At 46.2% G+C, this 109041-nt stretch overlaps 4 protein-coding genes and 1 long non-coding RNA gene across 8 annotated transcripts; 2 read left to right on the top strand and 3 right to left on the bottom strand.

Annotated features, from left to right (window-relative positions):
* Positions 1-21808: 21808 nt before the first annotated feature.
* Positions 21809-39183, bottom strand: LGI3 (leucine rich repeat LGI family member 3). Its single transcript, XM_026715147.2, has 8 exons — positions 38754-39183; positions 33349-33420; positions 31363-31434; positions 30109-30180; positions 29014-29085; positions 27234-27403; positions 25261-25425; positions 21809-24394 (listed from the first exon to the last, which is right to left on the bottom strand). The coding sequence occupies exons 1-8, from the start codon at positions 38969-38971 to the stop codon at positions 23577-23579; spliced, it is 1659 nt and encodes a 552-aa protein (XP_026570932.1). The 5' UTR covers positions 38972-39183; the 3' UTR covers positions 21809-23576.
* Positions 39184-45400: 6217 nt separating this feature from the next.
* LOC113445808 (surfactant protein C) lies at positions 45401-51622 on the top strand. The gene is made up of 5 exons (XM_026715160.2): positions 45401-45496; positions 46942-47082; positions 48315-48455; positions 49765-49875; positions 50115-51622. The coding sequence occupies exons 1-5, from the start codon at positions 45434-45436 to the stop codon at positions 50247-50249; spliced, it is 591 nt and encodes a 196-aa protein (XP_026570945.1). The 5' UTR covers positions 45401-45433; the 3' UTR covers positions 50250-51622.
* A 5032-nt stretch (positions 51623-56654) lies between these two features.
* On the top strand, positions 56655-63090 carry LOC113445798 (surfactant protein C-like). Of its 2 annotated transcripts, none has more exons than XM_087938741.1 (6): positions 56655-56751; positions 58818-59315; positions 60952-61089; positions 61383-61484; positions 61724-61867; positions 62871-63090. In XM_087938741.1, exons 1-5 carry the CDS (start codon positions 56689-56691, stop codon positions 61865-61867), a joined length of 945 nt encoding a protein of 314 aa, XP_087794867.1. In that variant the 5' UTR covers positions 56655-56688; the 3' UTR covers positions 62871-63090. The 2 variants fall into 2 exon arrangements, with proteins under 2 accessions (XP_087794867.1, XP_087794866.1); XM_087938740.1 differs by having other exon boundaries at positions 62759-63090.
* Positions 63091-64435: 1345 nt separating this feature from the next.
* LOC148125003 (uncharacterized) lies at positions 64436-70038 on the bottom strand. The gene is made up of 2 exons (XR_015744636.1): positions 68898-70038; positions 64436-65435 (listed from the first exon to the last, which is right to left on the bottom strand). It is a non-coding gene; the product is annotated as an uncharacterized LOC148125003 (long non-coding RNA).
* A 1756-nt stretch (positions 70039-71794) lies between these two features.
* Positions 71795-108751, bottom strand: RASSF2 (Ras association domain family member 2). 3 transcript variants are annotated; one of them, XM_087938806.1, is made up of 11 exons: positions 108669-108751; positions 91298-91383; positions 89677-89752; positions 88641-88792; positions 85899-85987; positions 78277-78437; positions 78034-78135; positions 77413-77464; positions 76921-77042; positions 75528-75625; positions 71795-74529 (listed from the first exon to the last, which is right to left on the bottom strand). In XM_087938806.1, the coding sequence occupies exons 2-11, from the start codon at positions 91354-91356 to the stop codon at positions 74460-74462; spliced, it is 981 nt and encodes a 326-aa protein (XP_087794932.1). In that variant the 5' UTR covers positions 91357-91383; positions 108669-108751; the 3' UTR covers positions 71795-74459. The 3 variants fall into 3 exon arrangements, with proteins under 3 accessions (XP_087794932.1, XP_087794933.1, XP_087794934.1); XM_087938807.1 differs by lacking the exon at positions 108669-108751 and adding an exon at positions 102915-102965; XM_087938808.1 differs by lacking the exon at positions 108669-108751 and adding an exon at positions 98043-98064 and having other exon boundaries at positions 74047-74529.
* Positions 108752-109041: the final 290 nt, after the last annotated feature.

The raw sequence follows: 109041 nt of genomic DNA, 5'->3' as shown, positions 1-109041 counted from the left end.
ATATTAAGACTTTACAGAATATAAACATTGCCTAAGATGTTGAAAGAAAAAGTAACAAAAACACACCACCATTTTCTTTCAAGTAATACTGAACCGGAACAAATATAAACAAAATCATTTATCAGTTTAACACTTTAAGAACTAATATTCCATTCAAAGCAGAAATGAATAAAAAAACATTAAAGATGATAGCATTATCACTCCAATTTCTAAGAATATAATAATTAAAAATAATTTTTAACTTATCTACAAGTTTACTTATACTAGGACAGAATCTAGAGTTTCCAAATGTTAAAAGGAACTTTAATTTCAGATATGACAGAGGTCTGTGCATAAAATTATAACCCATAAGCAAAAATAAAGGTAATAATAATAATTTTAAAAAATGCAAACATTTCTTTTTCAAATTCCTCAGCATCAATATATGGCCATTGGAGTTTTCCTGAGTATCTGTATGTGCGTAGACCATTTAAATTCAGATTTATTAAAATTAAGTTCAAATTCAGAATAGAGCTGGAAGGGACCTTGGAGGTCATCTAGTCCAGCCCCCTGCTCAAGCAGGAGATCCTATACCATTTCAGACAAATGGCTGTCCTGTCTCTTCTTGAAAACCTCCAGTAATGGAGCACCTACCCCTTCTGAAGGCAGGCTTGATCAATTTCATACATCTCTTCCCTGATATAAACTTTATAAAACTTCATGAAGGTTTAAAAACATGACAGCCATGCAGTTACCGGCTCCTTGTTCATTTACTCTTGTATTCGTTCATGAATTCTCTCCACAGAACTGGTCCCTGGGGCCCAAAAGGTTGGGGGCCACTGCAAGTAGAAAACATATTTTTCACTAGTTTTCCCGAATGGCCAAAAGTGAGCAATCCTCACTCTGTTCCAGCTGTGTGGGAATAAGGAGCCGGTAACCCCATAGCGGTCATGTTTTTAAACCTTCTTCATGACTGAAGTGCTATAAAGAGTTTATATCAGGGCAGAGATGTATGATGTTCCAACATCGGGTATCAGTTTTGCCGTCATGCAGGAGAGGCCCCAGTCCTCAGTCCAACACTCATTGATAGTTTGGTGATTATGACTCTGCCTACATTGTAGGCCCATCATAGGAGAACATAGAATCCAAAATGTCCCGTTCTCTAGGGTCATTCCTATGTAGAACTTTGGGTGTTGGCCATCTCCAAAGCCTGCTAGATGGCCTTCCAACCGGCTGTGCCCAACACGGGGACATGGTGTGACTTTCTGACTTGCAGTGTGACTCTCCAGAAGTAGACTGACCACAGGCTTTTCAGCATCTTCCTTTTTGGCCTTTGTTGCTTGTCCTGCTGTTTTCACCATCTTTATATTGTCCTGAGGAGACGGGAGGAAATAACGGGCGGAACATCATGAAAGAGAGATCCATCCTGGAACGAAAGAGACGTTTCCTGACAGTGGGAACAATTCATCACTGGAACAGCTTTCTTCTGGAAGTCCTGGGTGGTTTTCACTGGAGGTTTTCAAGAAGAGTCAGGAGGGTCATTTGTCTGGAATGGGTATAGGGTCTCCTGCTTGAGTGGGAGGCGGGGGGGTGTTGGACTTTTTAGTCCACCTTGAAATAATGGATTAATACAATTATTGAGTATACTTGTCTTCAGGATTTGCATCTAGCTATGTGAAAGAAATTGGAGGCTGCTTTTATAGATGTTTCAATTATTGTCTCATCAGATAATCTGTAAACCTGAACAAAGGATGGGTCTCTTATTTGAGTGGGGTTTGGGGCAACTGCCTCCCCCAAAAATATACACTTAAATTACTTCAAAATATCAACAACTTGCAGACAAAAATGTGATAGCCAGACTTCAGCTGCTCTTGCTGCTATTTGTGCAAAGGAGGAGAACCAGCAGTTTGAATCACCAGGACCCGATGGATTACATCCCAGAGCTCTGAAGGATGGAGCCGGCAGACATGACCACAGAACCAAAGAAACCTAGCTTTTGTTTAAAATAATTTTTATTGCATTTTCCAGAGCGTTCATATAAAAACAACATCAACTAACGATCGAGGGAAAGAATAAAGAGTAAAAAAAAAAAGAACTGGAACAGAAACCTGTAAAAGAAAAAGAAACCACAACTATCTACAAACAATAACTTCCAACTTGGGTACTGAAATGACCGTGATCTTCAATATGCTGGGCCTGCAACTCTCGGCCTGGAACACCTGATCAAGAAAATGAAAGAAAAGAAAGTCAAAATTCCTTCCCTGGTTTCTCTCTCATGAGACCATTAGCTCAGCCCATTACAGTTCAGTCATCCTTATTAACCATCCCTCTATTGTGCATATCATAGGATTTTCTCCAATAAAAGTTGTGCTGCTATAATCACATATAACAATAAAGTACCATGTGATTTCCTCCCCAATATCTTATCCATATATATCCTAACAAAAAGCTTCTGGCCTAAATTCTACATTAATTTTCCAAACTTTTTAAATCACATTGCTAATTTCTATCCAATATTGCTTAGCTTTTTTTTTACAAGTCCACCAAAGGCTCCAATCTGAAACTTACCTTTCCAAAAAAAACACTTATGATTTCAGGGTACCAACTCGTTTGCTGAGACAAACGCTGAGCCACTTCCAGGCTCCCCTATTTCTCCCACCTCTGCTCTGCTCTAGTTCCCTTTCCACCCTTCCTTGAGGTCACCTGTTTCCACCCTTCCTTTTGAGGTCACCTGTTGCACACCTCGGTCAGCAGCTGGTCGGGTACGCCATCGGGGAAAATTGCCAGTGCGCATGCGCCCTTGCTCCGGACCGACGTGGTGGAAGCGGGAGGCTGAGGTGACTGAGGGGCGCGAAGTTTGCCGCGCGGCTGAATTCCAGTCAGAGGCTCCGTCCCTCTCGGGTGGAGGGAGCTCCCTCTTCGGCCGGGAAGGCAGGAATCGCCGCCTCGCTGGCCACCCCGAGGGAAGGCGGCCTTCTCCAGGGGCCTGCGGTCGAGGAAGCCGCTCTTCCGCCCGCCAGCAGCCTAATCGAGGCACCCAGGGCCGCTCCCGCCAAAACCCTGACAGGGCTCTTTGCCCTCAGGATGAGGCCGACATGGGGCGCCCGCCCTGCTATAATGGGGCGTATTTTACTGTTTTCGTGCCTTGCTTTATTTTACGCCCTGTTCAATGAAAGGGTTTTTTTCTTTTTTTCCCCCTTTTAAATGGTTTGTGGTCCCCCAGAGTCTGAAGAGAAGACACGGCGGCGTGGAGTATTGGGACCTGTTGTCACACTCATCCTGGATCTCTTTGAGGAAGAATTAGATGAGAATTCTTTATTGGCCAAGTGTGATTAGGCACATAAGGGGTTTGTCTCCGGTGCGTAAGTTCTCAGTGTACATAAAATCGATCATTATCGTCGCCGTTGTAAAAACGCAACATGACGGTGGGGATGCACCGTTTAAGGGCCTTCTGCACTGCAAGGTCTTCAGGTGGAGAAGCTCGATGGAGGGGAAAAAAAATACTGTTCGGTGTTGGCAAACTCAGTCAGAAGCTCCTTTGGCACATGGAATCCATCTGTGAAGTCTGCCAAGAGTAGCCCTGTACCTTCTGCCTAGGAAGGAGGAGACCTGTGGTCTTTTGCCTGCCCAATATGACTCCCCGGGCACTGAAAGAAAGCAAAAAATGGGAGCTAGGAGTTTGCTGAGACAAAAGATGAGCCACTTGTAGGCTCCCGTATTTCTCCCACCTCGACATTTGCCATTGCTCTGCTGTGAGGACTTTTCTTCAGCTTCTGCAGAACATTCTCCAGGGTGCAACTTCATTCCTGGCTCACCACATTTGAAAAAGGGCCGCCTACAATGGACACGCTTGGCAATTTTCCGCAAAGTTGGTTCAGCTGATGAACACAAAGGGCTATAAAGGGCTGGCTGGAATGAAGCAGAAATGATTTGAACATCCTGGGCGACATCAGGATGGAGCAGCACTTCTTCCACCAGCCTCTTGCAAAGATTCAGAGGTGTAGTAGGGAAGCTCAGCTCTGAGAGACTCATCCCCTTTGGAGTAGTGCAATTGCAAGGAAGCAGTACACAATGGTTCCCGTTTCCTAAAAGTCACCTGCTGAGGAATAGTGAAACACTGTCAGCAATTGGTCAGCCACGTCCACAGGTTGGACGCATCTGCCAGACTGAAAACGGGTGAATGGTTCTCCAGGTTCTCTCCTGAAATACCAGAAAACCACCTGGAGGGCGGCATGTTAATCCCTCACTTTCTGGATTTGAACCTTATGAAAAACCTTATATTTTCATAAGGTGAAGGAAACATTACAATGATTTGGTGAAAGTGACAGGAGTGTTCTATAAACACAAATGAACAAAATATAGCAATTTCAAACTAAATGATGATATGTGGAAGCTTGTAATTAGTCTGAAGGAAACCAATTGCTACCTAAGATGCCAGTTCATGCTGTTTTTCAAGGAAGGCTTCCAAAAGTCATTTTCATATGTCCAAAAGGATTTAATTAGCTATGAGGATATACTAGTGAAAATAGGATATACTATGTGGATACATTAGCGTGTGTACTTGGGCAACTACTGTAAATTTGGGCCTTGCTGAAGAAAGGCGGTTTCGTTGCATGGACTCAAAGGCAACTAATCTGGGAAGAGGCCATCAAAATTATTGTATTACTATATTAAGTTGATCACATCTGATAACTGTCTATTAAAATCTCAAGATGTGGCTGCTCACACTGTTGCCTAGAAACTCAGGCACCCCATATTTTCATGGAGCTGTAAACCTATTTCCTGACTTCAGGAAATAAAACTTTTTTTTGCAAAGGGAATATTTTGCCTGCCCAAAAATATTCATCACCAGTAATTCAGGCAAAGCAAAAAGTGTTTATTAAAGAGGGTCAAGAATTTTTATACAGTACAGAAACAAGTGACCCATACATTCGGTAAAGGTGATACCTCAGAAAGCAAGTGATCATGCAATAAAAGACACTACGTGTAAGAACTGAAGAATGGAAAACAAGGATTCCAAATATTCCACAAGTGGCAAATTTATGGCTTCCATTACTTCCTTTCCCAGCCAGGTTTGTAAATTCCTTAAAATTTGCAAGTGCATTCAAGGATTTCTAGAAACCCCTCTCTCTTGTTTAGTTTATGAATAGGTCACTTGTTGCACATTAAAAAAGGTGGCTTTGGCTAAGAAGAAGCTAGGTTTTCCTCAACTTCAAAAGGAGGCATGGATGCCATGGTTAAATGCTAATATTACCTTTATGAAAAGGTGAATGGTAAGGCTTAAAATTCCAGGTGACTTCCCCAGCCCAGGTGGCTATGCTACCTGTAGACTTTGATGGAATCCCCGTGATGAAACTCCAACCCCTCCCTGGACCGGAATGGAGTGGCTTGTTCATTCCAGCCTAGCTGGTTGGTGGAACTCAGGACTTGTCTCCTAGCAATGCAGAAGAACTCACTAAGGTTGCCTCCTCAGTCTGAACAATAGAAGACAGGTGCCATGGACTGCGGTGCAGGATCAAGGCCCCGCTTGGGATGGCTAATCCCTGTCTTCCTGTCATTGTTGGGGACGTGTGACATGGCAACACGTGAGGAGAAAGCATGGGAAGGGTGGCGTGTAGGGTTTCTCCATGACTTCTATCGCCAGCGCCCACCATAAGGGTTCTCACAATCATGTCTCTAGATCGGGTGCTGAGGTCTGGTCTTCCCAAACAACCTGTTGAAATTTTTGCTGACAGGTGAACTGTGACTGCATCCTTTTGTAGACTGACAACACTCGCCCTAAAAAAGCGAACTTTAGAGCTCACCTAGGAATAAGCCCCACAAAAACAGGAGGCCATACTGTCTGGTGAGGCTAGATTAAGGGTCCAGATGAAAGTTGATCTTGTCAAGCAGCCCTGGAATCTAGCTGGGAAATTATTATATACTTGACAATTACCCACAATGGAGGAATGGTTGAGGAAGAGGATGGGATTTGCAGAAATGGCTAAATTAATTTCTTGGGTGAGAGAAAAAAAGACAGTATCTATACTTATGGCTGACTTGAAAGCCCTTATAGAGTTTTTGCATGAAACAGACAAAAATGTACTGTGGTTATGATGATGCTCAGAAAACAATTATATAATAGAATTAAGTCAGCTTGTTACTGTAATAAGATTGTTATCTGACTTCATCAGGTGGTCTTTAGCGTCCCCCTGGACTTGCTCTTCTATATTGCACTGATGAGGCCATAATGGCTGGAATCCTGTGGCCAGTTCTGTTCACTTGGATACAAAAAGAAAAGATTCTGAGGCCCTAGAAAGAGTGCCCAAAAGAGCAAGAGAGATGAAAAGGAGGCCAAGCAGTATGATGAAAACAGCTAAGGAAACTAGATATGGAAACTCGCCTAAGGAGGGTAAAGCTTAGCAGTGACATGATAACATCTTCCAAAACTGGAGGGACTGTCAGAGGAAAAAGGGGCTCAATTTATTCTCTATGGAACCTGGTAGCAGAGCAAGAAGCAGTGGGTGAAACTCACCAGAGGGTGATCCAGTCTGGAAATGAGGAGGAATTTCCTGGCAAAACAATTAAACATCACGGTTTCCAGAGTTGTGGTTGCTCCATCACTAGGTTGTTTTCAAGAAAAAGATTGGACAACCATTTGTCCAGGATGGGTATAATAAAGACTCATGCCTTGGGTGAGGGTTGGATTGGATTCACTTGTGGACCAGTTCCCAGAATTCCCAGAATAATTCCTCAGCCAGCAAAGCCACAAGTCCACAAGTCTTAAAGTGGCCAAGGTTGGGGACCCCCTGGATTGGAAGATCTCCAACATTCCTTCCAGCCCTGTGACTCTTTGAGTCTGTAAGAGCCCATGACTCAATGAATCTTTCAGTCTACTGCATGAGTCTATGTAAGATTCTAAGATGATTCTATGACTTCATCAGTAGAGTTGCAATTTCCCAAATTAGAATCCCTTAGTACAGTATGGAGACAGCTATCAAGAGACAGTTCAAATTAACAGTCCAAGCCACCATTACTTTAAACATGAATATATATGTTTAATGCAGCCTTGCTAGCTCGGACTGTTGAGAATAGCACTGCAGACATCAGAAGAATGTTCATTTGTTGAAAATTGCTACGGTTGTTTTTTCCTTTACAATCTTTCTTACCAAGTATAGATTTGCATCAAACCTATAATGTAGATTAAATATTAGGGATTTGAAGAAAAGGAATGGCCAAGGTTTAAATGCAATGTTTGGTGGCTATATTTAGTTATGGGTTGTTCAAATTGATCGCATGTGAGCTTAATTTTACATTGAGATTGCTTTAGAAATTCTTCCATAGGAGAAGAGGAATTTGAATGAGAAAGACAGATGGAGCAGGATGCTCTTCTGGTTGTTAGTGAGATGGGCAAGGGGTGAGCAGAGATGTCCTATTTTTTTATTCTGCAGATTGCTGGTGAGAAGACACCAGCAATCTGCAGTGCCCTTAGCTGCCCATATTTTTATGCTATTCCAAGAAGAAACTTGAAGGAACCCCTCCTGTCCCCCCTTTTCCCCCTTCTGGAAGTGATGCAGTGATCAGGAATCAAGGAAAGTCTTGTCCTTGGAGGCATCTTGCTTCCTTGGGATCACACTCAGAGAAATCACCCCTACAGTTTCTTTGCTCCCAGATTGTGACATCTTCTGGAAGTGCCCTTTCTGCCAATTTCGGCCTGACTACAATCCAGCGCGATCATTTTTTCTCTCTCTCTCTCCTTGCTTTTTTGGACCTCTGATCTTTCTGGGTTTGCTTCTTCTCAGTCTGTGGGATGCAGCTCTTGGAGCCCAAACCCCAGGACCAGAAGCAGGTGACGGAGGGTGATCATGCCTTACCTGGGACCTGGCCGTGGCTCATCAGCATCCAGATCTACACTGCCAGAGGACCAAGGCATTCCTGTGATGGAGCCATAATTAATGCCCGTTGGATCCTCACTGCAGCACACTGCTTCATTGCAAAGAGAGAGTAAGAAAGAAGCCAGCATTTACTACTTGCTGAGTATTTGTGGAACAGGGAAGATCTGGCTTTCGTTTATTTTATTGGTATACCATCCATCTAATTCCCAGAGTCAACAGCATGGGTGTCAAGCTCGTCTCATTGAGGGCCTCATCGGGGTTGTGTTTGACCTCAAGGGGTTGGGGCGGGCATGGCCAGGTTGATGTCATTTGTGTTGGGGACCCCTGTGGAGACCCTAGCACTCTGCCAATGAAAATAGGCTCCCAAGCTCCATTTTAGGTTACGATGGCCTCCGGCAACCCTCTGCCACTGAAAACGGAGCTCCATTTTTGCTGGCAGAGGCACCGTGGGTCGGTCCTTCATTTTTTCCAGGGGTGGCCCTGAAGCCCAGATCTAAGCACCCTGAGGGCCATGTTGTGCCAGGTACACATCAGGGACCTTCAGAAGTTGCGTACTGTGGTTGAATTCTTTGTATTTGAGGAAGGGCGTACGGTCCCATATTTTTAGAAATCTGGGGATATAGGCTGTGTTTGAAAGATTTATTGGGGTACTGCACATCTAATGTTCTTTCTTTCTTTCTTTCTTTCTTTCTTTCTTTCTTTCTTTCTTTTTCTTTGCAGTTCCTTGAAATCCTGGAAGGTTGTGTTCGGTGTCAGAGACCTTTCTAGATTGCCGGACACAGTACAGTTACGATCAATAAAACAAATCATCTTCCACCAAGATTACAACCAGTTCACAATGACCAACGACATTGCGCTCATTGAGCTTGACAGTCCTGTGAACTTTGATAACTATGTGCAGCCAATCTGTTTGCCACCCGTCTCCGTGGACCCTGAAGCCTTCTCCAGCTGTTACATCAGCAGCTGGAGCTCTGAGGGTGAGGGAATCAGAGTGGAGGGAGGCACAAGCAAGCGTGGAATCACATAGATGGGTCTTCTATTGTGTAGATTCCCCATGTTCACTTAGAGACAGGCAAATGTGTTGGTATGGGATTTTTTTCTGCTTCTCCCTTAGAGGCTATAAATCCTATAGGCTTTCCCTCATCTCCATCTAACTGTGACAAGGACAAGCCCTCACAATATTGTCCATCTCAGGATGGGGACAACTTTCCATATTTCACCCTCTATGATGGTGGAGGCCAGTAGAGGAGGAGATGAGTGCCAATGCTTGCTGTTACTTTGAGCTGGTGCGTCTCTTTCCCTTTGGGTGCAGGACAGTTTTCTCTGGCCCATTTTCCTTCTTAGTGGAAGTGCAGCTGTGGTCAGGTCCCAGGGAGCTAGCTTTTCCACCATGCCAAATAAGATACCTTGATTACTGAGTAACACACGGAGGTTAAAACCCCTTAGCTCAGACCAGGTGAACTCATCAATTCCAGATGTATAGTTTAGTAAGGAGGTTTGTGTCAAGCAGGCTCTAGATTTGTGATTTGGGAAAGGAGGCGTGTGAGTGTGTGTTAAGGAAGGATCCAACTGAATTCCACGCTTTGGCCACAGGTATGTCTGCTGTTGTGTATGAAGCCAGAGCAAAAATTCTGGAGACCACGACATGCAACGGCAGCAGGTGGTACAACGGCGGGATGAATCCCCACACACTCTGTGCCAATTTGGAGGACAGGGACGGGAGCTCTTGCCAGGTAAAGGGTTCATTTGTCAACTCATAAAATATTCCTATGGTCTTTTGCCAACAGAAAGGGAGAGGGCAGCAGTGGGCGGCGTGTTTTCCCTAAATGTTTTCAAAGATAGTTTCTAGATGATCGAAGTTTCTGCCATGCAAAATTCAAACTGGAGTGTATGATTGATGACTCTGGGCTATGGATGTGTCCCATTGGACAGTATGAATTGTGATACACCCAGGGGTGGGGAGAAACCAGGGTCAAGGGTGACAAGGAATGATGTGCCTCAGAGTCGGCTACACCCAGGCAGCGCCGGCATGTTTACTCCTAATAAATCTTCTTTAAGTTTTGGAAGTTCAACTAGAGATTTATGGTTTAAATGGGGTAAGTGCCGGAGCCCTGACATCAATATTGTGCCCATCAGCAGCAAGAATAGCAAAAGCTGTTTCCATTGGCTCCGTTGGCATCAACCTTGCCAGATAGGTCACCAGACCAGATGAGTTAATCCTACTTTATTGTAAGTTGACGTTAGCGACATCTTGCCAGTCTGAAAAAACATTATTCCCTTCTCCTTTATAGCCCAAGATACTAGGGAGAGTGTCTTCTGAGCCTCTTGTCCTGTCCACATTCTTGCTGCCTTTTATCTGACTGTCCCCTTGGTGGGGTTTCCTCACCCTGTCTCCCAAGGCCATTCCCTCAGTACCATAACATGTCCATGTAAATGTGCTCCTTTGTGAGCTAGTTCTATGGGTTCAAAACTCTCACTAAGCCAGCGGTGCCAAACTGGTGGCCCACAGACAGGGTGTGTCACATGTAGGCCATGCGCACCCCAGCTCCGGAAATGGGAAAAGTGTCATGAAATGTCACGTGATGGCAAGATGACATGGTGAGTTTGACACCCGTGCACTAAGCCATTAACTCACCCCCAGATTTTAGCTGTATTGAAAGAACCCTATTCTGAAGGGAGATTTAGATACCGGTAATTGCCAACGTAGCAGTTCGAAAGCATGTAAAAAATGCAAGTCGAAAAATAGGGACCTCCTTTGATGGGAAGGGAACAGCCTTCGGTGCGCCTTCGGTGGTTAATCCTGCTGGCCACATGACCACGGAGACGACTTTGGACAGTGCTGGCTCTTTTTTGGCTTTGTAACAGACATGAGCACCACCCCTTAGAGCTGGAAATGACTAGCACGTATGTGCAAGGGGAACCTTTATCTAATTGAATGGTTGAGGAAGTTGTTTGTTTTCCAAATCACCGAAGCAAGTTATGACCGTGATCTGGCAGACCATTAGGGAAAAAATTCAGAATAAATCTCTTTCCCTCTCGGGTGGCTAAACTTAAAAAAAAAAAAAGCAGCTTAGGCAATTAAATTATATTTGGATTTGTATTAACCTTTAATTAAAGTTTAAGCATGATGCATTTGGTTCAGCAAATGCATGAATGAATGGAGAGTAATTCTAAACGCATGACTCCTCTCAAATAACACATTCTTTATCCTTTGTGCTGCACTTGATTGGAATTACATTCTCATTAAAATTGAAGAACCTGAATTAATTGTTACTTTAAATTACATTTTCATAATCCAGTACGAGTAGTTCCTGACTTATGACCATAAGTGGGACCAGTATTTTTGTTGCTAACAAGGCGTTATGTGAATCATCCTTGATTTTATGATCACATTTTCCAGTGCCATTGTGTCTTTGAATGGTTACAACTGAATGGTTGTAAGTGAAGAACTATCTGTGTAAGGCACTGAATGCTGTTCACCTCCCATGTATTGAAGTCTTTTCTCCAGGCCATACCGAAATCAAATTTGTCATTTGCCTGAAGAGTTACAATCAATGATTGTAGAGTCTGTGGTAGGACTAGCTAGATCAAACTTCAGTTGCACATGGTCTCTCTCTCTCTCTCTCTCTCTCCTGCCCCCGTTCTACGCATCTGAACAGGCTGCAAAATCTGGACTTAGAATTCTCCCAGACACTCAGCACAACCTAGTGTTCTGACCCAGGCTTCTTAAATCGTAATTATTCACAAACTTGTTTTAAAAGCAAAACCTATTTTATTGCAATGCTGGGAATTGTTTTCATTCCCAGCTGGAATTAATCTCAAATAGTTCCCCAAGATAAGCATACACCTTTCAGTTCTGTGGAATGCTGCCAAAACAGAAGTATCCAATTAACTATAAAAGAAACCAACCAAAGTACAAGGAAAAAAACAACAACCAAAGTACACAGAGCTTCAAGGATCCTTCAGAACTGATCAAACTAATTTGCTTCCTGCAAAGGTTTCATAATTTAGGACTGACTTTTATCCCTTAGGGGAGGGGCAAACACCTCCCAGCCTTACTTCCGAGTTGCCCCTTTTGTTTCAGCTGCTCTCACCTTCTAGCAGCTCTGTGCACATGAGCACTGTGAACAGGCCCCCCTTGGGTCCTCTGCCTTGCTGCTGCCAGACTCCATGTCATGCCCCTGTTGGAGACTGACTTTGAGGGAGAGGAGAAACAGCCGACAGGGAAGGGAAGTGTGGCTCCGGAAGTTGTGGAGGAGGCTGGGGAAGGGCAGAGGCTGGCTAGGCAGTCAGAGGAAGACCCAGGCCCATCCCCTCTTCATCCTAGGGCACACAGGGAGGAACAGAGAAGGGAACAACATGGCTTATGGGAGAGGAAATGGCCATGATCCCCCTCATTGGCTGCAGCTGGGGAGAATAGTATATAAGAGAGACGGTTAAAACACAGCGTTGCTAGAAGCAGAGCATGTTTTATTCCTGGCTGAGGTTTATCTTGGTTGGCATTCTTCCAACAGACTGTGCCTTGTTATCTTCTTGAAGTTTGTAATTAATTATCCTGGTCTGTCATGGAAATTCCTTCAGTGCAGTTTGTTTTGGTTTTTTATTTCTCCATTATCTGTTCTTTGAGTTTGGACTGCATTTCTTTCTTTTGGAGACTATTTTGGAAAGAGTTTAATCTCCAACTGTGAATACTTGAACAGCGAGGACAGGTTGGAGGCATTAAAGGAAATTTATTTACGCTTGGGAATTTATTATGTGTGTGCTGCTTCCTGGGTCAACACACTCTGAAGGTAGCACCCCACTCCCAGATGGTCCTGGCCCCATCTCTGCATCGGACGCAGGACCCTCATCCAGGTCCGCTCCAGACTCCCTGACTGGTCCCCTTTCTTCCCCACTGTCCGATTCCGCTGCCGTCTGCACTGTCTGCCGGCAAACCACAACTCCTAGTTAGGTCAGAATGTGTATCACAGCAAGACAGCAGCCATATGAAAATAGTCAACAGCTCTTTGTCAGAATGGAGATGCATTTCCTGCTTCTATCTCCAGCAGTGTGACATTTTATTTCCATCTTTGCTCCATTTCAAAGATTATTCTACTCTATGCTTCATGGCCTTGAAGCCGGATTGCTGAATCTTATTCCCCTTTTTTTACAGGGAAACTTTGAGGGACTATTGACATGCAGGACATCACCCAAGTCACCGTACTACGTAGTGGGTATCTCCAACTTTCAGACAGACTGTTCCAAGACAAAGCACCCGATAATTTATACCTCCATTCAGCAGTTTGTGGAATGGATCTCCACAGAGGTGATGGGAACAGAAAGAACACCAAAGGAGAAACATCTACAAAACAGTAACAATGAAGACATCAGTTCAGCCTCAGTCACCGATCCCACTAAGGAAACAATTGTCATGGAACCACCACACGTCCCTCAGGAAACCCTTCCCATAATTCTAGAAGCTCCATATGTCCCGGATGAAATAACCCCGTTGCCTCCGGTGCCCCCCTTCATTCCTAAGGAGCCTTCATTTGTTGCAGTTGACAAGTCTTTCCCCTTGAGACCAAAATCAGCAGATAGACTGGAATATCGCTTTCCAGGGACAATTATTTTGCCCCCCCCATATATTCCTCCAATAGCAAAGGTCACTCTGGAGCCCGAATACATCCCGCTAGAGACCTCTGCTCCTCTACAGCCACCGTACTTACCCCCAGAGCCATCCCTCCACATAAAACCTCCATACATTCTTCCTGAAACCACTGCCTCTCTAGAACCGCCATATACTCTGCAAGAGACTACAAAATCTCTGGAATCTCCATACATCCCTATGGAAATGACTACCCCTCTGGAACCACCGTATACACTGCACGAGACCACCAGATCTCTAGAGCCTCCATACGTCCCTCTGGAAACCACTGCCTCTCTGGAACCACCATATACCCTCCGGGAGACCACCAGTTCTCTAGAGCCTCCATACATCCCCACGGAGACCTCCCTTCTTCTAGAAAGCCCATTCATGCCCACAGAGGTTCCAGGTATTCTAGAACCATCATACGTGCCGTTGGAGATCCCTCCATCTCTTGAGACATCATATACGTCTTCAGGGATCTCTGCTACTCTAGAACCTCCATACAAATCTCCCCAAACTCCTATGCCTCTAGAACCTTCATCCTCATCTCCCGAAACTCTTGCTCCTCTAAAAACCCTTGTATATACCCCCAAATCTTCTATTCCTCTAGACCCAGTAAATACACCTCCAGGAAACAACCCCATGTTATAGATGTTATAAAAGTTAGTTATATGTTGGGATACATAGCTTATTGTTATTTATTTTTTACTTATTTATTAAAGTGTTCTATATACTCATCCAAAGTGTATGCGCATCCTTTCTGAGAAAGCTGCCTTACTGCAGCACCTTTCTTCCTACAGGTAACCAGCCCGCTATTAGGAAGGTCCCACTTGAAGGGCCTGGAATTGCTATATGCCTTTCCTCAAGACTGATCTCCACTTAAATATGTTTTGAGAATCATATGCTTTCTGATCATCCTCATAAACTCTTTAAAACAAGAATGTGGACACAGGTGACATATCTCGCCTCTGCTAATCCAGATATCCAGTTGTTCTGCAATGGCCAATTCTCCCCAAAGTGATGGAGAAAGATGTCATTTCTCCCCCCCACTTCTAACTCCAGGCTGATTATCAGCCAAATGACCCATCCCTTCAAATAAGTGCAAGGGCAGGAGATTGGACTAAAAGAGAGTCCCTTCCAACTGTGTTATTCTTTTATTCAGGAACACAAGTTGGCGTAAGTGGTAATGGATGGGCTGTCTACTACTATTACTACTGTATATGGACACCCAACATCAAAAACATCATCAAAAAAGCACTAACTTTTTTGCGCTAACTCAGAAAGCTCAAACTGCCCAAGGAGCTGCTTGATCCAGTTCTACAGAGGAAGGATGGAGTCTGTCATCTGCACCTCTATAACTGTCTGGTTTGGCTCTGCAACCCAAAAGGACAGACCCAGACTTCAGAGGATAATTAGGACTGCAGAAAAAACAATTACTAGCAACCTGCCTTCTATGGAGGACCTGTATATTGCACGAGTAACAAAGAGGGCTGTGAAAATATCTACGGAACCCTCACATCCCAGACATAAACTGTTTCAACTCCTTCCCTCAAAACGACGCTATAGAGCCCTGCACACCAAGACAACTAGACACAAGGGCAGTTTTCCCCCAGCGCCATCATTCTGCTAAACAAATAATTCCTCCAACACTGTCCTACTTATTAGCATGTCTGCATTACTACTATTATTAATCTTCTCATCACTCCTATCACCCATCCCCTCCCACTTGTGACTGTATGACTGTAACTTGGTCACTTGTATCCTTACGATTTATATGGACTGTATGATTTGATTGCTTATTAGTGTCCTATGACTATCATAAGTGTTGTACCTGATGATTCTTGACTCTTTTATGTCCACTGAGAACATTTGCACCAAGACAAATTTCTTGTGTGTCCAATCACACTTGCCCAATAAAGAATTATATCTATCTATCGATCTATCTATCTATCTATCTTGCATCAATTCCAAGAATTGAGGGTAAATGCCTGTGTGTGTTGACCCCCAATCCCAAGACTGCAAAAGGAGCTTGTTATAATTTTCATTCCTTTTCTTAGAAAGAAACAGTAAGTTGCAAATTTTAACAGATACAGGAGCAAGTGGACCTGTCCTTAACAAATCTATTGCTCCTCAGACTACGGTTGAGATACCTTCATCCACATGTTTGGAATTGCTGCATTTTTATCACTTTTCTCATAGTATGAGACACCAGATATAGCATGCACGTCAATTGAATAAATTAAAATACGGAGAAGGCCAGAAAACATTTTATGCTTAAAACTTGAACTTAAAAGAAAAATCTTCAGAAACAAAGCCTAGAGTGTCTGGTGACCCTTAAATCAGGGAGGTAAGTGTGTGTCTTTTAATAATGTACACAAAAACGAGATAGTATTTCACTGGCATCATCATGGCCACCATTTTGACTTTTTTTTTACCTAAATTAACAAAATTCCAGAGCTCCCTGAACACCTCTGAGTTGTAATTTAACGCCTTTGGCCAAATAAATAGGTAGCGTTGTCAACACATGAGGCAGGTAGGTTTCCACAACATACTTTACAGCCCAATTTATTTGAAGAAAGTGAGTTTATTATGCAACAAGATTTATCTGAAGGGACGGCATTCAAGGACAACTGTACTATTTGAAACACATTAAAAATGTGTAGTAGTCGTGCTCAAGAAGAGATAATTTCGTCGGTAGAGAATTGTTTCCTTGCAATGCCACCCTCTTTTGAACTCACATTGCAGATTTCGCATTAGACATTTGTGGATTTACTCCTTCAAAGTTAGGCACTCAACAGGGAATGGACTGAAGTTGAATCCTTTGCAAAATGCAGCCGATAACTGGAATACCTTTCCAGGTGATCTGTACCCAAAAAATGGGCTCTCTTTCCTCTCTTTTTTTGCATGCAGCGTTTAAGTCCCTATTGGAATTTGCAAGTCCTTCTTTCCTGCAAATGCATTTTTTTTTTTCAAATCTTGCCTGGGCTGGAATGTTCCAAATAGGAATGGCGGCATGGGGGAAAAAGACGAGAAGAGTCTGAAAAGCCAAACTTCAGCTAATGAAATAAAATATCCTACAAGCTTGGAACAAATTACAATCTGTTACAAATACGTTTTCGTGGCCTTTTAGTTTCCTGTTATGTTAGAAGACTGTTTTGAAATTCTTAATTATTTTTTATTCATTCAGCGGTGGAGTTTTCTTGAGGGAATCTTGGTAGCCATTTTCAAGAAAATATTTTTTTTGGTATACTTGCTCTCAATTTCTGGCAACTTTTCTTAGTTAAAAGTGGAAGGGGAACAAAAGACTTTTTTAAAAAAAATAGGGTTGTCAATATTGGGATTATAAATCCAGATCTGGTCTTTAAAAAAAAAAAAATCCTGTCCAGAGTTTTAAGTTTTCATTTATAATTCAATGAAATATTGACTTCTCTATATATCATGTTCATATTAAATAGGTATATTTAATTCAAAACCCATGTATTCCATTTTTCATTATTTTATTCATGTAGTATTTGGGTTTATTTGACCAGGAAATTTTTTATGTGACACTATTCACTCATGCAATGCTGTTCTAAAAGAAAATGGGGGCAGAATAGTTAAAAGCACAGATAATTTGAAAAAGTTCTAGTAATTTATTACACTTGGCCTGCTCAAATCCCCATGTTTTGGGATAGTCTACTTCTTAAATGTCAAGGAATACTACTTTGCAAAACCCATAGGCCATCATCCATTCTGTTGTTTCAGCAAAGTTTTAATGACTGTCCATAATAATTTTCTGATCTCTGTATGAAGATTCAAACAGGAAGTGTAGAAAAATATGTACACAAAGCACCATTTTCAGAACCAAATGGCTCTTTCCAACAAAAGTCAGCATTTAGGATGACATCCCTTGGCCTGTAGGAATTGTAGGAATTAAAATCCAGTCCAGTTCCAGGCCAGTAGAAAGGCGATGGAAATAAAATGGAGGCTGACTGGAGGAACTTCGGTGACAGAAGCCCGTTTCTGACAAAATGGCCGAAGGAGTGGATGAATCTTTATAGGTTTCTGGGGTTTTGTGTTTGAGATGCTCAGGGGTTTGTGCAATGTGTCTAAAGGCGGGGTCAATCCTATTATGTCCTTAAAAAATCATGTCCTGTTCTTGGGGGGGAATGTAAATTCTTAATCCCATCAACTGTTTTGTTTATGAATAGGCTGGCCTGGATTTCACAAAATATCCATCTTTAAAGACTTGAGGCTATTAAGAAAGGCTGGGAATGGTTTTTGCCTTTAAGAACATATTTCTCCATTTCTCCTTTGCAGAAATATTCTTTTTTGCTTGGATTTCTGCTGTTACCTTGGGATCATCTCTCTCTCTCCCTGTAGTCCCAATTTTCCAACAACTTTGTGAAATTAGCAGTATCTTTTCCTATTGATTAAATATACCCAACTCTTTGCCTGACAAACATGTTAGCAAGGCTTCTAGATTTCTGATTCAAACTCTTGATAACGGGTTTTTTTTTAGTCTAACAATAAATCTTGGGGCGCCTGTATATTTCTACCGTCGATTCTGTCTCTTCAAAATGTAACTTATTTGGAGTTAGTATTTAGGTATTTACCATTTGAAAAATATTTCATTTCTGTTGCCACCCATCTTGGTTTTAGGGGCAGGCTGGTTCTCACAACTTTATATCCTAATTATTATTTGAAGAAAGTCAATTAATTGTACGCCACAAGATTTATTTAAAAGGATTGCACTCAAGTCCAATGTGTGCTATTTGCATCACATCAAAAATGTACAGTAGTTGGGGTTTAAAGTGAAGCCGTTTTGTCATCCGAGAATTGTTCCCTTGCAAAGCCGTCTCTTTTGAACTTGCATTGCCGATTTGTGCATTTTGTCCTTCAAAGTTTATTTATTTTTTATTTTATGTATTTATTTATTTTGTCAAGCGATTATAAGATAACAGGTATAAGTATAAACATAGTTATGAATACATGAAATACATATAAGAAATATATATAAGGTACACACAGGATACATATAAGAAAAATAAAAAGAAACAAGATAAGACAATGGACTTTTGCAGGACAGATGATCTCTGCAAAATCATGCTGACAATCGCTTTGCATTAAGGGAAGATCAAATCCAGGCAAAAATTGGGCGGTCTTTTTTTCTCTCTTTTGGTTTTTTGCCCGCAACCCACCCAAACTCTTAAAATTACTGTGAAGCTTCCCCGTTAGAATTGACAGTTCCTTTACTGCACACTTTTTGAAATATAGTCCGATCTGGAATGTTCCAAAAAGAGAATGAGGTAGGGTGGAGGAGAACTGCTTGAAAGCCAAACTTTGACCAATGAAATAAAATAGCCTACAAGCTTGCAACGAGTGACATCCATCATAAAAAAAGGTTTCCATCATTTCAGCCAGGAGATTAGATTGGAAATATCCCTTCTAGATATTTTAGACAAAGTTTTCTCTTCTTCGACACCCTCTTTTATTTTGGAGTTGGTCTTGTCCTGAAGCATAAATTCATTTTTGCAAGAATGGCCCCCTGTTCATTGGAGGGTTGGGAAGGCAAAACGGTTGGTTTTTAATTGGAACAATGGCACCTTATTTTCCTTTTGTGTTCAAGGAGCACAATTTCTGCACAATTTCTCTCTATTTTGAGTTCATTCTGTCCTGGGGCTTTCTCGAGGAAACCTCCGCAGCCGTTTTTTCTATAAGATTCAGAAGACTTGCTCTCAATTACTGGCCATTTTTTTCCTGGTTAAACCTGGAAAAAGAAGAGAAACACCTGTTTGCGCAGGGATTTTAAAGTCAGATCTGGGTATTTTTGATACCTGTCTGGGTATCTAAGTCTTTTATTTTAAAATTCAGCAAAATCTAGGCTTTTCTGTGCATCACATTCTATTATATATATTAAATAGGTAAAATTGCTTTAATTCGGACCTCGTTGCATTTTTTGTTATATGAGTTTATTTGAACACAAGATCTTTGGGGGGGTGAGGGGGTTAGGAAACTCTGTTTCTAGGTTATGCAATGATATTCTATATGGAAGAGAAAACCCAAAGCAGGTTGAAAACCATTATCTTAAAGTTCTAGCAATTAATTTTATTTCAGCTGGCCAACTTCAGCCGTATATGTTTTGGGCCAGTGTACCTTTTAAACTTAGAGGCAATTTATGGGAAAGGCCGATGATAGTTCAGCTCTTGTTTAGAAGCTTTGGAAGGAGATACTGGAGCTGTTTCCGCAAATATATATATATATATATAGAGAGAGAGAGAGAGAGATAGATATAGATATGTTGCAGGAATCTGTTTTGGGGGCCACTGCAGCCATCAGAAATGCATACTAGTTGCCAAGCTGCCCCCATTTTAGTCCTGTGGCCACTGCAACAGTCCTAGCTGTGAGGGGATGACTTGTCAAAGCCTGGTCGTTTAAATGAGCTTCTAAGAGGCCAAGGAGGAAAGCCTCCTTCCTCTGTGTCCTTCTGAAGGGTAGCATCCAGAGTTCAAACTGAACCTTTTCCCCCTCATCACCAACGGACAAGGCAGTTTTCCGTTATTCTTGCCTGAGTTCATTCCATCTGCCACAGAGCCAGGAGATGCAAACATGGTGCATGAGAGATTTCTCAGGGGAAATGAGACATGGACTTATGCCTTTGGCTTAGATAGATAGTTAGAGAGAGAGAGAGAGATAGATAGATAGATAGATAGATAGATAGATAGATAGATAGATAGATAGATAGATAGATAGATAGATAGATAGATAGATAGATAGATAGATAGATAGATGATAGATTGATAGGCAGGCAGGCAGGTAAGCAGGGATAGATAGATAGATAGATAGATAGATAGATAGATAGATAGATAGATAGATAGATAGATAGATAGATAGATAGATAGATAGATAGATAGATAGATAGATAGATAGATGATAGATAGATATTTAGCCTGCCTGCCTCCTGAGTGAGCAGTAGCAGCTTTAGAAGTAAAAAAAAAAATGAATTGAATTCTTTATTGTCATTGTATGAATATGCATAGTATGCACATACAACGAAATTCACCTAACAGAGACCAGACTCAACATGCACACACACATGACAATCCCCAAACACCTCCCTATCCACCAAAATCCCCCGCCTCCTAAAAACACACAAGCATTCACACAACAGACCAAGTAACACTGTCCAACAGCTCACACTGGTGGTGGTCCTTAAATTCATTGTTAAGTGCCATTATAGCTCTGGAATAAAAAAAAACTGTTCAGGAAACGTGTGGTCTGAGTTTGAATTGTTCTGCAGAAGACCCTGAATGAGTCTTCTGGAGAAAGGAAGGGTTTCTTCAAGGAGCGAAAAGCCCAATTCCTACCTGCCCCAGTAGAGAAAATGTCTCTTTGATATGATGGGAAAAACTGATGATAATCACCTCCTGTGTGGATGAGCATCCGGGAAAGGCTGGTCAGAAAAACCTGGATCATTTAAAAGGGTTTATGGCTGTCTCCACCTTAACTCTGGGCGTTCTGAGGTCAGGATGATGACGCTGCAGCAGCCCAGGAGCACATCAGCCGTGGCTATCAAGAGCTCAGCTTGGGAGGAAAGCAAATGTGCCTGGTAGGCAATCCTCACTTTCACAGAAGCAAGAAAAAGATTTTCATTTGGGCAGCAGATCACTTCTTCCTCCTTGAATAAAGTTTTCCTGAATGGCCAAAAGTTAGCAAGCCTCACTCTGTTCCAGCTGTGTGGGGACAAAGAATTGGTTCACCACCACCACCCACCTCCAAAGTTGTTAAACCTTCTTTATTGCTGAAGTTCTATAAAGAAAGAGTTTATGTTAAGGAAGGGATGTATGAACTGAAAAGTTCCAAGTTCAGGTGTCAATGCAGGCACGGCCTAGGTGGTTGCGTCCTTAGTCCAACACCCACTCATGGTTTGTTTGGCGATTATAACGCTGCCCTTCATTTCCAGACTATCACGAGAAAATATTTAATTTCCATGGGACATTCCTATGTACGGTTGGTCTTTGCAGACCTACAGAAGTGATGGTTGCTCCATCACTGGAGGTGCTTAATAAATTGAACAGTGATTTTGTCCAGAAGTGAGCTGACCACAAACTTCCAAGCTTCTGTAGCCTTTGTCTCTAATTTTATTGTCTTCATCCTGCATATACTAGGCATTGGGCTAGGAAGCAAGTTGGAATGTGTGCGTGCGCCCACACGCATGTATGTATCCATACATACCCACCTAAAAAGTATAAAAATAACAAGAATTTCCTTTTTTCCTTCTTTGAATGACTATTGAATGGGTTTGTTTTTTTTTTAAGATGCCCTATTTTGAAATAATGAGTAAGACTCATACCAGTCAGATTTTTTTAATTGCATAAAATAAATTAGGTGCACGCTATCCCATTTGGAACATTGGCTTAATTACTTTTTTCCCCTTGATTTCTAATCTTCCACATTCAACACTCCGTGATTGCACAAGTTAGAAATGTAACTTTCTTACAATGAAAAACATGCAGGTTCTAAAATGAGACAAACCAGTGGATGTCACTCTCCACATCCTAGGAGGCTGGCATTTTCTCCTACAGACATGTTGTGGTCCAAGGGAACCAGAGTGCAACTCAACCGGTATTCCCAGTAGCCCCGTAGTTTGTGACAAGGGTGGATGAGGAGAGCATAGGTGGCCCACCTGAGCACAAACATCAGCCACTTGTTCGATCAGGTAAAACTAAAAAGTGTATTGGAATAGTTTTTGAATACTCTTACTCAATATTATGTGTACACTCCGGATAGTATAGATTTTACAGAAAGATTTAGGCACAGAGCAGTTTAAGGGTGAAGTTCTCCAAATTTAAAATAAAGGTATTGATAGAAATATGAGAGCATATGCACCAAGACAAATTCCTTGTGTGTCTAATCACACAAGAATTCATTCCTTCAAATTAATGACACTTATTAACAACAGTTCTGCCTTAAGTGTGGGATTTTTCTCATTGCTTGTAGTTGTAGGTCAGGGTGGAAAGGTGATCCTCAAATTAGCCTTTGCATCTACAGGTACACACTTTGGATGGAAAAGGGGCAACAGATCTAGATATAAGTCATCTTCAAATAAAATACGACTTTCTTCTGAGCAGACATTGACAGGATTTTATTCGGTTTCCATTTTCAATTTAAGCTCAAAACTTCTTTTGTTTAGAAATGCCGCCTCGAGTCAGGCCCACTCAATATTGTTATGGAAGACGGGAAAAGGTAGCCTAAATTATGAGATGCTTTTTATAAAACCATCTTGGAAAGGTAATTGTGTAAGTTCTATGAAATGAAAAAGGAAGGTGATAAAGCTCGACTGTTCACCCTAAATCTTGGTACCAACACCCCCCACACACACACACCCTCCAAAACAGACATGAGTAGATGTGAATGCTTCATCCTGCCTTTCCTCATTTAGCGGAAACCTGACTGCATCAAAGTGTGAGTACATCAAAGTGTTGCTTTGTGAGTAACTACTCAGGAGTTCAGAGGCAGCTGAGAGTATCTCTCCATTATCCCCTAAAAGAAAAACCCCTTAGAAGCAGCAAAGGTGAAGGAAGCATTACAGTGATTTGGTGAAAGTGATGGCAGTGGCCCGTAAACACAAATAACACAAAACAATTTCAGATTAAAATATAATGTGGAAGCCTCTTCTGAGGGAAACCAATTGCTACCTAAGATGCCAATTCATGCTGTCCTCGAAAAGAACGTCTCCAAAAGTCATTTTCATAGCTAGGAGGATATACTAGTGAAAATAGCGTAGATTGTGAGGATATATTAGTGTGTGCCTCTATAGGTAAATTATGTGCAACTCTTGTGTGACCTCACTGTTGGGCAACTTAATTTGGGCCTTGCTGAAGAAATGGGTTTCTGTGGCACGGACCCAAAGGCAACGAATCCAGAGTTCTTGCAAGATACGCCCAAGCGGATAAGGTCCTTTCATATTCTTTTATGGAACCGTCGAATTGGACGTCAAAGTGAACGTGTAACCATGTCCCGGTTGGGCCTGACAGCTGCCAGTGCTCCAGCAGAAGAATAGGAGGGCTGGTGTGGTGCCTGTTGGGGAGAAGTGAGGGGGAAATGACTCGTCCCTCCTAAGAGCTGAGGTCTACGACAATATGCTTGTAAACCAGCGTGTTCCCCTTGAAGCTGGGGGCTAGGAGGACACTCATGGCCTCCAGAGGGATGGGCTGGAAAGCCCGAGGGGCTTGGACGGAGAGTTCCTGAAACTTCACAAACTTTTGCTTCTCTTCATCCCAAAGGTAGATGTGGGTAAAGGAAAAGTCACTCCCCAAAGCCAGGTAAAGTTGCTGGGATATCTGGAACGGCTGCATCACCATAGAGCCTCGGGAAGGCAAGGTCTGCACCTCTGTGAACCGCAACCCTTCCCACCTGACCACCTTGGAGTCTCCGATGTAACGGCTCAGGCATAAGTAGTGGTCTCTCTTCATCTGGAAATGCTTGACCATCTGGACATCCAGCACTTCCGCGACATCCCCCCAGTGGGCAAACTGCTTCTGGGAGCGGTTCCATTGGTAGACGATAGGGGCCTGGGAACTGCTGGAGATGATCAGCCGAGGTTTCCCATCCACCTCCAGGTACTCCACGTCTGTGTCCCGATGCCACGAATGCAGGTCCTGGTGAGAGTAGAAGCCGTTCTGGTTCCAGCGGTAGAGGCTGGTGGAGCCCGCCTTAGAGCTGTCCGCGATGACGAAGAACCACTCGCCGTCAATCTGGAAGGCCTCAATGTCGTTGGGCTTCCGGATCTTCTGGCTGTCTATATCTTGGATCTTAATAAACTTGTCGATGTTGGTGTCCCAGCGGTAAATGTAAGAGCCTCCAAAAAGCTGAGCCACCACAACATACAGGTGGGAGTCTACCACGATTGGCTTGCAATAAACAGCGGAGTGAGCTGCAAGAGAGGAACAAGAAAGCGTTGTTACTGTGGCATTGTGTGGCTTGTGTGTTGTAGCCTGTCGGCCGCCAGACCCTCCAACAGCCAAATCAGAGGAGGAGGCAGCTGCATGGGAGTCAGGGTCAGCATCTGGGCAAACTGGGAGCTCTGAGGGGGAAGTGGGAATGGAGCTAGCAGAGAGAGAGGGGGGGAGGGAGGGAGAGAGAGAAAGACGAAGCCTGAGCCGTCCATCAGCCCTCAGATGGAGAGGCAACAGCCTCCAGGTCTGGAGGTGGTTGATGAGGAAGAGGAGGAACAGCTGGGCCCGGTGCCTGATGCGTGGGTACACAGAAGGCAGAGGAGAGGAGAGCAGAGGAAATCTATGGGCCGGTCCTTGGGACTGAAGAGCCACCGCTGCTAGCGAAGGCCACATCCTACCTCTGGGGATAAAAGGCAGGGGGTGGAGAGGAATAGATGTGGCCAGACGGACTTATTAGCCTGTGTTGAGAGAGAAACTTTTGGCCAGAGCTGCTGATGCTCCTAATAAAGGAATAATTGATTTAACTACAGAGGGTTTGTTGTGTTTGAGGAGCTGGTCAGAACATCGTGGTTGTCATATATATATTGGTATATATATATATATATATATATTTGTGGTCTTCTTGTTTAATATTGTTGAGATAGGCAGTCATAAAAGTATGTTTTTAACTAAGTCTGCAGGGTTTTGACAGCTTTTGGAGAGCCCTGCTGCCTTAAAGGTTTCTCGTTCCAGACTGCAAACGGTTCACCCTCCACCCTTGCCCCGTCACCTGCACCCAATCAGGTTGCTTTCTAGCCACACCGGGGTGAACGATGTCCCGTTTTGCCCCGCAGAGGTGCCTTACCAGGGATGCGGTCGAAATCCCGCAGTTTGCGCTCAACGTAGTCCCACTTCAGGATGGTGCAGCTGCTGGAACTTGGCTGGGCCAGAGCCACGTAGAGGTCGCTGGAGTACGTGAAAGGCTCAGCGGAGACGGACTGGAAAGGCAGCACCTGATGCACCACGAAATCTGGTGGGAAGGGAAGGGAGGGGGAGAACCAAACGTGTTTAGGGGATCCCCGTAAAGCAAGGGTCCCCAAACTTGGCAACTTTAAGCTTTGTGGACTTCAACTCTCAGAATTCATGGAGTAATTAGAAAAAAAACCCTTACATATCTGAATATATGCTTGGCTAAAATGCACTTTTAAACCGAAAACTTTTTGCTTTTTTTTTCCAGTTTCAGGAAGAAGGCTGCTATTCCTAACAGGAAGTTGATAAATTTATTGCAATTAGATTGCCCAACTCCCCCAGCCCCAAATCTGGGATCAATGGTGGGATTCAAAGAATTTAACAACCGCTTCTCCGCCCTAATGATTTCTTCCAACAACCAGTTCACCAAACTGCTCAGAAAGTGAACAACCGGTTCTCCCAAACTGGTGCGAACTGGCTGAATTCCACCACTGGCTGGGACCATCTACCCAAGAAGCTTCATTTAGATAAGGATTGAATGACTGGTTCCATTTAAGCCTGACAAATAATAAAGAAATTTTGGGGTAGCTTGCAGTGAAATGAACTGTGTACCGAGTTTCAAAATCCGTTCAAACTTACTCAATCCTTTAGCAAAAAAAAACAAAACAAAACTTTAATTCAGGGATCCCCAAACTTGGCAACTTTAAGACTTGTGGACTTCAACTCCCAGAATTCTCCAGCCAGCTATGAATTCTGGGAGTTGGAAGTCCCCCAAGTCTTAAAGTTGACAAGTTTGGAGACCTCTGCTGTAAAGGCTGGAGGAATTTACAATCAAGATACCAGAACCATAAAATATACTTTCCAGCCAAGGATCTTCTCCATGCAGGAGCATTGAAAACGCTCACAATAGGTGATTTTTTTAAGTATGTGTCAATTTTAATGTGCAGTCATTTCCTTCCTTTTTACTTAATAAATCTATGATGACTTTTGCCCAATTACAAGGGTTGCAATTTATGTGGCTTTACCATAAATCAGTACAACAAATATTTAAAAGAAGACGACTTCATCAAAACTATTTATTATTCCAGACTGAAAAATATTTTTTTCCTGGTAATGAAAGTTTGAGCGTTAGTGCCAGGAAAGGCCTCTTTAGATAGCACATAATGACAATTTCAAAATAAGTTAATGTCCTATATTTGAACATAATTTGGCCTTCACGTACTATATTTGAAATATCAGCTGATCATAAGGTGCCCTTTGCGAGCAGTGCGGTGGCCTCGCCTCACAATCAGGAGGCTGTGAGTTCAATCCTAGGTAGTAGCACGTATTTTTCTCTCTGGGCACGATGAGATTACCGGTATATCTGCTGAACAAAACTCCACGTTGGCATCAGGAAGGGCATCCGGCCAGTAAACATTAAGCTCCATTCAGTTGCTCAGACTCCACCCCAGAAGGGATTATTAAAAGGGGGTCATTAAAAGACGATGATGATGATGGCCACATTGAAGCTCATTTATATATGCAATCTTCCTTTTTTTTTTTTTAGAAATTCCAGCATCCTCACTGAAAATGTGTCAAATAATACTTTTTAGGTTAACTAACCCAAATCTTGTAATTTTAAAAATAAATCCATCCCTACGCCTGTGACACCTCTGGAAATAGGAAATGTTTGCACCAGCAACTTCTCACCTCACTAGAGAACCTTTATAAATGTTTGGAAGTTGTCAAGGAAATTGAGGCAACTTCATCCTAAGCCCCAGAAGCAGCTGGAGGACAGGTGTGGACATTTGATCGGTCCAATGTTGACCTAATTTGTGAGTTCTGATCCCGTTTCTTAAGACAGCAGCGCCAAGGCCCCCGAATTCCTACCTGTGGTGATACAGTCGAAGTTCTTCAGGGGAAGCTCTCTGATCTTCTGGCCTTGGTACTGCGGGGGACCTCCACAGAAAACGGCAGGCATGCTGGCGTTGGTGCTCTCCATCCACTCGACCAGCCACTTGATCTTGCAGTCGCAAGTCAAAGAGTTGCCCCGAAGGTCTCTGTGGGGATGGAAAATGTGGGGACCGTCATTGAACCGCCTCCGTCTCAGCTCGAGGCCTTGTAGCCCTCAAAGAAAGGGATTGGGAATGCAAGTGTGGAAACGGGGGTCACTTCTCTCATGGAAGAAGTGCAAGTGTAAATTCGGTTCTAGCATCTTTCTCTCTGGTGTGAGGCCTTCACCCCAAAGGTTTGCCTTCACACCAGGGATTGGATTCTACCAGTTCACACCTATTCGCTAGAACCGGTTGTTAACATTCTAAGCAGTTTGGAGAACCGGTTGTTAGAAGAAATTACTGGGCTAATCCTGTAAGGAAGGCAGGAAGGAAACATTCTGGTGTTGCTTACAGAAACTGTCTCTCTATTAACCCTTATTACATTCTTGGCTGGACTAGACTTCCTGTCCCTGGACCTTCTCTGGAGTTATTTTCCCCCTCCTTTGCTGGTACTTTGCTTGTGTGGAGTGACCATTCAAAGTTACAATGGCCCTGAAAAAAAGTGGCTTATGACCATTTTTCACACTTACGACTGTTGCAGCATCCGCACAGTTATGAGAGGCCAGGCGGGGGGATGCATGCCTCAATGTGAGTGATGTTGAGTTGGCCACGCCCAGCCAATAACATGACCACCAAGCCATGTCCACCCAGTCACATGACCACCAAGCCACGCCCACCAACTAAGCCACGCCCACAGAACCGGTTGTTAAAAATTTGAATCCCACCCCTGTTTCACACCACTTGCTTTACTGAACTAAGCCATTTGCTGCACTTGGGTATGGAACCATAAACCTTACATTGTTTGGACAGCCAGTACAAGCTAAACCACATGCACAACCCGGGAATGTTACGGCCTCAAAAAAGTTAGGATGATTCCTGATAATTTAATCAGCAGGATACGAGGACAGAAAACGTTGTGCAATCCATAATGTAGCCCAATACTGTCCATTTTTTATGGAATGTTTTATGTTAGACAAATTAAGGCTTGGAGCATCCTGTTACATACATTGGCTACATGCAAAAGTCTACCTGTAGCCAATGAACCCTGGTTTTTTTTGGGGGGGGGGGTTGGCATTAGTGCCCTCCAGGGAAATGCGAATTCAGCTGTCATTGTCTCCCATTTATTATTCTCTTAATTATATATCGAATTGGGCTGAGGAAGTGTGCAACTTATATCTTTAAAAATCTGGAACAATGTCCAGCCATATAGATTCTCTTGTCTGTGGTTTTAGTGGAAAAATAACAGAGGTGTCTTTAAATTATTTTTCCCTCCTGTTCCATTCATTATTTACATCAACTGATTTTGGAACTTTTTCTGTATTTGTCCCATGTGGCTTGTTTTGTCCAAAGCCTTCCCATTAATTACAACTATCTTAGGTTATTGTACTGATGAAATTAACAACCAAACATTTCTAGTTCCAGGAAGAATTAGCCAGACTATGGTAGAATACACAATAATGTTGCGTGCATCATGAGATTATAGTACAAATGGTGCAAATTATGTAATTTGTGCAATTTGCACGATGATGTCACGTTGCCCATCTAATGGACATCCATGCACTGTTATTCCTGTTCCTGTTATTTTTATAGCATTCACAACCAGAAGAGAGCCTCACAGATCACTAAGGATATCCAACGGCTTCAGGAGATCTCTGGGCAGCGTCTGCAGGTTGTTGTTGGCCAAAGATCTAGAAGAAAAGAGGGAAAGACGACTATGTTATGCCAAACATTTCATGATCCTCACATGAAGATGTAACAAGGAAAGGGAGGCCGGCAGGGTGGGGCTGCAATTGTATTTTTGGAACATCCTTCAACGTGCGAATGTCTGTTCTTTGCAAGAGTGACGAAGGGTTGTGCAACTGAAAAGTAAAATCCTAGCGCTCTTCCACTTTTCATTCAAGGTAGAGAAACTCAGACCTTAAAAATGAGCTGGAAAAACAGGGGCCTCCTTCTCAGGAAAAGAATTCCTTCAACAATCAGAAATTACTTAATTTACCTTAGGGGTCTCGATCACTATGAAGATCGACAGCATGGGGTGATTGTTATTGTTTCACTTTTTACCAAGACATTTGTAAATGTTTTTGGAAATAACAAGATTCCTTCCAACTCTATTAATCTGTAATCTGCCTAGATAATATTTAACATATACATGGCAGGTAATTTTTGTCAATAACAGATAATATTTAACATATAAATGGCAGATAATTTGTATAAATAACAGCTAATATTTGGCATATAAATGCCTGAACATGGGAGACTAAAACATATGTAGAGCGGTTGCAGGATTGAGGTTTGACCAGCCTAGAGAGAAGAAGGACTAAGAGGGACATGATAGCGGTATTTCAGTATTTGAGGGGCTGCCCCAAAGAAGAATTGGGGGTCAATTTATTTTCCAAAGCGCCAGAGGGCAGGATAAGAAATGATGGAAACCAACCAAGGAGAGAAGATACAACCTAGAACTAAGGAGAATCTTCTCGACAATTAACCAGTGGAGCAACTTCCGTCCAGAACTTGTGGGTGCTTCATCACTGGAGGTTTTTAAGAAGAGGCTGGATAATCATTTGTCTGAAATAGGATGGGGTCTCCCGCTTGGGCAAAGGGCTGGATTAAAAAGACCCTTTCCAGCTCATTCTATTCGATTCTATTCCGAAGACACTTTAGCCAGATACGTGTGAAATGAGCGGTGTGCATTTGTGCGGGTGAGAACTCACAGGTGTGTCAGGGACTTAAGCCCACGAAAGGCGTTTTTGGACAGAGACTGGATGTCGTTGTTCTCGATGAACCTGAGGAAATAAAAATAAAAAAAACCAAGATGGCGGGGACATAGTTTGATAGGGTTCCACCGATACGTTCTCCGTCACGCCCCCAGCCCCACTTTCCCTTCACCCATGTTTTTCCAAAGAAGGTCCAGATCAGAGGTGGTCTTCAGCCGGTTCTGACCAGTTCTGGGGAACCAGTAGCAGAAATTTGGAGTGGTTCGGAGAACTGGCAAATTCCGCCTCTGACTGGCTCCGCCAACCCCATCTATTCTCTGCCTCCCAAGTCCCAGCTGGGTCTCTTTAGGTTGCCCCGCAAAAGGAGAACGGAGCTGGAAAGCAGGTCAGTGGGCTGGGTGATCAAGGTGGGTGGGTGGGTGGTCTTTGCTTCGTGGCAAAGATCCAGCATGGGGTTTAATTCAGTGGTGGAATTCACAAAAATTTACAACCGGTTCTGTGGGTGTGGCTTGGCTTGGTGGGCGTGGCTTGGTGGGCGTGGCTTGGCTTGGTGGGCGTGGCAGGGGAAGGATATACTGAAAAATCCCCCTTCCCTTCCCTCCCCACCCCACTAACCTGCTTTCCAGCTCCGTTCTCCTGGGCAGGGCAACCAAAGAAGACCCAGCCGATCAGCTGGGACTTGGGAGGCGGGGAATAGATGGGGGCGGGGCCAGTGAGATGTGGGAGTGGCCGGTTCTCCAAACTACTCAAATTTTCTGCTACCGGTCCGAACCGGCTGAATACCACCTCTGATTTGATTGGTACCTCAGTGTACAGGTGCTCTGTAACCAGCAGAAAGATTGACCGATGTCTCTGCCTATAGAAGGTTATTAACAGGGTCGGTCTTTTTGCAGGCATAGAAGAGCCGGCCTAGGCCAGAGGAAGGATCTCCCCGTGCTAACGAGGAAGTGTCCACCTGCAGTTCTCATGCCAAAGAGGAAGACCTAGGTGCTGTCCTTGAGAAGGCAGAGGAAGGGATCTGGTGCCAGGTTGCTTTCGGTATGTCTGTGTGGGTCGGTGACTTCCAGGTCCTTCCTGCAATTCTTCCCTATTTCTCCAGCTGAGACCTTCATATTTTAACCCTGCATGAGGTTTGCATGCCCTTGTGCAGGTGTGTCCTTTCTCCCACCCCACCCCGCCTGAAAAAAGGTTTGGCCCAGGTCACCCCACATTCTGACTAAGAGACGGAGAAAGTCTGCCAATATTGCGTACAGGTATTGCAGGTGAGAAAGGCCGGTGAACGCATTGTCTCTGATCAAGGAAAATTTGTTGGAATTCAGCAAGCTGCAAGAAACAACAAAGAAGAAGAAGAAGTGTTAAAACCGGCCCGGGGACAACCTGAGACGGGCAAAAGAGCCAACCCAGGTTTCGTTCGAGGTTTCCCAAATAGCAGCGCTGCGGATTATTTTCAGTGCATTTTTCATTGCAGCTCATTTTTTACACTTAGCTGGGATTACTGAACTCTTAACAGGCCCTTTAAGATATCAGGATGTTGGAGGGAGGGGTGATGACAGTGCCCCCCCCCCCCCATTTCATGATCCAAGCACCTCCCTCTTTTATATACATTGGAATAAATACGTTGTATTTTGCATGACTTTTTCTTCTTTTTTGGGTGGGTGTGGGTATATATATATATACATGCATGCACACACACACAGACACACACACACACACAACCAAAAGAAGAAGAAAAAGTCATGCAAAACATACAGATACAATTATCTATGAACCGGCTTTGCTAGATCAACACCAAGCGAATAAATGATAGATAGATTGTAGGTAGGTAGGTAGGTGGGTGAGGTGTTAGATAGAGATAGATAGATAGATAGATAGATAGATAGATAGATAGATAGATAATAGGTAGGTAGGTAGACAGATGATAGGTAGGCAGGTAGGGAGAAAGATGACAGGTAGATAGGTAGGTAGGTATATAGATAGATAGATGACTGATAGGTAGATAGATAGATGATAGGCAGGCAGGCAGCAGGCAGGCAGGGATAGATAGACAGACAGACAGACAGACAGACAGACAGATAGATAGATAATAGGTAGGTAGTAGGTAGATAGGTAAATAGATGATAGGTAGGCAAGTAGGGAGATAGATGACAGGTAGATAGGTAGGTAGGTAGGTAGGCCGATGATAGGCAGGCAGGGAGCAGGCAGGCAGGGATAGACAGACAGACAGACAGACAGATAGATGGATGACTGGTAGATAGATGGTAGATAGGTAGATATGATAGATAGATAGATAGATAGATAGATAGATAGATTGGTAGGTAGGTAGGTAGTTGATAGATAGTCAGAGAGATGGCTCCATTTTAGTACAACACAGCGTGTTATTTCAGTACAATGATATTTATTGCACCCCCACCCCCACTGCGACACACATTAAAGGGCGTGAGGCTTCTCCTGTGTCATCCTACGGCCCTTCTGACTTTTTCACACCCCTTTCCCGTCGTTCTTTGCTACTGCAGCATCCCTTTCTCTCCACCCTCATCTCAGCTCCTTCCAGAAACAAATGACCCACCTAGCAACTCAGGCATATGCAAACGTTTATCTGAACTGGAACACCAGTGACGCTTGGGGTTGGACTAGTAGAGCCAGTTCACGGATAAGAGGCGTGCAGTGTAGCATCAAGGGAAAAGTCTGGAGGTGAAAGGCAGCGCATCTTTCAAAGTCAGCCCCTGCCCCCACTCCAACGGAGCCGCATCCTCTCCAGGAGTGGAAAGCCATTCTGTGCAAAACCTTGTCCTTCGGGTCTTAAAGTGGATCATTGCAAAGGTAGAACTCTTAAGACCTCATATAGGAACAGTTTAATAATTTGATCAGCTCGTCAATGAAATATAAGAACTTGGGGATCCCAAGCCACTCCTCACACCTGGTCCTAGCAACCATCAAAGTCCTTGGGGAGAGTCTTTCAACCTTGGCAACTCCCAACTGGCCGACGAGGAAATTCTGGGCGGTGAAAGCCACCCATCAGAGAGTTGCCAAGGTTGAGAAACCCGGTCCCCAAGAATGCCGTAGTGCCAGAAAGGAAGATTTGTGGCGCTTGCCATGAAAAGACGGGACCTCCTGCCCTCCTGCCAGCTCCCGAGAAATTCCCATTCCCCTGGGGAAGCTCTTTGGTGGGGGCTCCGCATTGACCACCCAGGCCTCCCGTTCCCCTTCTCCAGGCAACCATTGGGCAGAGAGACGTACAGGAACTGCAGGGACGGAAGGTGTGCAAAGGCCGCTTCCTTCAACTCGCTGAAGCCTGCGTTGATCAGGGTCCTGCAAAAGAGGAGGGGGACAGAAATCAGCGGGGCGTCCCTGCAGAGGCTGGTGCCCCAGAGCAGTCCCTCTGGCTGGGCTACCTGCACTCACAGGGTCTGAGGCCACCTGTTGTGGCCTGTCGGCCGCCAGCCACCAAATAGGAAGAGGAAGAGGAGGAGGCATGGGAGTTAGGGTGAGCATCAAGGCAACCTGGGAGCTTCAAGGGGGTAGCGGGAATGGAGATGGCAGGGAGAAGGAGACAGAGGCGGAGCCTGGGCTGTCCCTCAGCCCTCAGATGGGGAGTCAACAGCCCCCCAGGTCTGGAGGTGGCTGATGAGAAAGAGGAGGAACAGCTGGCTCCAGTGCCTGACGCGTGGATGCACAGAAGGCAGAGGAGAGGAGAGCAGTGGAAATCTATGAGCCGGTCCTTGGGACGGAAGAGCCACTGCTGCTAGCGAAGCCCCACCCGAGCTCTGGGGGTCAAAGGCAGGGGGCAGAGATGAACAGATGTGACAGACAACTATTCATCTCCCCAGCTGGACAGACTTGTTAGCCTACGGTGAGAAACCTTTTGCCGGGGCTGCCGGCACTCCTAATAAAGGAATAATTGCTTCCACTACAGAGGGTTTGTTGTGTTTGGGGGAGCCGTCTCCAAAGCCAGCCTGAGAAATGCAACCCTATCAAGATAGATCAACGTCTTGGTCAATTTTTTCCCCCAAAAAAACTTGTAGCCATCAAATGTATAGAACATTGGTCAGCTAGATGGCAGCACCTCACTGGATTTGGCTGCTCTTGAGTGCTAACTTTTTTTCATTTAAAATACTTAATGCTTAATTATCTTAAACCATTTATTAACCTTTCTCTGTATTTATGTCAAAAGAAATATCAATAAATTAGCTGAATAATGTTTCTTATTAAAGCATTACTCACTGGCATTAAAACAAACAACAGCAGTATCGGTATTTCCTGTTTCATAACATTGAAATAGTAAATATTTAAATCAATTACAACAAACAAACATTCAATAACGGCAATATTTCAAAATACGTCCCCAAATCATATTCCGAAATATTTTTTAAAAAAATCGTATTTCAAAATATTTAAATAAATAAAAATTCATATCAATATAGCCCTAGGAAACACCAGGCTGTATTAAACCGTGAAAGTGGGGAGGGGGGAAATATATATCCAAGAATCGACTTTGTTCCCAGAAAATTCCATGAAATTCACTTGAGAGGGAAAAAGGGGAAATTGCACTGGTGTCATTTGCATGATTTATGGAGACATTTGCATAATGTCACACACAGGTGCTTGTCAAAACACCTGCACAGGGACACTGTGAAGGAGCCTCCAGGGGCACAAGCTTCCCCGCACCCCAGAGACTTCAGGAATGCTCTCCTAACTGTACACAGGAGGCCTCTGGGACTACCATCCGTTAGGGTCAAATAAGTCAAAATGGCAGCTCCGCATCCATCACACTGTCCCAGCCATTTTGTCTGAAATGGTAGAGGATTTCCTGCCTGAGCAGGGTGGAGGGTAGACTAGAAGACCTCCAAGGTCCCTTCTGACTCTGTTGTTCTAACTAAAGCCCTCCCCTTGATTGTTATTTTTTAAAAATAATAATTTTATTTATTGTTATTTTCTTTTCAAAAGTGCTTGTCCACCAGTGTCTTCTCTGGGTCAATATACTTTACACACAATTCTGATCATGATAGTACCATTTAAATATACATAATCATCATCTTTCAACTTCTAACATTTGTAGATACGTAGTTGTCCTAATATTTTCTATTATAGTTCAGTAAACATAACACTATTTTCCCAGTTTTTGTGCTTTCTACTTCTAACACTTAATAAAATAACCACCATGTTAAAAAATATTCTATATCTATCCATCATCCCTTGTTCTTTTTAGAATTTCAACTATTCCCTTTTTGGTGCATCTTTCCTGCTTCTCTGGTATCTTGTAACTCCTTTTAACCCCTTGATGTCGGCGTTTCAGCAAACCTTGACTTCAAACAACTCCAAGACAGACATCTTATCAAAAATTCCTTTTATTTGGACGGTAAACTGGCACAACTGTGAGAATCCCGAATCTGAAAATTCCGGGCTTCCTTGAACTACAACTCCATCCCTGCACGTGCCCCAATCACCATCCGTCCCAACTTGAGACTTCCTCTCACTTATGTGCAGAAATAACATGACCTTGAATTAGAAAAAGAATGTTGTTGCATCTAACTACATACACTCCAAGAAATTCCCCCCTCCCACTTTCCCAGGCTCAAGAATGTGGCAGCGTGGGAGCAACTGGTCTCAATATGGCTTCCAAAACTGACTCTTGATTCTTTTGAGCACTCCCCTGTGGACTCCCCTCCCCAAGGCTTCCGGGGTTCTCCCTCCCCCCGCACAAAGCTGGCTTGTGTCTCTGTCCTGTGGCTGAGAAACTGCGCCACTAGGACACCCCCGAGGTGGAGAGGACGAAGCCTTGACTGCTCTCTCTGTCTGCTGTGATTCATGAATGCAGCTTGGCAAGGAGCCCCCAGAGCACTTCAACAAATCAATGCTGGCCCACAGGTGGGCCTGTCGCCTCGCATCCCAACCGTTTCCGGGCGGGTGAGGTTAGTTTTGGCTGGAGAGGCTGCTGCAATGTTGGCCTGTAAGCAGGAGGGAATGCCTGAAGGTGTTTGATATTCTGAATATTTGAGAGGTTCCTCAAACTCCTTTGCACCAGGGTACAAACTGAAGTGGGAGGGGGGGAGGGATATGTTGAATGATGCATGATGGTGTTTTCTGGATTGCTACTGAAGGCTGATGGAAGTCAAGCACCTCGGATGACACTTGGCTGGAGGATTGTCCTGCCCCTGTCGGAGTCTGAATCTGAGGAGGAAGATGAACAGGGTGACACAGGGAGTGGGAGTATGGCTCCGTTGGCTGTGGAGGAAACTGGGGAAGGGCAAAGTCCAGCTGGGCAGAGCAGGGGAGAGGTAGAACAAGGGAGACGGGGTTCAGAGGAAGACCCAGGCCCACCCCTTCTTCATCCTAGGGCACTGCAGAGAGGAATGGAAAAGGGAGCAACATGGGTTGCATGGCTTACGGGGGAGGAAAGGGCCCTGATTCCCTTCATTAGCCACAGCTGGGAAGAGAGTTGATAAGAAAGGCAGGCCTTTGCGTGTGGCAGCTGCTGGGAGCAAACGTGACTTTATCCTGTGTTGTCGTGGCTTCTGTGTTCCTGGTGTCTTCCCAACTGTGTGAGTTTTGCGGGGCCTTCAAGCCTGAGATTCCTGCTCCTGCCTTGCCAAACTAATTACTCCAGTTTGGCTTGTTTGGACTTTAAGTTGCAGTTTGTGTTGCTCATGTTTTGGACTTAATTTTCTGCAGTCAAAGGCTGTTCCTGGGAGAGTTTTTCTCCAGCCAGAAGGTAACCAGGACATTGGGGGCAAAGTTGGAGATAATAAAGGGACACTTATGGATTATCTGGCTGTGTTGCCTGTGTGCCACGCCCCTTTGGGTCATCACGAGGAAAAGGAGGTTGGAAAGCCTGCGGACACCACCCAGAGATCCCAATGTGACCGTAAGGGCACCCCAACTAAATGCAATCAAAATTGTATTCCTTTATCACATTGCTTCAACTCATAAGGTTGATGGTAGGAGAAGAAGCAACGGGTGGAAACTACTCAAGGAGAGAAGCAACCTAGAACCTGAAATTTCCTGACAGGGAGAACAAATAATCAGCGGAATAACTTGTCTCCAGATGTTGTGAATGCTCCAACACTGGAAGTTTTTAAGAAGACGTAGGATAACCCTTGGTGTCTGAAGTGGCGTAGGGTTTCCTGCCTAGGCAGCGGGTTGGACTAGAAGACCTCCAGGGACCCTTCCAACTCTGTTATTCCATTCTATATTCGAAGATGACCGATCCTCATCTTTTCAAGTGAGAGTAGGAACTATTTTTCAAAAATGCTAAGGATGTTAAGATAGCAGCTACCTATGGCAACTGCAGGTGCTTGCAAAATGCTTCAGTGTCACTAATGGTTATGTATTCACATGAAACTTGTGCCGGTGCCACCGAGTGGCAAATTCTGGGCATCTGGAGGACCCTGCATACGAGAGTTTGATATTTTATTTTCTAGTGTATCTTAAAATTATATCCTAGTGTTAAACAAGTATAAGACTTCTTTTTCTAAGGTCCCCCAAAACAACAATCTGAGAGTGGTTTGAGCTAAGAATAACCATGGCTTGCTTTATATGCCATGTTAAAATTTAAATCTGTATTAAGGAAGCGTGGCTACTATGTTCGTATGCCACAAAGACCCACACAAATGAGCATATACATAGACATGCATTGTCCATGACAATCTGCAAATGTAATGCATCCTAGAATTTTCTAGAGTTGAAAAGAACCATTTGGTCATCTGGTTCAATATGAAAAAGGAACTGGGCCTGGCTAGAGAAGGACCAGGGGAGACGGGAGAGCATCTTCCAGTATTTGAGGAGCTGCCCCAGAGAGGAGGAAGGGGTAAAACTATTTTCCAAGGCACCTTTGAGGGCCAGACAAGGAATAATAATGGATGAAAACTGAACAAGGAGAGAGATTCAACTTGGAAATAAGGAGGAATTTTCTGACAGTGAGAACAATCAACCCATGGAACTGAAGTTGCCTTCAGGAGTTGTGGGAGCTTCATCCCTGGAGGCTTCCAAGAAGAGACTGGACTGCCATCAGTCAGAAATGGTGTAGGGTCTCTTGCTTGGGCAGAGGGTTGGACTGGATGACCTTCAAGGTACCCTCCAACCAGTGGTGGGATTCAAATTTGTTTTTACTACTGGTTCTGTGGGCGTGGCTTGGTGTGTGGCAGGAGAAGGATATTGTAAAATCTCCAGTCACAGGCGGTATTGGCCGGTTCTCCAAACGACTCAAAATTGCCGCTACCGGTTCTCCAGAACTAGTGAGAACCTCTGGTAGAGTAGAGTAGAGTAGAGTAGAGTAGAGTAGAATAGAATAGAATAGAATAGAATAGAATAGAATAGAATAGGCAGTCCAGTCTCTCCTTGAAAGCATCCAGGGATAAAGTTAGAAGGGGACCTTGGAGGTCATCCAGTCCAACCCCCCCCCCAAAAAAGAAGGAGACCCCAGACCATTTCTGATAGATGGCAGTCCAGTCTCTTCTTGGAAGCCTCCAGGGACGAAGTTGGAAGGGGACCATGGAGGTCATCTAGTCCAACCCCACCGCCCCCGCTAAGCAGGAGACCCCAGACCATTTCAGACAAATGGGTGCCCTTTACAACCCTCCCCCTCCCAACCCCGACCTCTCTTCCTCCCCCCCACCCCCGCAAGGGACCTCCGCGTTGCCACTTACAGGGAAATCACGTCCCGCGCCAGGTTCTTGGGCACCGCCTTGGAATCCACGCAGAAGGCCGTGTCGCGGGTGCAAGAGCAGCTGGCCGGGCACGGGGGCGGCCGGGGGGCTCGGCGGGAGGCGACCGGCCCCCAGCAGCAGCTGCCAAGCAGGCCCAGCAAGGCGAGGAAGAGGAGGAGGGAGCGGCGCCCTTCGCTCCGGCGCTCCGGTCCAGCCATCGCCGCTTCGCTGCTGTCCAGGTGCTGCCCGTCCGGCGGAGCTTTGGGTTCCCCGCAGCCGCCTCTGGGCCGGCCGGCTTTGCTCCGGTGCTGGCCGGCTGGCTGGTTGCTGGTTGCTGCGGCTGCTGGCCGGGCGGGAGGATCCTTCAGCCCTGCAACGCTCGGCTTGTGCGCCCGGCGCGGGGGTGGCAGCAGCCGGAGAGGGAGGCGCGGGAGCGGGCTGCAAATGCCAGCCTAGAGCGGGCGGGGGGGCAAGGAAGCGCTGGGGACTCCCGAGGGCATCGGGATGGGTGGAGGGGAAAGAAGAGCCCGCGGCACCCGCGGCTCCTGGGGTGGGAGGGGGGGGGGGTTGAAAGAGGGGGGGGCCTTCTCCGCCAACTTTGGAGCCGAGACAAAGAGCCCTTTGAGGGAGGCCGAGGCACGGAGGAGCCGCTGGGGGCTGCCCAAGACGCTTAAAGGGGGGGACAAGTTGGCTTGGGTGGCCCAGAGGGGACGAAAGCAAGAACCAAAGACCCTCTTTCGGTCTGTCCACTGGGTGTGTCCCCCTTGTGCACATACTCATCCTTGTATACGTTTCCTACTAAGTTTACATCCACACTGCAGCCGGTTCAGCATGGTATATCGTTATAACAATGTCATTTAATTTCTCACTTTATTTTCCAACCATGGGATTTATTTGAGTTGGGATTTATTTTATAAATGGTTGCCACCCAAGAAGGAGCCACTTAGTGCTGGCAAAGATGCTGAAAAGGGCCAGCTTGGGTTGGGCTGCACAGAAGAGAGAGAGAGAGAGAAGGATGGATGGATGGATGGATGGATGGATGGAGAGAGAGAGAGAGAGGGAGGGAGGGAGAGAGAGAGAGAGAGAGAGAGAGAGAGAGAGAGATAAATGAGAGAGAGAGAGAGAGAGAGAGAGAGAGAGAGAGAGAGAGAGAGAGAGAGAGAGAGGGAGGGAGGGAGAGAGGGAGAGAGAGAGAGAGAGAAAGATAAATGAGAGAGAGAGAGAGGAGGAGGGAGGAGAGAGGGGGAGGGATGGATGGATAGATAGATAGATAGATAGAAAGATAAATGAGAGAGAGAGAGAGAGTGATAGATAGAGAGATAAATAAGATAGATGGATAGAGAGATAGAGAGATAAATAGATAGATGTAGATAGATAGATAGATAGATAGATAGATAGAGAGATAAATAGATAGATAGATGGATAGATAGATAGATAGATGATAGATGGATGGATGGATGGATAGATAGATAGATAGATAGATATATTGGTTGATGGAGTTGAATCAAGAAATGACAACACACCACACCTCCCCACCAGATATATATATATATAAAATATTATTTTTATATAAGAACAAAACAAAACCATCTTTCAGTTATACAGTCAGTGTGTCAACTGGGTACATAGATCTTGTGCACATGTTAATATTTGTATACATTTCTTACTAAGTTTACATTCATATCACAGCCTATTCAGCATCCTATATCCAAATGAGCAACCGAACGTACACACAGGCAGTTCTCAACTTACGACAACTCACGAGTGAACGCAAAATTTTCTCTTGGAATGTGAAATAGTGGTCGAATGCGTTCGGCCCCATTTTACGACTTTTCTTGCTGCAGTCATTAAATGAGTCTGCTTCGTTGTTGATGGTGCTGTTTGGGATCCCATGAAACTGAGCCGCTTGCAAACCGTCATAAACACAAAGAGTCCCAAAAGGCACCGGCTTTTGTGGGTTGCAAACCTTTTCCTGAGATGCATTATATATGACCTGCATCTTCCCTCCCACTTCTCCCCACCTGACCCCCCCTCCCCACTGAATTCTTCAATTAGCCGAGCTGCCGTGCGCCTCCTCGGAGGACAGGAACCACAGCTGAGGCCTTTGAGTGGAACTGTCAGCTGGCGAAGGGACCCCCCTCTACCGCTCTTGCCATCTTCTTCACACAAGGAGAGGTTTGTTGGCTGTTATTGCCAAGGTTTATTTTTCCCTAGCCAGCACTGGGGGGAATGAACTGCGTCCTTTGCATCTCAGAATTTGCTCCCTCTTGGTGAGACCGATTTCCAAGCGAGTCCAATTTCCAGATGATTTCCAGGGTCAAAGGCTTGCAAGACGCATCTAGGTTCCAATCACAAGTGCTAACGCTACCTTTGTTCCAAGGTGATACTAGCAGAATCTTGCAACTCTCGAAGTACCTTTTTTTTTTTTTTTCAAGAGGCGACTGGACTTTCTGGGATTTTTTCTTTGAAGAGGTTTCGCTTCTTCTCCAAGAAGCTTCTTCAGGTCTGACTGGATGGAGGGGAAGGGAAGGACTGATATTCCTTGCAGACAGAGCTGGTTATTTGCATCCTTTTGGAGAGTTGTTGAGGCCACTTGGAGGTTTATCTGTTGTCTCAGGGACAACCATGACCTGGAAGGCTGAGAATCTCTACAGCAAGGGTGTCCAACCCTTGCTAACATTAAGCCTGGAGGACTTCAACTCCCAAAATTCCCCAGCCAGCAAAGCTGGCTGGGGAATTCTGGGAGTTGAAGTCCTCCAGACTTAACGTTAGCAAGGTTGGACACCCCTGCTCTACAGATTTCTGGCCATACAATTTGGGATGAAGACCCTTTGAATGATGTGAGGGTAGGAATGTATTTCCAAAGGGGAAAAATTATAGACTACAGGAACCATTTGCACCACTCAGGTGACCCCGAGGACACAGATAAACCTCCAAGTGGCCTCAACGACCCTCCAAAAGGATGCAAAGGACCAGCTGCTTGCAAGGTGTATCAATCCTTCCCTTCCCCACCATCCAGTCAGAGCTGAAGAAGCTTCTGGGATGAGAAGCGAAACGTCTTCGAAAGAAAAAAACCAGAAAGTCCAGTTGCCTCTTGAAAAAAAATGCACCTTTGGGACAACCAGGAGACCTGAAGGACTGGGAATCTCCATGGATATGTTTCAAAGTACATATCTTCCCACACACACACACACACACACACATCTCACCTTTCCAACACAAGAAACTATGAGTGGTGTCCTTTCCGAGACATTTTCCACACCTCCATTGCTTTTGTGGGCTTAGCTGCCTCTTATCTGACTAGCTTCCTCCTCCTCTTCCTCCTGTCTCTTAAACCAGGAGGTCTCCAACCTTGGCAACTTTAAGACTTGTGGACTTCAAATTCCCAGAATTGCTCAGCCAGCAAAGCTATTAGGAATAATAAAAAAAAACCTATACTAGAAAGACAAAATATCTTACATTACATATATTAACAGCAGCAAGAATTTCATATGCTCAGTACTGGAAGAAAAAACTCCATACCACCAGAAGGCTTAATAATAATAAAAAAAATTGGAGACCCCAGCCTTAAATAACATTTCCAGTCATCTTTACATACAGTCCCACTAAGCCCTCTCTGATTTTGGTGTGCCGGTATCTTCTGGAAAAGTCCTGATGCTGCTTGGAGACCTGGATTACGCTATTTGCATATCCAGGTGTTTCTGATTTATTTTTTATTTTTTATTTTATTTATGTGATTTGTCAATCGCTTACAAGATAATAGGTATAAGTATAAACATAGTTATGAATACATGAGATGGGAACATATAAGAAAAATAAAAGAAACAATAGGACAGGGACGGTAGGCACGTTGGTGCGCTTATGCACGCCTCCTACAGACCTCTTAGGAAAGGGGTGAGGTCAGTAGTAGACAGTCTAAGGTTAAAGTTTTTGGGGTTTGGGGAAGAAACCACAGAGTCAGGTAGAGGATTCCAGACATTGACCTCTCTGTTATTGCTGAAGTCGTATTTCCTGCAATCAAGTTTCGTGCGGTTAACCTTGAGTTTGTATCTATTGTTTGCTCTTGTGCTGTTATGATTGAAGCTGAAGTATTCATTGACAGGTAGGACGTTGCAATGTATGATTTTTATACTACGATACTTAGATGGACCGAAGGCGGCACAATCCTAGATTTTCTAGGTCTAGAAGTTCGAGTCTGGTTTCTTTGCTCCTTTCACAACCAGCTTGTCGCCAGCCTCGGTGGCCGCCGTGAATTGGGCTTCTGGCTCCCACCATGGTTATTGTTGTTGCTTCTCACCTTCCCTCCCTCCTCCATTGTGCTGGCGACTGAATTGAACCCCCTCGCGCCCAGGAGCTGCTGCGAGGGCAGCGTGTGGCACGGGCACAAACCTCCCTTGTTCCAGGCACAGCTGCGTCCCAGACAACAAAGGGCGAAGTGTGCCAGGGGGTGACTTGAGCCGTTGCAAGTCACGTTTTGCAAGCCAGCTGAGATGGACACGGAGGCTCCTGGGTCAAGGCTGAGCAGAAGCTCAGTGCTTGGAGGGTGGTGGGGGGGGGCGGCAGTCTGCAACCCCCCCCACCCCCCCATGGCTGGGTGGGAGGGAAGAAGGAACAAAACTCTCAGGGTGAGAGTGTTCTGTTCTACATTTGTTGCTAGGAGAACAAAAAATCTTACTCAGTTTTAATCCCAGGTTGGCTGAGAGACTGTTCCGTATCCACAAAGCTACACCCGAACAAATGAAGTACGTTGTACTGTCAATATCAGGGTTCACAGAAGGACAGAGGTTCCCGCAGGGGGTGTGTTGAAAACAGACAAGCTGGCCGCCACCATCGCACAACCAAAGCTTTGCCTTCTTGAGTGTTTTGGGGTGTGTTTTTCTTGCTCTCAAAATTACAAGTTGCATTTAACACTTGCAGGAAAGTCTAAAGTGTGCAGTCCTGAAATTACTAACAGCACATCAGCAAAGGTAATTTCCATGAGTTTATTTCTGGTTAAATTTGCACTTAGGTGTCGTAGAATCATAAGCCTGGATGGGACCTTGTAGGTCATCTAGTCCAACCCCCCAACCGCCCAAGCAGGAGACCCTATACCATTTCTGATAGATGGCAGTCCAGTCTCTTCTTGAAAGACTCCAGGGATGAAGCTCCCACAACTTCTGAAGGCAACTTCTGTTCCATTGGTGGATTGTTCTCCCTCTCTGAAAATTCCTCCTTATTTCCAGGTTGAATCTCTCCTTGTTCAGTTTCCATCCATTGTTCCTTGACTGGCCTTCAAAGGTGCTTTGGAGAATAGCTTGGCCCCTCTCCTCCTCTCTGGGGCAGCCCCTCAAACATTGGAAGACGGCTATCCTGTCTCCCCTGGTCCTTCTCTTCCCTAGACCAGCCAAGCCCAGTTCCTGCAACTGTTTGTCGTATGTTTTAGCCTCCAGCCCCCTCATCATCCTGGTTGCTCTTCTGTGCACTTTTTCTAGAGTCTCAACATCTTTTTCTATAGTGGGGTGACCAAAACTGGATGCAGTACTCTAGGTGTGGTCTTACTAAGGCTTTGCAGAGTGGTATTAATACTTGTCTTGAGTTTGGTTGAGTTTCCCTGCCTAAGCCTGAGGAATTCTTGTGCTGGTATGCCCTTAAAACAGCTTCTATATTAATAAATTGTAAACGAGAAGGAGTGACAATAGTAGTAGTTAGATATTCACACTAAAGATTAATTGCAAATATGCCACAAAATGATGAGATAAATAAGATAAATGTATGTTGACGATGTAATCATTTTTAATCGTTTACCCTTTTTTCTTCGATGTTTTTCTTTCCTTTTCCAATCTATGTGTTATGTTATTTGTATATCTTAACTGTAAAATTTAATAAAGTTTATTTTTTTTAAAGAAACAGCTTCTATTCATTTTTCCCTTGATATACGCAGGGGCATTTCCTGGAAAGCTGTGGCTTAAACAATGAAAGAAGAAACTTCCTTTAGACCTTTCCCTTCAGCAGCTGGACTATCTTATTGGCAAGCTCTGAAGAAAAATATCGTTGCACAGCCCCTCTTCCCAGCGACTGAATGCGTGTGATCATAACACAAGGTGGCAATGTCTCTCCAGAACTGTTTTAACTTCAATTCCCAGCGTCCCCAGAGCATTAACTATGATGGTGGGGGTTATATTAGAACAGCAGTTCCTCACCCCTCTCTTCGGCTCCAGATTTCTTTCCGATAACACGACCCCCGTTCTCTCAACGCTATTGCCGTTCTCAAGAAGCTCTGGCTTTCGTGTTTTGGGCAAACATCTCAAGAACTTCTCAAGGAGTGATTTGAAAGCGAATGAGGAGAACTTTGTACTTCCCAGATTGACTGTAGAACAAGTGGAGTTCAAGGCTTAGGAACCATTGTTCCTAAGGACCACTTGTTCCTCGAAGGTCCTTCTGTTTATGGACAAGGGTCTTCAGGAACTCTTGAAGGACACACGTCCAAAGAACGCTTTTTGAGTGTTCTGAGAAGAGTTGGCGAGAAACACTCCCTTAAAAGTAAGACGGGCTGCCAGCCAACGGGAGTTGCAATGTGGGCTGGAGAGCTAACCACCCCCGGAGGAGTTTAGCCTCAGGTGCATAGTATAAGTAGACATTCTCCTGCCTTCAATGGTCCAGAAGAATAAGGAACATTCTCCACTGTAAAGCGAAGGACCAGAATGGAAGGGGATTACAAGATGGATGATAGCAACAAGTTGGCCCTAATGTCCGAATCGCCTCCGGTGAGTTTCACTCCTCTTGGGAAAAAAAGGTTTTGTTCTTCCAACTTTAACTTGGAACAATGTACGGGATGAGAGAGAAAACAGAGGCAGCCCACAGTCGATGATAACCGAGGTGGAGAATTTTAATGACTCAAGTCTTCAGCCAATTAATATGGTGGGGGTGTCAACTAAAAAGATTACTCCTTTTGTCCTTTTAGCTGCCAGAAAAAGGAAGGGGGGTGGTGGGGGGTAAGCAGTGCATTCCTTAAATGCCTCGATAATCACCCTGGCAGCCCAAAGTTGTCTGAGCATAAGAACATTACGGGAGAGCATGATTGATGACTCTTGGCTGTGGATGTGTCCCACTGGTCTCTTCCAACTTGGTTATTCTGTAATTCTGTTATGCTGTCTTCCTTCCTTCCTTCCTTCTTTCCTTCCTTCCTTCCTTCCTTCCTTCCTTCCTTCCTCCCTCCCTCCCTCCCTCCCTCCCTCGCTCCTCCCTTCCTCCCTCCCTCCTGCCTTCCTTCCTTCCTCCCTCCCTCCCACCTTCCTTCCTTCCTCCCATCCTCCTTCCTTCCTTCCTTCCTTCCTTCCTTCCTTCCTTCCTTCCTTCCCTCCCTCCCTCCCTCCCTCCTTCCTTCCTTCCTCCCTTCCTTCCTTCCTCCCTCCCTCCCTCCTTCCCTCCCGCCTTCCTTCCTTCCTTCCTTCCTTCCTTCCTTCCTTCCTTCCTTCCCTCCCTCCTTCCTTCCTTCCTTCCTCCGTCCCTCCCTCCTTCCCTCCCGCCTTCCTTCCTTCCTTCCTTCCTCCCTCCTCCCTCCTTCCCTCCCGCCTTCCTTCCTTCCTTCCTTCCTTCCTTCCTTCCTTCCTTCCTTCCTTCCTTCCTCCCGCCTCCTTCCTTCCTTCCCTTCCTTCCTTCCTCCCTCCCTCCCTCCTTCCCTCCCGCCTTCCTTCCTTCCTTCCTCCCTCCCTCCCGCCTTCCTTCCTTCCTTCCTTCCTTCCTTCCTTCCTTCCTTCCTTCCTTCCTCCCTCCCTCCCTCCTTCCCTCCCGCCTTCCTTCCTTCCTTCCTTCCTCCCTCCCTCCCTCCCTCCCGCCTTCCTTCCTTCCTTCCTTCCTTCCTTCCTTCCTCCCTCCCTCCTCCCTCCCTCCCGCCTTCCTTCCTTCCTTCCTTCCTTCCTTCCTTCCTTCCTTCCTTCCTTCCTTCCTTCCTCCCTCCCTCCCTCCCTCCCCCTCCCTCCCGCCTTCCTTTCTTCCTTCCTTCCTTCCTTCCTTCCTTTCTTCTCAATCACTGGAGGTTTTCAGGAAGAGACCGGGCAGCCCCTTGTCTGAAATAGTCTTAGGGCCTCCTGCTTGATCAAGAGGCTGGACTAGCAGACCTCCAAGGTCCCTCCCAGCTTCTCTTCTGATTCTGAGGTGAAACCCAGCCCCGTTGAGTGAGGAAGGCTCATGGCTGTTTTTGGTCCTGCAGGATTACACCGAGTCGCCCAAGCCTCCCGACCTTCCTTGGGGGAAACTCTTCATCATGGCGATGGCGGTCGTGGGGATGGCATTGCTGGCCCTGACTTTCCTGCTGGCCGGGCTTCACATAACGGAGAAACATGCAGAGGCGGTAAGGCCGGCTTGTTGGGGGCTCTTGGGGTGAAACCCTGATTTCCAGAGAAGTTCATAATCATTCATCGTCACTAAAGCCACCCCAAAGAACCAGGACGATGGCCGTGATTGTGCGGTTGACACCCTACCCCTTGTTTACGTGAAGATGTCCTAAAAGCAGAGGTGGGATTCAGCTGGTTCTGACTAGTTTCTGGAGAACCAGTAGTGGAAATTTTGAGTAGTTCGGAGAACCAACCAATCCCACCTCTGACTGGCCCCGCCAACCCCATCTCTTCTCCGCCTCCCGTTGAGTCCCAGCTGATCAGCTGGGTCTTCTTTGGTTGCCTTGCACAGGAGAACAGAGCTGGAAAGCAGGTTAGCCATGCCCACCAAGCCACGCACACAGAACTAGTAGTATACAAAAATTGAATCCCACCGCTGCCTAAAAGGTAAATGTAAAAGTTCCCCTCGCACATCCGTGCCAGTCATTCATGGCTCTAGGGGGCGCTGCTCATCTCCGTTGCAAAGCCGAAGAGCCACCGCTGTGCGAAGACGTCTCCGTGGTCACGTGGCCGGCAGGACTCAACGCTGAAAGCGCACAGAACGCTGTTACCTTCTTCCCACCAAAGTGCTCCCTATTTTTCTACTTGCATTTTTTTTTTTATGTGCTTTCGAACTGTTCGGTTGGAGGAAGCCGGGACAACAAATTGAACACGGACCGGTCTCTCATCCCCTAAAAATTGTCCCCCAGCATAACTTGCCCAACAGTCAGGAATGAAGGGGATTGGCAATTAAAACATCTGGAGAACATCCCATGTTCCACCTGGAGGAAAAACGTATTTAGTATTCAGCAGCCAGCCATTAAAAAGCAATTCATGCTCCTTTGGGTCTCAGAAGTACCACTGGGAAATAACCTTATTTTAACCAATAAAGAGCCTGTAAACTTTTAGTGTTGCCAATGGCTGGGTTCCCATCACGGGTGAAAACCAGACTCAAATGGGCCTGGCCAGCTTGTGTTTTGTTTATGCTGTGGGGAGCCAGCCATGGTCTGAGTAGGTAACGCAAGCCAGGCCGTTGTGTGAATCCATCTCTCGAGTTATTTATGCGGCATTGTTGGCTCAACAGGTGGTTTTCTTAAACCAGGATGAAGTTTCGATGTGATGCATGACACCCAGTCTTCTCTTCATCCTTTCTGGAAGTCCTGATGCCCATTTTTCTTCCCTTTTGCTTTGGCTTCTTGGCGATTCCTAGGTCCTGCAAATGACCATTCAAGGCCTGGACGGCAAAGGGTCCTCCCAGCACCTGACCATGAGCCAGAAGGAGAAACTGGCCATATTTCCCATCCACATGAAGCTCAACTCTTCGGCCACGGTGGTTTATGACCACAGCAATGTAAGAGTTGTCCCGTCTTCTGCCTTCACCTGCCTTGGTCAAAGGTTTGCTTGTGTGCCTGACTGGCACCTGTTCGGAATTGAAGTATTCTCCCCCGCCTTTCGAAGTAAACTTCTAGTTCTTGTTGTGACACAATGGAATCTTCTTTATGGGTCCACTGGAAAGCTCCAACCCAAAGATACGTCCCAGGTTTTTTGGGGGGGAGGGTCTTCCTTATTGCAATTCAGTTAGAGAGGAGAATGGATGAATAATCAATGTCTTTTAATAACCCCATAATCCCTTGGGGAGGTGGGGTGGAGTTTGGGCAATTGAATGGAGCTAGCAGAGTATTTAGTGGCCGGATGCCTATGTTCTATTCTATGTTCTCTTCCATTCCATTCTGTTCTATTCTATTCATTTCTTTTCTTTTCTATAGTCTATTCTATATTTGGTTTGTTCCATTCCATTCTATTCTATTAATTTCTTTTCGTTTCTATAGTCTATTCTATTCCCAGGAACTGCCTAGAGGGGTGATAAAGGGTCTTTATCTGGGGAAAGTTGTCTCAGGAAGGGAGGCTGTGAGTGAGCTCTGTGGTCGGATACAGGGGTGGGATTCTAGCTCGGACCGGTTCTATAGAACCAGTTGTTACAATTCTGTGTAGCTCAGAGAACCGGCAAATCGTGGCACTGGCTGGCCCCTCCCTGCCCCTCCCCGCCTACTCACTCTTTACCTGGCATGCGCGCCATCCAACTTGCCTGCGTTGTGCATTTGCCTAATTTTTGGTAAGTTGCTATTTTTCCTTCCCCCCCCCCACCCAACCATCAGCTGTTCCAACTATCAGCTGTGCTGGGAGATTTAGATTATCTAAAAAGCAGGGAATCGTTGGATTTCTTGCTTTCTAGCTAATCTAAAAGCAGAGCTGAACCTTCCTTAGGGCTGAAGCTTCTATTTTTCAGTCTAGACTCAGGTAGCAGATTGCAGATAGGTAGATCTCTGAGTGAATCTGTGATTCTGCGAGCAACTCAATCTGCCTGCCTGCTTTGCCTGATTTGGGGTCAAAGTTGCTCTTTTTTTAATATAGAAAATCCAATATTTACATAAATATTTACAATATTTACATACAAGCCACACCCTGCCAGTCACGTGACCACCAAGCCACATCCAGTCAGTCATATGGCCACCAAGCCACACCTCCAAATTAGGCCATGACCACAGAACCGGTTGTTAAGAAATTTGAATCCCAGCCCTGGTCAGACACCCAAATACTTGACACTTGTGAAGGTGGCTTCTGCCATCGCAAGCTCATCTCCACACTCTGCCTTTGAACAGCTGGTGATCGGCTACAGATCGTGGCCAGGAAAGTCCTGCTATGTCACCAGAATGAACCCGAAGGACATCCAAAGCCTGGATGCCCTCGCTGAGATCTTCCAGCATGTCCAGGTGAGTAAAAAACGGGGTGGGTGGGGGGAAAGTGAGGGCGTTCATGGTGGGAGGGTGAGAGAGCCATTCAGGGCTTAGGAACAATCGCTAAGTGCATGGTTATAATTTGAGTTGCAGGTCCCAAAATAAGGCCATGGGAGACCCTTTCTCCTGCCCACCAGGAGGGAGAAGCTGCTTGCTCTTGAGTTTCTTTCCTGGTAGAGCAATTCTTCCTTCCCTCCACCCCTTTCCTCTTGCAGGAGCCCCCTCCCCTGCTGCCCCATGAACAGGGAGAGAAGCCAGTGGAAAACCTCTCGGCAGTGCCAGCTCAGCGTTCAACCTTGGGAGTCGCCATCAACCTTCTCTGCGGCAGCCTCCCCGTCTACTGGGCTTAACGGAGTCAGGATGAGAGGCAGAGCGGCGGGCAGGGAAACGATGGACTGCCTAGTGTCTATGGAGAGTCTCCATCCTCCAGTCGCGTTGTCCCAAAAGTGCTTCTGTCAGCGTTCCAGCAAACCTCCACTCCAACCAATAACTCCGAAACAGACACCCTCTCAAAAGTTCTGTTTTGTTTGGATAATAAACTGGCACAAACTGGGGAATCCCGAATCTGAAAGTTCCAGGCTTCCTTGTGATAATCCGTCCCTTGCACCCATCATTGCATCCCATGCCCCAATCATCACCCCCGTCCCTACTTGAGACATTCTCTCACCCAGGTGCAGAGATAACATGACCTTGAATTGGAAAAAGAATGTTGTTATGTCTAACTGCATACACTCCAAAAACATTCCCCGCTCCCACTTTCCCAGGCTCAAGAATATGGCAGTGTGGAAGGGTCTGGGGCTAAGATGGCTTCTAAAGCTGACAGCTTCTTCCACAGGCGAGTGAACTTTCTAGTTTTTCTTTGAAGACGTTTTGCTTCTTATCCAAGAAGCTTCTTCCAGTCTGGCTGGATGGTGGGGAATGGAAGGAGGGGAGGGGTGGGATACAACATTACCTATCTCCAGTCTATAACACAGTCCTTTCAGCAGTTCCAAGAAGGCCCCACATCCCTTTGCACCACTCGGGCGATCCTGAGGACACAGATGAACCTCCAAGTGGCCTCAATGACCCTTTAAAAGGATGCAAATGACCAGCTGTTGCAAGGAATATAAATCCTTCCATTCCCCACCATCCTGTCAGAGCTGAAGAAGCTTCTTGGATGAGAAGCGAAACATCTCCAAAGAAAAACCAGAAAGTCTAGTTGCCTCTTGGGGGAAAAAGCACCTTTGGGATGAACCACCACAAGCAAAATGGCTGCCCGTCACCTCTCGATCATCCAGACTCTGCTTTTTCAACCGGCAACTGGGCCTTCTCGGTTTTGCTCTTTGGAAAAGTTTCACTTCTCATCCAAGGAGCTTCTTCAGTTCCTCAGGATGAAGGACCCATCCCTTCTTGACCTGAACTGCCAGAAGCAACAGAAGGAAAAGGCAGCCTGGCCTTATTCCTCATGCTAACAAACAATGGCTTGTCTATCAAGGCTTGTTCTGACGATATAATTCCCTCTGTGGTTTGCAATTTAGACCCCTGACCTTTGGGATTAAAAAGAGTTAAAAAGGGGGAAATCAAAACGGCAATTTGGAAATAATAATTTGATGTTTTCTTACTTTTTTCACTTTTTTTTCTTATTTGCTATCTTCTTTCATATTCCTTTGGTTTTTCTGTACTTTTGTTGTATCGGAAAAATAACAATAAAATCTTTTTTTTTTAAAAAAAGGTAATAATCTCACCTTGTCTGGGACCTTCTTTGATGTCAGACTATAAACCAGGGAGATGAATGGTTAGAATATATCTTAGCCAGCACTTGGCTCAAGTCTCCGCACACTTTTTGTGCAGACTATGAAGTCCTGGGTGTTGTGTTTTGTTTAGGCGGTTACGCCTCCCTGAGTCTCAATAAATCTCAATAAACCAGGTTGTTGAAAGCAAATCAGGGATGCCAGCTTGTCAAAAAAAGCTGCAGAGGCTCTGGAAGATGGTTTACTACAGGTTTCCTAAAAGACAGAGAGCAGAAAGCCCCAACCAAACACTTGTGTTGCACAAAGAACACACCTCCGGCATTGGAAAACATCCCTTGCAAGACAACAGCTGACGAGAATGGCACTCCTTTTCCTAAAATATTGAAAAGCAGAGCACACTGAAGGAGATGAGCAAATGACCATTCACAGGCCAGCTTTTTTTAAAATAAACTTTATTAAAGTTTTACAGTTTTACAAACACATCATATTTACACTTTTTGCAATACATTGTGACAGGACTTAATGGCCACTTAATGCTCATAACAGGACATGTAGGTATCTATTTATTTAGCCACCAAATCTCTGATGTACAGTTACTACATAAGGGAAATTTAATCCCAGCAACCTAGCATTTGGGGATGCTGCTCAGGTGCCAACTAAAATCGTATGGGTCTGCTACTAATGATATGTGGGAATGACCCAGGGGTGGGATTCCATTTTTTTAACAACCGGTTCTGTGGGCATGGCTTAGTTGGTGGGCGTGGCTTGGTGGTCATGTGACTGGGTGGACATGGCTTGGTGGTCATGTTATTGGCTGGGCGTGGCCAACTCAGTATCACTCACACCGAGGCATGCATCTCCTTGCTCGGCCTTTGAAGACTGTGGGGATGCTGCAACAGTCGTAAGTGGGAAAAATGGTCATAAGTCACTTTTTTCAGTGCCATTGTAACTTTGAATGGTCACTCCACACAAGCAAAGTACCAACAAAGGAGGGGGAAAATAACTCCAGAGAAGTTCCTGAGACAGGAAGTCTAGTCCTGCCAAGAATGTAATCAGGGTTAACAGAGAGGCAGTTTCTGTAAGCAACCCCAGAATGTTTCCTTCCTGCCTTCCTTACAGGATTAGCCCAGTAATTTCTTCTAACAACCGGTTCTCCGAACTGCTTAGAATGTTAACAACCGGTTCTAGCGGATAGGTGCAAACTGGTAGAATCCCACCCCTGGGGCAGACCTTGGGAGAAAGGAGGAAGTGCCACAGATTGGGTAAGGATTAGATAAGAGGGGGCTGAGCCCACAAGGGGAATAGGGGTGTGGTAAACATCTCAGAAGAGACCCTCCCTAGTTTCTTGGACTTTATATACTTTCAGACTAACAAGACTCAGTTACTCTAACCTTGCAATACAGCTAGTATTGGGGAAAATAATATATAGGAAAAATAATAATAAAATAATATAATAATAATAATGTATCGGAAAAATAATAATAAAATCTTTTTTTTTAAAAAAGGGTAATAATCTCACCGTGTCTGTAATAATCTCACCTTCTCTATTCTATTCTATTCTATTCTATTCTATTCTATTCTATTCTACTCTACATTCTATTCTATTCTATTCTATTCTATTCTGTACTCTACTCTATTCTATTCTATTCTATTTTTATTCTATTCTACATTCTATTCTATTCTATTCTATTCTACATTCTATTCTATTCTATTCTATTCTATTCTATTTTTATTCTATTCTATTCTACTCTATTCTATTCTATTCTAAAAGGAATGTGAGTCAAGAGGAGAAGGGAGATAAATAAGGGAGAACGGAACTGTCCTTCACTGGGATCTTGGATTCTTGTCAACACAGCAGGCCCTGCCTTCTGGTTATGTAGTCCAATGCTCCAGGAGCAGGTTGGAAGGTGCGTCAAACCCAAGACCTCACCGCAGCTGCTTCCTCCTGTCCATCCTATTTTGAACACCAGCTTCATCAGTCAGGAAGACAACTTTTAAGCCCCGCTCCCCACCAACTCCTGTGACACTTCTTCAGCCTCAATCACAATAACACACAAGCAAACAACCAATAGAAACTCGAGGTAAACTCCTCCAAACTCGATGGCAGAAAACACAACTTCAGCCACAGAGTGGTCAACGCCTGGAACGCCTTACCCAACTCCGTGGTTACAGCCTCAACTCCTCATAGCTTCCACCTCAAACTGTCTACTGTGGACCTAAGAGGTCTTCAGAGGGGCCATGCATAAGCGCACCAGCATACCTACCGTCCCTGTCTTACTGTCCCCGTTTACCTGCATTTACTCCCTTCGTTCTTGTTTATGTTTATACTTACACTTGTTATCTTGTACATGTTTGACAAACAAACAAACAAATAAATAAAATGTTAAATAGGGGGCCCTTCTCAAGGTAACCTTCCTTGGCCAGAATGAAGAATAGTCATAGCACAGCTGGAGTTGGGGTGTCATCCTGCAAAAAAACTCAACATGATAGCTACTACTGTGTGATCAATATACTACATACATAAGAAGGGCAATGCTTCAATTGTTCCGTGGTGAGTGCCACCATGACCCCCCCAAAATCCTTCCCTACTTACTCCTTCAAGAAGTAGGAACATTCAGCCTAAGGACGTTCTGGGTTCTTTCTGAACATATTTATGACTCCATCTCTTTTCTGGCACACGCTTGGCACAATGAGCAAAGCGATTGACCAACTTCCATTTGTCTTCTTTGTAAAGCCATTAGGCAGGACAAGGGAGCTTTGCCCAGCTTTTATTTCATAACAATCTTCTCTTGGAAAAGGGTCTCCTTGAAGACTAATTCAACTCAAGTTTTTTACGAGTCATCCAAAGCAAAGAAAAGATTTCTGGCCAGAAAATTATGAACCAATAGTCAACTCCTCACAATGCATCGAGTATTCAGCGTTGGGGAAGGAAGTACTTCAACTCAAACCCTCGTGATTGAAGTGTAGGGTGGAAAGGACACTTTCAGCTCCTGGCTCTCCACGGCAAGACCAGGCCCATCTTGGGCAACTTCAAGGAGAGTTTTAAGGACACCGAGAGAAGGTTTGAAGGAGAAAAGGACTCCAAATAGTTGAGTTATCAAAAACATGTTGCAAGGCAAAAAAAATTTTAAAAAAACACACACAAGGTGGAACTTTGGTGACAGCAAAAAGACCACTTGGGGATTTTTACATTTGACTGAGGCTGCTGAATTATTCAAGATGTATGCGAGAATTCAGTATCGGGGAACGCTGGGGTTGTTGGTGTTAAAATGCCAAGATGGTAGCCTTCCAGGGAAAATCCTGGAAAAGGTGTATCAAGCGGAGGATTTGTGAGCACCTAGAAACAAACAAGGGGATTACTAGAAGCCAGGCTGGGTTTGTTAAAAACAGATCATGCCAGGCAAACTTTATTGCCTTTTTTGGACAAAGGAACTAAATTAGCGGATCAGAAAAATACCATGGACCTAATATACTTATACATAGTATACTAGTATAGGGCATAGTATATAGGCTCTAGAAAAAGTGCAGAGAACAATAAACATGGTTACTGGAGGCTGACATGGGTATGTCTAGTCTTTTTTTAAAAAGAGAAGGGCTAACGGTGTCATGATAGCAGTCTTCCGGTATCTGAAGAGCTGTCACAGAGAAGAGGGAGTCAACTTATGCTCCAAAGCAGGACAAAAAGTGACAGATGGAATCAACCTAGAAGTTTAGGAGAAAAGAAGTGAGAACAATCGACGAGTGGAATTGCTTGCCTCCAAAACTTCTGGGTGCAGGGGGTTGGACTAGAGCAGTGGTCACCAACCAGTGGGCCGAGGACCACTGGGGGTCCATGATAAAATGTTGGTGGTTCGCAGAGAAATGTGTCCCCCCCAAAGCAATTAATCCAGGCTGCGCGGGAACACAAGGCTGAGGCGCCCACATGGCCTGCGGGAACACAAGGCTTGCGTCGCTTGCACTGCGAACAACACGAGGTAGTGAGGGGAGGGTGGAAAGGGTGGAAAGGGGGAACTTGCCCCATTCACCCCACGTGCCTGGCCTGGCCACCGGGCTGCTTCTTTCTTCTTCTGCTTTTGGCTGCACGCAAGGAAAGCAGCCAAAGTCTTTCTTTCTCTCCCCCAAACTCCGCCAGAAATCAGTCTTTGGGACCCTGCAAGGCCTCCTGCTCCAAGAGGCTGCACCGGCAAAGACTCATTTCTGGCGGAGTTTGGGGGAGAGAAAGAAAGACTTCTGCAGCTTCTGCTGCTTTCCTTGCATCAAGCCAAAAGTCTCTCCCTTTCTCTCTCTCTTTCCCTCTGAGAACGGAGCTGGAGACAATATCCTGCGATCCCAAATAAAGAACGATCAATCGGTAGGAAAACGGGGTGGGGATTTTCCTGCAGACTTTTTTGGGGGGATTTTCCCAGGGTCTCTGGTCCGTGGGATTTAAAATGATGAGTTTCCCTGAGGTCCCAAAAGTTGGCAGCCCCTGGACTAGATGACCTCCAAGCACCCTTCCAACCCTATTAATTCTGCTATCCGCTTGCTTCAAACCTGCCCACCATGCAGACCCCACTATAACCCATCCCCCAAATAATATTGTCTGCCCCAAAACCAAGCGAGCTGAGGAGATGGGAGAGAGAGGCCATTCCTTACCACGAGGGTGTACACTTACCCTAAGGATGGGGCCACCCCTCACAAGGCTCTCATTTGGTTCCCAAGGCCTGATGTTTGCCACTTTTCGGGCTACCCAAGGGCCATCCAGCTGGGGACAAGTGTCCACTCAACTCCATGAAGAGTCTTTTGAAAGACGCCATGTGTGTTTCACAAGAAGTTGGCCCTGTCTCAGAGACTTGGCTGAGAAGGACGGAACAGCGGAGAATCCGGGTCTCAAGTCCAACCAATGAAGAGAAGGTCTGTCTCGTAGCCAGAGAAATGGAGTGGGGGGGGAGAACCACTCCCCTCTCTTTTAGAGTAGTATTCCTGTGTGTGTGTGTGTGTGTATATATATAAAACTTCAACTCTTCCCACTTCAGTAACTGGCGAGGGGGAGACCTCATGTTGAGGCGAGAGCCCAGGGATGGAGATGGCGGAGAAGATAGAAATTGTCACCAAGGAGGCCTTACTCAAAGCACCATCAGCTGTGAGTCCCTTTGCTACATATCTACGCTTCCTTCCCCTTTGGGCTTTCTTTTTTTTCCAAATCGCAGAGGCTTAGATTTAAATTTAAATAAGTGCCTGGATTATCTGAACCCCTGGGATCTAAAACAGGTTTTGTTGGCATGAAGAGAGACGCCACTCTCTACTTTTGAAAAGCCCCATTAAAAACTTGCCTGTCTCCAGATGCTGGAAATATTATTCAGGATTTCTTGATGAGGGCTCACTGCTACGATTCCGACGCCCGAGGTTAGAATTAACCCCGAATTCTTTGAGTTACACCTTGGAAATAGATACCGGAGCTTTAGAAATCTTCAGACCAAGCAAATATGGGGATGAGCTGCAGTGGTTTTTAGAATGGAATGGAATGGAATATAGAGTAGAGTAGAGTAGAGTAGAGTAGAGTAGAGTAGAGTAGAGTAGAGTAGAGTAGAATAGAATAGAATAGAATAGAATAGAATAGAATAGAATAGAATAGAATAGAATGGAATGGAATGGAATGGAATAGAATAGAATAGAAATAGAGTGGAGTGGAGTGGAGAGGAATGGAATAGAATAGAATAGAATAGAATAGAATAGAATAGAATAGAATAGAATGGAATGGAATGGAATGGAATGGAATGGAATGGAATGGAATGGAATGGAATGGAATGGAATGGAATGGAATGGAATGGAATGGAATAGAATAGAATAGAATAGAATTCTTTTATTGGCCCAGTGTGATTGGACACACAAGGAATTTGCCTTGGTGTAAATACTCTCAGTGGACCTAAAAGAAAAGATAAAAGGTTGTGAAGGATGTTGCCTCTTTTATCTCAGTTTCAAGTAGGTGCTTTAGAGAGGCGGCATTTCCCCGTCTGTTACCTGCTTTTCCAACTTGCTGAGTGAGCCCTCGGTACCGCCAAGCAGGGGTCTCCAACCTTGGCCACTGTAAGGCTCACAAAATATTCTATGGTCTTTTAGAGTTGCCAATAGAAAGGGAGGGGGGGAAAGGGGTTTGGAAGAGCAGTGTGGCAGCTTGGAAATCGAAAGTACATTCCATAAATAGTTTTTCAAAGATATAACTAGGTGACTGAAGTTTCTGCTGAGCACAAGTCTAACTGGAGAGCATGACTGATGACTCTGGGCTGTGGAGGTGTCCCATTGGAGAATATGAATTAGGATACCCCCAAGGGGGTGGGAGGGAAACCAGGGTCAAGGGTGACCATGATTGATGTGTTTTGGAAGTTTGGCTCGAGACTTATGATTTTATTGGGGCAACTGCCAGAATCCTGACTTTGCTGGCTAAGGAACTCTGGGAATTGAAGTCCACAAGTCTTAAAATGGCCAAGGTAGGAGACCCCTGGTCCACAGCTGTCTCAGGACATTCCTGAGGGCAGCGTGTTCCTGTTTAAGGACCACCCAGAAGCAGAGCCACAGAAATCGTCTTCCCCTGCAGGCCTCCCAGGGTCTCCTGGGCACCCGCTCTGGGTCTCAACAATGGAGCAGCGTCCACTGAGAGGTTCTCAGCACTGGCCCTCTCGGGTGGTTTGGATGGTCTCCATGCTGACCCTATTGAAATGAGCTCTTAATGCCAAGACTTGGGCTAGAGTTTGGCGGGGGGGACCCACAGTGAAACACCTGGTTTGATATTTCCGTGTTTTTTTCAATCTTTTCCCTCCCATGGATCTCCCATAATATCTGTCTCTCTGTCTCTTCCTTCCTTCCTTCCCTCCCTCCGTTCCTTTCCTTTCCTTTCCTTCCTTCCTTCCTTCCTTCCTTCCTTCCTTCCTTCCTTCCTTCCTTCCTTCCTTCCTTCCTTCCTTCCTTCCCTCCCTCCCTTCCTTTCCTTTTCTTCCTTCCTTCCCTCCTTCCCTCCCTCCCTCCCTCTTTTCCTTTCCTTTCCTTTTCTCTCTCCTTTCCCTTCCCTTCCCTTCCTTTCCCTTCCCTTCCTTCCTTCCTTCCTTCCTTCCTTCCTTCCTTCCTTCCTTCCTTCCTTCCTTCCTTCCTTCCTTCCTTCCTTCCTTCCTTCCTTCTCTGTCTCTCTCTCTCCTCTTTTATCTATCTCCATAGGCCTACCATGCCCTGGATCCAGAGTTGGGGGGCTGCTGTGATCTCTGCCCTTGCTGTGGCTTCTGTCCGGGCTGCGGCTCCTGTCCAGGATGCGGCTCCTGTCCAGGATGCGGCTCCTGTCCAGGATGCGGCTCCTGCCCAGGTTGCGGCTCCTGTCCAGGATGCGGCTCCTGTCCGGGATGCGGCTCCTGCCCGGGATGTGGCTCCTGTCCAGGTTGCTGCTGCCCCTGCTGTGGTTGTGACTCCTGCCCCAGCTGTGACTCCTGCCCCAACTGCTGCTGCTGCTGCCCCGATGGCTGCTGCCCCCCGAACTGCGACTGCTGCTGCCAGCTGTGCTGCTGCCTCCCACGCCTGCTGTGCCAGCTGCCCAAAATGATCGGCTGCCCCGTAAACATCAAGAGGTTCCTGATCGTCCTGGTGATTGTAGGTCTTGTGGTGCTGGTTGTCGTGGGGGCTCTGCTGATGGGGCTCTACATCACCCAGGCGCATACAGAGGCTGTAAGTAGGGGAGCGCTGGACCCCAGGGGACCTGGGCTGGGGAGGGGCTTTCCTTCCCTGGGGCTGGGCTAGCTGTGTTCTGGGGCTGCCTTGCACCAGCTCAAGAGAGCGGGTGGCTACATTTTCAGGGATCTTGTGAGCTGTTTAAAAGCAAAGCTGATCGAGGTACCTTCTTCCATATGTGGTGGCAATGCCCGGAAGGCCAAAAATATTGGACCAAAATACGGAGTTGGTTACAAGAAATAATGGAAGACCAGACAGAGTTCAAACCTGAACTGTTCCTTTTAGGAATAATAAAGGGGAAATATAGTAAATAAAGATTAAATACGTGATACTACACATAACGACAGCAGCGAGGATTGCATTCGCACAATGTTGGAAGCGAGATAGAATGCCCCCGGAGGGATTAGTAATTCAAAAGATTTTAGATTGTGCTGAAATGGATGAACTCACACTAGAGCTAAATTATAAGGAAAGGTCAAAGTATTATGCGGTTTGGGACAATTGGTACAAATGGCTGAATAGTAGAAATAAGAATAATAGAGACAAGAAAATCATAGATAAATGTATATGAATGTATGGAGATTTGTATGTGTAATAATGATGTCACAGTATCGTTAAAGATGAGAATAAGGTTTGTAAAACATGAAAAAACACAATAAAAATGAATAAAAATAAAAGCAAAGCTGTGCCAAATCCAACTCTCTACAGCAAGCGGTGCAGAGACAACAGCACAGCTGGTTCTTCAGCATTTACCAACACACCCTTAGATTCTCCCATTATCACAGTTCAGGTACATGTACAAATTGCTCTCCATCTGGTTTGTTCCTTAAAAAAAACCCTGAAATAATATCACAACCACAACAATTAACAATAGCAGCCCCCTCTAACTTTCCAATCTTCCCAGACAATAAGCTACCCATTAGAAACATTGCCTGTTGTGGCCTGTCGGCCGCCGGCCCCTCCAACGTCCAAATCAGAGGAGGAGGAGGAGGTGGTGTGGGAGTCAGGGTCAGCATCAGAGCAACCTGAGAGCTCCAAGGGGAAAGAGGGAATGGAGCTGGCAGAGAGAGAGAGAGAGAGAGAGAGAGAGAGAGAGAGAGAGAGAAAGAGATGAAGCCTGAGCTGTCCATCAGCCCTCAGATGGAGAGTCAACAGGTCTGGAGGTGGCTGATGAGGAAGAGGAGGAACAGCTGGGTCCAGTGCCTGACACACAGATGTGCAGAAGGCAGAGGAGAGGAGAGCAGTGGAAATCTATGGGCCGGTCCTTGGGACGGAAGAGCCACTGCTGCTAACAAAGCTCCCCCTAGCTCTGGGGATAAAAGGCAGGGGGCAGAGTTGAATAGATGTGGCAGACAACTATTCATCTGCCTTCTGGATGAACTTGCTAACTTTCTGAAAGAGAGAAAAATTTTGCCAGGGCTGCCAGCTCTCCTAATAAGGGAATCGTTGATTTAACTACCGAGGGTTTGTCGTGTTCAGGGAGCTGGGTCAAAACACCGCCAAGAGGAAATCAGGCACCACCAGGGTTGGCTCCTCTCTCCTGTCAGGTCTCGAATCACCTCCCACCTGATTTAACGCTCTAGTAATTGTTGGTGCAAGCAAGCCGAAAGGTATCTCTTTCTACTCCGCGCAGCTTCTGCACATGACCGTTGGCGAGTTGGATGGAAGAGAATCCCAGCTGAAGTTCTCCATGGATAAGGAAGAAGTAGCCACTTACTATGTAGATGACGGGATCCACAACCCAGCCACAATCATTTATGATTTTGCCAAGGTGAGTGGCAGCTGGGGAAGAAAGACAGAAACCCAGGTATTACCTGGATGGAGGAACAGTCAACCCAACGGAGGAATGTTAGGACCTTTTAATAGCAAACCCACTGCAGCTCTCACAAAGACCAGCACTGCAGTATTAGATGCTAAAAAGATGCACATAAACCATGTTTTACCAAGGGCAACGTAACGTTCGGGCAAATTTGATGGTGAACGTTTACAATCAGCGTATGTGCTACGGAAATGTACTGCAAGGACTAAACTGAGAGTAAATGAATCTCAATGCCTTGTTCACAGCTGCTGATTGGCTACAAGCCTGAACATCAAGAAGCCTGTTACCTTGCCAGGATGGATAAGGAAAACATCCAAGGACTAGACACCCTCCTCAAGGAATTCCAGGTAAGGATGGAACCTTGACAGGTAAAGATGGGACCCACAGGTGAAGCAAAGGCTCCGCGATAACACAGCAACCATCAGCAGTAATGGAGAGGAACTCAGTTAGTTTGCAGTGTGGAAAAAGGTAATGATTGTCCCACAGAATCCTGACCAGGGAGCTGTGGGAGGGTCCTACCTGCTTAGCTTTTCTCCTTTTCAACAAAAGGAAAGGGTGGGTCCAGCTATGTTGTCATCTCTTGTAGGCCAAGTTGTCGGTCGCGCATCTCATGCCAAAGGGGAAAGAGAAAGAGCAAGAAGAAGAATTCCTCACATCCCAGGTGGATCGTTCGAACCTGGGAACCACCATTAACATCCTGTGCAAACACATCCCCATCTTCTACACTTAGGTGAGTAGCAGACAAGGGCGTTGGACCCAGGTATAATTAAAATCTCAGAAGATCCAAGGTCGACCAGGAACACTTGTCTGTAGCTACAGGCTTACACACACACACACAAGTACTTATCCTGCTGCTTTTCAGGTATGCTGGACAGGAATTCCCGTAGTTCAGAGCAGTGATGGGATTCCAATAATTTAACAACCGGTTCTCCGCTCTAATGATTTCTTCGACAACCAGCTCACCAAACTCCTCAGAAGGTTAACAACCGGTTCTTGTGAACCGGTACGAACCGGCTGAATCCCACCACTGGTTCAGAGGCACTCAAATTATATCGCTACTTGCTGAACTTTATCCAACACATCTAGCAGATGCCAGCCCTAATTCCTGGGTCCACAATGGAGTTAGAATAGAATACAGAGTTGGAAGGGACCTTAGAGGTCTTCTAGTCCAACCCCCTGCCTAAGCAGGAAGCCCTACATCACTTCAGACAAATGGCTATCCAACATCTTCTTAAAAGCTTCTCAGTGTTGGAGCATCCACAACTTCTGGAGGCAAGTTTTTCCACTGATTAATTGTTCTAATTGTAAGGAAGTTTCTCCTTAGTTCTAGGTCGCTTCCCTCCTTGATTAGTTTCCACCCGTTGCTTCTTCTCCTGCCTTCTGGTGCTTTGGAGGATAGCTTGACTCCCTCTTCTTTGGGGCAGGCCCTCAAATATCGGAAGACTGCTATCATGTCTCCCCTAGTCCTTCTTTTCATTAGACTAGACAGCTGGCTGAGGAATTCTGGGAGTTGAAGTCCAGAAGTCTTAAAGTTACCAAGTTTGGGGACCCCCGGTCTAGATGATTCCTGGCTACCACCTATGGTAATGTTTTCTTCCTTTTCCTCCTCTTCTCCTTCCAGGTAGAAACCTGGATTGATGGTCATCCATGGTGAGCGTGGCAGGAGGAAGCTAGTGGACATCACAGCGTCAGCCTACAAATGAAGCCTACAAATGTTGAAATTCTTTCCTCAGAAACTATACTGCGGTGACGCCTGCTCTCCCTACTTTTATTACGACTCTGTTCCCGACCCCCTTGGAGATAATGGGTGACAAAACCTAACAGATTATATGTAGCTTGTGCCTCTGACTTGGAATACTAAATAATTACTAATCAAAATATGTAACGCCTTATGCAACTTAGTACAAAATTCTAATAAAACAATTTGACACAAAATGAGTCTCTGTATTTCTAAACACACACACACACAAACACATGAGTCGTGGCGGCGCAGTGGTTAGAATGCAGCACTGCAGGCTTCTTCTGCTGACTGCCGGCTGACTGCAATTTGACAGTTCGATTCCCACCAGGCTCAAGGTTGATTCCGTCTTCCATCCTTCCCAGGCCAGTAAAATGTGGTCTCAGGTTGTTTGGGAGCAAGAGGCTGACTCTGTAAACTGCTTAGAGAGGGCAGCAAAGCACTGTGAAGCGATATATAAGTCTAAGTGCTATTGCTAATGCTACACACACACACACACACTTTAAATAAGTAAATAAAGTTTAATAACAGTCTCCCTCAAGCTTTCCTTACTCCACCAAAAGTGTGGCATTGAAATGAGGACAATCTTATGGAAGTATGGAAGTCAAAAGGTAATATCGGTTCAGATCTGTGGTTAGCTCAAAGTGTCTTCTAATCCCCATTTGTGGTTAACCATGTTACCCAAGTCCAAAATGGCCGAAAACTAGGACTTTATCTTATGGATATATATGCGGTTCTGGAACCACCTAAGGAACTTTTGGTTAAGGAAACAGATAATTCCTCTGAACTCACTGTGAAAATCGTTTCCACAATAGTCCATAGTTGGCTACAAAAACATCAACCTGTCCTTGAATGTGCATTTGTGGGCTTCTACCTCGTTCTGCCTTTAGAGGGCAGCCTTGTACAGATCATTTGCCCGCGAACTCTCTTGGATTTCTGTACTCCCCACAAAAGTTGAAACTCTTACAACACAGATACTATATAGTAGTTTGTCAATGTACTCCTTGCATTCAGAACATGCTTTTTACATAAGGATTGCTTTAAATTCACTGTTGTGAATTTAACACACTGTTGTGTGTGTGTCCATTGAGGGATTTTGTCCTCCACCTCTAGGAATAAAAGCTTAGATAACATGCGCCAATTAAAGGCTGAATTTGGATTGGCCATGGCAGTGGTGAGATTCAAATTATTTTACTACCAGTTCTGTGGCCATGGCTTGGTGGACGTGGTGTGGCTTTTTTGGTGTAGCTTTGTGGGCGTTGCAGGGGAAGGTTACTGCAAAATCCCGTTCCCTCCACACTGCACACACCTGCTTTCCAGCTCCGTTCTCCTGTGCAGGGCAACCAAAGAAGACCCAGCTGATCAGCTGGGACTCAGTGAGAGGTAGAGAAGAGGTTGAGGTTAGCGGGGCCAGTCAGAGGTGGGATTGGCCGGTTCTCCCAACTACTCAACATTTCCGCTACCGGTTCTCCAGAACTGGTCAGAACCTGCTGAATACCACTCCTGGGCCAGGGAAGAGGACCGTTTATATATACAGGAAACATGTTTTTCCACAATAACTGCAGAACCAGAGCAAACAGAACTTTTTATTATTGTGAGGTTGTTTTTTTTTCACACCAAGCTATTTATGCCTTTCAAAATAGCTAAACAAAATATACTGCCAGATACAAATATTGGCTAATATTTTCCTTTCCACCTAACATTTTGCAGGCCACCTGTACAAAAAAAACTGGTTGAGGTCGAAATCAGAGAATAGTTTAAAAATCCATTCTATTAATATTACTACTATATCACAAGTACTATACTATACAAATACTACTGTATATCACCGAACCGTTGTTACACCGATTGAATCACACCGCTGCCCGCAAAGCTGCTGTTTGTAGTGAGACGGGATCTTACATTCAACTTTACACTTGAGGCAAGAAAAATAAATATTTATTGGTCACCCACTCGGGCTTGAACTGCACTCAGTTATATTCGGGGTGCTTTCAACCCGTCGGCCTTTCCACTCCAGCACCCCGTGTCAACACTCGAAAAGGCACAAGGAAGCGAACTCTTCACCACTGCAAAAAAAACCAAAAATGGCAAGATACGCAACTCTTGGCCAAGCCGGGAGGCCCCCACAGCCCATTCTTAGCTCTGGAAGAGGGATGTGGTGAGGCCACACACTAGCAGGGAGAAGGCCGGGAGGCTGGGCCCCTTCAAGGCCCGGCTGTGGACTTGGCCTTTCACCATCACCGCCGAGGAATTGAGGCCCTTCTCTCTGCCCCCCCAAGGGGAGCCGTGCCCTCTGTGGCCAGAGTGGGACTTGCCGAGAGAATTCAAGCTGTATCCCATCGCTGCACCCACTGCGGCCAGCCCGGCTATTTTCGCCCCGTGGCCACCTCCGCTTTGACTCTGTTTGCTGCTGCTCTTTGGCGTTGAGTTCGCATCTCCTTTGCTCGCGCCTCCTCTTCTACCTGCCCTGCGGGAAGAAGCAGCGCCGCTGAAAAGGACGAGTAGCAGCAACACGATGCAGTAGCAGGTAATCCAGCCGTACCTCATGGTGGTGCTTCTCCTGGAACAGAAAGACCGAGAGATCAGGGCTCTCTGCCCGGTTGCTGGGTGGGCGTGGCCATGGTGGGTGTGGCCTAGTCAGTCTCCTGCACCGTGGTGGGGAGGGGGGCGTTTTTGCCCTCCCCGGGCTCCCGAGGCTCTCTGGAAGCCGCAAACAGGCCCATTTCCGGCATTCCTGAACTTCCGGGAGGCCCGTTTGTTTGCCCGCCATGCGCGCCTTGCACTTCCTGGCATCCAAAACGGGCGTGGGGACTCCTAGGAGGGGCAGGGAGGGGTGGCATTTGGGGGGTTCTCCAAAACGCGCAGAATCTTAGCTAGGGGACTCTCCCGAACCCCTGCGAACCGCCAGCAGCACCCCTGCAAGGGATTGACGTGGCTTCTCGGCTGGCACTGGGGTGGCGGAACCGCCTGGAAGCTTCTGGAAATTCTGTGCTCTTTGACTCTTCTGGACCTCTGAATTCTGCACTCTGAATGTCCTTTGGGCACCTGCAGGAGTTTACCTCTTTTGCATCAATAGTGCCCTCTCGGGAACTGTGGGCTAAAAATGGGGTCTGTGGTCTAATCTGGGGGTCCCCGACCTGTGGGCCGCAGCCTATTCGCCACCGGACTGCGGGAGTGACGGGCCGTTGTATGTGCACACAGGTGTGAACTCAGCCCCACTCACATGAGCAAAGGAACTTGGTGTTGGCAAAGGGACAAGAAAAGATATTTGCAACAGTGATGGGATCCAAAAGATTTTACTACCGGTTCTGTGGGCGTGGCTTGGTGGGCGTGGCAGGGGAAGGATACTGCAAAACCTCCATTCCCCCGCCATCCTACCGACCTGCTTTCCAGCTCCGTTCTCCCATGCAGGGCAACCAAAGGAGACCCAGCCAATCAGCTGGGATTCAATGGGAGGCGGAGCATAGAGGAGGGCGTGGCCAGTCAGACATCCTATTGGCCAGTTCTCCAAACTACTCCACATTTCTGCTACCAGTTCTCCAGAACTGGTCAGAACCTGCTGGATATCCACCTCTGGTTTGCAGTCAGCGGGCAACCCTGGCAGACAGAGGAACTGGGGAAGCGGCAGGGATGAGGAGGGCAGTAAACTAGGAAGCGCCACAAGGGTCTGAAGCTGATAATCTTTCTGCCAAAGGGCCAAATTGTTAGGTAAGAAACCTACAAACGAGACCGCACCATCTAGAAGTCTATTTTTACTTCACTGATTATAACATGGGAAATCTGCGCTGGCAAAGGTAGTTGATATATATATATCGCCATAGTAGTGGAGGTTCCATTTTTATTTGTTATTTTATCTCGGTTATGCAATTATTTTATCTCACCTCTTTGATTTCACTTGAGAGCTGTAATTTTGTCAAACGTTGCTGCTCGTTGGCCAAATAAAGCACCAATTTTGATTCCGAAAGCAAACAGGCCGCCAGTTGGCTAATCCAGAACTGCCCAGCTGGGCTTTTTCCCCGAAGGAAAGGTCTTGCTCAGCACAAATTCAGGACTCGGGACACTGCAGAGCCGAAACTTCTGGGAACTGGGAACACAAAAGGGATGGAGAACGGTGTGCACTCATCCATCCCTACACACAGACACACACACACACACACACACCTCAGCACGTCCCCTGGTGTCCCTCACATGACTGCTTTGTGCCTCGTCCGAGTGCCAGGAGCAAAGGCCGTTTGCAGCAGCTGCTATCGAGAGCCAGGAAAAAGGTGAGTTTGGGATGCAAATTCTTGCTGCAGGGCCCACAGCAAAATTACAAGAAGCCTGGAGCCAAAATGTTGAGTGTCCTTCTAATTGAGGGAGAGGAAGGAGAACTGTTCTTCTCGCCTCGTTTTTTTCCATCTCGATTAAAATCATTAAATCATTAAAATCTCGATTAAAATCAGCGGAAATAAAATAGATGGAATCCTTATTCCAAGCAGCACCTGAACGCTTAGAACGGAGGCCCCCAACCGTGGCAACTTTAAGACTTGTGGACTTCAAAAGGTGTAAGGAATTCCAATATATTATATTCCATATAATAAGTGCAGCAAGAATAGCCTTTGTCCAGAATTGGAAAAGTGACAGCTTTCCCTCCGATATTATGACAATAAAAAAAGGTTTTAGAATGTGCAGAAACGGATGGGCTTTCAATGGAAACGAAGGAGGAAGAAGAGAGGGTACCGTGGAAATTTCGAATTTATGGTATAATTGGTTGCAAGGTAGACACAAAATGAGAGACGAATGAAAGGTGAAATAATATGAGATGAAATAATATGGCATGAATAAGCATAAGTATGTATAATTATGCATAGATATGTAAATAATTACGTAAATGTATGCAAATATGATATAAATCGAATGTAAAATAATTGTAATAATATTGAGTAATATTCTATATACTTAAGAATATGTCAAAGTGAGTGAATGCTACTAGAAATGCGCTGCAATGAATCTAAATATGTTTTTCATTGTTTTTCATTGTAGAGTTTGTTTAATAAAGATTATTTTAAACAAACAAACAAAAAAGACTGGTGGACTTCAACTTCCAGAATTCTCCAGCCAGCTATGCTGGAGTTGAAGTCCACAAGTCTCGAGCGTTGCCAAGTTTGGAGACTTCGGATCAAGAGCTTACACCGGCCCAGCGTCTGGTTTTTTTCAACATAGACCATCCTGTCCTTGGATATGGGTGGGCTGGACATGAACGTTTGAACCACTAGAGGTCATATTTATTTGACATACACTCAATAAATAAAAATAAATAAATTGAGGAATTCTGAGAGTTGAAGTCCACAAGTCTTAAGAGTTGCCAAGTTTGGGCACCCAGTCTGGCTTAGAAGGTGACAGAGAAAGAGTAACCTTCAAGGGGCACCTCCTGAGCCCTGGGGTGACCCAGAAGTTTGGGCCAGTTTTTAGGCACAAAAGGAGAGCTAAAGGATGAGTGGTCCTGAACACCAGTGGGCGGGCTCCAGAGAGTGCCCTGTCCAATAGGAGCAGGCTGTCCCTCCACTGACACTTCCATGGGGAGCTGGTTTGCAGCAGACAAGAAAAAGAGGCCAGGCGGAGTCTTTGTGATGGGCCAGGGACGAACAAGAAGGGTTAATTTGGTCTGTTAAAGCAGCTTTATGGATTCTCTCCTGTTTTTCCTGGCGAGTTTCTCTTTAACCCCCCAAGAGATTTTGTTTCTGGACACAGCATATCCTGCAAAGAGAAAAATCTGGAGGAAGTCTACTTGTGAAAGAAGTTTCACAGGACCAGTTGCCAATATATGGTGCATGAAGAAAACTGAAGCAATATTATGCATCTCACAGGAGTGAGAAGTGGAGAGAAAGTGGAGCCAATTTTCTGAGAACTGGGCTCATCTTAAAGCAGAAAAGGATGCAGGAGTTAAGTGCAAAGATTATGGAATGAGGGTGAAAAAAAATATTATAAGGACACTGCAAAGAAAGCTAGAAAACACACACCAGCTCAACTGCCCATCACTTACTCACTTACTGTCTGCCTGGATTAACCATCTGTGGATGTGGAACCTCAGGAAAGGGAAATGGTTCGTCTCTGGAGGTTATGGAAGACCATGCAGTCTAAGAACATGTTGGGACATCCGTGCAAAATCCAAGCTTCACCATCGGACTGTTTGCTAAAGAAGGCTGAGCTCCTTTGAATAGCCGGCCTGGGTAGCTGCAATTTCAATAGAGGTCACAGGACTTTGCAACACAGCCCACAATTCAGTGGAGGTGGACCCTTTGTGGGGGGTGGGGGAACTATCAGCCCTTTGTGGCTTGCATAAAAAGTGGGAACTGCAATCACTATAAGCTATTAGGCTTTGCTTTCATTCATTTCTTTCAGATAAATGATTTGGAGACGGGATTCAGTGAACAACAGCTCTGATTTTAAAGTTGTGTTGTTTCACAGTTTCCCCCCTGCCAACTCTTGTAATCGCATAACAGAATAACAGAGTTGGAAGGGACCTTGGAGGTCTTCTAGTCCAACCCCCTGCCTAGGCAGGAAACCCTACACCACTTCAGACAAATGGTTGTCCAATCTCCTCTTAAAATCTTCCAGTGTTGGAGCATTCACAACTTCTGGAGGCAAATTGTTCCGCTGATTATTTGTTCTCCCTGTCAGGAAATGTCAGGTTCTAGGTTGCTTCTCTCCTTGAGTAGTTTCCACCCGTTGCTCCTTGTCCTGCCCTCAGGGGCTTTGGAGAATAGCTTGACTCCCTCTTCTTTGGGGCAGCCCCTCAAATACTGGAATATTGCTATCATGTTATTCCCCACTCCTTTTCATTAAACTCGACAAAGCAGACCCTGCCACCTCTGTTCACACATTCAACCAGTGGTGGGATTCCATTTTTTTTTTACTACTGGTTCCGTTGGGCGTGGCTTGGTGGGCGTGGCAGGGGAAGGATATACTGCAAAATCCCCCTTCCCTCCCCACCCCACTAACCTGCTTTCCAGCTCCGTTCTCCTGGGCAGGGCAACCAAAGGAGACCCAGCCGATCAGCTGGGACTCAATGGGAGGCAGAGGAGAGATGGGGTTGGCGGGGCCAGTCAGAGGTGGGATTGGCCGGTTCTCTGAACTACTCAAAATTTCTGCTACCGGTTCTCTAGAACTGGTCAGAACCGGCTGAATACCCACCTCTGCTCCACACCCAACCCTCTCCATCAAGGCCTGAATATCTGAATATCTGAAAATCCAGCAAGAATAGAGTCAAGAGCGTCTCAGGCAAAAAAGGACACAGCCTTCCATTCATGTTTTTTATCATTTGGCAACTGCAGAATTCGAACAGTGCCGTTCTCCTGTGTACTGCACCACAGCCATGAGCTGCCTCCAAGAAAACACCGGCAAAAGAAAGTCCACACCCTGGACGGACAACCATTCAATGTTGCACCCTCCGAGCTATGCAGGAAAACTCCCCTCTTGATGCTTTCTTGCTGCCAACCTGTCTTTTTATTAAGAATTTGAGACACAATCATTTCTTCCTTCTCTAGACAACACATATTTTATTAGAAAAAAACCAAACATGTTCACCCCTTTGCCCAATGTGCATTATCTCCCAGACTTAAGCTAAATGAAACAAATGACACGAGCATACACTTGGGAGTAAACAGAGCGTACAGTTCACAAATGGGGCTACGACTAGCTTTGTGCTACTCAACCCCTGAAGGAATGTTTGGAGTCGCTTCCAAACCGTTTCCTTGAAAGATCCCGAATTTAGTTTGTGCTACTTTGTTCTTAAATCTCGCCAAAAAAAAAAAAGGAAAAAAAAAACACATTTCTGTATAAATTATTGCTGTAACTTTCTTGTGCATGTGATATTTGGCATATATATCTACATCACTTTACTCCTAACATCATTCTCCTGCTAAATTTCACAAGATTTATCTCTGGGGGGGGCGGTTTTCAGACCATTTCACAATCCATCTCGTGAAATTTAGGAATACAGCGACGCGAGGAGGCGAGTTTAGAAGAGAAATAAGAGAGAAAAGATTGGGAGCTTTCCAAAGTTTCCACAGTCTAGTGCAATTTAGGTGTACTTATATATTATATTAAATATTAGAAAGTGATCCGGTTAGAAACGCAGACATGCAGGGCCCTTTATCTGGGTAAGGGACTCGTGGCTTCAGTGGGGCTTCAGGAGGGTGGAGTTCCCCAAAAATTTTGAACCCTTACCATTGTGCCTTTTTTTTAAATACACACACACACACACACACACACACACACACACACACACTCCACAGACACCCGTTGGGTAAACTTCCTGGTAAATTTATCCTGAATAACATTGCAGTCCTTAAAAAAACGTCACCTCTTTCAGTGAGGTTCATTCCAGAGGAATGGTCTACTCTAAACCATTTCCACCCGCCTCCAACGTGGCTACTTTAAGAGAGCTGGACTTCAAAACTCCCCGCCTTTCCCAGCCAGCCATTCCTGGGAGTCAAAGTCAACGTATCTTAAGAGTTGCCGAGTTTGAGAAGAACTGGGCTGAACGGGGAAAGGTGTATGGCGGAATCATTCCCTCAAAATTGTCTAAACCAGGGGTCTCCGACCTTGGCCCCTTGGCCTTGAAGGCTTGTGGACTTCAATTCCCAGAATTCCCAGCCAGCCAGCATTGCTGGCTGGGGAATTCTGGGAATTGAAGTCCACAAGCCTTCAAGGGGCCAAGGTTGGAGACCCCTGGTCTAAACTGAAGCTGGACAAACAGGAGAGAAACTTTTACTTGGGATGCATGTCAGGTGACTCAGATCTTGACGAATGTATATTTTTATGTATACTGAGAGCATTTGCACCAAAACAAATTCCTTCTGTGTCCAACCACACTTAGCCAATAAAGAATTCTTTCTATCTATCTATCATCTATCTATCTATCTATCTATCTATCTATCTATCTATCTATCTCCATGAAGACCAAATGCCACAGAAGTAGGAGGAGGAGTAAATACCGTTTCTAACGCATCTGCTGTTTGGCTACCTATTACAGCTCCTCACTTTAACTACAATCATCTTTTTAATGATTAATTAATGGGACTTGCATATCTAATTCCCCCCCTCCCCTGCATTTCCTGTGATCCATATGGCCTTTACAAAATGGATGCACTCCAGTGTATTGTGGACCACAACATTCTTCTCTCTATCTCATCCAGCGCGTGGCCGGCAATGAATACACCTGCTTTGCAAAAGAGAAGATCCTTAGGGTCAATCCACGGGATCTCCAGGTGGATCTGCAAAGAGTCCAGTTTCCCTGGGAGGGGGTTGCTGCCTGTCAGGGCTGAGGATCTCCACCAAAGTGTCTGTGATGTAACTCGGTGGAACCTACATTCACACAGGTTAGTCCAAATCACTAGGTCAACAGGATTACTAGATTTGTATCTCATGCAATGCCCCCAATATAAACCACCTTAGGGTGATCGGGCCATGGCTTCACTCACAAGACAATGACTGGGTTCTCACAAGCAATCTAGCTTGTTAGCCTAGAGCAAGGCTCTTCCAACTTGGCAAGTTTAAGACTTGTGGACTTCCAACTCCCAGAATTCCTGAGCTAACGTGACTCGAGGAGGAATTCTGGGAGTTGGAAGTCCATAAGTCTTAAAGCTGTCCAGTTGGAAGACCCTTGGCCTAGATCAAAATTTTGTGCAAAGCCAGCCGCTGTGCAGAACTCCAGCATTCCTGAGAATAACCCATAACGTAGCATTTAAGGTGGAAGGGACATTTTCGAACAGGCCAGGAGCGAGCATGCTTGCTTACTTATCCATTATTCCACATCATTGTCCCTGCTAACAGATTGCACAGTCTGTGGCAACAGAGGGTATCCAGATCCAAGTCAGCAGGAACTTCAGGGCCTCCAAGGTTGCACGGACCCGGCTGGGCCGGGATGCACCAAGAAGGGCTGCAGAAGAGTGGGGTGGTCTTGCCAGGAGCCCCCTCCACACAAAAAAAAGGCTTGCCAAGGGTCGAAGTTCTTGAGCCTATAGCTGCCAGCAGCCAACACCACCCACCCAGTCGGGGAATTCACAAACCCGGGACAAAACGAGTACCGTATCACATTGAAGTATTGAGGAATAGCAAGGGAGCGTGAAGAGACGAAGCAGCGGCTTGGAGAAAGGCAGAAGTAAAAGGGAAAGGAAAGGAAGTATTTTTGATTCTGACTTCCCTCCTTCCGAGGTGGGTAAAATGAAGCCCCCAGATGGCTGGAGGCAAGAGGCTGACTCTGTAAACCGCTTAGAGAGGGCTGGAAAGCGCTGTGAAGCAGGATATAAGTGCTGTTGCTTGGGAAGGGAAGGGAAGGGAAGGGAAGGGGAAGGAAGGGAAGGAAGGAAGGAAGGAAGGAAGGAAGGAAGGAAGGAAGGAAGGAAGGAAGGAAGGAAGGAAGGAAGGAAGGAAGGAAGGAAGAAGGAAGGAAGAAAAAGGAAGGAAGAGAAGAAGGAAGGAAGGAAGGAAGGAAGGAAGGAAGGAAGGAAGGAAGGAAGGAAGGAAAACAAGGAGAAGGAAGCAAGGAAGCCATGTTGGTGCAGTGGTTAGTGTGCTGTGTTGCAGGCTAATTCTGCCCACAGCCAGCAGTTCAGTCCTGACTGGCTCAAGATGGACTCGGCCTTCCCTCCTTCCGAGGTGGGTCAAACGAGGAGCCAGATTGTTGGGGGCAAGAGGCTGACTCTGTAAACTGCTTTAGAGAGGGCTGGAAAGCACCGTGAAGCGGAATATAAGTCTACAGCTGTCGCTATGATTGATTTCTGGAGGCTCTTATGTCCTGTGCCCATCTGGGGAATCTCGACCGAGGAACCAAACAAACGGAGAAGATTTCCTATGTTGGGCAGGCAACGCTTCACCGCTTCAGGTGGCTTTAGAGAACTTGGGGACCAAGGCAGGAAAGGTGGGAAAAAGTCTTCAGTTCAGAAGAAGACATGAGAAGTCTTCTAGGTCAAGGTCAGGCATTGTACCAAACCCAACATGGCCATTGCAAACGTGGCAATGAGCAAGGTGGGAGAGGGAGATGACCACCAAGGCCAGATGTGGGTGGTTGGATGGGGAGAGATGGACAAGGTGAAGAATGCAAAGCATTTTAGTACTCTGACTCCACCAAAGGTCCACAGTGACTACTGCTAAGTTGAGGAAGTCAAATGAAGGGAAGACCTAGTTTTCCATTAAAGCATCTCTTTTATCCCCGCCATCTTCTCCCAAACCCTGGATAATTGTTTAAAAGGGCTTGAGGAGGAAAGAGCTGCTCTGTGGAAGAAACTTCTGGATGGCTTCTGGAGGCTTCTCATCCATCAAGCCTGGTTCTAAAGGACAAGCATCAGCTCCAAACGACGTCGAGAAGACCTGCTTTCAAACCCTTGGCGCTGAGAGGTTTCCTCCCCAGCGTCTTCCCAGATTCTCCACCGAGTTCATCGTTGTCAAAGGGAGAAGGAGCGAAGAGGGCTGGTGCTCAAAGTGGCTCTCATTCTAGTCCTTGGAAGAAGAGACAACCTGGTTCCTAAGAGCGAGGGAAGGATTCTGTTTCCAGGGTGCCTGGCTGGGGGCCCAGAAGGCCTCAGTCCTTCAAATCAAGCGTCTACATCATTGCGGGACCTTCAGAGATTTCTTCCAACCGCTGCTCGATCATCACACGTAGCACCGAATACCTTAAAGGGATCCAAAATGGAAGAGTTATCCATTGAGAGCAGCTAAAAGGAAGTGTCTACGCTGGACTAAGCAAGGGAGGAAGAGAACGGGATGGAAATGACTTCCTTCCCTGATTAATGTTTACGGAGATTCTCCATCCCCCAGGTCAGGGGTCTCCAACCTTGGCCATTTTAAGCCTGGAGGACTTCAACTCCCAGAATTCCCCAGCCAGCAAAGCTGGGAGTTGGACCACCAGGCTTAACGTGGCCAAGGTTGGAGACCCCTTATCATGGTGTCAGCGTTCCAGAAAACCTTCACTCCAACAAATAACTCCAAGACAGACATCTTCTCAAAAGTTCTGTTTCATTTGGATAGTAAACTGGCATATCTGGGGAATCCCGAATCTGAAAGTTCCGGGTTTCCTTACAATAAGCAAAACCTACAAATCCACCCCCTGCACCTATCATTGCATCACAAGCCCCAATCGCCATCCGTCCCAACTTGAGACGTTCTCTCACCCAGGTGCAGAAATAACATGACCTTGACTTAGAAAAAGAATGTTATTATGTCTAACTACATACACTCCAAGAAATTCCCCCCCCACTCCCAATTTCCCAGGGTCAAGAATGTGGCAGCATGGAAGCATCTGGAGTTAATATGGCTTCCAAAGCTGACACGTGGTTTCTCTCCTCATCCCAAGAAGTTTCTTCAGCTCTGAGCTGAGCTGAAGAAGCTTCTTGGATGAGAAGCGAAATGTCTTCCAAGAAAAACCAAGAAAGTCTTGAAAAAAAGCACCACAAGGTTTTTGTGCTTCCGTGTCAATGTTTGTGTTGTTCTTTCCAGAAGATAGGGGGACATCCTTCATCTTGGGAAGCATCTATTAGATCCTGAAGCAAAACCAGGGGGCGCATTGACATGCCCAATCCCTTCCATTTTCGTATCCTACCTTTCTCCCCAAAATGAAAGTGATGCGTTGCCTCTAGTAAATCCTTTGAAGTTTGTTGAAGAAATAACTTACTTGTGTTTTAATTTTTTCACTTCCCGGTCTTCCTCCTCTTCAAGTTTTTGGATAAAGCTCTTTAGAACTGGCATTTCAAATTTAATATACTGAGCAACCTGGATAGACACACAAAATATGGAGAAGTGAAGCAGACAGTTTGGGAACACCCAGTTTTTGCAAACCTCACGCAGCCCAGTGCTGTGATGGCGAATCTATGGCCTGAGTGCCACAGGTGGCATGTAGAGCCATTTGTGCTGGCATGCGAGCTGCAGGAAAACTTACCTCACTGCACATACGTGCACCTCACAGCTGATTTTCAGCTGGTTTGAGGCCCTTCTCGGCCTCCCAGAGGCTTTAGGAAGGCTTCTGCAGGCTTTTCAAGCAAAAAACTAGGCCCGTTTCATCACTTCCTGTTTTCCCGGAAATACCAGAAGTGACAGAATGGGCCTAGTTTTCGGCCTGAAAAGCCTGCAGAAGCCTTCCTAAAGCCTCTGGGAGGCCGAAAAAGGCATCAAACCAGCTGAAAATCAACTGTGAGGCGCAGTGCAAGTAAGGGGATGGCGGGGGTGGGTGGGTGGGGATTGCGTGCGCATGCGTAGGGAGCACGGGAGCACACGCATTGCCTTTTGGGTGCTGGCATGAGAGCGTGCAAGCACGCGCACAAATTTTGGCACAGGAGCCCCCAAAAAGGTTAGCCACCACTGGTCCAGTGGGCTCCTTTTGTATAGGTGCAGAGAAGAACGCTCCTCACTCTCTGTTCCAGAGTTTCTCAATTCTGGCAGCTTTAAGATGGGTGGACTTCAACTCCCAGAATCCCCCAGGCTGCAAGGTTGAGAAACACTGCACTCCAAGCCGTTTAGGCACCACAGCAACAAAATAAGGCTAACAGTGGGGAAATGGAGGCTCATTTTATCCCTCGGTGCTATTTCTGAAGCACTTGTGTCCCTCTGCACTTGAGGGAATAAAGCCCCTATAAACTGGACCTTCATGTCTCACATTTCCTCCAGAACCCAAAAAGTTAGAGACAGCACCACTCTTCTCTCACAACAAACTAATTGTGCTAAGATATAGTTAAACACCCATCTCTTTAAGGTTTGAATGAGTAGGTTTTGTGGCCCTGGAAATAAAAAAAGCAAAAATAAGAATGTGTGACCCCTTGAAATAAATGTAGCAGCAAGTACTCAAAATCGTTCTGAATAATGTATAAGCAATTGAGTTATTAATATAATGAGAAATAATTACACCAATAAGTGAGGAGCTATCTCCTGAAGACATGGCGGTTTTGGGAAAGAGCCCAGTAAAAGTTTTAATGGTGGGGCCCGGCATATTCCTCTTCCAAAGACGTCGGACCCCAAGGAAGCACTTCCATGTGATAAGCAAAAGGATGGATTCCCACCACAAGACGACTCACATCATACGTGACTTCTTCCACCTGGTCCTTCTCCATCAAAAAAACCTTGGAAACCTGTTCACACGGTCCCTGCAGAATCCGGGCAATCAGCGGGTAATCTGTGGCCCTGAGTTTCTGCTTTTCTGCAGGAAATAGAGAAGAGGGATGAGGGTTGGGATCCAGACCTCAAGGACAACTCATGAGGAGAAAGGAAATGACCTCCTCTAACACACAAATCCAAGAAACTCCTCCCAGTTTACCCAGCATGCATGAAACCATAGCGCCAGTTGGATTCCCAGCCAGCAAGTTCACGCATCTTAAAGTCGGGAAATGCTCAATAACCAAATAGGCAAATACAACAACTGATTTAATGTTAACGTTTGTTCCGTCCCTTTAAATGTCTTTATCATGACTTTATCCAGAGTGGGCCCCAAGAAAGGACCTTGGGTCCAAAAAAACCACACCCTTGTATAGATGCCCTACCACTGCAAGACAGAGAAACATCCTTCTCACCTCCACTGGTGTGTACAATGTACAGAGCAAATTCTTCCGCCGAGTTCTCAATCTGAAAACAGGAATGAAAAAAGAGAGGATTGGTTCTCTGTGCACGCAGCCCTGATCCATCGCCCCAAAGGCTTCTTGTTCCAAACAGGCCAAGACTGGGTCCCCTTGCCAAAGGATGAGAGTTTTAGACCTAGTTCGAGTCCCAGTTCGGGCACAACACCTGGCTAGAGGACTTTGTGCCGATCACCAGAAGACTCTGAGTTCTAGTCCTGCCTTGGGCAAGACGGGGTTGTGGTTATGGGAAAAATTGGAGGAGGAAGGAATATTAGGAGCGGGGAAACGGGGTCATGGGGGACTGTAATTGGCGGGTGCCAGAGTTGGCTTCATTCAGGGCGGTGCCGGTATGTCGCCTCTAACGGATCCTTGGAAGTTTATGGAAGGTTGGCTGGAGAATCATGATTTAATTATGGCGGTTGCTGGAATCCTGACAGGTGTATAGAGTCAGGAGGGGAATCATTAAGAGAAAGAGAAGAGAAGCTGAGGTTTGGTGTTTGAACCCTAAGTGAGAAAGCTGGCCCACCCCTGACCTCACCTGCACCGGAAACCAACCGGAATAAGAACCAAACATGCCTTAAATTTGTTGAGCAGCAGCTTCAGAACTTGCGGTGTAGTCATGGTGCTGTTGATCCGGACGTTCGTGACGGAGCCATAGGCTGGGGTGAAGACGGACGTCTGAAGGAGGAAGCAGGAGGAGAGAGAAGGGTTTGAGAAAAAGAACTCAACCTCTTTTTTACAGATCTTCTTGCTTGGTTTTCCCAAGAGATTCCCCTCCCTGCCAGCCCCCCCCCGCCCCACCCTGCCCCGGAGGCTCACTTTGTGATTGTAGAAATGCCCGTTGATGGAGAAACGGTGGCGCTTGATCCTCCGCTGTTCGCTGGGGGTGCGAAGGTTCCCTCTGCGGCGCACGCCCACATCGCTCCGTGTCCGCATGAGTTGTGGGGTCTCTTCTAGTTGAGCTTTGAACTCCTTGTCCTCTGAAAGGCAGAGTGGCAAAGATGGGTTAAAAGTAGGCAAAACATCCGAGGCATCCGAAGAACCAGAGGCCTTTCTCAAAGTGACAAAAACAGGGTGGGTACCACCACCCTCTTTGGGATGCACATCCCACCCCATTCCTAGGTGTCATCCATGCCTGCAAAGTGGGGAGGGGGCACTTTGCAACACTCCCAGTTGCTGCAAGTCAGATGCATGCAGGGTAGTGTTGTGGCCTGTCGACCGCTGGCCCCTCCAGCAGCTGAATCAGGAGGAGGAGGAGGAGGAGGGGGGGAGGGAGGGAGGGAGAGAGAGAGAGAGAGAGAGACCGTCCATCAGCCCTCAGATGGAGAGTCAACAGCCCCCAGGTCTGGAGGTGGCTGATGAGGAACAGCAGTGCCTGACGCGTGGATGCACAGAAGGCAGAGGAGAGGAGAGCAGTGGAACTCTATGGGCCGGTCCTTGGGATGGAAGAGCCACCGCTGCTAGCGAAGCTCCCCCCATCGCTCTGGAGATGAGATGAGGGAGAGGAGGGAGGGGGAGAGGAGAGGAGAGGAGAGGAGAGAGAGAGGAGAGGAGAGGAGAGCCATGGAAATCTATGGGCCGGTCCTTGGGACGGAAGAGCCACCGCTGCTAGCGAAGCTCCCCGCATTGCTCTGGAGATGAGAGGAGAGGAGAGGAGAGGAGAGGAGAGGAGAGCCATGGAAATCTATGGGCCGGTCCTTGGGATGGAAGAGCCACTGCTGCTAGCGAAGCCCTTCCCTAGCTCTGGGGATCAAAGGCAGTGGGGGGCGGAGGTGAACAGGTGTGGCAGGCAACTATTCATCACCCCTGCTAGACAGACTTGTTAGCCTGCGATGAGAGAGAAACTTTTGGCCAGGGCTGCCGGGCGCTCCTGATCTATACAACCCTCCTCCATCCCGTCTGTCAAATACAGAAGGACACTTTAAATTATGGAAAACACACACACACACACAATGTGGATGTACAAAGACAGACAATATTCCCTTTGTTTTGCCTCCTCTAGGAAGAGACACATCTCAAGTCCCAGCTTGAGCAGGGAGAACCGTCTGATGACTGGACGCCTTTTAGAGAGAGGAGCCAACTCTCCGTTGTTACGTTCTTCCACCCCCCCCGCCCCCCCCGCCCCAAAAAGATGCTTTTGACATCCAACAAAGGCCACGTTATGTGCACAGAGGATTGTGTGTGCAATCTGCAAAAGGAGATTTGCTACCCGGGGCTCCCTTGGATCTTCATTTCACCCTTATAAGGGGAGCAGAGGGCAGAAAGCAATCCGAATTAATTGGAATTAATTAATCTCCCCTCCGTGGGGATGCAATTAAATCATGCTGGAATTCATCAAGCCCACGAAATCCTCCTCGTGGTGCTCGGACCGTCCCAAGGAGGCCCGGCAGCCGACTTCTTGCTCTCCTTTTGTGGCCTGGAGCGGCGCCACTATTGTGCGATGAAATTCACAGACGCCGTTCTGGCAACCAGACGGCAAAGCTCGGCCATCGTCCGATTTCTGTTAGAGGCCTGAAAAAGTGCCCTCGGCTTAGGCTTTCTCTCCTGTTTGGGCTTTTCAAGTCATTTCATGGCTCCCTTGCAATTCTACAGCCTGGGGGTTTCATTACATTTATTTTTTGCCACGGGACAGCAATTAGGTAACTCCTGGAATTATTGGTGGATTGTTTTCTAATCCATGAAATTAAAAGGCAGAAGGGGGTGTGTGGAATTTTGATATCCAGACGCTTCTGGGGTTCAAACTTCCCTGTTAGGAAATGAGGAGCTCAGTTTGAAGCCTCTTGCAACTACCCAGCCTTTGTTGCGCCTTTCCAAAATTATTTGGCCCTACCTATTTGTTTTGTTTTTAAGTATTTCTGTTAGAATTTCCCAATGCAATGAAAGTATGAGGAAAGAAAGTAAAAGAGATAAAATAAGACGATGGGAAAGTAGAACACCGTTTCCCTATTTGTTCCCCTTTTTCTATCCCTCAAACTTTCACTCCAACTTTCAAAGCAGCCAACGCTGTCCTCCCTCTTATTTTGCCTGCACAACAACCCTGCAAGGCAGGCAGGCCTGAAAGCAACCTGGAGATTCATGACTTCCTCTTGTTATTATATCCTCGTAGGGGAAACTAACATTTTCCTGGGGCTCCCCAATGCCCATATGACACCCTTCACATCACACCGCCCTGATCCAGTTCTACAGAGAAATGACTGAATCGGTCATCTGCATGTCTATAACTGTCTGGTTTGGCTCTGCAACCCAACAGGACAGATACAGACTCCAGAGGAGAATTAGGACTGCAGAAAAAACAACGGCTACCAACCTGCCTTCCATGGAGGACCTGGATCCTGCACGAGTCAAAAAGAGGGCTGTGAAAATATTTACAGACCCCTCACATCCTGGACATAAACTGTTTCAGCTCCTTCCCTCTAAACAACACTATAGAGCCCTGCACACCAGAACAACTAGACACAAGGGGAGTTTTTTCCCCCCGAATGCCATCACTCTGCTAAACAAATAATTCCCTCAACACTGTTCAACTATCCACGAAGTCTGCATTACTATTACTATTAAACTTCTCATCCTTCCTTATCGCCCATCCCCTCCTACTCGTGACTGTATGACTGTGACTTTGTCTCTTGTATCCTTATGATTTATATTGACTGTTTTCTAGTATGATTTGATTGCTTATTGTACCTATAACTGTTATTAAGTGTTGTACCTGATGATTCTTGACTCTTTACGAATGTATCTTTTATTTTATGTACACTGAGAGGATTTGCACCAAGACAAATTCCCTGTGTATCCAATCACTCTTGGCCAATAAAGAATTCTATTCTATTCTATTCTATTCTATTCTATTCTATTCTATTCTATTCTATTCTATTTTCTTATTGTACCCTATGATTTCTATTAAGTGTTGTCCCTGATGATTCTTGACTCTTGACGAATGCATCTTTTCTTGTATGTACCCTGAGAGCATTTGCACCAGAGACAAATTCCTTGTGCGTCCAATAATCACACTTGACCAATAAAGAATTCTATTCTATCCTAATGCAACAACATGCAATGTTGTTAATGTAAATAAATGGGCTCTGTTTTGAGGATTCAGGTCCTGGCGCAGCAGAGATGCCCATCCTCCTCCCATCTGAAGAAGGACCCTTCTGCTTCTGCAGTAGAGACTGTGGCTGCCCCCCGCCCACCCGACTGAACTGGGGAAGGGGCTCCAATCTATTTTTCTATTTTTATTCTATCCCCGGAGAGGTTTGTGGGATTCCTGGTGCAAATCCCTAGCATAATGAAATTCTGCTAATCCATTTTTAATTGCCTCCTCCTCCTCCTCCTCCTCCTCCTCCAGCCTTGGTTTTTGTTCAGAGATCATGACTGGCCAGCTCCGCTTCAGACCACAGAGCAGCCAAGCGGGTGGGGTGGGGGAATAACGCAACGGGTTACGGAAAGGCAAGTCTCCATCCCAGCTGCCATGCAGCTAGTTCCAAAGCTGACACCTTTTTCAACATTGCAAAAAAAGGTCACAAAATAGAAGAACAGAGATGGAAGGGACCTTGGGGGGGGTCATCTAGTCCAACCCCCCCACCCAAGCAGGAGACCCTACACCATTCCTGACAAATGGCAGTCCAATCTCTCCCACAATTTCCAAAGAAGCTGATTCCATGGGTTGATTGTTCTCACTGTCAGAAAGTTTCTCCTTATTTCCAGGTTGAATCTCTCCTGGGTCGATTTCCATCCATTATTCCTTGTCTGGCCTTCAGGTACCTTGAAGAAAAGCTTGACCCCTTCCTCCTCCTCTTTGTGGCAGCCCCTCAAATATTGGAAGATATTATCCTATCTCCCCTGGTCCTTCTCTTCCCTAGCCTAGCCAGGCCCAGTTCCTACAACCAATGTTTTAGGGTCGAAAAGCCACTTATCGTTCCTCGTTTAACTAGCACTGGTGATGTTACCTAGTTTGGGTTATGAAATGTCTTCCAGAAAACCACCAAGCTCAGAGGGCACCAAGGATCTCGTATTTCAAGCCCGATCTATAGATATTCTCCTTTATTTAACAAAATGGGGCTGGGGGTGGGGGGGAATGGAAAGGCCTCTGAGAATGAGGGAGGAAGGGCTTAAACACGAATTGACTGAGATTGGATCTCTGTAGACATTCTTGGTCCTAGTTGTCCCAATTGTGCTTTGTTTTTCAAGAGGCAACTGGATTTTCTTGCTTTTCTTTTGAAGATGTTTCGCTTCTCATCCCAGAAGCTTCCTCGGCTCTGACCGGATGTTGGGGAAGGAAAGGATTTTATACTCCTTGCAGACAGCTGGTCCTTTGCATCCTTTTAGATGCAACAGTTAACAGGACACAGATAAACCTCCAAGCGGCCTCAACGACCCTCTCAAAGGATGCAAATGACCAGCTGTCTGCAAGGAGTATCAATCCTTCCATTTTCTCCACCATCCAGTCAGAGCTGAAGAAGCTTCTTGGATGAGAAGCAAAATGTCTTCAAAAGATCAAACAAGAAAGTCCAGTTGCCTCCTTAAAAAAAAAAAACCGCCTTTTGGACTCAGACTGGATCGTCTGCTTTCTCTCTGAGTTTTAAAGCCGCTGCTACCGAAGCTGCCCTCTGCAATTCGCTCCTTCCCTGTTCAAGTGTTGCAACGGCTCTTTGATTGCAGGACTCCTGCCGTTAAGGGAGGAAGCGCCAAGAGGAAGTTATCAGCCACTGTCAGCCGACGATAAGATCAGCAAACTCTGCCTGGCAGCAGGACCGGCCTCAGCTTCCTCCTTGTTTGTGTGGGGCCAGCTCAGCAGCCCTGGAGTCGGCCTGCAAACGTGCAATTGCCACATCGTGCACAGCCCAGCATGATTCATTCCATGACTGCAGGGTGGCTGGAGCCAAAACTTTGCCCGGGGAAGGGGGGAAAGGGGAGCAAAATGCATTGCTTATGTTTTGCAAATGCTAACCAGAGCAACTACTAGTCCAGGGGTCGGCAACCTTTTGGGCCTCAGGGACCACCAAACTCATCGTTTTATATCCCGCGGACCAGACACCCTGGGAAAATCCCCCCAAAAGGCTGCAGGGAAATTCCCCACCCCGTTTTCCTACCGATCGATCGTTCTTTATTTGGGGTCTCCAGCTCCCTTCTCAGGGAGGGAGAGAGAGACTTTTGGCTTCATGCAAGGAAAACAGCAGAAGCTGCAGAAGTCTTTCTTTCTCTCCCCCAAACTCAGCCAGGAATGAGTCTTTCCCAGCGCAGCCTCTTGGAGCAGGAGGCCTTGCAGGGTCCCAAAGACTCATTTCTGGCGGAGTTTGGGGGAGAGAAAGAAAGACTTTTGCTGCTTCCCTTGCGTGCAGCCAAAAGCAGAAGGAAGAAAGAAGCGGAAAGAAGCAGCCCGGTGGCCAGGCCAGGCGCCTGGGGTGAGTGAGTTCCCCACTCCGCCCTTTCCCCCTCCCCTCACTACCTTGTGTTGGGCACAATGCAAGCGACGCAAGCCTTGTGTTCCTGCACAGTCCGGATTAATTGCTTTGTGGGGGGACGACATTTCTCTGCGGACCACCAACGTTTTCTCATGGACCACCAGTGGTCCCCAGCCCACTGGTTGGTGACCACCGGCATAGAGGATGGTGTGTGTGTGTGTGTGTGTGTGTGTGTGTGTGTGTGTGAAGGGGTTCCCAAGAGTTGAATAGATGGGTGGCTGCTTTCCTGGGAACAGAAAGCAATTTTCTGGAATGGGAAGGCCCTTCTGGGAGAGGAATGCACAATGATAGGTCTTCTAAACACACACACAAACACACACACACACACACGGTACAGCAGGAAAGCCGGCATGTACGTCAACGTCTCCGGGAGGCCGGAGATCCAAAGGCTGCTTCAAGGCTGAGAAAAGTGGCTCTTCATTCTTCATTCTAGGAGCTGCTGCAGTGAGAGGCCGGCTTGTCACTCCTAAGGGAAGACGGTCACTCGGGTGGCCAAGAAAACTCCGGCCTTTCTCCAGCCGGTCGGCGGCTCTGCTGTTTTCTCAAGCAGGAAGGAGAGCCATGGCAACTCTGAGGAACAATGCCTTGTGTTGCAAAGGAAGGGGGGGCTCCTCCGTTGCCAGGGGGGGGGAGGGGAAGCCAAGATGATTCCTTCACATCCCTGGGTGCCAGATGTGTGTTTGTGTGTGTGTGTGTGTGTGTGTGTGTGTGTGTGTGTGTGTGTGTGTGTGTGTACAAGCTTAGTGTCTGGTGCTGGCCTTGAAAATTCCTAAGCCCTGGAGCTGAGCTGGTTCACATCAAAGGGCTGTGGGGTCTTCCATTCTCCCCAGATGCCACAATCCCACACAGGCAGGCATCTGCCCATATGTGCGTGATGTGTCTTTGTGTACGCATGTGTGCACACCGACAAAGCCCTCCTCCTCCTCCTCCTCCTCCTCCTCCTGTAATTTCCCAACCGATCGCATATTCTGGCAGATAATTCAGGGCTAAGCAATCACTGTTCTGTCTACCACAAAACTCTCTATTTTTAAAACCATCCAAGCTGGAAACTCTCTGAGAGCAATTCATCCCCAGAGTTGAGCAGAGATGCTCACTCCCAATCCTGAAATGAGACATACACTGCCACCTTCTCCCACAGGAAGGAAGGAAGGAAGGAAGGAAGGAAGGAAGGAAGGAAGGAAGGAAGGAAGGAAGGAAGGAAGGAAGGAAGGAGAGAAGAGAAGGGAGAAGGAGGGAGGGAGGAAAGCAAGGAAGGAAGAGAAAGAAAGAAAAGAAGGGAGGTAGGAAGGATGGAAGGAGGAGGGAGGGAGAGAGGAAAGGAAGGAGGAGAAAGAAAGAATGAAATAAAAGAAAGGAGGGAGGGAGGAAGGAGAGGAGGGAAGGGAGGAAGGAAGGAAGGAAGAAAGAAAGAAAGAAAGAAAGAAAGAAAGAAAGAAAGAAAGAAAGAAAGAAAGAAAGAAAGAAAGAAAGAAAGAAAGAAAGAAAGAAAAGGGAGGGGAAGGAAAGAAGGAGGGAGGGAGGGAGGGAGGGAGGGAAGAAGGAAGGAACGAAGGAAGGAAGGAAGGAAGGAAGGAAGGAGGAGGGAGGGAGGGAGGAAGGAAGGAAGGAAGCCAGACTCAAGGTTCAGTGGAAACTGGGCTGCCAGAGTAAACCTGAAGGACCAGGTTGCTGGAAACAGATGGAGAAGGTTTCTCTAAGTGGTCACTAGGAGTTGAAAATTACTTGGATGGCACATACTCAATTTGGGGGAAAAAGGAGGAGGAGGAGGAGGAGGAGGAGGAGGAGGAGGAGGAGGTCTATGCGAAGTATGCCTTAAACTAAAGGAAAGGCAGGGTATAAATCTAGCCAACCCTTGTGACAATATTATTATTATTATTTTTCTTTCTGAAACAATACAAGGAGACCCCACGGGTGGAAATGTCAATGAAAGGGACTGTCCTTCTTCCCTTCGCCCTCCCCCCCCCCCCCTTGGCCCGATCTTACCTGTTTTCTCATCCGTGGCATCCCCTTCCGGTGTGGGCTCGGCCTCCGTTACCTGAATGTCAGGCAAAGTGCTGGGCTTAATGACAGACCTGGGGAAGAGGAGGGGGGGGGGTGAAAGAGAGAAAGAAGTAAAGACCCCAGTTGAGGGGGGAGAGCAGGAATAGCCGAGGGGTCCTGGTCAAGTTTTAGGACGCAAGTCGTTCTCGTTAAGGCGCCATCCGGTCAAAGGACCTTTAGCCCATCCGTTGGGGGTTGGGGGTTGGTCCAAGGGACCCCCATTTGGGAAGCCCCGCAGAGCTGGCCACAGGTCTACCAAGAGGGAGACGTTCACTCCAGGGGTGGGATTCCATTTTTTTTTTTACTACCGATCCTGTGGGCGTGGCTTGGTGGGCGTGGCTTGGCGGGCGTGGCAGGGGAAGGATATACTGCAGAATCCCCATTCCTTTCCCCACCCCATTAACCTGCTTTCCAGCTCCGTTCTCCCGTGCAGGGCAACCCAAGGAGACCCAGCCGATCAGCTGGGACTCAATGGGAGGCAGGGAATAGATGGGGTGGGCGGAGCCAGTCGGAGGCGGGATTGGCCGGTTCTCCCAACTACCCAAAATTTCCGGTTCTGTAGAACCGGTCAGAACCAACTGAATCCCACCTCTGATCTGGTTGACCTTGAGCCAATCCCCCAAAATCCCCCAAACGGCCTGGACTTCATGGACAGTTACAACCACGGAGTACCAAGATCAGGTCTTTGATCCGCTGACTTACTGAATCGACAAAACTTCCCCACGTTTGACGGGCCGCTTTCTCTGCAGTAAGAAGCTGCCAAGAAGCCCCCCCCCCCCATTGTGGGGCTGTCCACTTCCAAGGGATCTGGGCTCCTTGGGAGGGCGGCATCATGGGGACCAAGCCGGAGGAACCCATCCCATAATAGGGCAGCTGCTTAGGATTTAAAGCTATAATCTGGGCAGCTGCAGACACAGATGAACCAGCCTTTGCTGGGAGGGAGGGACGGAGGGAGGGAGGGAGGACAGAAAGAGAGAGAGAGAGAGAAGAAAGAAAGGGAGAGAGAGAGAGAGAAGAGAGGAGAGGAAGGAAGGAAGGAAGGAAGGAAGGAAGGAAGGAAGGAAGGAAGGAAGGAAGGAAGGAAGGAAGGAAGGAAAGAGAAAAGAAAGAAAGGGAGAGAGAGAGAGAGAAAGGGAGGGAGGAAGGAAGGAAGGAAGGAAGGAAGGAAGGAAGGAAGGAAGAAAGAAAGAAAGAAAGAAAGAAAGAAAGAAAGAAAGAAAGAAAGAAAGAAAGAAAGAGAGAGAGAGAGAGAGGGAGGGAGGGAGGAAGGAAGGAAGGAAGGAAGGAAGGAAGGAAGGAAGGAAGGAAGGAAGGAAGAAGGAAGAAAGAAAGAAAGAAAGAAAGAAAGAAAAGAAAGAAAAGAAAGAAAGAAAGAAAAGAAAGAAAGAAAGAAAGAAAGAAAAGGAGGTTGGGAGGGAGGGATGGGATAAAACTTTGGGGTAAAACTCTCCATAATCCCAATTCCATTCAAAAAGTTAAGGGGTTCGAGACCAAATGAGCTGAACCTTCTGGACAAAATCCAATTTCCACTCCCAAATATTCGCCATCGAATATCGTATTGCATTGTATTGTAGCATATATTATAGTATATTCTAACAGCATTCTGTTATTTGATCATAAATAATTCATTTATTTGGTGAATAAATAACTCAAGGCAGCGAATGCTCCTCCTCCCTCCTTCCCCCCAAGAACAACCCCGGGGATGTGGGTTTGGGGGCGAGAGGGCCATGGAGCATAGGCAGTGGAGGCCCCAGGTTGGAAAGCAGGAGGCCGGGAGTTCGAGTCCCCCCTTAGGTCCCAAAGCCAGCTGGGGGATTTGGGGCCAGTCCCCCCTCTCTCTCTCTCTCGATCCAACTCCCCACGCAGAGTCGTTGTGATGGGGAAAAGAGGAGAAAGATATCCAGTAGCTCTGCCCCCTCGAGTGATTTATAAAAATAAAAAAGTCAGGGATAAAATAAAAAATAAAATAGACATCCCAGGAATTGAGGCCCTGAGGTTCCCCTCTGAGGGGGAATATTTTAACCTTCGGGTCAGCCTTCCCTCACTTCTCCTGGTCCAAACCTTCATTTAAGTCAAAGATTACAGAGAGTCATCTCGAAACCAAAACAGGAGAATTAAAACACGCAACAACAACAACAGCAACACAATTACATGTTATCACGTAAAAGGGTCATAACTGCAGGTTTGGGGGATTTTCCGTGCCAAACGCTGCCCTTCCAAGAAGGCCGGGATGGCCCTGGGATGGGGGATCTCAGTCCGAGCCCCCCCCCAGTAAATTCTCCCCCGTTGGAAGATATAAACAAAGGAATATTGGAACAAAAGCACCTGATCAGGTGAGAAAGACGGGGGGGGTGTGTTTCAGGGCGAGGGGGCCAGAGCTCCAAAGGGTCTGTCCTCCCCAGAGTCCCGAATCCCTCCCCCCCCCCCGCATCCTCCCCGCACACACACACACACACACACACACACACACACACACGAGCTGGTGGGGGAAGTCTGGGGCAGAGAGCAGCTGCTCCTTCCCATCCCCTCTTTGAACAAAGGAGTGTGTGTGTGTGTGTGTGTGTGTAGAAACCTTTGCCTACAGCCGGTCATTCGCCTTTTGTTTTGGGGCACAAGCCGTGACTAATACGGGCGGTGTGTGCACGCAGCCCCCCCCCCGCCCCCCCCCCAGGCAGGTGTACTGACCCGTGGGCGCCCAGGTTGCATCCCGAGTGCCAGGAGGAGGAGGAGGGAGGTGGGCGCAGGCGCTGGTTGTCGTCCTGCATCTGCAGGCGGATGGGCCGGCAGAGGCCCCAGGAGATGTTGAGCGACCCTTCCACGATGAACTCGCCTTCCTCCTGCGAGGGGGGGAAGCGCGAGAGACCCTCAGCCACGGGCAGAGCCTGGCCGGCCAGGTGTAGGTATAGGTAATTAGTTGGATAGATTGATAGATGATAGATAAAGGGTAGGTAGATGATAGATGGATGATAGATGGGTGATAGATGATAGTTAGACGATAGATGGATGATAGATGAAAGATGGAAGATGATAGATAAGATGATAGATGATAGTTAGATGATAGATGGATGAAAGATGATGGATGATAGATGGGTGATAGATGGATGATAGATGATAGTTAGATGATAGATGGATGATAGATGATAGATTATAAATAGATGGATATATAGATATTTCACACAGGCAGTCCTCGACATACGACCACAATTGAGCCCAGCATTTCTGTCGCTAAGTGAGACATTGGTGAAGTAAGTCTTGCAGGTCACAAAAGGGGATCACTTAACCGTGACGGTCGTAAGTGCAAACTGGCTGCCCAGCGCCTGAATTTCCATCCTGTGACACCCCCCCCTCCAGGGATGGATGCTGCGAAGGTCGTAAGGGTGAAAAACGGCCGTCTGTCGCATTTTTCAGGACCGCTGTGACTTCAAACGGTCCCTAAGTGAACTGCCGTAAGTCGAGGACCGCCTGTAGGCGCAGACCCAAGCCACGTGGCCTTTTGCAACGGGCAGTTGGAGATTTTATCCACGCGGCCATTGTTCTAAACGTCCAAGTTGTGGCCACTTTACGCCGTCATTTTTTTTTTTTTCCAATTCTGATTATTGTACCATAATGAAGGTTTTTGTGACGAATTTTGTATTATTATAAACTCCCTGCAGCAAAAATCTCCTCCGCTCCTTCATTTCTGGCCCGTTGGAGAGTCTGAAGATGGGGGCCCTTTTCCTACCTCTCGGTGCCGCAGCTGCAAGTTTTGCCCCTCGTAGTAAAGGTTGTACGTCTTTAAGTGAAGCAGGAGTTCATTCCTGGGAAAAGGGAGAGGAAAGAGGGGGGAGGAGAAAAAGTGGGGAGGGGGTTCCACAAATCTTAGCATTGCCAAGGTTGAGAAACGATAATCGGGGAGCCCACAAGCCGTTTCGCTTACGCCAACCGCAATGGCGATTCACCAAATATCTTTTAAGGCAATGCCTGCAATGATCAAAAGGCTTTTGGATTCAGCCTTTTGGGCAAAAACTCTCAGTCCTGAGCCCATTTATCTTACTCTTTGGAGACCGGGATATGTGCCCGGTTACAAATACAATGTTTTAAATTAAGAGCTTTTACACACACACACACACCCCACACGATATTCTAGTTCTGTTTTACTTCTCTGACTCTCGGCCGGTGATTTTCAGATAGCTTGCGTGGAAACCCCTGCCTGGAAGGTCGAGTGTGTATCTTCAGGCAAGTACAACGCCCAAATTAGGCACATCCAGCGGGGGGGCCGTGTGTGTGTCTCAAAAAAAAATATCAATGTGGCAGTCCAAAAGAGGGCTGTGAAAATACCTGCAGACCCCTCACGTCCCGGACACAAACTGTTTCAACTCCTACCCACCAAACGACGCTATATAGAGCCCTGCACACTCCATGGCGTCATTTTGAGGATAGGAGTTTGTGTCCAGGACGTGAGGGGTCTGCAGGTATTTTCACAGCCCTCTTTGTGACTCGTGCAGGATATACAGGTGCTCCATGGAAGGCAGGTTGGTAGCCGTTGTTTTTTCTGCCGTTTCTGACTGCTTATTGAGTATCCTATGACTATCACTGTTGTATCTAGTATTTTATGATGAACATATTTTTTACAATGACTCTGATAATGATCTATCGCTATTGTTGTATGTACACTGAGAGCTTATGCACCAGAGACAAATTCCTTGGGTGTCTAATTCACACTTGGCCGATAAAAAAAAATGCTAAAAAGACCCCGTAGGTGAATGGAAACCCCCCCCCGGACCTTTTGTTACATGCATCGAGACCCACCATGCGTGCAAGAAAAGGAGGCGGGTATAAATTGTACGGTTGTGGCTGCCATGTGGACATTTTTGGACCCCGCCTGCACACACAGCGGATGGAAACCAACCGTGTTCTTAGAAGTCCTGCAATGTGTCCTTCCTGTTCCCAGGAAATGCACCCGTTCATGGCATGGAGGGGAGGGGGTGGCGGGGGGTCAGAAAAGGTGAGATGATGGACACGGCAGCACGAATAAGGTCCCGCCCATTTGCACATGCCTGGAAGATTGGCAGGTGAGCAAAAGGGGCGGAGCTTTGCTCATCCTCTGGAGCAGAGGTCTCCAAACTTGGCCCCTTTTAAGACTTGTGGACTTCAACTCCCAGAATTCCCAGAATGACATAGCTGGCTGAGGAATTCTGGGAGTTGAAGTCCACAAGTCTTAAAGGGGCCAAGTTTGGAGACCTCTGCTCTTCGGCTGGCCATCTTGCCTGCTTTGACCCTCACCTGCTGCCCCCCCCCGGCTCTCTTTTCTCGAAGAACCTCCCACAGACTCGTGCCGAGAGACAATGGAGAGGATGACTTACTTTGAGATGAACTTGTCTTGCCCGCAAGGGACCAGGGAGGCCTCGCTGTCAAACTCCATCCTGGGAATTGCATGAGGAACACAGGCCTGGGGTGGAAGACGAGAAAAGACCTAGTTAGCACAAGAATCTCGGCATCCAGAAGGGACTTAAGGCAGTGACAAACCCCAAACCATATTTTTGGGGGGGGTGTCACTGGAAACTTTCAAGAAGAGACTGGACTGCCAGGTGTCAGAAATGGTGTAGGGTCTCCTGCTTGGGTGTGGGGTTGGACTAGATGACCTACAAGGTCCCTTCCAACTCTATTCATCGGTTCATCTTAGAATTCCCCAGCTAGCAAGCTGGAACTCTACAGGGAAGACCTCTGCCAGGGCGCATCTGCCTAGCAACCTCACCTTCTGTCCAGACAAAATAAATAAATAAAAAGCAAAGCAATTTGCAAGCTTCCAGGGACCGTAAGGAGATCCAAATCCAGACTAGGCAAATCCAGAATTCTCTACAGCCAGATCCAGAATGAAAGTGAAACTGCAAAGGAAATTGTGGAAGTGGGAAATTTGCATCTCATGTGTTTGGCCCAGATTCTGCATTGCCCGGTTGGGAGATCTGCAGGGGCAGTTTGAGGTGCGCAGAGGGATTTTTGTGTGTGTGTGTGGACAAAAGCCCTACTACACTGATGTGATGCCACCCCCAATCCCTTTGCACATGCATTGCGACATCGCACGAGGGACAGAGTTTGCCCTGGGATGCTAGAGCTCCGGTTTGCTCCTTTTGGTAAAAGCCTCTGATCTGGCAGAAGTCCAGCGGAGAAATTTTAAGCATGAAATGCAGAGGAATTTTCTGCCGAGGAAAACATGCGGATGATAACCAAGCAATGTAGCCATCATCGTTCAGGACAGGTGGACCAAAACCCAGGAAGGTTTACCTACAGAAGGTAGTGAATGCATCACACTTAATGAGGCCATCGATGACTGAATCCTAATTGGACTTTTCTATCTGGCTTCTAAAAATCCGAATTAGGCCCGAAACCTAATTTTTTAAGGTTAAAAGGACAAAGTTCTACGTTCTCAAATGAGGAATTCTTTTCCTATTGTGCCTCCTTGGTTCCATCCAAAACATTCTCGGTGCAATTCTTTGGAGTTCTTCTGTCTGCCTTCTATTATTCACAGGTGCGTCCACAAGACAGGGATTATTATTCATTTATTCTCATTCTTTGCAAAAGCCCTGAAGCAGGAAAGCCCAGCAGCGTAAGGCCAACGCTGCATCCGCAAAGACAATTGTTTTTTTTTTTCCCCAAGGAGAACCAGGAGAAAAAGGTAGCAGAAGTACTAATAATATCACAATGCCCCAGCAAAGCAGCTGTCTCCACTCTGCATTTCCTGCCGGGGCGCATAACTAGCACAACAAAGCACATGTCATGGCCAGGAGGCAATCCTGGACCTTTGGGGAGCCTGGCTAGATGCTTCCAGGTGAAGGGGGTGCCCCTGGCGAGGGAGCCCATGAATATAAGGTCTCTCCAATCCAAATTCGACATACGGAAGCAAATTGGGTTGGTAGTGAAGTCGACGGATGGACAAAAATGCCAAATCCGGTCTAAACATCTGGCTGGCTTTGCCATCATCATCATCAACAACAAGAACAAGAACAAGAACAGTGAACTGGACTCAAACAGAATTAAAAGCAATGGATAGGAAGACCAGAAAAAGAATGACAGTGAATCGGGCCTTCCATCCTCGCAGCGACGTTGACAGGCTACCTACCAAGGCAAATAGATGGGCGAGGAATGTTGCAAGTACATCGGAGAGTTGAAGAATAAAAAAAGGGCTTTGGAAGAATATCTGAAGGACAGTGAAGAAGGTGCACTGAAGTTAAATATGCCAGGAAGGCTCGCTGACTGCCAGAGAAACCAAACTGGCCTACAAGAAAGACCAAATGAAGAAGAGAACCGGAGGCATGGGAAGACTAAAGCACTACAAGGCCAGGACATTTTTTTTAAAAAAAGCAGGGAAAACAGATCATAACAAGACCTGGCAACGGCTAAGAGCAGGAAAGTTAAAGAAAGAGACCGAGGGATTAATTCTGGCTGCACAAGACCAAGCCTTAAGGACGAATATATACAAAGCCAGAATGGAGAAGTCGGGAACCAACCGTAAGTGCCACCTATCCCAAGAAGCTGAGGAAACAATGGAGCACCTGGTGAGCTGCTGCAAGGAGATCTCACAAACTGACTACAAGCAGCGGCGTGACAAAGTAGCAACAATGGTGCATTGGAAGATCTGCAAGAAATCACATTTGCCTGCCAGCAAGAACTGGTGGGACCATAAAAAAAGTCATAGAAAATGAAAAAGTAAAATTGCTCCGGGACTTCAGAATCCAGACAGACAGGCACCTGCCCACATAAACACCCTCGACTTAACAGTTGTTGATGAGAAAGACAAAAAAAGTCTGGATAGTGGATGTGGCAGTGCCTGGAGACTGCAGAAGAGAGGAGAGGAGAGGAGAGGAGAGGAGAGGAGAGGAGAGGAGAGGAGAGAAGAGAAGAGAAGAGAAGAGAAGAGAAGAGAAGAGAAGAGAAGAGAAGAGAAGAGAAGAGAAGAGAAAGAACTGGAGAAGACAACAAACTCCAAAGACCTACAAATAGAAATAGAATGACTATGGTAAAGGCAAGCAAGGGTAGTACCAAGAGTAATAGGCGCCTTGGGTGCAGTCCCAAAACCACTGGAGAACCACTTGAACACCATTATTGGCATTGACACATTTGCCACCAGTCAATTTCAGAAGGCAGCTTTACTTGGAGCAGCTTCCATCCTGGGGCGATCTCTGTAATACCGTCAAACATCCAGATTTGCCTATCCCAGGTCCTTGGGAAGAACTTGATAGGCACACAAAAATGCCAACCCCAGTCTGAACATCTGGCTGACTGTGCAATGAATAATAATAATAATAATAATAATAATAATAATAATAATAATAATAATAATAATAAACAACTAGCAGATGCATAATAGGACATCTGCATAGGGGAACCTGCTTTCCCAAGCAAAGAATCCTGGTTGATCCAGATGTTTGTTCTCAGATTACAATAAGGCGACTTTCCTTGTCCAGGCTGTGGGTTGGCCTTCAATCCCATCATCCCCCGTCCTGGACCCATTGAAGCAAAAACCTGCCCAGTTTGCATCTGTGGGGCAAGAGAGTGGGGTCAGAGCAACATTCTGCCCTTCTCTTATCTCTTTCAAAACAAGCCCTCCTCCCCTCCCAAGAGACCGTGAAAGAAGACGCAGTTGCCAGAAACATCTGGGAAACCTCTGCTCTTTCCTGGATGTTTTGGGGAGAATCTGACCTTCTGTCCATGGTTTGCCAGTTGCTTCTGCAACGAGCACTAGAAACATTCGAAAAAGCAGCCAGGCTTTCTTTTTTTCCCCCCCAAAAAAATTCAGATTCTGGATGGGCTGAACTCAAACCAAAGGGAAGTTATAACATGATAACCACGATTCTAATAAAAGAAAATGCTTTGAGAAAATGCCTGTCTCGGAGTTCTTAATTGGACTTGGGCTTTCCTGGGAACGCTGAGAGCCACAATAAACAGGGATGAGGGCAGGCGGAGCTCAAACATTTTAGCAATGGGTTCTCTCCCCAGTTGCTGGGTGGGCGTAGCCTAGTCAGCCTCCTGCACCATGGGGGAAGGGGGGGCTTTTTCGCTCTTCCCGGACTCCGGAGGCTTCCTCGAGTCTCCAGGACAGCGAAACGGCCTCCCCCGGACTCCAGAAGCTCCCTGGAAGCCAGAAATGGACCCATTTCTGGTCTTCCCACACTTCTGGGAGGCCTGCATGAGCTTTTTTTTTTAAATATAACATTTCATTCATCAAATATATCCTTCTGTCATGCCCCTGTTGGAGTCTGACTTCGAGGGAGAGATGGAACAGCTGACGGGGAGTGAGATTGTGGCTCCGGTGGTTGTGGAGGAAACTGGGGAAGGGCACAGGCGGGATTGGCATTCAGACCCAGGCCCATCCCCTCTTCATCTAAGGGCACGCAGGGAGGAAAGGATAAGGGAGAAACATGAGTAGTGTGGTCTACGGGGGGAGGAAGGGGCCCTGATCCCCTTCATGGGCTGCAACTGGGAAGACTGCTTAAAAGGACAAACTGCGCATGGAAAAGCTGCTGGAAGCAAAGCGTGCACTCTTGTCAGAGCTTATCTGTGTTTTGGCTTCCTCCCAACTGTGGTTGCTGCGCAATCTGATTATCTACAATTAATCATCCTTGACTACTGTAGTAATTCCTTCAATGTGGTGTGTTGGGTTTTTTATTTCGAATTAACTTTACTTTGGGTGCGGACGGCATTTGCTCCTTCCATAAACTGTTTTCTTTAAGAGTTTATTATCCTGCGGAGGATAATTGGACATTGGGCCCAAGTTGGAGGCATTAAAGGGACTTTCTTCTATTTTTGTGACTTGGTTATTTTTGTGACACACCTCACGTCATCACACCTTCCTTTTACCGCAAATAAAACATTAGTAATGATATTTAATACAGACAAAAAAAATATTAGGGGATATTCTTGGAAACTGTAGTGACATAACTGAAAGTTGGAATTGGAGAGGGGGAAAATAACGGTATACATTTCCTTAATAATAAGATGAAGTAAGAAAAAGAAAGGAAACTAGAACTCGAATGAGGGTGATATTAAGTATAGTCGAATAACATGAGGATTAGCACGGAAGAACCAATATAATGAAATATTGAATATATCAATGAATAAGAGATTGTAATGGAATATAAGGAGGTGTATTAATGTTAGAATGAAATAGGATTATGGAAAAAAACAACTCACATGATTATTAATATGTTATTGGATGTAAAATGGAAAACACCCCGATGACATATTGTCCACACATTGATATGTATGTAAAATAAAAATAAAAAACTTTGAGGGAAAAAAAAAAGAATTGCATGAACTTTTCCTCATCCCAGGGTACATGGAGGGAGAGAGACCCACTAATTTTCAGCCTCCAATCAGGCCCCCTCCTGAATTTGGCTTCTTCCCTCTTCTCTACACTAGAGGAGGAAGGCACCCTCATATATATATATATATATATTTTGCCACGGAAACGTCAATGTTGGTGGCCCCAAATCCCTGCACGACACCGTGAAACCATCCGTCAGTGTCATTGTCGCAGGACTTAAGGACAAAGGACTGGCCTGTGCAAAGAGAATATGTTGTAATGACGAGGCAGTCGAGTTGTTTGATCATGAACAACCGAATCATGATGATCTTTACTGGAGTCTAGTCTTGCCTTTATACACATTTTTAGTTATCCTCCATCACTGGTTAACTTTGGTTACGGCTTAACTTTCGTTACTGTTTAGCACAGTCATCCATACAATTCATTATCTCTAGTTAAAGTCTAACATAAGTTGACTTCCTCTCTCTAATCCTCCTTTAGACTAGTGACTTTGTTTACCCGAGTTGTATTTGCTTGGAAACATTCTTTATCGGAGGTTTGCCACCCGAGATTGGAACATTCCCGCAATTACAACTCTACAAGGATATACCAAGTGGCACAAATGATTCACGACCCCCACAAAACCCGCTGTGAGAAATGCAGGCGAGCCAGGATGGCAGCTGCTCGGCCTCCGAGGGAGGCGGCCTTTGTCCTTCACAACAAGCAGACCGCTCAGCATCTGCCAGGGGTTCTCCCCACACCGGGCTCCCCAAGACACAGCAGGGAAATGTCTCCAAAGCGCCAGGAAAAGGGCCGGGAAGCGAACGAGGATTAGGGGAGGGAAGGCTAAAAACGTATGAAGGGCGGCCGCAGGAATTGGGCTTGGCTAGTCTGGAGAAAAGAAGGACCGGGGAGACGTGATAGCAGGATTCCAGTAGTTGAGGGGCTGACACAAAGAAGAATTGGGGGTCAAATTATTCTCCAAAGCACCAAGAAGGCAGGACAAGAAACAAGGGATGGAAATCCCCAAAGGTGCTTTTCTTTCAAGAGGCAACTGGACTTTCTGGTATTTCTTTGAAGACTTTTTGCTTCTCACCCAAGAAGCTTCTTCAGCTCTGACTGACCAGCCCACCATCCTATAAGAGCTGAAGAATCTTCTTGGATGAGAAGCAAAATGTCTTCAAAGGAAAACCAGAAAGTCCAGTTGCCTCTTGAAAGAAAAGCACCTTTGGAACAACCGTGACCTGGAGGATGGAGAAGCTCCATAGACAATGGGTGGAAACTAATCAAGGAGAGAAGCAACCCAGAATTCAGGAGAAACTTCCTAGCAGTGAGGACAATTAACCAGTGGAACAGCTGGCCACCAGAAATTGTGGATGCTGCATCACTGGAGGCTTTCAAGAAGAGACTGGACACTGTCTGAGATGGTATAGCGTCTCCTACTTGAACAGGGGGGTTGGACTAGAACAGGGGTCCCCAACCAACAACCAACAACCATGGATCATTTTTTACTGGGCGGCAAAGCTTGGGCGCCGCCATCTTGTTTCGACAGCGCTTCCAGGTTTTTGGTTGCTTCCGGGTTTTCGGTTGGAAAGCGGCGTTTGGGTGCTCGCGCCTTAGTTTCATCGAAGGGGGGCGGTGGCTTCAAACGAAGAGCCGTCCCGATGGCGGTGGAGTCTCATGTTACTCAGGTACCGGTCCGTGGAAGAATAAATAATCGTGAAACCGGTCCCTGGTTTGAAAAAGGTTGGGGGCCACTGGACTAGAAGATCTCCAGGGTCCCTTCCAACTCTGTTATTGTGTTATACCTGTGGACATCTTGAGACAGGATCCTAATTATTGACTAGATTTTTTGAGACATGGAGGGCAGAAGCTCCTTGCAAACATCAAGGGCTTTGTCCTGAAAGAGACACAAGGTAGGATTAAGAATTCTTGGAAAGGTAAGAGAGTCACAGGTGGCTTTGACTGTCCATTCCTTCTCAAGAACAAGAGGACCTTCCGGGGATGGCAACAAGACACAGTAAAAAAGAGGCAAGATAATGCCCATAACAGTGTGTCCATCACCCCACAACCTCTCCATAATTGTCCCGAGCTAGTTGTTAACTACGAAGGCTTCAAACAATGAGGCCCATCGATGAAACATCTTCAGAGAAGCCAGACAGGTTGGCTCATTCCAGCTTGTCCAAGTTTGCAAACTGGAGTTTAAGTAAATGGTTCCACTCGCACATCTGCACTCATTGTTTCTGGCTCTAGGGGGGCGGTGCTCATCTCCATTACAAAGCCAAAGAGCCAGTGCTGTCCGAAGACGTCTCCGCAGTCACGTGGTCAGCAGGACTAAATGCCTTCAAAGGTGCACGGAACGCTGTTCTGGTCAGGGCTCCAACAAATCCACCCCCATTCAAATCCTAAGTCTTTAGCCACATCTCTCAGAGTGAAAAAAAATGATTTATTAGGAGTGGCTATGTTGGCGTTAGCTGGGTGCAGCCGACACTAAAATACATCATTCATTTCCCCCTTGAGCCTGATCTTCCTCCCACCCCCTGGATGTATATTCTCCAATGGGACACATCCATAGCCAAGAGTCATCCATCATGCTCTCCAGTAATAATCTTGCGTGCCAACAGCTTCGGCTGCCAAGGCAATTATCTGAGGCATTTAAAGAATGCACTGCTTTCCCCCTCTCCCTTTCTGCTGGCAACTAAAAAGACCAAAGGAGAAATTTTTAGTTGACAGTTCCCTTCCCATCAAAGTGGTTTCTGTTTTTCTGCTTGCATTTTTACATGCTTTCGAACTGCTAGGTTGGCAGAAGCTGGGACCAGTAACAGGAGCTCAGTCCGTTATGCGGCGCTGGGGATTCAAACCGCCAAACTGCCGATGTTTCTGATCGACAAGCTCAGCGTCTTAGCCCCTGAGCCACCGCGTCCCTGGACTTTAGGAGTATCCTCCAATTACTGATGTCCTAGTACATGCAAACCCCTAATCCAAAACTTCCAGTCTATCTTGGACAACAGTCCCTAGAAGAAGCCTCAGCCAGCCTGGTCTTCCTTCTTCATAACCCAGGAAGCAGAAATGTGGGGTGCAGATATATGCCCCTCAGCTCCGTGGGAGCCCTAACAGGGTTTGCAAAACATACTTTCAACCGGCCTGCTCACCAGTCCCAAAATGATATACCACGATTACACAACACAAGGACCAGTTCACACATCACGCAGAAATGCTTTGCTAGATCAACAATTCTTGCACTGACTCACTGTCCTACACCAGAGATCTGCAAACTTGGCAACTTTAAGACTTGTGGACTTCAGCTCCCAGAATTCTCCAGCCAGCATAGCAAGAAGAGCAAGAAGACAAAAAATATTATAAAATCTGGGATTTATTTTATCCATGACTAGATAAGAAAATAGGGAAATAAAATAATATCACATAATAGTAAAGATAAGATAATGAAGTTGAGATGTGCTCAAAAAGGATGATGTGAACTTATAATTATAGTCTAATAAGGAGATAATAATAATAATAATAATAATAATAATAATAATAATAATATAGTGTGCATAGTTGATCTATATAATATGAATTTTAATTTAAATTTAGGATGGAAATTGTGCACAAAAGATAAGTACCAACTGACACACTGTACAATGGAAAGATGGTTTTATTTGATGTTTTATGTTTGTATTTGTCAATGTTTGTTGTCAAAATAAATAAAAATTTTTAAAAAATAAGTCCACGAGTCTTAAAACTGCCAAGTTTGGGGACCCATCCTCCACCCTGCCTGGAGAGTTAGCTCAGCCCCCGACGCGAAGGTTGTTGGTTGGTAAGGTCACCAGAATGGCACCCCCAAAATCCCCCACTCCCATCCTAAAACCCGGCAGGGCCTTCCCTGACATGGAACAAGATGCTACCGATATACCAGTGAACAAAACACTGGGAGTTTTGTCTAGAAAATCCAACAAATGTGCCTTTCAGACTAAATTACACCCTACGTGTCTCTCTCTTTCTCTCTCTGCTTTGTATAATTTATGCCATTCTCATAATTTCAAAAGCTTTGCCATCTGCCTCTATATCAATAAACCCTAATTAGGGAAGGGCAGGAAGGCGGGTGGAAAAGGTGAAATTCTTCACCGCCAGGATCTAATTCTGCCCTGCTTGGTGGGCAGAAACTTCACTGGCCCACGTTCAGCCCTGGGCATGGCAAACGCTAAAAAAACACAAACAAACAGACATCTCCACGATCTAGTTAGCAGTGGAATCATCCGTTCTGTCTCAAACAGATATATGAAAATTTGGGGAAAGGCTAGGAACTGAAAACATCCGGGAGGAGCCTTCCTTTCTCAGGCTATTTGTCTTCAATCTAAAGGCAAAATCTTGAAAATAGCATCTTGTGACGTATCTGTCATTTGAAATGAAGATTTCATTTCACTCAGGGGGTCTCCCAACTTGGCAACTGGCTGGGGAATTCTGGGAGTGGAAGTCCACAAGTCTTAAAGTGGCCAAGTTTTGGAGAGCCCCGATTTAACTGAATCACGGTCTATTCCAGAGGTCTCCAAACTTGGCCATTTTAAGACTTCTGGACTTCAACTCCCAGAATTCATAGCTGGCTGGAGAATTCTGGGAGTTGAAGTCCACAAGTCTTAAAGATGCCAAGTTGAGGGACCCCTTGGTCTTTTCAATCAGGTTTCTTGGGTTTGCACAACACAAGGACAATGAAAGATGTAATGCCTACATTGGCACAAGAGCTAAACTTGGTTATTTTTATGTTTATGGGTTTTTTTTAATGAGCGTGCCCACATTTCTCGATTAGTTTATGCTTCAAGATCCTCCCCCCACACACCAAAGAACCAAGGCAAATAACTTGTCCTGAGCTACTTCACAATTATGGAAGGCTGCAGACAATGCACACTTGCATGAATGCAAACTGTGAATCATCAGCCAACCACGCAAGCTTAGTTCACAAAGGACACCACCTCCGAGACCTCTCCGGTTATTGTACACTTAAAAATAACAGAAAAGTGGATTTTTCCCCCCAGAACATTTAACATTCATTCCAGCTGGGGAATTCCTGTGCGCCTAGCTCTCTATTGACCCTTCTGTTGAGATGCTGGAATCCTCTCCTTCCAGAAGGGCCCAGAAAAGGCCCCAAGTGAGTCTTCTGAATATTGTAAATATATGACATTATGAGGTATCTGCATGGAAAATGGTTGACCAGGAAATAAGGTGTCTTGTGAGTAACAAACAGGTTCTGGAGCAGCCAGTGTCCCGGGCTGCATCTCTTGACAGAAAGGAATTCTTGGCAGATTACAGATTAACAGAGTTGGAAGGGACCTTGTAGGTCATCTAGTCCAACCCCCCACCCAAGCAGGAGACCCTACACCATTTCTGACAAATGGCAATCCAGTCTCTTCTTGAAAGCTTCCTACAACTTCTGAAGGCAACTTCTGTTCCATTGATTGATCGCTCTCACAGTCAGAAAATTCCTCCTTATTTCCAGGTTAAACCTCTCCTTGTTCAGTTTCCATTCATTATTCCTTGTCTGGCCTTCAAAGGTGCTTTACAAAACAGCTTGACCCCTCTCCTCCTCTCTGGGGCAGCCCCTCAAATATTAGAAGGCTGCTCTCCTGTCTCCCCTGGTCCTACTCTTCCCTAGACTAGCCAGGCCCAGTTCCTGCAACCGTTCGTCGTATGTTTTAGTCTCCAGTCCCCTCATCATCCTGGTTGCTGTTCTCTGGATTCTTTCTAGAATCTCAACATCTTTTTTATAGCATGGTGACCAAAACTGGATGCAAATTCTAGGTGTGGTCTTACTAAGGCTTTGTGGAGTGGTATTAGTACATCCCTTTATCTTGATTGTGTTCCTTAATACAATTTAGGATTGCACTGGCTTTTTTGGCTGCCGCTGCACGCAGAAGAACCTATCTCTGAGGCAAGCAGTCCAACTGGGATTTTGCAGCAAAGAAAAATTGAGTGTCAGCTACTTCAGAAAAAAAAAGATTTTATTCTTTAAAAAACAGGTTAATTGCCCTCACCCTGAGCAGGTCAGGGACGCCGAAGATCTAAAGAGCCTTATTTAAAGAAGAAGAAAGGGAGAGAAGGAGGAAAGGAGGAATGCAGAAAAGAAGAACTGAATTTGAACAAAGGAGTTTTGCTTTAGAGAGCAGAATTTTGTGTCTATCAGAACACTAAAAGCTCAATTTAAATTATCTAGGAGATAGTTTTGTGTTCCTGCTGGGGTTGAAATGTTCTTTTCTCAAAGGGAACTTGACCTTGGGGTCTGTAGAGGCTTGATAAGGAATCTGCCAATTTAGGGTAAACCTCGCCTCTTACAGGAGGATCTTTGGCCCAGCATAGTTTTGAATTTAAATTGTTGTAGTCACTCAGTCTCCATTTTGGTGAAGATGATGGTGATGAGCCTTGGGAGAGCGACGTCAGAGACAAAACACTAAGCCCTGGAGCTGGATGTATGAAGAAGCAGGTTCCTGAAGCCTCCGAGATGACTATGGCCAACATCCCTGGTAAGCATCCCTAGTAGAGCAATCTGGACAATCTGCAATTGCGCTGCCTCCGGTCCGATCTAAGCACAGTACACAAAATTGTCTGCTACACCATCCTGCCCGTCGATGGCTTCTTCAGCCTCAATCACAATAATAAACTTGGAAGATAAAACTGGGAAAGTATCTTACCGACTCCGAAGCTTTTCAGGACAAAAATCAGGCTGATCTCTGGACCGAAGGGCCGAAGAACTAGTTAAATATTTTCCAATCCTTAGCCAGTAAACAACCCACTGATATCACTGCAGGTCAAATATTGTCAGACTAGCTCAGATCCCAGCGGTGGTCAGCTGGAGAACTGGCTTGCTGTCAACTTCAGTTTAGTTTAGTGTTTAGTTTAGTTTAGTTTCTTGGCATTGCACCTCGTACAACAAAATTAAATACCATCTTCAGTGTACAATTTATGACTATGGAAATAAACACAAACACACATCCTTCACACTCCATACATTGAGTTGAAAACCCCTGATATTGCATTCATATTGCACTATACAATAGAATTCAATAGAGTTACTGCCCTGGGATAGAAGCTGTTTTTCAGCCTATTTTGTCCTTGTTTTTATTGTCCTGTATCGTCTGCCAGATGGTAATAGTTCAAAAAAAAAGGGTGTGTGTGTGTGTCCAGGATGAGATGGATCTTTGAGGATGTTTTGAAGTTTCTTAAGGCAACAGGAGCTACAAAGCTCTTCCAAAGAGGGGAGAGGGCAACCAATCATCCTCTGGGCAATGATGTTAACCAGTGGTGGGATTTATATATTTTTTACTACCGGTTCTGTGGGCGTGGCTTAGTGGGCGTGGCAGGGGAAGGATACTGCAAAATCTCCAGTCAGAGGTGGGATTTGCTGGTTCTCCAAACTACTCAAAATTTCCACCACTGGTTAGAACCTGCTGAATACCCACCTCTGACTTTAACCTCTGGAGCGCTGTCCTATTTGCCCCTGTGCAATTGGCAAACCAGACAGAGGTGCAGTAAATTAAGATGCTTAGATGCGTAGAAAGTCACCAGTGGTTTTTCATTCAGTTGATGTTTTCAAACCAAGAAAAATGGCTTGAAGAAGACAACTTAAAAATGAGGCATGTTGTTGTGTTTTGATTGTTGCTTTGTTCTGTCTTTGTTCAACAAATATTTTGCAACTACAGAACGGCCTGGATTATCCTTGAGCGAAACCAACGGGAAGAAGCTTTCATTGTTGCATTTATCAAAAACTTCCCCGGTGCTATGCGAAGTTATAATTTGTGATCATTAAAAAAAATACAAAAAAAACAATTACTCTCGCCCAGAATTGTTTAAGTCATTTGGCTTTTGTCGTCGGAAGACACATTTAACACTCTGGAACACTAAAATTCCCTTCGTTTTGGTTTTGGATAACACTCAAGCCTTCTCAAATTCCCAGGATCATAAAATAAAACCCCCACCGACTGCATCGATTCCACTTCGTTCCGGGCCAAGAATGGGAGGAAGTAGAAGTAAAAAAAAACAGACCTACTTTGTTTTCAGCAACTTCTCCAGGACTGACAACGGGAAACCATGTGCGAAGCGGGGCCGAGACCCAGGCGTGCGCCAAGAATGAACAAACATGGTATTTCTCCTCCACTCAGGAATTTGGGATTGGAAGCAGAAGAGGGTTTGCAAGCCCTTTCGGACTAAATCGAGACTGCTTCTGGCACCTCTTGCTCAAGTGTCTGTGTTTCGTTTCCAGCAGGCTAATTTAAAGGCGGTTCCATTTCATTGTCCTTCCTGCTAAATCAACTAAAATTCTGGTTCCTGGAGATTTACTAAGGCAGGGGTCTCCAACCTTGGCCACTTTAAGACTTGTGGACTTCAACTCCTGCTTGGGCAGGGGGGGTTGGACTAGATGACCTACAGAGAACCTTCCAACTCTCTTAATCTGTTAATGGGTTGATGTCCACAAGTCTTAAAAGGGTTGGAGACCCCTGCACTAGAATACTTAGATTCCTCTGGCAGTTACTACTGCGCCACCTATTCTATACCTGTGTATTTGGGTGCACACTTCTTAATTAGATTAACAGAGTTGGAAGGGACCTTGTAGGTCATCTAGTCCAACCTCCCTGCCCAAGCAGGAGACCCTACACCATTTCTGATGAGTTGAAGTCCAGGGATGAAGCTCTCACAACCCCCATAAACGACAAAACCCATCATTAACAGATTAACAAAGTTGGAAGGGGCTTTGGAGGTCATCTAGTCCAACCGCCCCCCAGCCCAAAAAGGAAACCCCACCCCATTCCTGAAGGAGCCAGTCCAGTCTATTCTTGAAAGCCTCCAGGGATGAAAGTCCCACAACCTCCATCAACAAAAAGATCCACAGATTAACAGATTAAGAGAGTTAGAAGGGAGCTTGGAGGTCATCTAGTTCAACCCCTCTGCCCAAGTAGGAGACATGACACCATTTCTGACAAATGGAAGTCCAATCTTTTCCCGAAAGCCTCCAGGGATGAAGCTCCCAAGGCAACTAGGAGTTGAAGTCCACAAGTCTTAAAATTGCCAAGGTTGGAGACCCCCTGGGATTCCGAACTAACCTGACGACTGTTTTCTAATATCTAGCAAATTTTCTGAGCCCACCAGGAGCTGCCAGGACCCCCACCTGGACAAAGCCCATCTCCCTCCTTTGTCATCAGGTCACATCTCATCCACTTGGATGGGGGATTCTGGGAGCTGAAGTCCACAAGACGCCAGGTTTGAAGACGCCAGGTTTGAAGACCCCAGGTTTGAAGACCCCTGTGCTACACAATTCCTTACAATTCCCTTACTTGGGCCTAACAATGGGGCTGTGCACACTGTTTGCGTCCTTTTCGACAACAGATGTAGGCAGGGGAGGCGTTTCCTTATGTAGTGGTTCAAAGCTTCCTGATTATTAAAAGGGTCTGTGAGTAAGATGTTGTGGAAGCATCTCACGCTCAAGGAAACACATGTTAGAAAAGCAACCGCCATTCCCACAATTCAATTCAAGAGGGGTTTTGAAATAAATTTGCAAATCGGTTAAGGAACTATAAATGTCTTCCCTCCCCACCTGGAATCTTGCAGATGTGCTACATCTTAGTTGGAAATTCCCCATATTCAGTGCCAAAGATCTGATCTTCTTCTTCTTTTTAATTTGAAAAATAAATTTTACTAACCATATTTTCATCCTAAAAACACATTTCCACTCATTACAGCGTTTCAATATTGTTGTTCACTCACATTGACGTACTTTCTAATTATGTAGGTCACTACTATATATCACATGTTTGTTTTGACATTCGACATAAACCAAATATTTACAGGATTTACAAACACTATTTATCTCAACTTACTATAGCTCCTACCTACCCTTCATCTATCAGCTTTGCGTCTACTTTCCAACCAATTGCACCATAAATTCCAAATCTCGTAGTACTCCATTTCTTCTCTGTCCCTTAATTCCACCGATAATCTACCCATCTCTGCACATACTACAAGATCTGATCTTCTGATTGATACTCTCAATATTCAGACTTGGAGCAAGTTAATAATACAAACTAGAGGGGCGAACTTCTAGAACGTAGCTTGGTGAAGGTGTTCCTAGGTTGCAGGTGAGTTCCCCCACAAAACAGAACAACTATCGAGGTAAAACTCCAACAAAGAAACATTTCCAATTCTTTTACCAGCTATTTTAAAAGCAAAACCAGAAGACGAAGCCTTAAGAAAAGCAACAGTGCTTGACTTACGACCACAATCGAGTCTAACATTTCCGTGGCTAAGTGAACCATTTGTGAAGCGAGTTTTGCCCCATTTTTACAGCCTTTCTTGCCACCGCTGTTAAGTGAAATCACTGCAGTCGATAAGTTGTTGAGTGAATCTGGCTCTCGCCATCGACTTCGCTTGTCCGAAGCTACAAAGCGACCGTCGTAAGTAGGAACCAGTTGTCCAGAGTCTGAATTTTGACTCCGTGAGTGTGGGAAGGCTGCAAAGGTCATAACTGTGAAAAACAGCCATGTCCCATTTTTCAGGGCCGTTTGAACTAGTTACTAAACGAACCATTGCAAGCCGAGAACTACCTGCATGGCATCAGAAGGAAACTTCTACCTTTGGGTCAAAAAATCAAATGGAAATGGGGCAAAGGAGGAGGAAAATAAATGCAGGATGCCTGAAGTTACTATCGAGTATCTTGCCTTGCCCAGCACGCTGCAGCTCTCCGCTTGTTCGCAACTACAAGTCACAATCATTTCAACAACCCAAAATCGCAACCATCATCCACTCCAGTCTAGTAGTGCAATTTTAGCAAGGAGGAAGGGGGGTCTTTGAGCATTTTACCTGCAGAAACCCCTTGGATCCCCGAGGCCTCTTGCACCAGCAGAGTGAACGTGTGTGTCTGTCTGTCTGTCTCTGAGAGGAAGTGACACCACCAACCGTCTCTGAGCCACCCAGACACCCGAGTGTGAAAGGCAACCCTTGCAGATGCCTGCCAGCCCAACTTCCTCTTTTCACCCTCCGTCCTCCGCCCCACCCCAATTTCTTCCGGCTCCTCTGGAGATCAGCAATCTTGACCCAGAGCAGAAATCTAAGGTTTTGGTCTTGGCTTCCAAGGCAGCAGATCCCCAGGGAGCAAAGAGACTGAGGTCCACCAGCAGAAGGAAGGAAGGAAGGAAGGAAGGAAGGAAGGAAGGAAGGAAGGAAGGAAGGAAGGAAAGAAGGAAAGAAAGAAAGAAAGAAAGAAAGAAAGAAAGAAAGAAAGAAAGAAAGAAAGAAGAAAGAAAGAGGAGGAGGGGGAGAGAGAGAAAGGAAGGAAGGAAGGAAGGAAGGAAGGAAGGAAGGAAGGAAGGAAAAAGAGGGAAAGAGAAAAGGAAGGAAGGAGGGAGAGAGAGAGAAAGGAAGGAAGGAAGGAAAAAGAAAGAAAGAAAGAAAGAAAGAAAGAAAGAAAGAAAGAAAGAAAGAAAGAAAGAAAGAAAGAAAGAAAGGGACAGAGAAAGGAAAGGAGGAGAGGAGAGAGAGAGGAAGGAAGGAAGGAAGGAAGGAAGGAAGAAAGAAAGAAAGAAAGAAAGAAAGAAAGAAAGAAAGAAAGAAAGAAAGAAGAGGAAAGAGAAGGAAGGAAGGAAGGAAGGAAGGAAGGAAGGAAGGAAGGAAGGAAAGAAAGAAAGAAAGAAAGAAAGAAAGAAAGAAAGAAAGAAAGAAAGAAAGAAAGACACACACAGTGCCTCCCTTTCACACCACCCTTCCTGGCTGCTCAACTCTGGTTCGCACGACCCCCGAAGCTCGCTTTTCTTTTCAGCCAGAGCCCTGGTTCCTTTTTTTTTTTTTTTGCGCGGAACCCAAACGTCTGAAGGCGTCCCTTGGAAGGCTGAGCTCGCAAACCCGGCCAAAGACGTGTCACTCTCTCCCGGCGAATCGCCCCTAAGTCTTAGTCTCCCCCCACCCCCAGCCCAGCCCATCCCCAGGACCCCCAGCCCCGGTGGGCGAGATGGAAGGGTGGCTGGTGACCCTTTGGGTTCGCGCCCCGGTTCCCACGCCCCTGCACCCCTTCCCCCTCCCTGCGCCTCCCTGGCCCGGACCCCACTTCTCGGCGCTCCTCTGGGCTTCTTGGGCTGGAAGACCCCCCCACCCCCCCACCCACCCCGGGCTCCAACCACTAGACCCTTCGCCCCTCGTGGTTGCGGGGGGGGAGGGTGCGGGGAGGGGCAAAAGGCCGAGCTCTCCGGACAGCCGTGCCCAGGAGGCTGTGGGGGCTCCGGGCATCCTAGGCAGGTTGGGAGATGCGGCGGTTGGGGCAGGAGGCGAGGGGGGCGCAGGAGGTCAGGTGGACGGGCCTGCCTGGAGGGTGTGGGGGGTCCCGGGGGTGTGGGGGGCTCCTATCACCGTCTTTCCTACCCCCTCCAGCCCGACAGGCAGCCGGCCCAGAGCGAAGCGGTTACCGGAGGGTCCCGGGCTGCGCTCCGCGAGATCCGTGGTCCTGCGCGGCCGGCGGGCGGGTCGGATCAAGGGGAGGATCTGCGCCGCCCATCCCCCGCCCATCCCGACGCCCCTCCTCTCCTCCGCCCAGCCCGCCAATAGCCGCGCCCCCCGCCCGGCTTCGGCCTCGCCCATTGGCGGCGGGGCGGGCTGGGGGCGGTGGGCTCGTCTGCCAGCTGGTGGCTGTTTAAGGGAAGGGGGGGTGGGCACCAGTCACTGCCCCTCCTCCATCAGGGCAGCCTCACCCCCACCCCCTTGGGAAGAAAGCCAGCTGGAAGAAAGAGCAGAGAGACAGAGAAAGAACAGAGTTGGAAGGGATCTTGGAGGCCATCTAGT

This window comes from Pseudonaja textilis, chromosome 9 (assembly GCF_049901715.1).
Source record: "Pseudonaja textilis isolate UNSWEBS1 chromosome 9, rPseTex1.2, whole genome shotgun sequence".
NCBI lineage: Eukaryota > Metazoa > Chordata > Lepidosauria > Squamata > Elapidae > Pseudonaja > Pseudonaja textilis.
Note: the sequence above shows the minus strand (reverse complement) of the source record. Positions and strands in the feature narration are given on the sequence as shown.

Bases quoted from the DNA above. Each gene is read 5' to 3' on its own strand.
- LGI3 (XM_026715147.2), bottom strand. From the start codon at position 38,971: ATGGCTGGACCGGAGCGCCGGAGCGAAGGGCGCCGCTCCCTCCTCCTC. The intron at 30,181-31,362 runs GTACGCAATATT...TTATTTCCTCAG, and splicing joins CTTTCTCACCTGCAATACCT to GTTCATCGAGAACAACGACA. The intron at 25,426-27,233 runs GTAGGAATTCGG...CCTTCCCACCAG, and splicing joins CTTCGACTGTATCACCACAG to ATTTCGTGGTGCATCAGGTG.
- LOC113445808 (XM_026715160.2), top strand. From the start codon at position 45,434: ATGGAAGGGGATTACAAGATGGATGATAGCAACAAGTTGGCCCTAATG. The intron at 47,083-48,314 runs GTAAGGCCGGCT...GGCGATTCCTAG, and splicing joins CGGAGAAACATGCAGAGGCG to GTCCTGCAAATGACCATTCA. The intron at 49,876-50,114 runs GTGAGTAAAAAA...TTCCTCTTGCAG, and splicing joins AGATCTTCCAGCATGTCCAG to GAGCCCCCTCCCCTGCTGCC.
- LOC113445798 (XM_087938741.1), top strand. From the start codon at position 56,689: ATGGAGATGGCGGAGAAGATAGAAATTGTCACCAAGGAGGCCTTACTC. The intron at 56,752-58,817 runs GTGAGTCCCTTT...CTATCTCCATAG, and splicing joins TACTCAAAGCACCATCAGCT to GCCTACCATGCCCTGGATCC. The intron at 59,316-60,951 runs GTAAGTAGGGGA...TACTCCGCGCAG, and splicing joins CCCAGGCGCATACAGAGGCT to CTTCTGCACATGACCGTTGG.
- RASSF2 (XM_087938806.1), bottom strand. From the start codon at position 91,356: ATGGAGTTTGACAGCGAGGCCTCCCTGGTCCCTTGCGGGCAAGACAAG. The intron at 88,793-89,676 runs GTAGGAAAAGGG...CCCCCCTCGCAG, and splicing joins TGCAGCTGCGGCACCGAGAG to GAGGAAGGCGAGTTCATCGT. The intron at 77,043-77,412 runs GTGAGAAGGATG...TATTTCCTGCAG, and splicing joins CATTGTACACACCAGTGGAG to AAAAGCAGAAACTCAGGGCC.